Source organism: Tachypleus tridentatus, chromosome 3 (assembly GCF_004210375.1).
Source record: "Tachypleus tridentatus isolate NWPU-2018 chromosome 3, ASM421037v1, whole genome shotgun sequence".
Classification (NCBI taxonomy): Eukaryota; Metazoa; Arthropoda; class Merostomata; order Xiphosura; family Limulidae; genus Tachypleus; species Tachypleus tridentatus.
In genome coordinates, this window is record NC_134827.1 from 76,294,674 (window position 1) to 76,438,852 (window position 144,179).

At 33.1% G+C, this 144,179-nt stretch overlaps 3 protein-coding genes across 4 annotated transcripts in view; 2 read left to right on the forward strand and 1 right to left on the reverse strand.

Moving 5' to 3' along the window:
• Window positions 1-9,145, reverse strand: part of LOC143247237 (ETS-related transcription factor Elf-5-like) — a 12,787-nt gene extending 3,642 nt beyond the window's left edge. The window contains exons 1-6 of one of the 2 annotated variants that reach the window (XM_076494949.1): window positions 8,845-9,145; window positions 5,439-5,487; window positions 4,882-5,038; window positions 3,034-3,300; window positions 2,463-2,591; window positions 445-525 (exon numbers count right to left, since the gene is read on the reverse strand). In XM_076494949.1, coding sequence (XP_076351064.1) covers window positions 445-525; window positions 2,463-2,591; window positions 3,034-3,300; window positions 4,882-5,038; window positions 5,439-5,487; window positions 8,845-8,930 — 769 coding nt within the window. In that variant the 5' untranslated portion in view covers window positions 8,931-9,145. The remainder of the gene's footprint in view (window positions 1-444; window positions 526-2,462; window positions 2,592-3,033; window positions 3,301-4,881; window positions 5,039-5,438; window positions 5,488-8,844) is intronic. The other variant, XM_076494950.1, reaches the window with a different exon arrangement.
• A 9,321-nt stretch (window positions 9,146-18,466) lies between these two features.
• LOC143247238 (vesicle transport protein GOT1B-like) lies at window positions 18,467-35,498 on the forward strand. The gene is made up of 5 exons (XM_076494951.1): window positions 18,467-18,650; window positions 23,380-23,471; window positions 24,799-24,977; window positions 27,571-27,652; window positions 34,848-35,498. Exons 1-5 carry the CDS (start codon window positions 18,626-18,628, stop codon window positions 34,890-34,892), a joined length of 423 nt encoding a protein of 140 aa, XP_076351066.1. The 5' UTR covers window positions 18,467-18,625; the 3' UTR covers window positions 34,893-35,498.
• Window positions 35,499-53,688: 18,190 nt separating this feature from the next.
• LOC143247239 (potassium voltage-gated channel protein Shaker-like) lies at window positions 53,689-108,747 on the forward strand. The gene is made up of 3 exons (XM_076494952.1): window positions 53,689-54,569; window positions 84,497-86,037; window positions 106,467-108,747. Exons 1-2 carry the CDS (start codon window positions 54,478-54,480, stop codon window positions 86,019-86,021), a joined length of 1,617 nt encoding a protein of 538 aa, XP_076351067.1. The 5' UTR covers window positions 53,689-54,477; the 3' UTR covers window positions 86,022-86,037; window positions 106,467-108,747.
• Window positions 108,748-144,179: the final 35,432 nt, after the last annotated feature.

Consider the following 144,179-nt stretch of genomic DNA (forward strand, 5'->3'; position numbering starts at 1 on the left):
ACGAGGTTTGAATTCCATCATCGTACATGCTTGCCCTTTCAGACATGGGTGTATTATATACGATGTTATGGTTAATCAGATTATTTAATAGACATGATGGTGGTCTCTGCCTTCCCTCTAGTTTATCCCCTTAAATTAGTGAGGGAAACTACACATATATAAATGGTGAAATCCTAATCAATCAAATAAAAAATATAACTGCCCTATTGGTGTAGAAACTGTAAGTTGTAATGTGATGTTTCCTTACCTTGACCGTTTCTTAATTCAGCATTTCTCTTACCTACATCGTCTGTTTCTTGTTATAGTATATTTCCTACTAACCTGTTTTGTTTTTGATTCAGTGTCTTTCTTATGTACCTTGTGTATTTACCGTTTTTCTTACAAACCTTGTGCATTTACCATTTTTCTTACCAACCTCATGTATTTACTGTTTTTCTTACCCACCTTGCCTAATTCTTGATTTACCATCCTTCTTTGGTGGTCTACCTCTTCTACCGGTTCCAACTTTTTTTGTTATAACAGCAGCTTAAAATGGAAGGAGAACAATATAGTTGTTTTAATAATTTCAATAATGATTACATAGTAATAAAGATTGTTCGTAAGATAACATTTATAAGTTACATCACCCCAGTTGTTGGTTAGAGTCCAAGTATTTCTTTGATTAAAGTGTATTACCGTTTTTTTTATCCTTACATATTATTAGAATATTATTGAGAGTTCTCAGTCACCTGATTATAGGGACAGTGTATCAGGTAAACTATAAGTTAGATTAAAGTAATTCCTATCCATTAAATTCATACAACTACAGAATCAATTATATTAAAAATCCAATCTACCTGACTATAGTTTCCATCAAAGTACCACTGTATCCTATTTACCTAGAATCTCAATCACTGTTACAATTGCCAGTTTTATTAATATTATTAAACAACAATAGAGTGTACATAGCATTGGAAATAATTGTTTATATTAACATCTAATATCAAACATGTAAACAGATGTTGCTATAAAAATTGTTTACATATTTGATGTTCGATGTTAGTATGAAAATGTTTACATTTGATGTCAGATTGTACTATAAAAATTATTTACATGGTTGATGATAGTATAAAAATTGTTTACATGTTTTATATTAGATGTAATATAAAAATTGTTTACATGTTTTATATTAGATGTTAGTATAAAAATTGTTTATATGTTTTATATTAGATGTTAGTATAAAAATTGTTTATATATTTTATATTAGATGTTAGTATAAAAATTGTTTACATGTTTTATATTAGATGTTAGTATAAAAATTGTTTATATGTTTTATATTAGATGTTAGTATAAAAATTGTTTATATGTTTTATATTAGATGTTAGTATAAAAATTGTTTATATGTTTTATATTAGATGTTAGTATAAAAATTGTTTATATGTTTTATATTAGATGTTAGTATAAAAATTGTTTACATATTTGGTATTAGATGTTAGTATAAAAAGTGTTTACATATTTGGTATTAGATGTAATATAAAAATTGTTTACATGTTTGATATTAGGTGTTAGTATAAAAATTGTATATATGTTTTATATTAGATGTTAGTATAAAAAGTGTTTACATGTTTGAAGTTAGTTGTTAGTATCAAAATTGTTTACATGTTTGATACTAGATATAAGTATAAAATTGTTTGCATGTTTGATATTAAATATAAGTATAAAATGGTTTATATGTTTGATATTAAATGTTTGTATAAAAAATTGTTTACATATTTGGTATTAGATGTAATATAAAAATTGTTTACATGTTTGATATTAGGTGTTAGTATAAAAACTGTTTACATGTTTGCTACTAGATGTAATATAAAAATTGTTTACATGTTTGATATCAGGTGTTAGTATAAAAGTCATTTACATGTTTGATATTAGATGTTAGTACAAAAATTGTTTACGTGTTTGATATTAAATGTCAGTATAAAAATGTTTACATGTTTGATATTAGATGTTAGTATAAAATTGTTTACATGTTTGATATTAGATGTTAGTATAAAAACTGTTTACATTTGATATCAGGTGTTAGTATAAACTTTTTTACATGTTTGATATTAGATATTAGTATAAAAACTATTTACATGTTTGATATCAGGTGTCAGTATAAAAATTGTTTCAATGCTACATACATCCCATTGTTTAATGAAACTTGTTGACATGGGCAACACTTCACCTTCCTCGTGTATAAATTTTTCTCATAGTGAGTACAGAGCACGTTTTTACGAACAGTATATTTGAAATGACTGATCTGAAACAACATTATGGTTGTTCACTGAAATTTCTCTTTGTTTGGTTGAATCCAGTTTTTCAACCTTTAAATTAACTGTATCCTCACCAATAAATAAATTTAACATAACAGAATTTCAGGGAATACATTTAACAGGTTTTCAGATATAAATCACTTAATAACATTCATATCCTTTAAATCTTACTTGTGCCTAAGCAAAGATTTTGGCCAGGTATTATTTGACTGAGAAAATCTTTCCAACTTTCTGATCCTTGCCCTGTCCAAGAGGATAACTGGAATTGTCCTTGTCCTGCTACATCATTTTCATGTCCATCTTGAAAAATAGAACTTACAATATATATGGGCATTTCAATAAGTTGAAAATCATTGTGACGTTCATGTGATGGTTACGTTACAATGTTGAGAATTTAATGTTTTACATGTACATGTGCCTAAATAACCAAAAATACAATTTCTGCAAACCAAGATCAAATACATATTTAGTCCATTAGAATTATTATTATGAAAAAAAATGTTGGAAACAAATACAGGTTAATGGAAGACATCTGAGTATAAGATCTTTGTGTAGAACACGATACAAGACATGAAGACAATGTCAATACATCATCAGATACGAAATTACAAAACCTAATGAGGACACAATGACAAATCAGCTAAAATTATCTATCATTTTGCTTCAAGTATCAAGTTTGTCATAATTCTTAAAGTTGTAATTATGACATTCCAGACAAATTATTTATTACAATAAAACTTACCAATCTGATGGTGTCCAATCAAACATTGTAAAGATAGAAACATTTTCCGCCCAAACTGAGGCTCTAGCTGAAGAAAATCATGACATTCCATTTTCATCAAATCTTTTCCGCAGATGTCAGTAAACTGTGGAATGTTCAGGTCTATGGCTTCCAGTTTGAGATCATTAGCCCACCAGTAAATCCACTCAATCACATCTGAGGAGTTCCAATCTTGTACTTCCTTAGTTTTAAAAGACATATCTGGCATTGCATCTGCAAAATCTATATCTAAAGAAATGTTACAGATACTGTTTTAATTTTAAAAAATGACAGCAAATATATATATATAAATATAAACACATCGCAGGTCTCATGCATTAAACTGTCTAATTAGAATATTTTTATTTGGATAAAATATACACATGTATACTAATTTGTTAATAGATACATAACATTTAAGAATGAAATTAGTTTTAGCATCTTGTAGTAGCATAAATCCAAAAATATGCTTCAGCCTGGTTTACAGATAGTAGTAAAAACTACAAGATTAGACAGATACTATCTTCATACAAAGTAACAGAGAAACCTAAAGATGGAAGACAGAAGTATTTCGAAACAACGTCCTTTCTATGGTGTTACTTTAGTATATTAACCTACCAAGACAAGTTTTCATACTGAACTAGGTAATTTACATTTCTGTTTCTTCATTACAAAAAAAATCTTTTTTTCTTTATTCACTCCTATGCTAAAGTAACACATAATTTTTAATAAGTTCCTAACATAATCTCTAAAATAAGAAAGGTGTAGGATATTATTACAAGTTGTTGTAAAAACTGTAGTGGAAATGTTTATTATAATACTAAGCACTTGTTGCTCTTCTTCTGTCATTTTATGGTGACAGTTCCTTTAACAATAAAACTCATACTGTTAAGTTTGTTCTGTAAATGTTGCTATAGTTGTTCCCATGATTGTGGCTACAGTTTCTCTAACAATAAGACTCATACTGTTAAGTTTGTTCTGTTATTGTGGCTGCAGTTACTCTAACAATAAAATTGATATTTTTTAGCTGGTTCATTGATTGTGGAAACAGTTTCTCTAACAACAAGACCCATACTGTTAAGTTTCTTCTTTAATTGTGGCAACAGTTCCTCTAACAATAAAACTCATACTGCTAAGTTTCTTCTGTAATTGTGGCAACAGTTCCTCTAACAACAAGACTCATATTGTTAAGTTGGTTCAGTGACTGTGGCAACAGTTCTCTAACAATTAGACTGATACTGTTAAGTTGGTTCAGTGATGGTGACTACAGTTCCTCTAATAATTAGACTGATACTAATCAGCTTGCTTGACAGGCTTTTAATAACACTCTTGTGACTATCATAATGTTTACAGTTTTCTGTTTGTTCCTACTCAAAGCACGTCACTAAACGTAAGCTAAGTTTAACAAAAAAAGCGCCGTTGAAACAATAAATATATTTTGTCTATCATTAAAACTTATTTCCTGAATCCTATTTAAAAAGAGCTAAGTTAACCAAGTTTCACAACGGTTAGCGCTGCTTGGGTTAAACCTTGTAGAGACAGAAGCTGGTTAGTAGCGTAGCGTCTTTGACGTTGATACCAACATAAAACTTATAACTCACAATCGTTTGGTTACGGATTTTATTACAGGAAAAGAGTCTGTTAGCACGTACATTCGTCACTGAAGATTTTTAAGTATGGCTTAGAATATTGTAAGTGGTAAAGTGTTTTGGAGGTAAGTATTGTGATAATATTTAACGCCGGTTAGTTGTATTGTTATATATAATCTCTGGTGAATTCTGCAAGTGGCACATTAATCTATTTACTTGTAAGCTCTTTACAAAGACTTACCATTTAACGATGTTAACCGGCATACTGATGGAGGGATGTTATGAACATCGTTCAAATTCGATAATACAGCTTCATCAAAGAAAAAGTCACTAAAATGGTTCAGGATGTTTGAATTTGAGATAGAAGTCTCTGAGTCCTCGAGACCGAAATTGTGATCCTTGTATATAAAACACCATTCTCTAGTTAGAAATTGTCTTTCCTTCAAAATGTACATAAATTTATACAAAGAATAGCTCAAAGTGCAAAACAAGATATTTATACCGTAGTATAAAAACTATTTTTAATATCTCTGTGTGATGTAATCGTTCACTGAAAACTATTGTTTTAATTTCGTAACGAATCACAGCTTTTCCACATGGTTACTGTCGATATTTCTAATATATTGTAGTTTTTGACTGTATTGCACCACATTAACCACTAGCGACTAATTAGCATGGTTATCTCTAACACAAAATAATCACTCTTTTATATATCGTGAACCCAATATGACTGAAGAATTTCTATATGCACACATATCCCTCTGTTTCGATAACATATAATAAGAAATGACAGCTCACCTGGAGGGACGGTTGGTCTGGGTTGATCATACTGTGTAACTTGTCATCACTGCAATTAAAAACAAACTTTTACCAACATGCGAGTTTTAAAAAAAAATTGTTTTTACTAGGAAGTATGTGAAACTGTAAGGTGTAAAGTTATATAATACCAATCACGTTGATGTTACCTCGTAACATATCTCTAGTAGTCACCTTGATGTTACCTAGTGACATACTTCCATTAGTCACCTTGATGTTGTAATATGAGTGTCGCGGGTTCGAATTTCCCTCCCACCAAACATACTCGCCCTTTCAGCCGTGGAGGCGTTATAATGTCACGGTCAATCCCACTATTCGTTGGTAAAAGAGTAGCCCAAGGGTTGGCAATAGATGCTGACAACTAGCTGCCTTCCCTCTAGTCTTACACTGCTAAATTAGGGACGGCTAGCGCAAATAGCCGTCGTGTAGTTTTGCATGAAATTAAAAAACAAAAACAAACAAACCTTGAATTACCTGGTAACATGTGTATAAATGTTACATTTAAGTCATTATATTGTCACCTTCATGCTTTATGGTATGCATTTAGGTAAGTATCTTTCATCTTTTCTGACTTTGAACCAAATATTTCAAAGTTGGACTTATCCATTCATAATATCCATTTCCAATCATCAGTAGTCCAGGTTTTGCACTTTTTAGCAAATTGCAGTCTCTTGGAAATACTTGGCGATCGAAGTATATAATGTTTTACCTACTACACGACCAAATAGTCCATTCTCATTGGCTCTTCTTGGTACTGTAGATTTGGACACTTTTCTGTCATCTATACATGGTTGTCTATCTGATGGTTGAGATCAGTTTCAGTCTTCCTTCTGTCAGGAAGGTAACATAAACAAAGATGCTTAACATCAGTATCATTGGGTTTAGGTGTTTTTCCTCTTCCTTTCCTATTTTCGAATTTACATATTTCGGTCTCACGATCTATGGTGTACTTGACAGTGTTTAGGGAACATTTCAACTCTGCAGCAATTTGTCGGAGGGTACAACCAGCATCACGTAAAGCTTTATGTCATCTCTGTGCCCTACTGACAATTATAATTATTTACGCTTTTTGGGCCTTGGCATGACAATAAATTTGTTTCTTTGAAGGTGTTTTTGTAGAATGCTATTAAATGTATTTCTTCTATCATATACTGGTACCACAACCTAGTTTCGTTCTATATAGTTAAGACACTGCATCGTGATAATACAAGTCTCTTGTACATAATTAAAAATCACAGGTAAAGTAATGGTTTCCTTTCCATACAAAACTTCTAAACTTTGAGGCTGTTTAAGTGACCACTAATCCCTACACCCAAGTCTTCTAAGTAACAAACTGACCATACTGAGAAACAATAAAATACACATTATATATTAAAACAAAACTGTGCTGAAATTACTAATAATATAACACTTACTGTTACATACTAAAAGTAAAACTGTACTTGACTTACCCATCAACTATGAGTGACAATACAACACACATGCAAACTACAAAACTGTAATGTCGGTGTTACTTTAGATATGTTTAGGTTTTAGTACCAATTTAACAGTGTTAATACATACAACAACTATAATAACTGATTATAATCAGTCTAGACTGAGACTACAGGAAGTACAAAGGCAGCAAAAATCGACGTTAAATATCCGTTCCCAAGAAACTCTTGTTACGTCATATGCACTAATATCCACCTACGTCGAAATACAACTGACTTTTCTGTGCTGGGTGTTTCAGTTGTAACGTTCTTAAGTAAAATTGTATGTTATAACCTTTCCCACAGAGATTTCAGCTATTAAGCGTTAACACTATAACTGGTTCTTTACATCATAAAGTAAATTGTACTAACAAATTCAACTGTTATTTCGGTCACCTACTGTTCATATGACAACTGGTGCTAACTTTCCATATTTTCCAGTCTCATTTCTGATTAGGATGTATGTAATCAAAAACACCGTAGGTGTGAAAGGATTGAATGTACGACTTAAAGCATTGAAACAAAAGCTGGAGACCAAACTGGTAGCTACACTTAAAGCATTAATAAAACATTTACAGCAAACAGTCATTCATTAGTTAGCCAGGCTGGGTTTTCTGGTCGACATGGGACATGATGATGACTAACACAAACTAGTCGAGCCAGATAACTAATAAATAAAAATATCTAATCTCTAACTACTGTTACTTAAACACTGTGTGCCCTGCATAACCCGTTGCATTTACTGTACGTTGTTTTAGTATTGATGACGTTTTACTGTATTTACAAGACTTGGTTTTAGTATTCGTCACGTTTTACTGTATTTACTATAATTGTTTTTAGTACTTGTGACGATTTACTGTATTTATTAAAATTCGTTTCAGTACTGGTGACATTTTACTGTATTTAGTAGACTTGGTTTTTGTATGGTGATGTTGTACTGTATTTAACAAACTTGGTTTTTGTATTGGCGACGTTTTACTGTATTTACTAGACTTAGTTTGGTTGCAGTACTGGTGACGTTTTACGGTATTTAGTAGAGCTGGTTATAATACTGTTCGCGTTTTATTGTATTTATTAAACCTGGTTTGGTTTCAGTACTGGTGACGTTTTACGGTATTTAGTAGAGCTGGTTATAATACTGTTCGCGTTTTATTGTATTTATTAAACCTGGTTTGGTTTCAGTACTGGTAACGTTCCGTTACATTTACTGGCTTTCACAGAGATACCTTATCGGCCTTTGAAAACTGTACTATAGGTCAGTCTGTTCCAATGGTCAGTAAGCTTCATACATATACCTCACAGGCCAGTGTGCTATATACTTATATCTTACTGGCCTTTGAAAACGCTTTATAGGTCTGTAGAGTTCACATGGTTAGTTCGTAAGTTTTATACAGAGATTTTAGGAGTCTGTAGAAACAACACCATGCGCCTGTTGTTTTAATATTGAAGAGGTATATGCAGGTGTTGGTATAGGAGATGTGGTTTTCTTGGTAACCAGGCAAGTGTTAACACTGAAGATGTAGGGTATTCGTATGGCATGGTTATTTTGTTCGTGATAACCGAAATAAAATACGTATGATAAAACAACACTAGTAAATTACTTTCATAAAACCTTTTTGGCCAAGTAACCTGTCGAATGTGGTGGCGATCATTATGCTATAATTTCGTAACTTTGTATATATTAGCAGTAGTAATTTAGTGTTCACACTGTTTCTACCTAGGTATTAATACCACATAATAAGTCTTTGAAGTAAGAGAAATGTGCAAAAAATATATATATCGTTCATTTGCAGTAATGTTCACACTAAGTTGTAGTTTATTTTCTATTTGAAACTCAAAGTTTATAAACCACATTGTAGAGACAATCTATTGTCATACGAAACACTTTCTTGTGATTTAATGTACAACAAACTTACCCGTAAAACGTTTGGTCTAATGTCGACAAAAGAGGGTTCAGCTCCTCTAGTTGTTCAAAAAGAAGTTCGGTGTCAGAACATTTCATATCGCTGCCGATTTTAAAGAGTTTTCTTCGTGTGCTTAAACTACAGAAACGTCAACTAAAATATTTAATTGTGTTCTACAACATGCGGCGAGTTTTACATCGCGCAGTACGCGTTCCCCGAAACCAAAACTAACAAACACTCGCGCCACTCCACGCTACTTAATACCACACCAGAAATGTTTATATTTAATGCGCATGCACTGAACTTTCATTAGCTGGTTTTCTCGGAAGTCTGTTTCTATTTTTACGCAAGAAATTGATGACATCACATTGCCAGCTTCTGATAGGATATTTTATAACCAACAGTTAACAGGAAAGTAAGGGAACGAAATTACATCATGTATGAAATACAACTTTGAATGCTGATTGGAGGTTTAGATTACGTAACATTCAGAACACTTATCATTCTGCTGTGATAACAAAGTTACTTTTCTGAAAGGTTTCTGCAAGGCATTACGGGTTTCCCGTTAATAGAACTTTTAAATTATATAGCAAATATGTTTTTTTTCCATCATTGAGTGTTGGAAAATTTTTTACATGTGAAATACTATCAGTTATGACCTTAAAAGTAGGGATACAATTCTTTGACCCCAGAAGAATAAGAGTTAATATTTTGTATTTCACAGCTGCTAGAATGTTAGTGACATTTGAAATATTACACTTCTTGGGTGCTTCAAATTCAATAACATTTTATATATTATATTTTATGACTGTTACAATGTCAGTAAGAGTTAATATATTTTATGGCTGCTAAAAAGTCAGTAGGAGTTAATATATTTTATGGATGCTACAAAGTCGGTAAGAGTTAATATATTTTATAGTTACTATAAAGTCAGTAAGAGTTAATATATTTTATATTTCATAGTTATTACAAAGTCAGTAAGAGTTAATATATTTTATAGTTACTACAATGTCAGTAAGAGTTAATATATTTTACATTTTATGGCTGCTAAAAAATCAGTAGGAGTTAATATATTTTATAGTTACTATAAAGTCAGTAAGAGTTAATATATTTTATATTTTATGGATGCTACAATGTCAGTAAGAGTTAATATATTTTATATTTTGTGGCAGCTACAAATTCAGTAAGAGTTACTATATTTTATATTTTATAGTTACTACAAAGTCAGAAAGAGTTAATATTTTATATTTTATGACTGCTACAATGTCAGTAAGATTTAATATTTTATATTTTATGACTGCTACAATGTCAGTAAGAGTTAATATTTTATATTTTGTGGCTGCTACAAAGTCAGAAAGAGTTAATATTTTATATTTTATGACTGCTACAATGTCAGTAAGAGTTAATATTTTGTATTTTGTGGCTGCTACAGAGTCAGTAAGAGTTATTATATTTTATGACTGCTGCAAAGTCAGTAATAGTTGATATTTTATTGCTGCTACACTGTGAGTTAGAATTAATATTATATATTTCATAATTGCTACAAAATCATTAACAGTATCAGATTTATACTTTAGGAACGTAAGTGGCTTGATTCACTGGAAAGTAAAATATGTGAGTTTTATCCATGTACCATGATCGCTGTGTTTTTCAATACTGTCAGGTTTATCTTTTAAGTAAGTCTACTTTTCACTCAATGTGTTGTATTGTAATACTTCATTTTAAGCTTCACGGTGTACACTGAATAAGAAATAAAAGTTTCTTATTTCTCATATTAGACACTCAGACATAAAGATTTATTAATAATATTAAAAGTGCAAACATATAGATAGCTAGAATAACAAAAATGGCTACTTATATTAAAATGATATTTTCAAAATGTTTTCTGTTTATAGATGGCATGGCTTAATGATGTAATAAAAATAGCTTAAATTTAATAAACAAACGCCTTTTAAACCGAAAATTATAACCCTTGAGATGGGCATGGATGGCACCGGGTATAAAGCATACTTTACATTACCAGAGCACTGATAGATGGCGACAGCTAAGATATGGGTACAGTCAATTAAATATTTGTAATTTCTCACACGAATAAATTTTGCTAAGTCAAAGAAGTAAACATATGAAAGTTAATAATAAGGAAACACCAGAGTTTGAAAACAATAATTACAGATTTTTGGAAGACAGATGGCCATCTTAATAAGCAGTACAGTGTTTATAGAAAGTCTTAAAACTTGTATCAAGATATCACGAATTTGCTGTTTAGAACCAGAATATTTCAATGTGGGGTGAATTGTACATCAGCGAAATGGATATTAAGCAGTTGAAAGTCTGATTGAAACCTTCACTACGCTGTATGCATGAACACATGTTTTAAAGATTGGTCACATCATACTCTCTACTTAACGGAAGTGAACAGTACAATAGCTGAGAACAACCCGATTTCGATGTCATTCAACTGAAGATTGTTGAAAAACATGATAAAGTTTAACACAGTATCATAAATTTATGCTGAAAAATATAACATTCTGACAAATACTTTATGAAAGTTCTAATAAAGTATTTTATAGTAACATTCTGATAAAGTATTTTATAATAATATTTCGATAAAGTATTTTATAGTACATTCTGATAAAGTATTTTATAAATATTCTGGAAAAGTATTTTAAAAACCTTCTGACGAAAGCAAAACCTTAAAAGCGAAATGAGTTGATATTTTTGATTTCTTGTGACGTCGTATATTATCATCCTATGGCTTTCAGTAACCTGACTAGGATAAGCTTATTGGACGACTTAGGCTTTCAGTGACGTCAGTATCTTATTACTCATTAACAACTTATGGTTTTGAATAACTATTAGATAGTCATAGATATCAGTGATGTCACTACGTTAACACTCTAGTAGAAGTTTTCAGACTTAGAATTAATCAAAGAGTTTGTTAGTGATGTGTTATGAAACATATATCTGTAATTAACTTTAGAACTTAGTGCTTTTTTCTTTTCAGTTATTTTCTTAATTTGTGCGAAGGTAATGTTGTTTAAGTTATGATTATTAGTGTTGAGTGAGGAGATCACATTGTTCAACTTGTAGTAACGTTACACAGTTGAGCTTGTGTGAATGTTATGTTGTTTAAGTTATGATTATTAGTGTTGTGTGAGGAGATCACATTGTTCAAGTTGTAGTAACGTTACACAGTTGAGCTTGTGTGAATGTTATGTTGTTTAAGTTATGATTATTAGTGTTGTGTGAGGAGATCACATTGTTCAAGTTGTAGTAACGTTACACAGTTGAGCTTGTGTGAATGTTATGTTGTTTAAGTTATGATTATTAGTGTTGTGTGAGGAGATCACATTGTTCAAGTTGTAGTAACGTTACACAGTTGAGCTTGTGTGATTGTTCTGTTGTTTAGGTTATGATTATTAGTGTTGTGTAAGGAGATCACATTGTTCAAGTTGTAGTAACGTTACACAGTTGAGCTTGTGTGATTGTTCTGTTGTTTAAGTTATGATTATTAGTGTTGTGTGAGGAGATCACATTGTTCAAGTTGTAGTAACGTTACACAGTTGAGCTTGTGTGATTGTTCTGTTGTTTAGGTTATGATTATTAGTGTTGTGTAAGGAGATCACATTGTTCAAGTTGTAGTAACGTTACACAGTTGAGCTTGTGTGAATGTTATGTTGTTTAAGTTATGATTATTAGTGTTGTGTGAGGAGATCACATTGTTCAAGTTGTAGTAACGTTACACAGTTGAGCTTGTGTGATTGTTCTGTTGTTTAGGTTATGATTATTAGTGTTGTGTAAGGAGATCACATTGTTCAAGTTATAGTAACGTTACACAGTTGAGCTTGTGTGAATGTTATGTTGTTTAAGTTATGATTATTAGTGTTGTGTGAGGAGATCACATTGTTCAAGTTGTAGTAACGTTACACAGTTGAGCTTGTGTGAATGTTATGTTGTTGGAGTTATGACAACGTTAAATTATTGAATTACAGGTTTTTTTAGCTTTGTCAAAATTATATTATTGTATTAGAAAACCTATAAAATTTGTTATTTATAAAACTGCATATTTAGTATTTGTAAATGTACAGTGTATCTAATTTTAGATATGAATATTGAAATAATTCGTTTCTTTAGTAATAGTTCTACTAACGTTTCTATTATCCTTAGTTGTAAAATTAAGAGTTTTTTACAGGACATTTAACTTTACTTTTTACCAGGCCAATCGACATATTTTTCAAGAGTGAATGACGTAACTTTTTCTTGTGTTTGTTCGTTTGTTTTTTAATTCCGCGCAAAGCTACACGACGGTTATCTGCATTAACTGTCCCTAATTTAGCAGTGTAAGACTAGAGGGAAGGCAGCTAGTCATCACCACCCACCGCCAACTCTTGGGGTGCTCTGTTATCAACGAATAGTGGAACTGACCATCACGTTATAACGCACTCATGGCTAAAAGGGCGAGCATGTTTGGTGTGATGACGATTCGAACCCGCGACTCGCGAATTACGAGTCGAGTGCCTTAACCAACTTGCCATACTGGGCCATTTTTCTTATACCACTCAACAATTAATTAAAAATAGTGCACGACGTACTCTGTTATTCTGTTCTTCACAAAATAAATTTATTAAAATTACTCACGTCAAACGTAACTTTCATCTGCTGGCAAGTTATGTAACTACCGTCCGAGAATACCACACTGTTGTTTAGAGCGTTGACCATTCGGGAGATGCGAACTAACCACATTTCTAAAAACCTAATTTGATGAGGGTTAGCTGGTCATCTTGGGTCAAGTCCAAAAATCTGGGGATACACTTTGTGAATTCCATTACCCTTTGAATGGGCAGAGAGGTCAACACAGAAAATTGCTATCACATGACGACCTTTTGGCCCAAGCTGTCGGTTGTTGTCGTTGCTTAAAACTCGTCTACACTCTGTGAGATGAAAAGAAGTTTAATATCTGAGGACTTCACGAGACACTAACTTTTCATTCAATTGTTGATTATTGTTTACTAAAAAAGATGATCAAATATATTCATGGATAACACTGCATGTATTAGTTTTGTGACAGTTAATACTATTTTGTTTTACAGATAATTTTTTTTACTTTTCCTTTTTCACAATTGTATCGTATTAATCAATAACACTTTTCACAAGTAGAAAAGAAATTAAAAACGTACGAGTGAAACAACACGCTTATTTACCAGAAACATTATTTAAAAAAAATGTTTGGAATTTATCCCACTTCACGTCACGGATAAGGTCTCGGTTACTTAGTAATTAAAAATTAAAAAAAATTGACCTGTCCTTACTCCTGAAAAGCCTTTTTTTTCTCTGAAATGAAAAGAAAAATTTATAAAATAGGTAATTATGAAAAACAAAACTTTTCAAAAGGAAAGTAAGACTAACCGTTTAGATTTTAAAGTTCCACGGTCTACTCCAGTTTCTGAGAAAATACAATCTAACACAATTCGTACTCTGAACCATCATTACTTATAGAGCTCCAAGCAAATGCAACATTCAGTTGTTTTTTATCTCAAGAGCTTATTAGTTAACTGGGGTATAAAAGGGAAAGTATTATATCTCATATGATGAAAAATTGGACTAAGTAACTGTGCCTGAAGTCCAAGAATTTGACTACAATATGGAACGTGGAGACTGAATTGGTACGACTGTTGGCACACTTCAAATTATGTACTAGTATGACTGTTATCACACTTCAAATGTTATCCAACATATTTTAGAAGACCTATCCGTAACAATTATTATTGAACTGGTTCTTCACTGGGGTGACAGCACACTCCAAATTCTCTCCACTATACTTAAGAAGACTCAACTGTGACAGTATTTAGTTAACTGGTCTCTCAGCAACACGGATAGATTAGCCACTCCAAACTTGATATTCAATACACTAAGGTCGTAGTACAAAAAAAATGACACACTCAGGAAGAGAAGGTTTTAGAATATGAGGTTCCAGGAAAATGATCCTATGGAAGACGGAAAATTATGTGGAAGGGCAACGAAATGAAGACGCGTCCATTTGTATTTCAAACAATAGAGCTTATTACCATTTACAAGAATGGTTTTAGGTTAATAATATAACATTATAACTTAATAAAGTAAACGTTTAGAAAACATTTCCAGAACTTGCTTTGTTGTGCAACAGTCATATATTAACAATGATTGGTTTAAACTTAGATGATACTTTCAAACATTGCTGGTTTCCCAACTAGATTTTGAGTTTTTTCTTCTGTGTAAGCACAATAAGTGTGGTGAGCTTGCGAAATAGTTAGAATAACGCTATGCATGGCAACCTGTTTGTTTTCTAGCCCTCTATGCGATTGGGTTTTGATTTTTTGTTTGTTTGCTTTTGAATTTCGCGCAAAGCCACACGAGGGCCATCTGAGTTAGCCATCTCTAATTTTGCAGTGTAAGACTAGAGGTAAGGCAGCTAGTAATCACCACCCACCGCCAACTCTTGGGCTACTCTTTTACTAACGAATAGTGGAATTGCCCGAACATTATAACGCTCCCACGGCTGAAAAGGCGAGCATGTTTGGTGTGACAGGGATTCGAACCTTCGACCCTCAGATTACTAATCGACTGTGCGACTGGTCAGTCTCAGTCGAAGTAGCTCGACCATCGTCTTGTTTTTCTCTCGATCTTCTCATTCGATGAAATCAAACAGCTAGCGAAGATATTCGTAGTTAGGTGAAAGTTGGGAGATACTGACATTACAGGAAGCAAGATATAAGTTACTATAACGTCACTTATGGCTCTAACTGATCTAAATGTCAGTGTTATTATGTTGCAAAACAGGTCTAAACACTTACTAATAGGAGTAATCACTCGATAAGATTATTGTTTTGCTTCTCGTTGAAAAGTCAGAACATAAAAATACACCATAAAAGCACATGTTGTATCAAATAATATGAATACGACAGTTTATTGAAGCTGTTACTGTACTGTTAATACGTGATTTATTTTCATTTTAACGCCCTAAATATTTAAGATTAGTAACAATAAAATGGTATTGCTGGTCATTCAGTATTACTTTGTAATTTTATCCATACTTAGATTAAATTAAAATACACGCTTTATATATCATCGTAATTTAAAAATTTATGAAACAAAATCAAATAAATGCTTTTAATCTTTCATTTCATCCGATAAAATAAGTTAACTAGTTTCGAAAAAAAAAAAGGTTTTATGTTAAACAGCAAATAATGAAAACATTATAATTACAACAAGCTTATTCTTGTGGAAAATTGTAATTTAAATATAAAGTAATAATTCCTGACCAAACACCTAAATGTAAAAATACAAATAAAGAAACAGTTAAGTTAAAGTAAAAGAACAAGACAATTAAAGATGTGAAACTTAGAAGAAATGAGCCAAGCTAACGAAATACCAAGTTCTGTAAACACGTAACCCACAGAAATATCCATGTTATATTAAGATATAATGTGGATATAGTTTGAAGAAAAGATATAATTCAGCTCCCTTCTTTGTAAGCTTCACGTCTTTGTATTGCTGGTTCTTTAACTCCAGTCCGAATGTTTTATATATTAGAATCGTTTGGGTGATTATCAAGCACTAGAGAGGTGATTAAAAAAGTGCTTCAAGTGAAAGTGGATTTTACTGGCAAAATAGCGAGAAATTGAAAGTACGAGACACTAGTGGGAGCTTACTTGGTACTAGTAAACAACATGTTATTGTGACATGAAATTATTATCAGACATGAATATATTTTACTGCTTTACTAAGTACATATGTTGTGAACAGTGCAGTAATCCTTAAATGTCTGTGTACGTTGAAAAAATGAAGTTTTTTTAAAACACAGAAAACTAAAGACCGCAAAAAAATAGGACGTTTGGAGTAACGTACGATTAATACCAAAGGTCATTAATCAATTACTTTATGTGTGAACTAACAATCTCTGGACATTCCCATGACAAGACACTTCTTGAAGCTACAATACTAATACCGGTTCCAGTTAAGACGAATTACCGGGCACTTGCCATCACGGTACCACCTGTATTCAATTTTTTTATGTATGCTTCTTCTGTTAAAACCTTTAAAAATGACGCATAATTTTTAAAGAAATCGTTGTTATTTTGAAAAGCGACAGATAATACTTAAAGAAATAGCTGCTATTCTGAACGATGCCAAATAATCTTTAAAGAGATTGTTACTATTTTATAAGTTATGTTTTTGAACTTAAACATTCGATAAAAAGAATGATTCTTGCTGCAGATTTGAGATAAGCAGAATAAAAAAGCTAGAATTCGTAAGTGAACAGAGCGCTGATATAAACAAACAAAACATAATAAAAGTATTTCTTACACAAAAGTAGTTATTAGGTGTAACTTGTAAACAAAGTTTGGTATATTGTTGATGGCTGAGCTTAAGATTCAAGTTTATTGTGATTATCTACTCTATCTTAAGGCGGATGGTAGGTAAATGTTATCAAAGAAAAGTGCTGAATAAATCTGCTTATGTCTTATGGCTAAAATGATTATTCGATTGGCAATCTACGGCGCGTGGATTAGAATCTTATCACAAAACATGCCCTAGCTTTTCAGCTGTGCATGAGCTGCAATGTGAAAGTCAATCCCACCATTCAATTAGAGTAACTCAACTGTTCGTGTTGGCTGGTGTTAACTGGATGCCTTTCGTTTTCTTCGTTTGTGTGTGTGTGTTGTGTTTTTTTAACAGTTGCACAGTATTTCAAGTCTCATTTCTCTTATTTGTTGAATTACAGGTTAAGTTAAAGAAAACGTAACAGAGGAGGGACACTGTACAGTGTGATTTACCTTTGTCCAGTAATTTTTCAAGTAGTACTTGAAATAGTTACGTATAATTACAAACTGTAAATGCCAAAATCAAACTGAGGTACGGAGAAACTAGGGGATTTTAACACTTTACTGTTTCTGATAGGAACACAACAACAAAAAAAGGTAAAAACTGTGACTTCTGGTAACCCTAATCGTGTGTGTTTGAAATGGACAAGAGATAATTAATAAGATATTATTCTTTCTTATTTGACTATATCAATTTATATTAAAACAGGAGACAGTAATTTTTTCTATATTTACGTCTCCTCTACTATTTCCCAGGCATGGCTAGGTGGGTTAAGGCACTCGACTCGTAATCCGAGTATCGCGGGTTCGAATCCCCGTCACACTAAACATGATCGCCCTTTCAGCCATGGGGGCGTTATATTTTGACGGTCAATCCCACTATTCGTTGGTAAAAGAGTAGCTCAAGAATTGGCGGTGGGTGGTGATGATTAGCTGCCCTCCCTTTAGTCTTACACTGCTAAATTAGGGACGGCAAACGCAGATAGCCCTTGTGTAGCTTTGCTCGAAATAAACAAAAACAAAAATAAAAAATTATGCTATTCGCAAAATATTCTAATCTTGAAATTATTATATATTAATATTATATATATATATATATATTGTTTAACATTAAATATATACATTCTTGTTTAACTTATGTCACCTTTATCTTATCACATTTTGAGATTTTAATTTTTCTATTTAAATTATTGTGTTTTACCCGAAGTATTTAATTATAAGATAAAAATTTAGAAATATCATAATTATTGATTACAAGTTAAATATACTTTTAACTTATGAGAGGACGCAACGATAGTAAACATGTCCACACAATAATGTTTTATTTTTAAGATGACGTGGAGATGTTTTGCTGCTTACATCTTTTGCTTTATGTTTACGAGTAAAAGTTAACTCGTATTGAAATAATTAGACTCCAAATATTATTCAAGAAGATGTTTCAAATAACGGATTTCCAAAGTAAGTTGCTTTTTGATGGACAACCTTTTCAGTGTCTAAATATACAGTAGCATATAAATTATATTAGTAACTTAATACTAGCACTGTAGTTTGTAAAAATATATTACTTTTATAGGTGTTTTTAGTAGTAGTAGTGTTAGTATTGTACTGTTTCGCAAGTTCTTGGGAATAATAGTGAAGTTAATTCAAAGAAAATAATATTATTAACAAATAAATAATCGGTTTTTAAAATGAAATAAACTGCCTTGTTAATCCTTACCTTAAAAATATGATTTATAAACCACTTAAAATTCACTTGCTTAGTCTTATTAACAAACAACAGTCGTTGGTCAAAAAATTTAATGACGTAAGTACACTTCTGTATATGTAATATCTCAGCATGCCAGATAATCTCTCGCAAAAGGCCTTATTGGCACTGGATTATTCAGTAAATATAGCAGATGTAGTGTGATTGACGTATTATGACATGCACTACTTTATTTTTTACTTGTAAGTTCTGAGAATGGTATTATTAAAGTAATATTAGGTCTACTAATTTTGTTTTGCTACTGCTATTCAGTATTAGACCAAACAGTAATTAACTAATGACTGATATGTAGAATAGTGTTTGAGGGTTGAGCTATTCAGCCTTGCATTCTACTTTTATACAGTTTAAGCACTTAGACAACTATAGTGGTATTTTAACTAGTCTAGAAAAGAATGGATAAGAGTGAGAAGTTTTTCCAATTTTAAAAGTCTATAGACATAAAGTTAATGTCTGTTCAGTAAGAGTGTTATTCTCAGCTTTTTTATATGCAAAAACGGCTCGTTTGGGTTGAGAAAATATTTAACATAGAAGAGCGAACAACATTTCAACCTTCTTCGGTCATCGTCAGGTTCACAAAGAAAGAGGTAACTGACCGGAAGCTGACCACATGTTTGAAAGGGGTTATGTAACTGAGTGTCGGAATGTAGAGGGCCTTGTTAGATGTTTGAATATATAATTTTATTATTTTAATATAGGTATAAAGGCATTCCTTTATATTGGTTTATTTTGGGTTTAAGTTGTTGTATAAGTAAGGCTTCTTTAATTTTGCGTTTGTTTATGTTTGTTTCTTTATTTAGTATTTGAGTGTTTTCTATGGTTATGTTGTGTTTATTTGACTTGCAGTGTTTGAAAACGTGTGAAGGAGACTTTTTATGTTCTTTGAATCTGGTTTCCATTTTTCTACTTGTTTCTCCAATATAGAAGTCGTGGCAGTTATCACATTGTATTTTGTAAATAATATTGGTGTGGTGTTTGTCAGTGTAGTTTTTACATAGTATAGACCTCAGTTTTGTGCCTGGTTTTTGAATAAATTTGGTATTAACTGGAATGTCACATTTTGTTACTAATTTTTGCCAAATGTTGGTTATTTGTTTGCTGATGTCAGGAATATATGGTATACAGCAGTATATGGTTTCGTGATTTTTTGATTCGTGAGATATATTTGCTTTAGTTGGTTGATTTTGCTTTCTGCCTATGTGTGTGCGTATAATGTTTTTATTGGCATCCAACAGCCAAACTTCCCAGGTAAAATTACAAATTTATATTTTCCAGAAACACCTAAAAACAGCATCTTAAATGATTTTTTCAAAGAATTTTCTCACAAAACCATCAACATAATTTCACAAAACAGAAAACTAAAAAACAACCTTACAAAAAGAGACATTAATTGAATTAAAAACCTAAAACAAGACAAAAACATAAAAATTCTAAAAGCAGATAAAGGTAACGCTATAGTCATAATGAACACGAATGAATACATCCAAAAAGTGAATAACATCCTATCAGACACGAACAAATTTAAACCAATACACACAAATCCAACAAAGACACACGAGACGCAACTGAACAAATTACTATTACAAATGAAAAAAAGCCAACACAGTTTCACAAATACTTTATTCCTACCCACGTAAAACCGACTCACGCACACCGCAAATATACGGCATCCCCAAACCTCATAAACCAGATTGTCCATTACGACCAATAATGTCCACATATGAATCGTTTAATTACAATCTTGGTAAATACATAGCATGGGCATTCTCCAAATATGTAACATCAGTCAGCTCATTCATCAAAGACTCTTTTAATTTCAAGTCTAATCTTAATCAACTTAATCATAGAGCCTTAATGGCCAGTTTCGACGTTATATCCCTCTTTACAGAAGTTCCAACCACTGAAGCCTGCAAGATAGCCTTAGAACTCTATATCCGAGACCCTAACCCAACTATAGAAATTCCCAGTAACCAGTTAGCAACCCTCATAGAATTCACCACGATAAAGACAAACTTCATATTCAATAACCAAAACTATATACAAACAAATGGCCTAAGCATGGGCAACCCAGTATCACCAGTTCTAGCCAATATTTTTATGACACAAGTTGAAACACAAGTAATTAACACAGCATTACATTCACCACTTTTCTGGTACAGATATGTAGATGACACGGTTGCAGGATTCAAATCTACACAACACATACTTAATTTTTTCAATCACATTAACTCTATACATCCCAACATTAACTTCACATGTGAACAGGAAGAAAGCAATCAAATATCATTTCTGAACCTCAAAATTACAAGAACCGACACACAATTCAAAACAGAAATCCACCGAAAAATCACCCATACTGGACTATACATTCCTTGGGACTCAACACATGAAACAAAACAAAAACTCAACATACTAAGAAACCAAATAAACACAGCCATAAAACTATGCTCACCAGATAAAATTAACGATGAATTAGACAAAATAAAACAATACTTCATCAACATCAATAAGTTTCCTCCACAAACCGTAGTAAACATTATACACACACACCTAGACAGAAAGCAAAATCAACCAACTAAAGTAAATATATCTCACGAATCAAAAAACCACAAAACCATATACTGCTGTATACCATATATTCCTGACATCAGCAAACAAATAACCAACATTTGGCAAAAATTAGTAACAAAATGTGACATTCCAGTTAATACCAAATTTATTCAAAAACCAGGCACAAAACTGAGGTCTATACTATGTAAAAACTACACTGACAAACACCACACCAATATTATTTACAAAATACAATGTGATAACTGCCACGACTTCTATATTGGAGAAACAAGTAGAAAAATGGAAACCAGATTCAAAGAACATAAAAAAGTCTCCTTCACACGTTTTCAAACACTGCAAGTCAAATAAACACAACATAACCATAGAAAACACTCAAATACTAAATAAAGAAACAAACATAAACAAACGCAAAATTAAAGAAGCCTTACTTATACAACAACTTAAACCCAAAATAAACCAATATAAAGGAATGCCTTTATACCTATATTAAAATAATAAAATTATATATTCAAACATCTAACACCGCCCTCTACATTCCGACACTCAGTTACACAACCCCTTTCAAACATGTGGTCAGCTTCTAATCAGTTACCTCTTTCTTTGTGAACCTGACGATGACCGAAGAAGGTCGAAACGTTGTTCGCTCTTCTATGTAAAATATTTTCTCAACCCAAACGAGCCGTTTTTGCATATAAATTTCTCAACAAGTGGGTTTCTCGACATCACTGATCATTCTCAGCTTTTTAAAGATTTTAATGAATCTGTTATTCAACACTTAGAATAATCAGAATGTTTAAAAAACAATATTTATTAGAACATTCAAATGTTGAACAGAATTAAGCTTTTAATCTTAAGGTTACAGGCTCAAAACAATGTAAGTGAACCCTTAAACTTTTAATTCAACAATATGATTTGATCCAAGTTGGGGAAAAGAAACCTAACTTTCTAAATTATCAAAAAATCTACTTAATCAAACAACAATTAGAAACTTTTGTGATTAATTATATCCCATTATTTTGAAGCTCTAATCTCAGTTTCAAGTAATATCTAATTCCCCATTTTCAAACATCTGGCACTTCATCTATATTCTCATTTTATACACTTATTTACTGTTATGTGATAAACTTGTAAGTCAACACATGAGAGTTACTGGCTACTGACAAAATGTCTAACTTTTCTACATAGGATGAGAGGTTAGTTTACATATCATCAGAGAAACAACTTTACATAGGAAAATCATTTTACATTACTAAAGCTCCCATGTAATTTTCAATGAATTGAAAAAACTAAACTAAATGATAGAGGGAAAAGGATGTTAATTGTGAACTTGGTATTAACTTAAAGAAGCAAATATACATCACAAGATGTATGTCACTATGTTTTATGAGCAATAATAATAAAAGGAAAATATATACCTGTGATAAAAATTGACTCCAAACTGCAGTGAATGACTGAAGATACAAGGTGATTGAGAGTAGATCTTAAAGTTCACAGATTTCAGTCTGTTTTGAAACACAGATGTTTTGAACAGTGGTCAAATTTTTAATGTAAACAACAACCATACAAAAAAAAATTAAGATTTTTACAAAATTAACAAATAAAATTAATTTATGCAACTTTTAAATATGTTAATAAAGAGTTGTCCTAACCTTCTGACTCTATAAAACTGTAAGAATGTATAGGTTTACCTCTCATAACGGATTTGGTCTTCTCACATAAAGGTTTTTATCATCACAGGAATAAATATTAGTGAGTTAGAATGCTATTGCATGTATTGTTTCTTTTTCTGTTCATTAATTGCTCCAATATAGAACTATGTACACTTTTATAAAATGTATTTATCACCTTCCATAGAAATTGGTATTGGACTGACAGGATTTGGTGTGGCTTTTCTTTTCCTGGGTGTGATATTTATTTTTGATAGAGGACTTCTTGCAGTTGGAAATGTAAGTGAGACTGGTTACATTTATTGACAAAGGTTTTTATTGCAGAATTTAAATGTGGCTTTTTAAAATGGTTTTATGTAATAATCCATGTTGTCATGGGAACTATAAATGCTTGTTTGTCTGCAGACAGAGGCGTTTATTTCTATAAAATCATTTATTACCTACCAAGCAAGACATTCTGTCAATCATTGTTTAACCTCTGTCTTTGTATTAGAATAAATTAGACTGCTAAATAGTGTTTTTTTTCACAAAAAATATGTCCAAAATGATTTAGTGTCATGGTATGCTAGTGATAATCAAATAGTCTTCTAATAAAAACAACTGTTTATGTATAATTTTGATACAACAGTTATATATGTAATAATTTAAGTTATCAGTAGTTATTGGAACTCCATAATTACAGAATTGATAAAACAAAGGTAACTATACACTTAACAAATATTTCATTTATTATCACAGTGATTTTGCCAGTGAAGGTGAAACCATTATATTAATAAATTAAATATTTGTAAAACAAATAGTTGTCTTTATTTTAATCAATTCTATATATATGTATTTCTTAACTGGAACAATCCATGATTTTCATGTTGATGGTTTTTCTCTTCCAAAACATTTACTTTTTTAAATAACAGCAGAAGAGAGACAGTTTGTTAACTCTTCATCTAAAAGTAGTTACTTTATAAGTGTTTTAAAATATTGGTTTTGTTTGTGATGACGAGAAACCCACTTGAAGTAAAAATGTATCTCAGAATGGCTGGTTTGGGTATTAACACTTCTACTAATAAAGCAGAGACAATGTTTTGACCTTTGTTGCAACATGTAAGTTTTTGTACATATCTATCTATCTTACAGCTATAGCAAGTGGATTAATGTGTAAGTCATGTTTAAGAAGTTGTTTTAGTTCTTCAGCCACAGTTATATTGTATTAAAACCTGTTCCTGTTCTGATGTTGTAAACAAATAGCCTTTAATTAAAACTGTACTTATAATTTAACAACTCATTAGTATGAACAGCTATACATAATGATGCAAACTATTTTTCTATGCTGTACATTCTTTGTGAGAAGATGGCCATACTCGTACAGTGTAATGGGAAAATATTAAAACATGCCCATAGAATAAAATTCAGGTTAAAAAAATTTAAACAAGATTTTTATTATTTTGCTAAGTTTTTGAACATAAAATTTTAAAAATAAACAGAGATTCATTATCAAATGACTAAGATTTATTCAGAATTAACTGAGACAAGGAAACTGTTCTAAGGTGTGTGTTTTAATATTGGAAAAGAAGAATCTAATGAACATATATATATATTTTTTTTCCTTCAGATATTATTCATATCAGGACTAGCTTTTGTCATTGGTCTGGAAAGAACATTCTGGTTTTTCTTTCAGCGACATAAGTTAAAAGGATCTGTGGCGTTTTTTGGTGGTCTGTTTCTTGTAATATTTGGTTGGCCTATTATAGGGATGTTATTTGAGACATATGGGTTTATCTTGCTTTTCAGGTTTGTTTATTATGCTCTGTGACTTATTAAGATATTTAGTTATTACAAAAGCAATTTATATTTCGTCAAACTTCAATTAATAAGCCAGAAGACCTAACTTATAGTCTGTATAAGGTAGATGCTACTGTACCTGTGTAAGATAGATACAGTGGAGCGCCGTTAAGCCGCAGTATTTGGGGGGTCGACCTGCTTAACCACGGCTTGAACCTTTGTGACTGAAAAGCCGAAGTCGAAAACAGCTTCGCTGAGGAGCCTCATCCGGGCCATTTCGTGATCATTATATCGGATTATCGAATTAAAAATAATACTTTAATTATTGATCACTCTTTTCACGGATTAACTTTAATGTATGGAGAGGTGTGATTCGGTAACAATGGTGGCCTCCATAAAGCTGACATAGAGAGCGGATAAGGTAGATTAATGGTCGATTTCTATTGTAATATATTTTATTTATTTCCCAAATTGAAGCAAATCCTTTTTAAATATCCCCTTGAAGTTATAAAGCCAGGATTAAATTCATAAGCCACGTTTTACACGTTCTTAAATTAGCGGTGAGCCGCGATAATCCTCGCTCACAAGACTTGCTACAGCGGCTTAAGCGATTTCACGGTTTACTGGTTCTCGGCTTAATGGCGCTCCACTGTATTACCATATTTGTGTAAAGTAAATACTACTGTATCTGTGTAAGATAGATGCTACCGTACATGTGTAAAGTAAATACTAGTGTACCTGTGTAAGGTAGATACTACTGTACCTGTGTAAGGTAAATATTTGGTGGTGAATAACTTCAATATTTTGCTTCATAAGCATGCTCATGCCAGAGAGTATCACCTATGGACTGTATGGGTGAAGAAGAAGGGGATTCCTGCTATGTCTAGAGTGAATGACTCAGTATGGTCTGCTTCTCAAAATAAGGTTTTATGGTAATCCATTGCACTGTTTCTAGTGATGACTTTCCTCTGGACTCTCCATTGTATTGTCGTATTTCTTTCTTTGAGTGGAGTATGGGAGTTTTTGCCACTTTCCAGTTCTAAGTCACTGGGATGGTTGACCATGAAAGTACCCTGCTGAGTGTGTTCTATACAATATCCATTCAGTTACAGTGTAGGTTGCTTGTGTTCTGTGAATGTAAATGACATAAAATCCTCCTGTTTGCTAAAGCCAATACAACAGAGTGAGATGTCAAAATGCATTTTGCACCTTCAGGTGGGAGCTCTCATCCTACCCTTGCATGGATGTTGGTACTCCGTGATGAAGTTCTGGATTAGAATGAACCAATCAACATAAGTACTCATGGGTTTGGGTTGTCTATCTTTCTTCTTCAATTTCCTCCATCTGTGTTTTGGTACACATCAGTGGTACATGGGATTGTTACAGTTTTATCCTTGTCTGTCTATTGTTCTCTTCTTATGAGGATGCTGTTTCCATTTGGACAGTCTAGGCCAGTGCCATAGTTATAGAAGCCAATTCCATGAGATAGATATCTTTTCAATACTCATTGTTGTTATCCCAGATTAATAGCCCAGAGCTAATCCTCATGTCATACCATGGAACCAGAGTGGTTCCTAAACCATGATCCTTGTGTTTGAGGTGAAGGCAGTACAATTCTCATCCTACCCTTGTACAATTGTTGGTGCCCTGGGAGGAGCTTTTGGACATAGTTGATTTATCAAGTACAGTCTGTAGCACCATTGCCAGTATACAACCAGGGGCACATTCTTATTTACCCACCTTTCTTATTGTAGGACTGAGTTCCAATATCTTTCTGTGGTTAGGATCACATTCTCTACCAATCAGTTGTGCTCCTCTCTTTTTAACACCCTTATATCCTACACATTCCACAAGTGAACAAAAAAGTATATCTGGCTCAGAAGTGGTGCAGTTCCCCTCTTCTGATCTTTAGATCTGGATCTCTCATTTTCAAGGGTGTTCTTCAAACACTTTTAGGGTTGTTTTTTTTTGTCATCCGCTCACACCGGTCCCTCCTCCTCACTGTGGGATTCTAGCTAATTTTGTGAGAGGAGGTAAGTTATATATTGGAGTTATAATTTTCTTGTATTGACACATCTCATGAACATGTCATACTCCTATTGGTTAGGATGTGATGCATGATGATTTGCATGAGAGACATGTTGGAATCTTGTAACTTCAACAAGGGGAACAGAAGCTTGTGGCATGCATAAATAAAACATGCACATGTAGAGGGCAGCAATGAATGGAAGTAACTAATCTTGTGAAAGGAGGTAAGTACCTATCAGAATAACATATTCAGTATAGGAGAATTAATGTATTTCCTTTTACCTCTAGATGTTGTTTAGAGTTTTTGTTCCATGATGTCACAAAATGTTACTCACTTGGTACAAAACTTGTACAGAAACATTCAGTTCACTTAGAATAAGAAGAAAAAGAAACACTATGACTCCACATAAATATACATGATATATATAGTTTATCACGAATAGTTATGTTTTGCTTAGATGGAGTTATCATTTTGAGAATAAAATCATATTTAATGCAACTTCAAATATTTCTAAGTTAAAGAACAAAAGCTTATAAAACATTGGTCATTATGTTATTGTCTTTTTTATGTTAGGGGGTTCTTTCCAGTAGTAATAAACTTCTTACGAAGAATTCCTGTTGTGGGAACTTTACTGTATCTACCATTCATCAATAAGGTATGTTTAAGTTGTGCTTTACATTTTGTTGTTAGTACACTGTCATCAGATCATGTCAAATATGTAACATCTGTAGACCATCTTTGTTTTTAACACACAGAACATTTCACTTTTTTTTTAACTGTAAGGTTTCTACAAGCATCAGTCATTGGGTTTGACTTTATGAAAATTAAGATGACAGATTTTTTTATTGGTTAAGATATAGAATATTTTGGGATTTTATAAACAATTTTCTCAGCCTATATAACATTACTATAGTAATAAGCATATTAGAATTTGCTTGGATAAGGTTTTATTCTCTTGTCATAGATTGTACATTAGATGGTAGTTATTCACTTTACTCTTGATGTCACTGTTGTCTATATTGGGGATTGATAGAGGCCTTTTAATCATTTCACTGGTGTCTAATTCTGTACAGGTTTCTAAGAAGATTGAAAGCAAATACAATAACTATTTTGTTTTTTTGTAGTTGAAACTAAATTTTGAATTAATTAAAAGAAAATAAAGCAGACAATAGATGGAAATTTCACCCTGTGAACATATAAGTCAAAGGAAATTATAAATGTTTCATAAGATATATCATGAGTATTTGTTAGCTTTGAGAACAGACATCAAGTGTATTTAATTATTAGTGGTTGGACATGGCTTAGTTGTTAGCATCCAGGCTGTTGCTACAAGGGTTTATGATTCCTATTGCTTCATTGTAAAAGAAATAAATAATAAATCATACACCACATGTTGGAGCTATGATTCCATTATAAATATGATGAAATTCCACTGCTTTACAACACAAATCCAAAGGCTGGCAGTAGGTAAAGCTAACTAGCTGCTCTCTCTCTGGTTTGTTACTTAAAAATTAGGGATGGCTCAAACAGATAGCCCTTGGGTAGCTTTATAAAAATATTCAAATAAAGATAAGTAATTGTTGATTTTATAAACCAGCGTAAAGAAACTACTAGCTTTTGAAACAGACATTAAATGTTTATGTCAAGTTTTAAAACATTGTCAGGGATAATTGTTAGTTTTATAAACCAACACTAGTGGTAACTTATAAGTTTTAAAATAGATCCAGTTTCTTTTATTTGGTTATTAGGCCAACATGAAGAGTAATTATTAGTTTTATAAGTCACCACCAAGGGTAATTTTTAGGATTTAACATGGATATCAAAGATAACTTTTATGTTTTTAATGAAAACAAGTTGTTTTTAGATATCAGGGCAAAGAAAGTTTTTATTGCTAAATGAAACACATTTTTCCAAATGAATAAAAAAACTTGTTTATTGTTTGTAGGCCTCACACTATAACATTCTGACTTACAGAACTTGTTTAATGTTTGTAGGTCTCACGCTATAGCACAGTAAGTAACAGAACATGTTTAATATTTGTAGGTCTCACACTATTACATACAAAGTGACAGAACTTGTTTATTGTTTGTAGGTCTCACACTATAACATACTAAATAACAGAACTTGTTTAATGTTTGTAGGTCTCACACTATACCCCTTGGTGTGGATTTCTGTATGTGGTGAGGGACCTCCCAGGGAAGGTTCTGTTCTGTCTGGTTACCTTCTCTCGGATCTAAACATCCACCCACATGTTTTCCATGCGTGGCGACAAATGTCATGTCAACAAATACCCTCGTTTTGACATTTGCATCATCATGTGCACCTGCCACCATCAAGGCAGGTTATCTGATTTGCAGGGTATGGCCGTACATTCCAAACCCTTTCCGATGTTTCCAATGTCAGAGATTTGGCCACTCAAAGACATCATGTCATGGTTCCCTGACATGTGCTCGTTGTGGTGGCAAGGGCCACAATGCCTATGAATGTGACATGGACCCACATTGCATCAACTGCAATGGTTCTCACCCTTCCTACTTTCGTTCTTGTCCAAAATGGTTGGAGGAAAGAGAGGTGCAGCATTTGAAAACGACTCATAACATTAGTTATCCTGAGGCTGGGAAATTGCTGCCCCCACTCCATTTTGGACATATGCTGTTGCACTTCGTTCCACAACAACAGTGGGAGCGCAGACAGATCTCTCTGTGCCTTCAAGAGAATCATTTTCAAAACAAATGAAAAGCCTTTTGATCTCCATGGTTAAAAAGGTTGATGAATCGACTTCCACACCCATCTCTGTTCCTCCTATACATTCCAAGAAACCTCAAGAACCACATCCTTCAGTTTCAAATACAGGCATTTCTTCTGATACATCTTTTTATCCCACCCCAAGAGACATATCATCAATCAGACCTTGATGCTCTCGTTGAACAATTGCCATCTCCATTTCTAATCCTAGGGGATTTTAATGGACATCATCCCCTCTGGGGAAGTGCTATTATTGATGGGAGGGGCCGATCTGTAGAGCGGATGCTCTCTGATCACAATCTTTCTCTTTTCAATACTGGTTCTTCCACTTACTTTCATGCACCTAGTCAGTCCTTTACCGCTATTGATCTCTCAGTTTGCTCCCCTTCATTATTCTCCCATTTTTCATGGAGGGTTGACAGTAATCCACTAGGCAGTGATCATTTTCCGATCCTTTTGAGAGAGACTGGCCGTGGTCGATGCCACCCTACCTGCACGCCCCGGTGGAAGCTGGATCAGGCAGACTGGTCCACTTTCACTGCTCTCGCAGAACTTGATCCTGCCATCGTAAATCAGCCATCAATAGATGACTGTGTAGCAGCGGTAACTGACTGTATTACACATGCAGCTGCTCAGTGTATTCCTAAAATCTCAACATGTTTTCCACGATATCCTCGTCCGTGGTGGAATCCTGCTTGCCACTTAGCATGGAAGGCTCAAAAAATGGGCCTGGGATACTTTTCATAGATATCCCACACTTTCAAACCACGTCGCTTTCCAACGGGCCCGTGCACATGCTAGGTGGGTAAGATGTCAAAGCCAGAAGGAATCTTGGATTAAGTTCACAACTAGCATATCTTCTACCACCAGTTCCAAGGTCATATGGGACACGATTTGGAAGGTCAGTGGGCACTACAATTCTGTCTCCCTCTCGATCTTGCTCTCTGATGGTCAGGAGGTGGCTGATGTCCGGAGCATCGCTGATATTCTAGGTGAAAGCTTTTGCTGGGTATCTAGCACTTTTGCTTGTTCCTACCCCTTCTTGGCCATCAAGACTCGGGCAGAGCAATCACCTCTTACCTTTCGAACTGACTGCCTCTTTGACTATAATTGTCCCTTTACACTGGTGGAACTGAAAATGGCCCTTCATCGGTCTGGCAGTACATCTGTTGGACCTGATAATGTACACTATGACATGCTGCACCATCTATCTCCTGCTTCTCTTGATGTCCTTCTAATTGTCTTTAATTTGATCTGGCAGGAGAGTGTTTTTCCTAATGCCTGGAGCCAGGCTATTATTTTACCTTTCTCTAAGCCAGGTAAAGATTCCAAGATTCCTTCAAACTACTGTCCAATTACTTTAATGAGCTGTCTCTGTAAGACCTTAGAAAGGATGGGTAAAGCTCGTCTTGTTTGGTTCCTCGAATCAAACAACCTCCTCTCGCCCACCCAGTGTGAGTTTCGACGACAGCACTCCACCATGGAACACCTAAGTTGACTTGAAACATCAATCGGAGAAGCCTTTCTCAAATGCCAACATCTTGTATCAATATTCTTTGACATTGAGAAGGCTTATGACACAACATGGAGGTATGGCATTTTGTGAGACCTCCATACATATGGGTTACATGGCCATTTACCCATGTTTATTAAATAATTTTTAATGGACAAGAGATTCCAAGTTCGTGTGGGTTTGACACTTTCCCGTTCTTTTGTACAGGAACTTGGAGTCCCTCAGGGCTGTGTATAGAGTGTTGCACTCTTCAGTATAAAGATAAATGCCATCGCTGAACAACTCCCTCTCACTGTTGTGAATGGGCTGTATGTCGATGACTTTTACATCTCATATCAGTCGTCGAACATGAGATATATTGAGCTGCAACTACAAACTGCCCTGAATCGTGTACTGAAGTGGACTATGGCAAACGTCTTTAATTTTTCTCTCTCTAAAACCGTTTGCATGCACTTTTGCCGTCAACTGGGTATTCACCCTGATCCTGAACTTCATATCAGTGATGTTTCTCTGCCAGTGGTCCCTGAGACCAAGTTCTTGGGGCTTATCTTTGACCGTAAGCTGACCTTTATGCCACACTTAAAGCAGTTACGGGTCAAATGCACAAGAGCACTGAACATCCTCCGTGTCCTCTCTACTGCCAGTTGGGGAGCAGATATGTTAAAGGTGTATCGTGCTCTTATTCGATCAAAACTCGACTGCGGATCAATGGTCTATGGCTTTGCCAGACCCTCGGTCTTAAAGATGCTGGACCCCATTCATCACCGAGGACTTCGACTCTGCACTGGGGCTTTCCGCACCTCTTCTGTTCAAAGCTTATACGTTGAATCTCATGAACCTTCTCTGCACCTTCATCTTTTGCAACTATCTTTGTTCCTTACCAAAGCATCCCACCTGGGGATGTGTTTTCCTTCCTCAGTGGGCCGTACTTTTTCAGAACAGACGATCTGCCATTGCTCCTTTTGGCCTTCGCATCCAGGCGCAAGTGGATGAATTGGGTCTGTCCTTGGATAACATTGCAGAATCCACAGGTCAGCCCATCCCTCCATGGCTTATTACAGCCCCCAAATGTGACCTTTCTTTCAGTCATCTGAAAAAGGCAGATACTCCAGATTGGAAGTTTGATCTTTTATTTAATGAACATCTTACAAACAGTCATTCCATTTCAATTTATACAGATGGTTCCAAATCAGGTAATTCAGTGGGCTCTGCCATGGTTTGCTGCGGTTTGGTGGTTGCGTGCAGAATCCCCTCTACAGCTTCTGTGTTCACTGCTGAACTGTACGCCATATCTCTTGCCCTGGATCATATTGAAGCTGAGCAGTACTCCAACTGCACTATTTATACTGACTTGCTTAGTTCTCTACTGGCCCTGGAATTGCTACACGTTGGCTCACACCCTTTTCTCGCTGATATTCAAAACCAACTGGCCCATTTCTCATTAACATCTACTTCTATCCAGTTTTTGTGGATATCAGGCCATGTTGGTATTCGTGGGAATGAGCATGCAGACACGGCAGCTAAATCTATCTGCTCAGGCACTATCACTACTGTGCCTATTCCGTACATGGACTATGGTCCTGTATTCAAGGCTCGGCTCCATGCCAGCTGGCAGTCCACTTGGAGTGAGCAATGGAGAACAAGCTTTTTCAAATAAAACCTTATATTGGGATTTGGCCATCTAGCTTCCATAAAGTTCGGAAGGAGGAACTTGTTCTCACTAGGCTACGCATTGGTCACAGTTTTTTAACTCGTCATTTTCTTTTATGTGTAACTGTTGCACCAGTGTGTAGTTTGTGTAACACTCAAATCACTGTAAGCCACATTTTACTTTCTTGCCATCGTTACGACTCTCAACGACGACACTATTTTAAACATGTTTTTTCCCAGGGTTTATCTGTAATATTGGACTGTGTTATTGGTGATGGTGACACTGTCCACCTTGATAACGTTTTTAGTTTTTTAATGGCCATTAATCTTATTTAAGTGTTTAAATTACACCTTTTAATTACCTCATTACACCTTTTTAATTGTGGTTCCCTTTTCAGAGTCTCAATCTCTCTAGTTCAATTTGAAATTGGAAAATGGTCAGAACATTAAATAACTCAACACCAGGACTGGAAAGGCCAACTTCAGGTGACTAACGCTGCTGTTTGGATTATCCCTTTGAACTACCCGTTAGTCGTCCTGGCGAATTGTTATTCCAATTTTGCTGCATGTCTTTTAAACTTTTATTACTTTACCCTTTGGTACTGGCCATAATGACACATAACCCAGAACCAGGACTGGAAAGACCAACGTCAGGTGAGTGACAGTGGTTCTGGTACTTGCCTGTTAGTCTTCCTGGTGGGTTGTGTTCATAACCATTTTGTTACAGGAAGTTTTTTACAACTTTATAGACTGGATGTCAACATCGGTTTTATGCAATTTTCTGTTTTTAAATGCTGTTTTGTTTTTACCTTCGTTTACTTTTACAAATTTTACTACATTTACTTTACTTTTATCTTTTTATTGGACATTTGGCTACTCATTATTACGATTTTGCTATGCGTCTTTTAAAACTTTTATTCTTTTACATTTTGATAATAGCTGCTATGACACATAACCCGGAACCAGGACTGGAAAGGCCAACTTCAGGTGATTGACGGTGGTTCTTGAACTTACCTGTTAATCTTCCTGGCGGGTTATGATCATTACTATTTTGCTAGAGTAAATATTTTACAACTTTGAAGACTGGATGTCACCATTGGTTTTTACACCATTTTCTGTTTTAATTGCTGTTTTGTTTTTACCTTCATTTATTTTTACAAATTTTACTCCATTTACTTGACTTTATCTTTTTACTGGACATTTGGCTACTCATTGTTACAATTTTGCTGTGTATCTTTTTAAACTTCTATTCTTTTACATTTTGATAATGACTGCTATGACACATAACCCGGAACCAGGACTGGAAATGCCAACTTCAGGTGACTGATGGTGGTTTTTGTACTTATCTGTTAGTTTTCCTGGCGGGTTATGATCATTACCATTTTGCTAGAGAAAGTCCTTTACAACTTCTCTTATTCTGCCTTCTCTCTTAACATTGTAGACTAGGTGTCAACATTGATTTTATGCTTTTTCTGTTTTTCAATGATGTTTTGTTTTACCTTCATTTCCTTTTATGTATTTTACTACATTTAATTTATTTTTACCTTTTTACTGGACGTTTGGCTTAGATAGCCTAGCTGCTTTGTGCCATAAAACACTAAATCAATCAACTCACACTATAACATACCAAGTAACAGAAGTTGTTTAATGTTTGTAGGTCTCACATTATAGCACACTAAGTAACAGAACTTGTTGAATGTTTGTTGATTATGCAATATGTTAATGTGACTTATTTTACAATAGAGAGAAGCTGAAGACATCAGCTGATAATGTTAAATTTGAAATTTTGACTTCCTTCTAGAATAAAGTATATGTAATCAAAATATTAATATTTTAACTTTAGAACTAAGTTTGTTATCTTTCAAAAATACTTAGAAATGGAATTGTAATGATAATTAATATAAAAGTAAGTTATTACTAAAAGAGTGTTTGAAATGTTTAGGTTGTGGACAGCATAGGAAATGATCCCACCAGTTCAATGGTATGAAAATAATTGTAGTTATTGAAGAAAACTGCACTTTTCTAAAACCAACCAACATCCAGGCAAGATTGGTCACATGCAATTGTAATACAGAATAATAAATGAAATGTGACATTCAGAATACCCTATTGGGATAGAGCACTCAATTAAGAAATAATGTGAATTTTATGGTTTTTATCTCTTTGCCAAAATAACATATATTTATTTTATATGCATGTTTATGTATATTTAATGAGAATTCACACGCTGTGGCCTTTCAGAACGTCTTGTAATTTACAGGGATATTTTTACAGTTTCAGAAAAACTGTGTATCTGTACTTTTTTTTGTTTTAATAAATTGTAAAGATTAATGAAATATATTTTTATAATTCCATTATTCTTATGATATGAATTATTTGAAATTGTCAACAGTTTTATCCTTCAAGCAATAAATCAGCATTATAAAGTTTAAGCTGAAATTTATACAAGTAATAATTTTTATCCTTATAAAAAAATACAAATATATGAACAGAGTTAAGAAATATATGTAATTAGTGTACTGTGCTTTTACAATATGTATAGAAACATTTGTAAATACCTCTGTAACTATCATTAAAATCTTTTTATGGTGATCCTCATTCTGTTCAGTGTAATAACTTTCACATGCCCATTATTGAATATTATAATAACTATGCAAGTAATATGTCTTTAGGAAATTGGTTTTACAGTTGATGTAATTTTGTACTCTTGTCATAGAAGCTGTAAGTATGCAAATGACATGTATATAGTATAGGTACATTACTCTGAGAAAAACATTTTGTAAGTGGAAGAACATAATTCATTTTAAGAAAGTTGAACCTTTTTACTGTATGTTTGTAAACATGTCTCTTCCAAAATCCTATTTTGTTTCAAAAAATAGTGAAGATAATTTTATTAACTTAACATCAGAGATTTTCCTTGTAAATTATTCCAGATATTCTTCTAACATACTTTGTTATGGTTCTTGACCCGCAAACTGAGGGTCGCGGGTTTGAATCCCTGTGTCACCAAACATTCTCTCTCTTTCAGCTGTTAGAGTGTTATAATGTGATGGTCAATCCTACTGTTCATTTGTAAAAGAACAGCCAAGAATTGGAGGGGTGATGGTGATGAGTAGCTGCATTTCCTTTAGTCTTTTACTGCTAAATTAGGGACAGCTAGTTCAGATAGCCCTGGTGTAGCTTTGCACAAAATTCAAAATAAAACAAACCAAATACCCAAGTAATAGTTTTTAGTTATTAGTAAAAATATGTAAATACACAATACTATACAATGTAATTTATAATAAAGGTTAAATCCACCCAGTGTGGATTAACACTCCTTCGAAAAGTGGGGCCTAATAGGCCCCAGAGCAACTTGAAAGGTTATTAATATTAGGCTAATAATTTTGTATTTAAATGAAATTGCCATTTGATTTAATGAAATGGCCTAATAGGCCCCACTTTTTGTAGGAGTGTTAATGAAACCACTGTGCTAAATCTGTGTATATATATTGTCTTAAGATAAGATTGTGTGAGGTACAACTCGGAAGAAGTTTCCATAAAATCTAAGATTCAGGACCATTAACCACAAAATAAGTCAAACATTGATAGGAAAGAAAAAATACAAATAAAAAAATCTATAATATATATATATATAATAAACTTATCTGATTGACCTTTAGCTTTACTTTGTAATTTTACTAGCTGCTAAATGAGCTTTTAAAACATATCTACAGATAAGGAAGACAGCAGGTTTTATGTTATACTATATAGATGTCCACAATTCTGAACTCAACAATTTGTACAAATATCTGTGTTAACTCTTGACATATCCCATGAAGGCAGATGACACAGCCTCAAAGGTAAAGTGTAATAAGCAAGTAAAAACCTTTTGGTTATATCTTCTTTACAGCTATGTCTCACAAACATTCACTTCAATGAGGTATATTCTATACTAGTTATGAAAGGTTATGTTTGTAGCTATTATATGTACAGGTTGTTATAAGATGTATACTGACATATATATGTATATATATTCTTTATATCTTTACATACAATATTATTTTGGAATAAGCTTACAAATACAAATTGTAACTCAAATTTTGTGAAAGTAAGAAAATGGTAATTTTGTATGATGGTTTTAAATACAGTTTGACATCAATTATCTAATGGGTGACCAGCAGTTTCTCACTACAGAGAGAGTAGTTTATTGCAAGATTCATGGTATGAGAATGTTTTAATGTTATCAGAAACTCCAAAATAGATCTTCAAGTAAGGAGTGAGTCTTCCTACTTATACAATCTCTCAGTGTTAGTGACAGATCAAAAACATGATGGAAAAATATAACTATCAACTTACATATAGAAATATGTTAATTTTGTCTTTAACTAAATCTGACATATCTAGTGCTGACAAGGCTTTTCATTCAGTATTAGGGCTCATCTGTTTATTAGTTAGCTAGTTGGCATTTTGTAGTTAATATAACATTGACATATACAATGTTTGTGAAAACCTTAAAATATTTTATGGAATCTAAATCAGGGCATTATTCAGACCAATCTGTGTATAACATTGTCATAGTGTCTGAGGAGATTTGAAAATGTTTTATGGAATCTGAATCAGGGCATTGTGTGGACCAGTCCACGTGAAACAGTAAGTCTAATATAACACCTGTTTCCAGTATGTCAAAACTGATTATCCCTACTGACGGTAACTTTCAACATTCTTACTTTGCATCAGTCATCATCTTGGTTCTTTCTCGAGGTAGTTTTCATTAGATCGCACAGTGGCAGCTACAGAACTAATATCAATCAACATGTTTTAAAGCTTCCAATCAATGAAATTATTGACTCATGGAATGGTTTTTTTTTAAATAATGTGCTTTTATCTTCATTTTGGAGGATTGGTACCCTCATTTCAGGATACCATTTTTTTGGCTTATTAGAAATACAGGCTAAAAGGTAATGTCTTAAGTTTTCCACATTTAAAATAATTTCTCTTACCTTTCATCATTTGGAGGTAATTTATGGCAATGTGTCCTTTTTCAGTTGAAATTAAAATACCTTTTGTAGTATGGCTGATTTCATCCATGCCTCCTGGTGGATCAGAAGTAAGTTTCAGGAATTGCAGTGCTGAAACCTTGCTTTTGATATCCAAGGTTGACAGATAACCTCTCATGAAGCTTTGTGTTTAACAAACAAGCACTGTCTGTCTTTTTGATCAAAGTTTAATTTGATATTTCTTTCTGCTTATTGTTCTCTCCACTGTGTGATTATTTACAAGAAATTTTTGAACTTGCTTTACAAAACTCAACTAAGTGATTAATTGATTCTTAGTAACAAACAAACTGACTACTGAAAATCAATAATCAATCATTGCAGCCTATCTTGAGTTTTTGGAAAAGGTAGAACCAGAATCAATATCCTGTAAACTTGCTTGCACAATGGGTTGATTGGAGAGGTATTGATTCTTGGTGGAAACTCCAAGTACTTTCCGTCAGATTTCAAAATATCTATATTGTTTCAGAATCTTACCATGAACAGGTTCTCTGAAGTATAGATTAAACTAAAAAGAAAGAAGGAAGGATTGACAGCCAAGGAATTACCAGGATATATAGAAGTATTTAATGCCACCTTTCATTTCTTATATTTTCAACCACAACAGAGAGGCCACAGTCAAATCTGACATAGTGACTAGTGGATGGGCATGCTCAAGGTTTGAATCAAACAATGATATGTGATGTTGTATCCCTTTATTTGTGGGGAGTATAGAACAGTGAAATTAATTGGTCCCCCTCCCCTAATATATTAGAAATGCCTATCCCTGATGTGGCCGTTTAACCCATGAATCATTTAACTTGGTGTTGATGTTAAAATACTAAATAAAATGAAAAGTTGCACACTTTTTATAATTATTTTATTTCACATGAAAAATCCCCTTCCTACACAAACGTATGTCAAATAATGGCTAACTGTTTTCTAACGAAGATCACACAGAATTTCCCAAAAACCAAATTCCAACCACCAACCAATGTACACACAGTTTTACTTATTATCTCCTCCCCTTTTGTGGGGCACAGCATTGCCAGGTGGTTAAGGCACTTAACTCATAATCTGAGGTTTACAGGTTCAAATCTATGTCACACCAAACATACTTGCCCTTTCAGCTGTGGGGGTTTATAATGTGACGGTCAATCCCACTGTTGGTAAAAGAGTAGCCCAAGAATTAGCAGTGGTTGGTGATGACTAGCTACCTTCTCTCTAATCTTACACTGCTAAATTAAGGACAGCTAGGGCATATAGCCCTCGAGTAGCTTTGAGTAAAACTCAAAACAAACCAAATCAATCAAAGGTACATCCATTTTTTAAAATTAAGTTATGGCTAACATATATCAAATTGGTGTGTTTAACAAAATGGGAAATAGGTAGACAAAATAAATAAAGAGTATGAAAGTGAGTTGAGGGTATACAAACAGGACAGATAGCATGTAATGCATCATTATGCTCCTATAGAAATATGAGATGGATGGACATTTGTAATAAAGAGTGATTGATTAAGGATTATAACATTGATCAAATTTAATTTACTGATGTGTGTGGATCTGATTCTGCTATGACAGAACTTCATCAGTTAAAATAATTTTCAAAAAGCACCTTACCAACATTTTCCTATTTATTTTACTTTGTTGAAGTAGAATAATTTTTATCCAACAATAAGTTTCTAATTCACAATGTTATTATCTTTACAAACAATGTGTTTCAATTAGCTCTGTGATAAATTATCTTATTAACAATGTGATTTCCTTAACTCTGTAACATATTATCTTCACTAACAATATACTTTCATTAGCTTCTTTAACATATTACCTTCACTAACAATGTTCTTTCATTAGCTTCTGTAACATATTATCTTCACTGACAATGTTCTTTCATTAGCTTCTGTAACATATTATCTGGCCCAGCATGGCCAAGCGTGTTAAGGCGTGCAACTCATAACCTGAGGGTTGCGGGTTCGCATCTCCGTTGGGCCAAACATGCTCAGCCTTTCAGCCGTGGGGGTGTTATAGGGTGATGGTCAATCCCACTATTTGCAGGTAAAAGAGTAGCCCAAGAGGTGATGGTGGGTGGTGAGGACTAGCTGCTTTCCCTCTGGTCTTACACTAGTAAATTAGGGACGGCTAGCACAGATAGCCCTCAAGTAGCTTTGTGCAACATTCAGAAACAAACAAACATTATCTTCACTAACAACGTACTTTTATTAGCTTCTGTAACATATCTTCACTAAAAATATTTTTTCATTAGCTTATGTAACATATTATCTTCATTAACAATGTTCTTTCATTTGCTTCTTTAACATTATCTTCATTAACAATGTTCTTTCATTTGCTTCTTTAACATATTATCTTCACTAACAATGTACTTTCATGAGCTTCTGTAATATCTTCACTAACAATGTCCTTTCATTAGCTACTGTAACATATTATCTTCACTAACAATATACTTTCATGAGCTTCTGTAACATATCTTCACTAACAATGTTATTTCATTAGCTTCTGTAACATATTATCTTCACTAACAATGTTCTTTCATTTGCTTCTTTAACATATTTTCACTAACAATGTTCTTTCATTTGCTTCTTTAACATATTATCTTCACTAACAATATACTTTCATGAGCTTCTGTAATATCTTCACTAACAATGTCCTTTCATTAGCTACTGTAACATATTATCTTCACTAACAATATACTTTCATGAGCTTCTGTAACATATCTTCACTAACAATGTTATTTCGTTAGCTTCTGTAACATATTATCTTCACTAACAATGTTATTTCGTTAGCTTCTGTAACATATTATCTTCACTAACAATGTACTTTCATTAGCTTCTGTAGCGTATTATCTTCATTAACAATGTGCTTTCATTACCTTATGTAACATATTATTTTCATTAACAATGTGCTTTCATTACCTTATGTAACATATTATCTTCATTAACAATGTACTTTTACTAGCTTGCCCCTCGGTGCGGATTCCTGTGCGTGGTGAGGGGACCTCCCAGGAAAGGTTTTGTTCTTTCAGGTTATCTCCTGTGTGATCTAAACATCCACCCACGTGTTTGCCATGCGTGGTAACCCGTGAAGGGGAGGAGAGGATCCTGTTGGTTGAGGGATCCAACCCTAACACACCACTTTGGCCTTGAATTCCTGTAGACGGGCGGCCTTGGGGTAGCCCCCTTGGGTCAATCTGCTGGTCCACTTGGGCTAGGGTTAACCAAGTACCAGTGTTGGAAGTTCTCAACGGGTGTTGTGGACATTGTATCTAATGCTGATGTTTGGGTATAGTGCTCACGAAACCCTGGCGTTGCTGCAGTGTCCTTGTTTGACATTGTAGTGCGTCTTCCCGTAGGGCTCCATGGTGGGTGGGGTCAGTGATCACCGAAATTTCCCTTTCTTTATTATGGATACTCCAATTAAAAATCTTAATACAATAGTGAAAATACAGTCTATAGGTAAACGACCACGTCTTGAAGATTCTGAGCAGCGATCCTCACCATCCGTACCACCTGTTGTACCTCATTTTCTTATATTTCACTCACTTTCAGACAAACCTTTAGGGCAAATGTCTCCATTTTTCATTCAGAAGGGACTTGCTGGCTCTCCAAAGTCAGTAAAAAAGCTTCAATCTGGTGACATATTGGTGGAAACATCCACATCTCAACACAATGAGCTTCTGTTGCATTCAAAGGCAATTAGGGATATATCTATAGAGGTTACACCTCATGCTACTCTGAATTCATCACGAGGAGTTATTGTTGAGAGGGATTTGAAGAACATCCAAGAGTCGGATATTCTCGCTGGTCTCTCCACTCAAGGAGTTTCTGCAGTGAGGTGCATCTCCACTCGCAAAGATGGAGTTACACTGTCGACATATATCCTCGTTTTGGCATTTACATCACCACGTGCACCTGCCACCATCAAGGCAGGTTATCTAATTTGCAGGGTACGGCCGTATAATTCCAAACCCTCTTAGATGTTTCTAATGTCAGTGGTTCAGTCACTCGAAGACGTTATGTCGTGGTTTCTTGATGTGTGCTCGTTGGAGTGGCAAGGACCATGATGCCTGTGAGTGTGAAACAGACCCTCATTGCATCAATTACAATGGCTCTCACCCATCCTACTTTTGTTCTTGCTCTAAATTGTTGGAAGAGAAAGAGGTGCAGCGTTTGAAAACGATTAACATTACCTATCCTGAGGCTCGAAAGTTGCTGTCCACTTCATCTCGGATGTATGCTGCTGCTCTTCGTTCCACAGCTACTGTTGGTGTGCAGACAGATCTCTCTGTGCCTCCTAAAGAATCATTCTCCAAACAACTGAAAAGTCTTTTGACCTCCACGGTTAAAAAAGTTGATGAATCAACTTCGACATCTATCTCTGTCCCTGATATACATTCCACCAAACCCCAAGATCCACATTCTTTGGTTCCAGGTATAGACTCTTCCTCGAATCCATCTTCCTCTCTCACCCCAAGATGCAAAATAATCATTCCTTCAGTCATCAGTCTCTGGAATCCCCTTCCAACAGCAAAGACCTGCCCAATCGACCCAGGGCTGGTTGATCAGCATGTGCCCACCCTGTCTTTGCCACTCGACACACCCTTGGAGGCCGTAGCCATCCGTGTTTCCTTGGGTCATACATCACTGTTTGTTCTCTCTATCTGTTTCCTGGAAAGACATATAATCAATCAGACCTTGATGCTCTCATTGAACAGTTGTCGTCTCCCCTTTTAATCCTGGGAGATTTTAATGGGCATCATCCCCTCTGGGGAAGTTCTGATATTGATTGGAAGGGTCGCTCTGTAGAGCGTATGCTCTCTGATCACAACCTTTCTCTTTCTAATACTGGTTTTTCTACTTATTTCCATGCGCCTAGTCAGTCCTTTACTGCTATTGATCTCTCAATTTGCCCCCCTTCATTATTTTCTCATTTTTCATGGAAGGTTGACAATAATCCACGAGGCAGTGATCATTTTCCTATACTCTTGAGAGAGACTGGCCATGGTCGATGCCACCCGACCCGCGTGCCCCGGTGGAAGCTAGATCAGGCAAACTGGCCCTCTTTCACTGCTCTCGCAGAACTTGATCTTGTCATTGTCTGTAAGCCATCAGTAAACATATAGACAGTACTTTTAGGGTATTCCTAAAACTTTGACACATTTTCCGCTATATCCGCTTCCATGGTGGAATCCTATCTGCCACATGGCATGGAAGGCTCAAAAACGAGCCTGGAATACCTTCCGTAGATATCCCACACTCTCGAACCTCTTCGCTTTCCAGCAGGCCCGTGCACATACTCGACGGGTAAGACGTTAAAGCCAGAAGGAATTTTGGATTAAGTTCACAACCAGCATATCCTCTACCACCAGTTCCAACATCATTTGGGACAAGATTCGAAAGGTCAGTGGGCAGTACCACTCTGTCTTGCTCTTTGATGGCCAGGAAGTAACTGATTCCCAGAGCATTGCCGATACTCTAGGTGAAAGCTTTTGCTGAGTATCTAGAACTTCTGCCTCTTCTACCTTCTTAGTCATCAAGATTCGAGCAGAGCAATCACCTCTTTTCTTTCAAGCTCATTGTCTCTGACTTTAATCGTCCCTTTACACTGGTGGAACTCAATCTGGCCCTTCATTGATCTGGCAGTACATCGGCTGGGCCTGATGATATACACTATGAGATTCTGCGCCATCTATCTCCTGCTTCTCTTGCCATTCTTCTGGTTGTTTTTAACCGGATCTGGCAGGAGAATGTTTTTCCTAATGCCTGTTCTACCTTTCTCCAAGCCTGAGAAGGATCCCAAGATTCCTTCAAACAACTGTCCAATTGCTTTCATTAGCTGTCTCTGTAAGACCTTCGAGAGGATGGTTAATGCTCGTCTTGTTTGGTTCCCCAAATCAAACAACCTCCTCTCGACCACCCAGTGTAGGCTCCGACGACAGTGCTCCACCGTGGACCACCTAATTCGACTTGAAACGTCAATCAGAGAAGCCTTTCTCAAACGACAACATCTTGTATCAATATTCTTTGACATTTACAACATGGAGGTATGGCATTTTGCAAGATACAACATCTTGTATCAATATTCTTTGACATTTACAACATGGAGGTATGGCATTTTGCAAGACCTCCATTCATATATTTGCCCATTTTTATTAAAATTTTTTTAATGGACAGGAAATTCCGAATTTGTGTGGGTTCGACACTTTCCCGTTTTTTTCTACAGGTACTTGGAATCCCTCAAGGCTGTGTTCTGAGTGTCACACTTTTCAGTATAAAATTAATGCCATCACTGAACAACTCCCTCTCACTGTTTCAAACGGGCTCTATGTTGACTGCTTTCACATCTCATGTCAGTCGTTGGACATGAGGTATATTGAGCAGCAGCTACAGAATGCCCTCAATTGTCTACTGAAGTGTACTACAGCAAACAGCTTTACCTTCTCTTTCTCTAAAACCGTTTGCATGCATTTTTGCTGCCAACGGGGTATTCACCCTGATCCTGAACTCTGTATCGACGAAGTTGTGCTGCCTGTGGTCTCTGAGACTAAGTTCTTGGGGCTTATCTTTGACTGTAAGGTAACCTTTATTCCACACATCAAGCAGCTATGGGTCAAATGTACAAGAGCATTGAACATCCTCCATGTCCTCCCTACCACCACTTGGGGAGCAGATCGATGTTCTATGCTAAAGATATATCGTGCTCTTAATCGATCGAAACTCGACCATGGATCACTGGTCTATGGCTCTACCAGACCATCGACCTTAAAGATGCTAGACCCTATTCATCATCAAGGACTTCAGCTCTGCACTGGGTCTTTCTGCACTTCCCCAGTTCAGAGCTTATACATAGAGTCTCATAAACCTTCTTTGCATCTCTGCTGTTTGCAGCTGTCTTTACTATGTGCTTCGAAACTTTGTTCCTTACCAAAGCATCCCACCTGGGCTTGTGTTTTCCTTCTTCAATGGACCATGCTTTTTCAGACCAGATGGTCTGCCATTGCTCCTTTTGGCCTTCGTATTCAAACGAAATTAGGTGAATTGGGTTTGTCCTTGGATAACATTGCTGTATCCACTGGTCAGCCCATCCCATCATGGCTTCTTACAGTCCCCAGTTGCGACCTATCTTTAAGTCATCTGAGAAAAGTAGACACTCCTGATTGGAAATACTGTCTGCTATTTGCTAAACATCTTTCTAACCAGCTTCCATTCCTATTTATTCAGATGGTTCGAAATCAGGTGACTGTGTGGACTCTGCCATGGTTTGTTGTGGTTCAGTGGTTGCACGCAGAATCCCATCTACAGCTTCTGTGTTCACTGCTGAACTGTATGTCATATCTCTTGCCCTGGATCACATAGAAGCTAAGTAGTACCCGAACTGCACGATTTATATTGACTCGCTTAGTTCTCTGCTGGTCCTGGAATCACTTCACGTTGGTTCACATCCTGTTTTCGCCGCTATTTAAACCCGATTGACCAATTTCTCTTTAACATCTACTTCTATTCAGTTTTTCTGGATACTGGGTCACGTTGGTATTCGTGGGAACAAGCTTGCAGACACGGCAGCTAAATCCATCTGTTCTGGCTCTATCACTGCTGTGCCAATTCCATACATGGACTATGGTCCTGTATTCAAGGCTCGGCTCCGTGCCAACTGGCAGTGGACTTGGAGTAAGCAACGCGAAAACAAGCTTTTCCAAATAAAACCCTCTATTGGACTTTGGCCGTCTTGCTCACGTAAGGATCGGAAAGAGGAAGTTGTTCTAACTAGACTATGCAATGGCCACAGTTTTTTAACTCATTGTTTTCTTTTATCTGGAACTGATGCACCATTGTGTAGTTTGTGTAACACTTAGATCACAATAAGCCACATTTTACTTTCTTGTCATCGTTATGATTCACAACGACAGCACCATTTTAAGCGTGTTCTGTTTCAAGGTTTATCCATAAGGTTAGACAGTGTTATTTGTGATGGTAACAATGTCCACCTTGGTAATGTTTTCAATTTTTTAAACGCCACTTATCTCTTTAATGCCATTTAAGTTTTTTAATATATAATTTACACCTTTTTAATGTGGCTCCCTTTTAAAAATTACAGTTCATCTAGTTCAATTTGAAATTAGAAACTGACTTAACATTAAGTAACTCGAAACCAGGACTGGAAAGGCCAACTTCAGGTGACTGACGGTGGTTTTTGTACTTACCTGTTAGTCTTCCTGGCGAGTTATGATTATTACAGTCACGCTACAGAAAGTCCTTTACAACTTGAGTTACTGTGGTTTTTCTCTTGACGTTGTAGACTAGATGTAAACATTGGTTTTATGCTATTTATTTATTTATTTTTTAACTTTGTTTTGTTTTACCTTAATTTCATTTTATGAATTTTACTGAATTTATTTTTACCTTTTTACCGGACGTTTGGCGCAGATAGCCTAGCTGCTTTGTGCCATGAAACACTGAATCAACCAACCACTAGCTAGTGTAACATATCTTCACTAACAATATACTCTCAGTAGCTTCTGTAACGTATTATCTTCACTAACAATGTTCTTTCATTCATTAGCGTGTGTAACGTATTATCTTCACTAACATTGTTCTTTCATTCATTAGCTTGTGTAACGTATTATGTTCACTAACAATGTTCTTTCATTCATTAGCTTGTGTAACGTATTATGTTCACTAACAATGTTCTTTCATTCATTAGCTTGTGTAACGTATTATGTTCACTAACAATCTGAAGTGAGTATGATGTTGTAACATAATTATAATAATGAGGAATTATTGGTTGTAGCCCAAAGTCTTAGCAAAATTGGTGTAACATGAAACTAGATTTTAAGAAGAGGAAATTAACGCGTGCCTAACGGTACAAGTACTGAAATATTTTGATAGAAACAACTTCTTTGAACCAATAGATAATTCATTTCATTTAACAATTAGCTTTTAACTCTTCTTTCACAGATTGTCGGTAGATGACATTACAGTTGTAAATAATATTGCATTTTCTCTAAATTCGATGTTACGTAAAAGGTCGAATTTATTTAATACTTGTTTCTTTGCATTCAGATTTCCTAATGTATTTTAAAATATACGTTTCATTCTTTTGCAATATTGTACCTCCCGTACTTGTTTCTTTTTTACAAGCTGTACAACTTTTTATTTCTGTTGTGTCTCACACCTTCCTTCAGATATCAAAATTCATATTTTTCATGTTGTAAGCTCTTAAAGTTTTCGTAGAGCAACTGAGTGGAGGTTGGGGCTATGCCATACTAATAAAAGAAAAAGTACACTTTAATTACACGGCAACCCATGACGAAGTTTGAAACAACAGAGCATTGCGTATTGCTTACTGTTTCTAACTATATCTTAACTCATATTGTTCCAACACTAGTACACCACAACTTCTGTAACAATACTTTACAATAAGGTGTTTATTGTTTCTAACTATATCGTAACTCATATTGTTCCAACACTGGTACACTACAAATTCTGTAACAATATTTTATTATATTAACGCCGTGGTGATATAGCTTAGTACACATATAATAGTTATTTCTTGCCTGTCGTAAACCTTATGGTCCAAGGGTATTGGACATATGGAATCAATGATAGTTTAAAGGACGTGGTAGAACTACCAACACTTCAATTTTCTCGTTTAGATGCCTGTATAGAAAACAAAGATGAAACAGAATGCATGTGATTTCTGGTGTACTAAACGACCCTAACAAAAGGAACAAATCTGCAATTCATTCAGTTCTAACTAAACAGATAAGGAGGGTATCAAAACTTATATTTTGGATCTGTGTTTTTTTTTGTCAATATTTTAACACGTGGTGTAGATGTAGCTGATTATAAGTATGTATATATTTACCTTCCCTAAGTGTGTTAGAGTATGATAGCAACAAATAAGTTCTTTCAACTCCTTTGATGTCTGAGTTTAACTAAATACACGTGACATTTTTGAACAGGCTTAGATGTTTGTTTTTGAAGCTTTGATGGGCAGTTGAAAGTGTGAATAATATTTCAATGTTGTAAAGGATATCTGTACAAGGTTGTGGTGGATCTTCGAAATTTATAAAGGACATCGTTAAAATGTTATGTTAGGCATTTCAATGTTTTAAAAGATATCTTTACAATGTTGTATTGGATATTTCAATGTTATCAATTACATGTTAACAATGTTGTGTTTGATATTTCAGTGTTTTAAAACATATCTTTATAATGTTGTATTGTAAATTTCAATATTACAAAGGACATCTTAATGTTCCGCTTTTAAAAAAGAATTCGTTTTGCTGTAGATTGTTTTACAGGGACGTTAACTGATGATCAGAGTTTGTTTTATATTCTCTTTGTTATTACATATTCTAGTTAGAAAAAACAAAACGTTTAGTTGTCTTTAAAACCTACGTAATAAACGTAATATTTAAAGAGTTCTGAAGACACGAGTTACCACCACGCAATTATATACTGACTTTTTTTATTCTCGCTGATTAGCTGGTTTTCATTCAGAGCTTTTGAAACAACACCTTGACATTTGACATTCTCATGAAAATCTTTCTCTGCTTTTATCATTCAAATTGCTTCAGTATAGGAAGCACAGAAAAATAAATAATAACCGCTTAACTCAGTAACCTCTTTACAAACCTTGAAGGTGAATTATAGCTAATTATAACTAATAATTGCAGAAGCGCTAGTTCATATTTTTTATATAAAAACATTAACTTAAGTGAAATAAAAAAATTATTCGACTGCAGTTCGTAAGTTGGACAAAATTCCAATTAAAACTAATATTTCGTAGTGACGTCTAATTTGTCTGGTTATTTTAAATGTATGCTTTACACATGTTCCAGTGGCTAGACATACACCAGTCGAGATACATATCGACACAAATGATATATGATAGACTGAGAAAAATATGTGCAGGCTAGTTTTCCAGGTAAATGACTGTTTTTGAGTACCAATATTAATGGATCCGGCATGGCCAGGTGGTTAAGAAGTTTGGCTCGTGTTTCCGAGGGTAGCGGGTTCGAATCGCCGTCACACCAAACATGTTCGCCATTTCAGCTGTGGAGGCGTTATAATGTGATAGTCAATCCCTCTATTTGTTGGTAAAAGAGTAGTGCAAGAGTTGGTGGTGATGACTAGTTGCTTTTCCTCTTGTCTTACACTGCTAAATTAGGGACGGTTAGCGCAAATAGCTTTCGTGTAGCTTTGCTCGAAATTCAAAAGCATACCAACCAATATTAATTGTATCTTGAAGTAAACCTCTAGCGAAAGTTATGAGTGACATTTGTTTTGTCTAAATTTATTAGTATTCTGAACGTATTTATATTCACCTTCATTTCACTTCGAGGTAGAAGTATTTGTGTCCAGTGGATACATCAAGTTCAATATTTACTGATAAAACAGTTGGGAAAACTGAGTAGTTTTGTGTCCAGTGGATACATCAAGTTCAATATTTACTGATAAAACAGTTGGGAAAACTGAGTAGTTTTGTGTCCAGTGGATACATCAAGTTCAATATTTACTGATAAAACAGTTGGGAAAACTGAGTAGTTTATGTAAATGCATATATTAAGTTGTTTCTTTACAAATTAGGTGTTTATCAAAGATTTTCATCCGTTCTCTTCCAGAATCCCATCATAGCACGTTTATCAATGCGTAATCAATGAGGCATTGACACATACCTAATTCTGAACCACCAACCATATCCAGTCAACCGATTGGTACAAACCACTGTTACTTTATAACAATATTAATTTCTCATGTAATATTTATAATGCTACCAGGTACCTAGTGCTTGATTAAGATGATTTCTGTACTATGACTCTGAGTACTGTCATACGCTTAAATGAGATGGATTCTATTGTATTACTATAAAGTATTTAAAACTCACACACTATTCACTTATAATGTATTTGTTTGTAAGTTCACACTTCTAGTAAAATATTTAAAGCTCACCTTTTTCACTCATAATGTATTTGTTTATAAGTTAATACTTCTAAAGTATTTAAAGCTCACACTCTTCACTTATAATGTATTTGCTTGTAAGTTCACACTTCTACTAAAGTATTTAAAGCTCACTATTTTCCCTCATAATGTATTTGCTTGTAAGTTCACACTTCTACTAAAGTATTTAAAGCTCACACTCTTCACTCACAATGTATTTGCTTGTAAGTTCACACTTCTACTAAAGTATTTAAAGCTCACTATTTTCCCTCATAATGTATTTGCTTGTAAGTTCACACTTCTACTGAAGTATTTAAAGCTAACCCTCTTCACTCATCATGAAGTTTGTTATAGTCTGTAAGTGTTTTTGAACTGATACTCGAAAAGCAAACATGTGTTTTTATAGTCACACATTCGAGTGATTGATATGAAATATTTTATTATGAATGAATATCACGATAAAACTACATACGTGAGATTAAGGTCAAATCTTATATATAGTGTCTATGGTGTTTTAGGAAACTCGCTTGATTAATTTGAACAGTTTCAACGATAATTTATAGTCTATTTGAAAGTTTTGTTAGATATAAAAGTAATAACAATTACCTAAATTATAAAGCAGACATCTATTACAAAAAGATGAAAGATGTTTTAAAAACCCACGTATTATTTTAATAATGCTTGCTCTTCGGAAATTAAATGTTTACCATAGCGCTACCTAATGGCACTTTCTACTTATTCAGTCCGTTTTGTTCATGTTCTCGGTAACTCTTCTCGAAGGTAAAATAAAAGGTTGTTATGGATTGGATACGGTTCAGGCAAACGCTCGTGACGTCATTGAAGCTCCTTATTTTCGTACCTTCTGTTTTGTTTGGTTCGAAGTATGCTTCAAATGAAGAAAGTAAAAACTTACGCGCGTACAATATTTCTTTTATTTTATTCACCAGATATTTACACCTATACATGGATATCTTTAAAGATAGCAAGCCAGTTGTAAAGTTCGAAGTCATGATGAAGAGAGTGCCAACTCCCTGTATGGTGTGCAGTAACTTAACTGGCTAAGTATTACATTTAGTAGTAAAATGGGTGATATATTTCTTCACAGTAATAGTGACAAAAATTTGAATCACGTTATTCTTTATATAAGTCATGTATTGAACCAGAGTATATTAAGTTTTATAGTATTTCTCGTGGTGAATTTGGAAACATTCGTAGATAAAAATGGAAGTTAAATGCTGCATCAGAATTGAAAGACTTTCTTTGTCTCTGTCTGACACAATCAACCGTTTCTTCACAGCCTGTTAAACTTAGCGCTAAAATGTCCTATACATAGATTTTCCCAACTTGGCTCGAAGCCATTGGAACAGACGTTAATAGTGAAAAGTATTTGTTTCGTGGTTATTGTTAACAACTGCTGATTATCTCAGACGAGTTGCAAAGTTTATATTTCTGCCATTAAAAGCACACTGGACATCAGGAGACAGTAGTAGTTTATAAATAGACCGACAGATGTAGCGCTGTACGCGACACAAAGCTTTAACATTTCCAGAACGTTTAGAATGTTATGTTGATTTTTAAAAAGTTCGTGTTAAGGATTTATTTAACTAATACACGAGTATAAAACGTCTATTAAAACATCATGCACAAGTCTTTAAAGATAGAAATTATATATATGTTTATATATAAGTTGTAGGTATAAAACATAAAGAAACACTTTATGTAAACACAGCCAGTAAAAATAAAACCTGCCACAATGAAAAAACAAAACATTTAGGAAGTTTTAAGAGTACATTGTTAGAATATTTTATATGAGAGAATATCGTTAAAGTAACAAATTAGGATGTTAGCGCTGAGTGTCACTCATTATGCAAAAGTACTAACTGTAGATCGTTATGTGTACAAAACACCATGCTAGCACTAAATGTAAATCGTAAGGTGTACAAGACGCCATGTTAGCACTAACTGTAAATCGTTAGGTACACAAAACGCCATGTTAGCACTAACTGTAAATTGTTAGGTATACAAAACGCCATGTTAGCACTAACTGTAAATTGTTAGGTATACAAAACGCCATGTTAGCACTAACTGTAAATCGTGTTATATGTGTATGAGCGGATGGGCGGAATTTATTAGATCTGCCCATCACAAGGTAGGGATCAAATACTGATCGCCTCACTGACATTCTGGTAGATATTGGTCGTTTAACGGATTTTCTCGTAGATGTTAAAAGTTTAACTGCCAATTCAGAAGGTACGAATGGTTTTACAGACATTACAGTAAATATTTATTGTTTTAATGACATTCTATTATACCTTTGTATGTTTGTTTTTTGAATTTCGCACAAAGCTACTCGTGGGCTATCTGCGCTAGCCGTCCCTAATTTAGCAGTGTAAGACTAGAGGGAAGGCAGCTAGTCATCACCACCCACCGCCAACTTTTGGTCTACTCTTTTACCAACGAATAGCGGGATTGACCGTAACATTATAACGCCCCCACGGCTGTAAGGGCGAGCATGTTTGGTGCGACTGGGATTCGAACCCGCGACCCTCGGATTATGAGTCGAACGCCTTAACACACTTGGCCATGCCGGGCCGGAAAAAATTGACTCCATTATACGTGAATCATTTGTACTGACATTCCGTTACACGTAGATAGTTTTACTGACATTCTGTTATACGTAGATCATTTGCACTGACATTCTATTATACGTGGATCATTTTACTGATATTCCATTATACGTAGATTGTTTTACTGACATTCCATTATACGTGGATCATTTGTACTGACATTCTATTATACGTAGATCGTTTAACTGACATTCTATTGTATGTGGATAGTTTTACTGACATTCCATTATACGTGGATCGCTTAAGGAGGAAGACAAATATCGTCGGCTGTTTGTTTGTTTCAATTCACATAAAGCTACTTGAGGATTATCTGCGCTAATCGTCCATAATTTAGCAGTGTACAACCTGAGGGAAGGCAGCTGGTCATCTAACAAAGTAATAATTGTCATTTTATTTATCTATTTGCTTGACCATTCATTTTACATTTCACTGCGTACTAATTTGGGCACAACGTAGATCCAGTAATCTGAATCCTCTCCTTTGTTGAGCTACGTCATACGTGAAACCACAAAGTGGTAACGACAGATATGTATATATTTCTACGATATATAATGTTGTAGATACGAGGTTTCTGAAAATGGCCGACTTTATGTACCTCTCAACTCAACAGTAAACCACTAAATGTTTAGGCCCGGCATGGCCATATGGTTAAGGTACTCGACTCGTATTCGTAGGGTCACGGATTCGAATCCCCGTCACACCACAGATGCTCACCCTTTCAGCCGTGGGGGCGTTATAATATGACAGTCAATACCACTATTCGTTGGTAAAAGAGTAGTCCAAGAGTTGGCGGTGGGTATGGATGAGTAGCTGCCTTCCCTCTAGTCTTACACTGCTAAATTAGGGACGGCTAGCACAGATAGCCCTCGTGTAGCTTTGCGCGAAATTCAAAACAAACAGACAAACACTAAATGTTTATATAATCTGTACTTAACACCTTGTTCCATATTTCCTTCTTTCTTGAAACAACTATCACACGCAATTTCTTCCACTTTTTATATTTTTTTCTATATTTATTTTTTCACATCTAATAAACATTTCACAATTTGGAAACAATAATTTGAGTTTTTTTGGTGTTTTTTTTTTGTAATAGCCACAATCTGTTTTATCTTATAAAACTTCGTTTACCTCCAAAAAAAACTGTAGCTGGCATATTAGTCCAAAGACTGGTCTAAACACGCAATTTTCATAAGATAAAACCACACCGTTTACGGTGTTTGTTCTACTTTCTGGCTGTCAGCCACTTTCTCCTTTTCTCCTAGTGGAGAGGTGTCACACCCATCGTTTCAGGATCTTTAAATTTCTGTATTCATTCTTAAGTGTCCCTTCATAGCCCTGATTTATAAATACCACAAAGATGGGGTTGCCAATTGACACAGTTGCTATATTTAGGGAGAAAGCTATGGGAGAGTCAGTGAAGTTCTGGGGGGAAGGGGAGAGTACATGGAGATTGACCCCTATAAATCGGGTACTGATGAATCTCGTGTGTTCTTTTCTTCATCACACTCAACAGATTCTGTTGTCGATAGCTTAGAAACGTAAGATAATGTGTAGGTAAGCCGATAGTAAGCTGGAATTGATTGGATTTGCTCGTATTACTCTTCCACTTCACTCGAGCGCGTGCGTACGGACTGTACGGAGTGTGCGCTCTCTAACTGCGTTCCTCTATAGCTGCTTTGGTCATTATCGCAACTGCTACTAGGCTATTCCGATGGGTTCTTCTGTGACGGAGGGGTACAGGTTTCGTTTATTAAGTAGTGTAGTTAAACACGTTTCTTCCCAACTTGAGTAGATCAGGTCAACCTGATAGACAATATTAACCTGACGCATGTAGTGCTACAATACTGGTGTGTACGAATGTGTCGAATTATTCTAATTATAGGACACTCGTAAGGTAGAGATCCGAAACAAGGAATAATAAATAAAAACTAACAAGAGGGCTGTCCAGCCCTAGAATGTGAGAGCCTCGTCATGGCCACGGTCGGGATCTGGTCACCGTTCGGGACGACCGGCAGTGGAGATGCTCTACCCCCAGAATTCTTGCAAGATTACCACAACAGTGTGTAAGTTTCTGCTAATAATGATAACCGTTACGTAGAGAAGGAACGTTGGGCAAATAGCACTCTAAATATTACCAGCAATTAGCGATATTGATTTGTTATTTATCTGTAGAAATGGAGTCCAAGTAAGAATTAAAAATACGTTACTTACTGTGTGATAGAATGGTGAGTACAGGAAACTAACAGAAGATGTCTTATTTCAGTAAACACTACACGACTGGCACAGATACAATATAGTGAGTACAAGAAACTAACAGAAGCTGTCTTATTTCAGTAAACATTACACGGCTGGTACAGATACAATATAGTGAGTACAAGAAACTGACAGAAGCTGTCTTATTTCAGTAAACATTACATGACTGGTACAGATACAATATAGTGAGTACAAGAAACTGACAGAAACTGTCTTATTTCAGTAAACATTACACGGCTGGTACAGATACAATATAGTGAGTACAAGAAACTAACAGAAGCTGTCTTATTTCAGTAAACATTACACGTCTGGTACAGATACAGTATAGTGAGTACAGGAAACAAACAGAAGCTGTCTTATTTCAATAAACATTACACGACTGGTACAGATACAATATAGTGAGTACAAGAAACTAACAGAAGCCGTCTTATTTCAGTAAACATTACACGACTGGTACAGATACAATATAGTGAGTACAAGAAACTAACAGAAGCTGTTTTATTTCAGTAAACATTACACGACTGGTACAGATAAAATATAGTGAGTACAAGAAACTGACAGAAGCTGTCTTATTTCAGTAAACATTACACGACTGGTACAGATACAATATAGTGAGTACAAGAAACTGACAGAAGCTGTCTTATTTCAGTAAACATTACACGACTGATAAAGATACAATATGGTGAGTACAAGAAACTAACAGAAGCTGTCTTATTTCAGTAAACACAACACGACTGGCACAGATACAATATAGTGAGTACAAGAAACTGACAGAAACTGTCTTATTTCAGTAAACATTACACGGCTGGTACAGATACAATATAGTGAGTACAAGAAACTAACAGAAGCTGTCTTATTTCAGTAAACACTACACGACTGGCACAGATACAATATAGTGAGTACAAGAAACTAACAGAAGCTGTCTTATTTCAGTAAACATTACACGTCTGGTACAGATACAATATAGTGAGTACAAGAAACTAACAGAAGCTGTCTTATTTCAGTAAACATTACACGACTGGTACAGATACAGTATAGTGAGTACGGGAAACAAACAGAAGCTGTTTTATTTCAGTAAACATTACACGGCTGGTACAGATACAATATAGTGAGTACAAGAAACTAACAGAAGCTGTTTTATTTCAGTAAACTTTACACGACTGGTACAGATACAATATAGTGAGTACAAGAAACTGACAGAAGCTGTCTTATTTCAATAAACATTACACGACTGGTACAGATACAATATAGTGAGTACAAGAAACTGACAGAAGCCGTCTTATTTCAGTAAACATTACACGACTGATAGAGATACAATATGGTGAGTACAAGAAACTAACAGAAGCTGTCTTATTTCAGTAAACATTACACGACTGGTACAGATACAGTATGGTGAGTACAGGAAATTAGTAGAAGCTTATTTCAGTAAATGCCAAAGAGTTAGCGGTGGGTGGTAGTGAATAGCTGCCTTTCCTCTAGTCTTATATTGCTAAATTAGGGACGGGTAGCGCAGATAGCTTTCGTGTAGCTTTGCACAAAATTCAAACCAAACAGTAATACATTGATTTGATTTTTTTTTTTTTACAACTGTCATGGAAATCCTACGGTCGTCGACCAAATTATTTCTTCTCTAAACGTTTGAGACATTTATACAAACAATAGATTTTGGGTAATTCGTTTCATGTAGGTTGCACACTGTGTGAATAAAGAAATACCTTTAAACAAATATCACCCCTTTTCTGCAACATCTATTTGAACACTGTTGACTAGAACATTCCTCCTACTAGTTGTACTAGTGGTGGTGACATTATCAAAACTCTAATTGTATTCACGTTTACTAATTTTCTTTTAGTAGAGCTCTCTTCTCATTAGATATGTTCGTGGAAGCGCAACGTTATATATTAATAGTAAACAGTAATTGTGAATTATTATCTATCATTCGATTTATTAGTTGTCACTGCATCATACTGTTTCAGGGAATTCTACCCTTCATCAGTAACCCAGGGAAACCCAGGACAAATACAAATCGAAAGGAAATACTAAATTTCACAATCTTCATATTTCGACTTTCCCCATCTGTGGTTATTGATGTTTGTTTGTTTTAATTTTGTGCATAGTTACTCCAGGGCTACCTGCGCTAGCCGTTCCTAATTTAGCGGTGTAAGACTAGAGGGAAGGTAACTAGTCATCACTACCCGCCGTCAACTCTTGGGCTACTCTTTTACCAACGAACAGTGGGGTTGACCGTCACATTATAACGCCCCCACGGATGAAAGGGCGAGCATGTTTGGTACGACGGAGATTCGAACCCGCAACCCTCGGATTACGAATCGAGTGCCTTAACCACCTGGCCATGCCGGGCCAGGTTATTGATGAGAGGTGAAACTTCCCGAAACAGCCACAACTCAGTGACAAGGAGTAAATAATAGACTGTGTTTCACTTTTGTTTTAACAGCTTGTTCAGCTAAATGTTATGGCTTTCGATATATGTTTTTTGAAGCAGGTTACATAGTAGAGAATGCTGTTCTTTAAACTGCATTTTAATATTTTTGGAAACAACTTTATACTGAATTAACTTAATAAAAAAGCCAAATTTTGTTCTAATTTTCTGAATATTGACATTCTAGCTTCATAATTTCAGCATCTGAAAAGAGTTCAAAATAATAATTAGCATCTTGTTATGAAAATAGTGAAATTTTTCGTTTTCTCGGAACTTCTGTCGTTCAGCTTTTCAGCTTCTCATATAACACTCGACAATATATATATATATCTAGGTGTTGAACTCTTTCTGTTACTCTGTGTATTTAGAAAACAATAAAGATATGGTACATCACAGGTCTCATCTGAACTCCGTACACTTCTGTAAAGGTTTGTGTCTCTGTTGTCTGACATCTTATCTAGAGACCTCACCTGTTCAGGAAGATAAGCCAGGAAGCAGGTGTCGTAGGATGTGACATGAATTTCTAGTAGAGATAGAAAATAATATAATACTACATGTATGTTAGCTGTAAGTGTCTGGCGTTACAACAGTTTTTAACACCTACAAGTCAAAGTGGTTAGAGATAACTGTTTTAAAGTTGTTTCAAATTATGACAAGGGCTTCGAATCCCTCAAAGCTGAGTCACCTATTCGTGTTTTAAATTTATATAAAGCTGTATCATGAAGTGAAAATCGTTTACTCTAAAGCTTGTTGGGTTAATTTTTGAATTTCGCGCAAAACTACACGAGGGCTATCTGTGCTGGCCGTTCCTAATTTACCAGCGTAAGACTAGAGTGAAGGCAACTAATCATCACCACCCACTGCCAACTTTTGGGCTACTCTTTTACCGAAGAATAGTGGGATTAACCGTAACATTATAACGCCCCCACGTCTGAAAGGACGAGCATGTTTGGTGTGACAGAGATTCAAACCCACGTCTATCGGATTACCATGCTGGGCCTCAAACTAAAGTCAGTTACATATTAAGTTATAGATAAGACGCTCTTACGACGCACAATCTAAAATCTTATTAATTTTTTACATCACAAGGTGTTTGATATGGTTAGTTTCTCAACTACATTTTGTAGTGTTTCAACAAACAAACACTGGTACTACGTCGTCACTAATAAATAGATAGAACGACTGATGTTGAGAACTATCACCTTAATGTATTTCAGTTTTTATCTCTCTGTCTTCCTCTGTATACTGATGAAAACCACACCAACATGAATGAGAAGAATTTGACATTAGGGATAGTACACACACATATATATATGTTCTACTTGTCTCTCTACTTACACTTTGAATATGAATTCTAACTTTGATATTTCTCACTCTTTTCCCAATCTTTAACGGTAGTAACTTCTTACTGTTTACATTTATCTTACTTTTAATATTGATTTCACTTGTTTGTCGTAGAAGTTCAAAAATGAAGTGTTTTGAATATTTTAGAACACTGCCATCTAGCGGCTGATGTTTACTACTCTTTAAAGCAATGAGACGAAAGAAAAATAAACAAATGTATTTCTGTATTTTGGATAACAACACCTGCGTACAGCTATCTGTCTACACCAATGAGGTTACACAAATGTATTCAGGTATCTTGTTAACGAACATATCATTGTTGGAAGGACTCGCACAGTGAGAGTGGTTAAACATGCTGATTTTACAATGACAGTGTTTGGCTAAGTGTGCTGATTTTACAATGACAGTGTTTGGCTAAGCATATTGATCTTACTATGAGAGTGTTTGGCTGAGCATGCTGTTTTTACAATGAGAGTGTTTGGCTAAGCATGCTGATTTAAAAAAAAAAGATTGAAAGCATAAGAAGTTGCCAAACAAAAAAAATCTCCAATGATTCCAAAGATAGCTCAATCTAGAGGGGTCTGGAGCATGTTCCTAGAAAATTAATATAATTTACAGTTGCTTTATAAGCCAAATATGTGAAAATGGAGGTACTATAGCACCCCATCACCCTTGGTTCCGACGCCTCTGAATATATTATGGGTACAAAAATTTTACTTCATCGAATTCTGGAGTTTCGTTTTACAGAATTCCGACCAAATACGGTATTGTAAAAGCAGATAGAGGGTGTTCTGATAAACGTTAGGAAGCACGTACAGGTTGTGCTAATGAAGTTAGAAGTTTGTAGTTAGTAAAACATGTAGACTCGCTCGGGTTATTCGTCTAAACAGAACATTCAACAGAAGCAATTGAAATTAATAATATTATTCAGGGTCTCTGACAATAAATAGTTGAGTAAACAGTTCAAACTTTGGTCAAAGAAGGTGAAAAACTGGTTGATAGATTTAAAAGGTTAGGTCATTGTAGGACGAAGTTCATACAGTATCTAGATTTAAGAAGGTTAGGTCATTTCAGGACAAAGCTAATAAAGCATCTAGATTTAACAAGGTTAGGTCATTGTAGGACGAAGTTGATAAAGCGTCTAGATTTAACAAGGTTAGGTCATTGTAGAACAAAGTTGATAAAGCATCTAGATTTAACAAGGTTAGGTCATTGTAGGACGAAGTTCATAAAGCGTCTAGATTTAACAAGGTTAGATCATTGTAGAACAAAGTTCATAAAGCATCTAGATTTAAGAAGGTTAGGGTTAATTGTAGGACGAATAAAAACAATATCTGTATTAGACTCGGAAGGTGTGGTCACCGAAGGACGTAATTAAGCTACATCTAGGCTTAACTTTTATACTACTTATAATATCATCTGTTAAGTTTTTTGTTTTTAAATTAAGCACAAAATTACACACTGAACTATCAGTGCTTTACCCACCACTGGTATCGAAACTGTTAAGGTGATAAACTGGTGGTGAGCAGTTGATCGTATGTGGCACAGTAAAATATACATAATATAAATATATATCGCAACTCTCGTGCTGTTGAGGTAGTTTATCAAGCGTATCTGATGACACTTGCCACCCAAGTCACGCACTGAGGTTTATTTCAAGGCCACGCTTCTTACATCTCTGGTTAACAACAGACTCCGATCTTCTAACAGTTTTACCTTAAGATCCTTGACAGAAAACAGATTAAATCGGAAACCGTAAACTATTTTTGTGTCAAAATATTTTGACATAACATTCTGTTTTGAGATACAAAAATCTCTTTGTTTCTTAGGTTTATTTCGCATGAGCAGTTTTCTTTGTCCATGACCTCTGTAGTGATCACTTTGATACACCGTTGATCTCCGCTGTTGTCCAAAATAGCATCCTAAACCTTTCATTCTGTAGAAAATTTCTGAACTTAAAATGTCTTACAAACTATAAGTAATACTATAAAGAAGTTTCAGCTATTATATTACAATAATTTTCAATAAGCAAATCAGATAATCACATGACAACCATTGTCAATAAAAAGTCGCTATGGAACCAAGTGTGTCAGAATTATTTTGATATTGCTTAGCGTTATCTAAGTATTGTGAAGTCACCGAAAACCGATCGTTTATGATAATATATGTAACAGCCCATTCTGACTCAAAATGTCCGTATATTCATATCACAAAGACCCACTCAGATCAAGGATTTAGAAGTTTGAATAATAGTAATAGGGAAAAAATAATATGAATTAATTTACGGACATTGGAGAGAGAAACATGCAACAAGTCACACCATAGCCATGATAGGAAGAAGTCACACCATAGCCGTGATAGAAACAAGCCACATCATAGCCGTGGTAAGTCAAATGCAGCGTTTTGTAACAGGTGAGAATCCACAAACATAGTAGTCGGTGGGAAATCCATCTACAAGTTTCGGACAACAGCGTGAAACAGAATCAAGAAGGAAAAGTGACACAAGTGACGTGTACGCGAGATGCTTCAATAACATATCAGTTCAATCATCACATGTCTTAAGCATATGGAGGATGAAAGAATTATTTAAGGTATTCCATATCAAGACATATCTGTTGTGTCGTCTTTGGATTTCTGTACGTTCAGACTCTGGAAATGAGAGTCTGGAACCATTTTCTTTGATCACTAGATAGGTTATGAAAAAGCTCTTATGACAACCTTTTCAGATGATATATTTACGGTGCAAAACTATTGACAAACTGCACGGTCGTCAGATAGAATACGATTAAACATGTACTGTATCGACTTCCAGAATTACTCAACATCTGTGTTGTGCGTCATTAAAATCTCTTCTTACCTGTACACAAAAGACAACATAATTCAAACTAACTTCAGCTTCTGAGTATTTGTACCATGAAAATGTTTTCAGAAGAACTAAACTAAGACTAGTTTCGAGAGATAACATTAGTCTAGTTTTGGAAATAATTTCTTCTTCATAAGCTAGGTCTTTGAGAGATTGATGACGTGGAAAAATAAGAAGTTCCAACATCTGGTTTATTGGTTTATTACACAAGTACAACAATTTCAGTATTGTTTAGAAACGTGCGACATGTACTTGTTGAAGAAAATATGCCTGAAAAATCTCTGTACTTATATTTCTAGCTTATATAAAAGTCTGATAAAGAATTATATTTTTATATTTGACACAGGTTTTAAAATATTACAATCTCTTTAGTACTGATAGGTATGTTTCGGCTAATGAAACATATGTTGTGTTTCGTCTAAGGTAGTAAATACAAAGTAATGAAACATAAGACACTTTCTGAACGTAAGATATGAAGCGAGGTTTATAACTTTTGGTCAAAGAAAGCCAGGAAAAAAATATTTGAAGCTAAAATGTAAAGTTAAATTATATCGTCACGAGGAAGATAAAAGTTTGTAATAGATGGAATTTCTGTTGAAAGAGGTTAATGAAGGGCTCTGTGAAAGTCACGTGATATACAGGAACTTACTTAATACGTCTGATGTTTTTATCAATTTAATAAGGGTTTTTTAATATATTCTACACTAAATAAAATATATTTTTTTCATTATCCCAATTTTTTCTGACTTTTGATACAGTAACATTAAATTGGACACTTCTTGTTCCTAGTAAATTACCTAGGTTTGGTAACAGTACTAGCTCTGCTGATTTAGGAGTTTGTTTTTTCTCTTGTAGATCAGGGTTCCCCTGATTTATAAACTTTGTTCAAATATATACCTTCAATATGCTGTGTTCCTTCCAAGTCTAGATGCTGAAAAATGACTCTCTATTTCAGCCTTCAACTCTTTAAATTAAATTCAATGTATAAACAGGTACTTGTCACAGCTGTAATTTTGAAAGATACGTACAAAAGCTTCATCATGTCAGAACAAACAGTATATTATACATGTCTTTCAACTCCATAAAATATCATATCGCTAGAGCAGCATCGTAACATGATAGACCAGTTAGCATCAGAAGTATCGAGATTTTCCAACGACATGATTCGTTTAAATAAGACAGATCGATCACAGCAACTCAACCTTGGGGTTTCCAGGATTAGTTCTAGTTCTAAGTGAGGCCCTATATACGTGGAATACCGATGAAAAAACTTAGTACTTATGAAAGTTGGAAGATATCAGTCCAGTCATAAAGTAAGCTTATAACAGGTAAACACGTTTATGTTTAATTGTTCCAGTTTATCAATGTCAAATTCTCCCACCTTCATTGTTTATACCATTCACTTAATGATGTCTTAATATTAACACTTTTATAACCATATTTAACCCCTTCTTCTAACCTCACACTGTTACTCACATTTAACACTATCTTACTTTCAAGTTGTTATCAAGAATATTTAACCTTCTTCAATATTACTGTTTAACTACTTATTATTAACGTTTCAACCTTTCTTCAATAATTACTGTTTAACTACTTATTATTAAGGTTTTAACCTTTCTTCAATAATTATTGTTTAACTACTTATTATTAAGGTTTTAACCTTTCTTCAATAATTACTGTTTAACTACTTATTATTAACGTTTTAACCTTTCTTCAATAATTACTGTTTAACTACTTATTATTAACGTTTTAACCTTTCTTCAATAATTATTGTTTAACTACTTATTATTAACGTTTTAACCTTTCTTCAATAATTACTGTTTAACTACTTATTATTAACGTTTTAACCTTTCTTCAATATTACTGTTTAACTACTTATTATTAACGTTTTAACCTTTCTTCAATAATTACTGTTTAACTACTTATTATTAAGGTTTTAACCTTTCTTCAATAATTACTGTTTAACTACTTATTATTAAGGTTTTAACCTTTCTTCAATAATTACTGTTTAACTACTTATTATTAAGGTTTTAACCTTTCTTCAATAATTACTGTTTAACTACTTATTATTAACGTTTTAACCTTTCTTCAATAATTATTATTTAACTACTTATTATTAAGGTTTTAACCTTTCTTCAATATTACTGTTTAACTACTTATTATTAAAGTTTTAACCTTTCTTCAATAATTACTGTTTAACTACTTATTATTAACGTTTTAACCTTTCTTCAATAATTATTGTTTAACTACTTATTATTAAGGTTTTAACCTTTCTTCAATAATTACTGTTTAACTACTTATTATTAAGGTTTTAACCTTTCTTCAATAATTACTGTTTAACTACTTATTATTTACGTTTCAACCTTTCTTCAATAATGACTGTGTAACTACTTATTATTAAGGTTTTAACCTTTCTTCAATATTACTGTTTAACTACTTATTATTAAAGTTTTAACCTTTCTTCAATAATTACTGTTTAACTACTTATTATTAACGTTTCAACCTTTCTTCAATAATTACTGTTTAACTACTTATTATTAACGTTTTAACCTTTCTTCAATAATTACTGTTTAACTACTTATTATTAACGTTTTAACCTTTCTTCAATATTACTGTTTAACTACTTATTATTAACGTTTTAACCTTTCTTCAATAATTACTGTTTAACTACTTATTATTAAGGTTTTAACCTTTCTTCAATAATTACTGTTTAACTACTTATTATTAAGGTTTTAACCTTTCTTCAATAATTACTGTTTAACTACTTATTATTAACGTTTTAACCTTTCTTCAATAATTACTGTTTAACTACTTATTATTAACGTTTTAACCTTTCTTCAATATTACTGTTTAACTACTTATTATTAACGTTTCAACCTTTCTTCAATAATTACTGTTTAACTACTTATTATTAAGGTTTTAACCTTTCTTCAATAATTACTGTTTAACTACTTATTATTAACGTTTTAACCTTTCTTCAATAATTACTGTTTAACTACTTATTATTAACGTTTTAACCTTTCTTCAATAATTACTGTTTAACTACTTATTATTAACGTTTTAACCTTTCTTCAATAATTATTATTTAACTACTTATTATTAAGGTTTTAACCTTTCTTCAATATTACTGTTTAACTACTTATTATTAAAGTTTTAACCTTCTTCAATATTACTGTTTAACTACTTATTATTAAGGTTTTAACCTTTCTTCAATATTACTGTTTAACTACTTATTATTAACGTTTCAACCTTTCTTCAATAATTACTGTTTAACTACTTATTATTAACGTTTTAACCTTTCTTCAATAATTACTGTTTAACTACTTATTATTAACGTTTTAACCTTTCTTCAATAATTATTGTTTAACTACTTATTATTAACGTTTTAACCTTTCTTCAATAATTACTGTTTAACTACTTATTATTAACGTTTTAACCTTTCTTCAATATTACTGTTTAACTACTTATTATTAACGTTTTAACCTTTCTTCAATAATTACTGTTTAACTACTTATTATTAAGGTTTTAACCTTTCTTCAATAATTACTGTTTAACTACTTATTATTAAGGTTTTAACCTTTCTTCAATAATTACTGTTTAACTACTTATTATTAACGTTTTAACCTTTCTTCAATAATTACTGTTTAACTACTTATTATTAACGTTTTAACCTTTCTTCAATAATTATTATTTAACTACTTATTATTAAGGTTTTAACCTTTCTTCAATAATTACTGTTTAACTACTTATTATTAAGGTTTTAACCTTTCTTCAATAATTACTGTTTAACTACTTATTATTAAGGTTTTAACCTTTCTTCAATAATTACTGTTTAACTACTTATTATTAAGGTTTTAACCTTTCTTCAATAATTACTGTTTAACTACTTATTATTAACGTTTTAACCTTTCTTCAATAATTACTGTTTAACTACTTATTATTAAGGTTTTAACCTTTCTTCAATATTACTGTTTAACTACTTATTATTAAAGTTTTAACCTTTCTTCAATAATTACTGTTTAACTACTTATTATTAACGTTTTAACCTTTCTTCAATAATTATTGTTTAACTACTTATTATTAAGGTTTTAACCTTTCTTCAATAATTACTGTTTAACTACTTATTATTAAGGTTTTAACCTTTCTTCAATAATTACTGTTTAACTACTTATTATTAACGTTTCAACCTTTCTTCAATAATTACTGTTTAACTACTTATTATTAAGGTTTTAACCTTTCTTCAATATTACTGTTTAACTACTTATTATTAAAGTTTTAACCTTTCTTCAATAATTACTGTTTAACTACTTATTATTAACGTTTCAACCTTTCTTCGATAATTACTGTTTAACTACTTATTATTAACGTTTTAACCTTTCTTCAATAATTACTGTTTAACTACTTATTATTAACGTTTTAACCTTTCTTCAATAATTACTGTTTAACTACTTATTATTAACGTTTTAACCTTTCTTCAATAATTACTGTTTAACTACTTATTATTAAGGTTTTAACCTTTCTTCAATAATTACTGTTTAACTACTTATTATTAACGTTTTAACCTTTCTTCAATATTACTGTTTAACTACTTATTATTAACGTTTTAACCTTTCTTCAATAATTACTGTTCAACTACTTATTATTAACGTTTTAACCTTTCTTCAATAATTACTGTTTAACTACTTATTATTAACGTTTTAACCTCTCTTCAATAATTACTGTTTAACTACTTATTATTAAGGTTTGAACCTTTCTTCAATAATTACTGTTTAACTACTTATTATTAACGTTTTAACCTTTCTTCAATATTACTGTTTAACTACTTATTATTAAAGTTTTAACCTTTCTTCAATAATTACTGTTTAACTACTTATTATTAACGTTTTAACCTTTCTTCAATATTACTGTTTAACTACTTATTATTAACGTTTTAACCTTTCTTCAATAATTACTGTTTAACTACTTATTATTAACGTTTTAACCTTTCTTCAATAATTACTGTTTAACTACTTATTATTAAGGTTTTAACCTTTCTTCAATAATTACTGTTTAACTACTTATTATTAACGTTTTAACCTTTCTTCAATAATTATTGTTTAACTACTTATTATTAACGTTTTAACCTTTCTTCAATATTACTGTTTAACTACTTATTATTAACGTTTCAACCTTTCTTCAATAATTACTGTTTAACTACTTATTATTAAGGTTTTAACCTTTCTTCAATAATTACTGTTTAACTACTTATTATTAACGTTTTAACCTTTCTTCAATAATTACTGTTTAACTACTTGTTATTAAGGTTTTAACCTTTCTTCAATATTACTGTTTAACTACTTATTATTAAAGTTTTAACCTTCTTCAATATTACTGTTTAACTACTTATTATTAACGTTTCAACCTTTCTTCAATAATTACTGTTTAACTACTTATTATTAACGTTTTAACCTTTCTTCAATAATTACTGTTTAACTACTTATTATTAACGTTTTAACCTTTCTTCAATATTACTGTTTAACTACTTATTATTAACGTTTTAACCTTTCTTCAATAATTACTGTTTAACTACTTATTATTAAGGTTTTAACCTTTCTTCAATAATTACTGTTTAACTACTTATTATTAAGGTTTTAACCTTTCTTCAATAATTACTGTTTAACTACTTATTATTAACGTTTTAACCTTTCTTCAATAATTACTGTTTAACTACTTATTATTAACGTTTTAGCCTTTCTTCAATAATTATTATTTAACTACTTATTATTAAGGTTTTAACCTTTCTTCAATAATTACTGTTTAACTACTTATTATTAAGGTTTTAACCTTTCTTCAATAATTACTGTTTAACTACTTATTATTAAGGTTTTAACCTTTCTTCAATAATTACTGTTTAACTACTTATTATTAAGGTTTTAACCTTTCTTCAATAATTACTGTTTAACTACTTATTATTAAGGTTTTAACCTTTCTTCAATAATTACTGTTTAACTACTTATTATTAACGTTTTAACCTTTCTTCAATAATTACTGTTTAACTACTTATTATTAACGTTTTAACCTTTCTTCAATAATTATTGTTTAACTACTTATTATTAAGGTTTTAACCTTTCTTCAATAATTACTGTTTAACTACTTATTATTAAAGTTTTATCCTTTCTTCACTTATTACACTATGCAACATAAATTTTATCCTGGATAGTATGTGTTATTTCTTAATTGCTTATGTTGTAAAAAGTACACAAAATGGTCATTATTCCATTCAAACTTTGCTTTTCTGGCCTGGATAATGAAATTTAGAAATTAACCTATTTTCTATGTAAAAAACGGGCAAATTTGCACGATTTCATTTACATAAGATCTAAATAAACAACATATGAATCAAGATTTACATGTATTTATACTAAAGTTATACAAAAATGTTCAGAAGTGAGTAGTTTTTCGAAAATTGCGACTTTAATGTAAATCACTTTCACGTATCAGTCCCCAAATATAGTCTCCCATCATGTTTTCGTTATATGTTACTTGGTAGCGGCGTTCAAAGTCCAGTATATTTTGGTGTAAACGCTCCCCTTGCTCCTCTGAGTATATTCCCATGTTCTCCTTGAGTATATCAAGATGAGTGTCAAAGATATGGACTTTAGGGACATCCTGCAGCCCATTTTGCTGTAGTTCTTCACCAGAGCCTCAACCAGTTCCACATAATTTTCAACCTTGTGATTGCCCAAGTTGTCCCGAACCATTGCGACAAAGCTGCCCCAAGTTTTGTTTTTCCTTTCTACTAAGCTTCTTGGGAAATTCTGTGCACTCCAGGATCTTCTATATTTGTGGGCCAACGAAGACACCAACTTTGGCCTTTGTCACAGACAGTTTAGGAAAGAAGTTTTATCAAGAGCTGTGACAAATTGTTTCGTAAGACCCAATTTTATGTGTAATGTTGGGAACAACACCTTCTGGAGGTCCACTAGCGGCTTACACGTGACATTGTGCCTCCCCATAAATTCTTGGAATAGCGAACTTCATGGCTCTCTATATTATCTTTCTTCTATATAACTGTTTAACTACGTATTATTAAAGTTTCAACCTTTCTTCAATATTACTATTTAACTACGTATTATTAAAGTGTTGACATTTCTTCATTATTAGTGTTCAACTCCTTATTTACTTAATATTTTAGTTGTCATGAGTTGTGATTGTAGATAAAACATTTCGTCATCTAAAATTGAGAAAAACATGAAATACGTAACAGTTACCTCAGTAAAATGACTGAATGAGACGACTATTTACATATGAACGTGAACCCGTCAGTAGCTGCATGTTAGAATTGTACTGCCTACCAGAAACACGTAAAACTGCAGTTTCAGTATGCAGAACTACCACTAAAAGTTTGTCGTGGCTTATGTATACAGTTCTATTTTCTTTATTAAGTTACGTCCCAGGAAGCCTGAGGAATACACTTGGTTTATTGAATCAAGTGAAGGAAACAGTAATAGTGTGTGTGTTAGATGTTATAAGCTCTCTGTTTGTTTGTTTTTTAATTTCGCGCAAAGCTACTCGAGGGCTATCTGCGCTAGCCGTCCGTAATATAGCAGTGTAAGACTAGAGGGAAGGCAGCTAGTCATCATCACCCACCGCCAACGGATAGTGGGATTGACTGTAACATTATAACGCCCCCACGGCTGAAAGGGCGAGCATCTGTGGTGTGACGGGGATTCGAATCCGCGACACTCAAAAGATTCTCTTTTTGAATATCACTTCTGGTGACAAAGAGAATAACTTTTTTAATATCTATATGTGTGTGTGTGTATGTGCTAATATATACATAATAATTATATCTACAATAATTATATTTATATATAAAATAATTAAAAATATGTAATTTTTCCCACTTTATCCGAAAGCTTCCAAATTTATAGAAAATATTTTTCAGTCTATAAGCTTTATAATACAGATCTGTACTTGTACAGTCTATAAAATTAACAGTAAATGTTTATACAAAAATTTTATGGTTTTAAAATACTGCTCTTCAGTGACCCAGCGGTAAGCTTGCAAACTTATAACGCTAAAATACAGGTTTCATTACTGGTATCAGGCACAGCACGGATAGCTCACTTTGTAGTTTTTGGCGTAACTACAAACTAAAAAATAAGTAAACCATACTTCACGTCATGTAAAGATATTCGAAACTTGCGAGAGATAACTGAGGTTGTAACTGTGTCTTTGTGACAAAGGATCGCCAGTAGTACTTGTTATTAAACTTCCAGAATTCTAACCATATGATGTTGTTGTTTACGTTATTCTGACAACGAGCATGTTTTAAAGTTAATATTATAACAAGCATTTCTTTTCTCTCCTTTTTCCAATAAACTCCCCTGTACAGACTCTTTCCAGTCAAACCTTCTTATGTTCTGCAGATAAGCTATCTCAACAGAAAGCTTGTATGTTTTTATGTAACCCTTACCTTTATTCCGAAAGTCTGTTTTTACATAATTGTATTTGTCATTAAATTTATTTGATATAAGACTTGCTCCTGTCCTTAACGTGTCTACGTTTTCACCCTTTCATATACCCCCTGTGTTTGGTCAACATTTTTTATTGTTTTGTCAATATAACACACTGCACTGTGGCCTTGATCACGTGACATGTACGTTATACAGTTCTCAACCAAGTAACCATGATACCTTCCGATCGTTACATGTAACAAGTAACACGTCGAAGCGTATAGTACCCAAGTTCAGAGTGGGAAAACACCTACCTACGCCACATCGATTACCTTTAGTCCTAAAAGAAATATCTCATCTGTTGCTTTGGTAACGATCCTAACAATGCGTTCGGATCATCGAAATGAAGTATTGACAGTAGCACTGAATAAATCACGTTAAAAATGAGCTTTCAATTGCTATTTTTTATATGTACGTGTGAAACTAGTTATGCAGATCACGTAATTAAAGAGTTTCATAAACAGTTGGTTTGATTATGTATTAGAAAATTAATTAAAGATATGAGGGCTTACTAACCGAGGTGAGCATTGTCTTTAGTCGGGTTCAAAACAATGTACATACAAACTGTAGAAAGAATCTTTAATATTAGGAATTAAAGTGGGAAGTACATGTTTCATTAGGTGGTCACATGAATCAACAGACTGAGGCAGGTGTTTCATTAGGTGGTCACATGAATCAACAGACTGAGGCAGGTGTTTCATTAGGTGGTCATATGAATCAACAGGCTGAGGCAGGTATAACAGGTTTATGGACGTTTTATCACGATAAGATAAAACAAGGCTGTTTTATCTGTAATGACGATAAACCCTCTTGAAGCAAAAATGTATCTCAAGACGGCTGGTATGGGTATTGAAACTTTAATTAAAATAACATTTTAATACCCATACCAGCCATCTTGAGAATACAAAGCTGGTTTATGGACGTTTCATAACGATAAAATAAAAGAAAGTTGGTTCACGGATATTTTATCAGGATAAGATAAAATAAGTCTGGTTCATGAACATTTTCTATCAGGATTAGCTGAGACAGGTGCAACTAGTTTGTGGGTATGGAATGTTTTAAGTTATGTTTTTGTGTTTGTTATGTTTCTAGGTGGTTTGTTGTGTACTAAAGGTGATCATAGTATGTTGTTATTACTGAAAACTACTTTAACTTTATGTTGTTTACAGATTATCTATGTTTCAAGAGAAATATCTGGCATAGAAAAATATAGTTTTATGTCTGTACTTTTCTTCCTGTTTATTATTAGTGTTCATCTTTCTTGTTTTCTTTCTTATCAAGTTTCCAGGTAGCTATTATTAAGTGTTCTAATGATTTGTGGTTCTTCTATCTTCTTTGAAATTACAAATCTTTTTATTCTTTTAAACAAGGCAGCCTAAGATACCTGTTTATTCACTGTCGGGCCTGTCGAAGTACTTACCTAACCTGTGAGTTCTGTAAAATTCTGTGAGTTGAATTGTGCGAGTCTTGATAACCATCAGGACAAGGGAAGGTTATATTTATAGGTGAATCGTATCGAGGAATGTTGCCTGCTGAAGTGATTCATGAATTTTTAAATCTTGTCAGTGATTTGTCGGTATACCTGAGTTAAATTCTGGAGCACGGAACTGTTTGTTTAAGGATGTTAATTATAGGAAGCAGTGTTGATTGGAATGAGATCACAGCTAGGCCTTCTTGTATTTATGCTCAAATTGGGAAGTTGTGAATCCTATTATTATAGAAATTAATTAATATATGAATATGAATAAAGCCACTAATTAATAATTAGGCTCAGGTGATAGCATTTAAATAAATGGTTACAGGTCGGTGTTTTAAGAAAATTTTAGTTCGTAATATGTATGCCTATGGTATCATGATACAGGGTGTTCAGAAAGTCACTGTGATCTTATATATTTATTAACAGACATGTTTTAATATAGAATACAGGAGGTAAATATGAATTACAATTATAAACAATGTTGAAAGTGACCCCCGTTGTCATCAATACAGGTCTGGATCCTTCTTATTTTGTTTCTAAACACCGCAATCAGTTGCTGGCTTGAAATAGACTGGATAAAATATGATTACAAAACTGCACAGTGACTTTCCAAACACCCTGTAGTTTAACATATTTCAACGAGAAGTCTGAAAATTGTTTACAGTAAATATACGAAGACACAAATTAAGTATTATTCCATATTAGATCGAATATTATTTCTAAAGCTTAGAGTAAGAGTGCCTATCACTATGCTTGCCAATCATAAAATGCATAATTAAAACTAATGGATACAATAAAGTGGTTTAATGGTGAAGTTTAATCCGCCAGATTGTGTGCAATAAATCATTTCACAATCCGCCATGCTCACACTAATAGTTCAATTTACAAGTGCTTCAACTTCTAGATATTACGGTTTTTTATCAAGACCGTTTTAACATTTAAAAATATAAACATGTTTTCACGGCAAGGTGTTACCTCCTCTTGTGACAAGGGTGACAATATTTTTATCTTTTTCGGTTGGCTAGACTCCTAATGGGCATGGAACTTCGTTTATGCTAGGACTGATTATAGAACAACAGGAAAATTTACTCCATTTATCTGTCGATAACACACAAAAACTGAATTTATCATCAAAGTCTATTCACACGGAAACATATTTGAGTAGAAGAAACACAGCTGCATTATGTCAAACCTGCTACAGACATTTTGTTTTGAAAGTTTTGTGAAAAATAATGAAGATTCACTTTAGCTTAATATCCTCTACACATCTTTTTTTTTCACTTGTGGTTTATTTAAAATCATCAAGTGTTCGTCGCTATAGATGTCGCTTGTAACTCCACCGATCATATCTGCGTCACTGCCCTAATCTGTTTTATAAAGGATTATCCTTCTGTATTCATGCTTGTGAGGTTATCTTCTAGCCGAGGATAAAAACAAAAACAGCAACGCAAATGCATGACATATTTGTTAATGTATTTACAGGTAAATACTGAAAGACTAAATGCTTCAAATAAAAATACAAATCTAGTTCGTAAGACAACAGTAAGCCTAATATTTGCGGTAAACATCGCGTTAAGAGCATATTCTTATTACCCATTTAAAATTGGAGGCATGTAAAAATAGCAAGTAAGATGTATCTTATGTTCGTAAGAAAAGATACTAGAATATACATAGGAATTTTCAGCTCTGAGATTAATAATAACCTTTCACTACGTCAATCAAGTAAAAGCAAAGAGTTCACCTCTCTGTCGTTTTACTAATTAGTAGAGGTAATTAAATATAGCTCGCTCTCGCAAGTTCTCATAACGAGCGAGATTAGAGCACATAATGTTCATAACGGCAGCGCTGAACCAATTATACAAACACCCCTTCGATCAGTATGAAATGCTACGTGTTACTAAGAGGATATTCACGAAAGTCTTTGCGGTTTTATGTAACATACATTTCTGAGCCACTTCCCGAAAGCTCGCGGGGAATAACAAAGATCGATCTTTTTTCCGGGAGAAAGCAAACGTTTGGCTGCCGATAGAGCTATAATAATCATTCCTGAGGTTTATTCTCTCTCTCTTGGATTTTGGAGCCGTTTACATCTATTTATTGTTTCAACTTGTGTGTTGTGTTATATTGTAGCCATTGTCAGTTATGGCGTGTTTATCTCTTGTTGCGTTGTCTTGTCGTGCTGCTACTTCATTTTCTTGTGTTATTATATTTTTGTTTATATATACATGGTTAAGTAATTTTATTTCGTTTTTTTCTTCTGTTCCTGTTTCCGTCTGGTACTCATGTTATTTATTTATTTCAATCTCTTTGTTACATTATTCTGTTGTTGTAATATAATTTTCCTGAGTTATTATGTGTTATTTTCATATATGTTGTTGTGTTATGTTCTCTTACTTCTCTTTTCAGTTTCTGGTTTTATCTTATCACTTTTGATATTTTGTTACAGTCATTTATTTGTTTGTGTTATTCTGTTGCTACCTATTTGTTTGTTTTCCCGTGTTTGTTTGTATTAGTCTGTTTCTGTTGCTACCTAATTGTTTGTGTTATTCTGTTACTATTTCTATTTGTTTGCTTGTCTTCTTCATATTCACCACTCTATTATTATAAATTTCATACAATAAAAAATATCATTTTGTTATTGCTGGTGGCTTAACGGTACGTCTAGGGCTTATAACATCAAAAGTCGAGTTTCAGTACCCGTGATTGGTACTATATAGAGAGCCTATTGTGTAGACCTTTTCCCAAAACCTTTGTGATTACATTTTTTATTTGACTTAACGAAATTTATTGTAGGTACTTCACTAATTTAAAGAAACACATTTTTAACTGAAACATAGAAGAAAAAGAGTTAGGTTTTCGCATGTCAGTTTTCTTTCTATCGGATTGTATCAAAAACATACTACTGCTACAACTGAACTGAATGGCCAGGTGGGTTAAGGCGTTCAACGCGAGTTCGAATTCCCGTCGCAACAAACATGCTCGCCCTTTCAGCCGTGGGGGGCGTTATAATGTGAAGGTCAATCCCACTTTACGTTGGTAAAAGAGTAGCCCAAGAGCTAGCGGTGGGTGGTGATGACTAGTTGCCTTTCCTTTTAGTCTTACACTGCTAAATTAGGGAGGTCTAGCGCAGATAGCCCTCGAGTAGTTTTGCGCTAGATTCAAAACAAACAAACTGGACTGGATGCTACTATGTGTAAAGTATTCTTAAAAATCACTTAGATGGCACGATGACAATTAGATCATTACCAAAGAGTAACAATATTCTAGGTGAAGGATCGTATATGAGATGTGGTGTATCGATAAGTTAAATATATCTCGAGGTATAGATTATCAAATCGATAAGTTGAACATATTGTGATATAGATGTGAGATCTATGGCATCGATACGTTTAATATATCTTGATATAGATGTGACATGTATAACATCGATAAGTCAAATATATCGTGATATAGATGTGACATGTATAACATCGATAAGTTAAATACATCATGGTATAGATGTTGTGATGAACTACATCGATAAATTAAACATATCGTGATATATGTGTCAGATGTATGACACAGAAACGTTTTCTATCTTGTGAAATAGATATAACTTTCATTAAACGTGTCTTCAAAGACAGTTAACGTCTGAACAACATGTGGATGTTTTATTCTTGATACATGTACGTTAAAACTCGAAGTTTTTGTTTGTTTTTGAAATTCGCTAAAGCTACGCAAGGGCTATCTGCGCTAACCGTCCCTAATTTAGCAGTGTAAGACTAGAAGGAAAGGCAGCTAGTCATCACCACTCACTTTTGAGCTATTCTTTTACCAACGAATAGTGGGATTGATCGTCGCTTTATAACGTCCCCACTGCTGAAAAAGCGAGCACGTTTGGTGTGACGAGGATTCGAACCCGCGACCCTCGGATTATGAGTTGAGTGCCTTAACCCACCTGGCTAATGTATGTTTACATCAAATTTTATGTTTGATAGAAAAAGAAAAAGCGAGAATTAAAATTTGGGGGACATTCCGAGCCTTAAGTTATCTGTACATAGGGATACTCTAAGCCTTTATTTAAACTGTAAATGTTGTTTACTCAGTTCAAATATAATTCGATTATATGGACCTCTTAAACTAATGAGGTATGTACGTTAAAAAGTCTCTACTGTTATTTAGTTTGAAATCTTTAACCTCTGACCTACGGATTTTTAGTTTGGTGTCTTTAAATTCTGACCTACCAATGTTTAGTTTGACATGTTTAAACTCTGACCTACTGATTTTTAGTTTGATGTAATTAAATTCTGACCTACCAATGTTTAGTTCGACGTGTTTAAACTCTGACCTACCGGTTTTTAGTTTGATGTATCTAAACTGTCTTTAGTTTTACATTAATTTCTCAGAAAAAGTAGAATATTGCACTAAACACTTATTTTCCTCAATCAAATAATAAGTAATTACATTCAGACAAATGGAGTACAATAATTGCATTAAGATGAATGGATTACAATTGGTTAGTTTGAAATTATTTGATGAAGGTATAAGTGTACTTGACGGAATTCCCATTTTCTCAACCGAACAGTCTGAATATGGGAAAATGGATTTTCGATTTGGGTTCGTGATCAAAAGTTTTCCTTGTCATAATTTACGTGCTTTAGACTTTTAACAACAGTTCGTTCTATTACACTAGAGAAACAATGTTCTTGGATTAGTTTAAAAATGCCTCCAAAGATATAATAGTGTAAAGTATGGGTTTGTGTGTTTTCTTATATCTTCTGAGCCCATCGAGGGGGATCGAACCCCTGATTTTAGCGTTGTAAATCCGTAGACATACCGCTGTACTAGCGGGGGGGGGCGTAGTAGTGTAAAGCTCTATATATGTAAAAACGGCTCATTTGGGTTGAGAAAAATTTTTTACGTAGAGGAGTGAACAACGTTTCGACCTTCTTTGGTCATCGTCAGGTTCAAAAAGAAAGAGAGGTAACTAACATTTAAGCACGCCCTCTACATTCCGACACTCAGTTACACAACCCCTTTCAAACATGTGGTCAGCTTCCGGTCAGTTACCTCTCTTTCTTTGTGAACCTGACGATGACCGAAGAAGGTCGAAACGTTGTTCACTCCTTTACGTAAAAAAAAAACAAAATCTCAACCCAAACGAACCGTTTTTACATATATATTTCTCTACAAGTGGGTTTTCTCGACATCACTGATTTGTGTAAAGCTCTGTGCTTTAGTTTGAAACCGTTTTCTATTAAAAAGAAGCCATCACTCTGAATGAATTATTTAATTTATTCTTGGTTTTACCTTACTGATTTACAAGAGAGGTCAAAATGATTTTTCAGTGTTAAGTGACGCACTCAGTTACAAAGGATTAATAATTGTTGGGCTAAGAGTCAACTAGCATTATAGAGTTATTAAGTATAGTTGGACTAATACTCAACCAACATTATAAAGGCTTATTAAGTAGAGTTGGGTTAATATTCAATCAACATTATTAAGGATTAGTAAGTAGAGTTGGGCTAGTACTCAGACAACACAGATTTTAGCTAAATGATGTTTTATAATAATATTTTTACTTTATAATCACATAACGTAATGTAGTTGTGCCTGTTAACAATAGTCATGGTATTTAATCACAAATCTTAACACTGTGGTGACCGGTATGAACTTTTATGTTTTTTAACTACAAATTTATATACGGTCACGTCCAGTTAAAGTGTTTGTGTTTTATAAGACAGTTCTGGTGTCGCTCGTCTCCGACTCACCATTTATGTCTTCTATATGAGAAGACAGCATTCTAACCTCGGTTCGGTGAACGTTTCTTATAACTAATATAAACAGCTAATCTTCACCATGCAGAATTCACAGGTTCCAAGCCCGCAGGGCGTTCTTTATCGGTTACCATAGAAACTTTATTACATCTACATTTTAGTGTAACTCGAATCAAGAGCTTTAAGCACAATGTGTCTAGACAAATGTTACTTTCTCTGGTGTAATTCTCACAATACTAACATGTTCTGAGAGACATATAAGAATAATTATTGTTGTTCTAAGACTAAACCGTGTATTGCAACAAACACACACCAAAATGATGTCAATTGAACACCATTAACGAAACGTGATTTGTGGCACTAAACACGAACTACTGTGTATCTTACGAGTGGACTTTTATTTGTTGAAAATTATTCGGACGCAGGGGATAGCTGTCCCTCTTACATGTACAACAATTAATAATTGTCTCTGTGCATTATTCACCCATCAGTGGAACAGATATATTCTGGTAATTGGAATATTAATTTTGTTCTGGTTAATTATCTTTTGTTTTATTGGGTTTTTTTAAACAATGGGCTCATTACGTGTATCGAACAGTAAGTTTTAGCGTTATGAGTTCTCAGCGATTGCTTATTATTAATTTCTGAGACCATGATTAATACATTCATCAACATAATTGATTTAATACACATCCTTACTTATAATGATTAAATTGTATTGGATTAACAGGTAGCTACCCTCACTGTTGGCAACTTTTACTGCCGTAATCTTAAAACTATCTCTCGCGGAATGACCTGCTTGGGAGACTTAGGTTAGTTCAAAACCCACATATTGAGGAAACAATACAAAATAATTCTTATAGTGAAAAATGGAATAATAAAAACTAAGACAAGAAAAAAATAAATGTTATACATAGAGGTTATAGCCGATAATGTTAATGAGCATAGGGTGAAAAAGAATAGAATATAACTCATAAAACACAAAAAATAACTCTTTGTTTCATGCACTGTCCTTAGAAAATCGTAACAACAGCATATGCAAAAACTTTGTTAAAGTTCATAATCACGCCTAGTGACCAGAAAAAGGCCCATTCAACCGGCTCGGACAGTGTAACTTTGTGGTGCTTAATGGTACGTTGTCGAAAATTGTTGAATGGTTTTTCTGTGTGTTTTATATTTTATATCTTCAGAAACGTGAAATTTGTTAGAAATGCTGACGTTACGAACCTAAGCTTCTGATTACACTATGTAACACAAATTTTGTTTCTGGACAGTATGTATTATTTCTTAATTGCTTATGTCATAAAAGTACAGAAAATGGCCATTATTCCCTTCAAACTTTGCTTTTGTGGCCTGGATAATGAAATTTAGAAATTAACCTATTTTCTATGTAAAAACGGACAAATCTGCACATTTTCATTTATATAAGGTCTGAATAAAACAACGTATGAATCAAGATGTACGTGTATTTATACTAAAGTTATACAAAAATGTTTAGAGTGTTTAGTTTTTCGACATTTGTGACTGTAATGTAAATCACTTTCATGTATCAGCCTCCAAATACAGTCTCCCATCATGTTTTCGTTATACACTTCCAGGTCACAAAAGCAAAGTTTGAAGGTAATAATGGCCGTTTTGAACATAAAACAATCACCAGTCCAGAAAAAAAAATACGTTTATACTTATATTTTGTTCAAATAAGAAACCGGTGCCCTTACGTCGCTAGCACAACGTTAACCTGAAGATGACCTAAAAAGGTCGAAACGTTGTTCTCTCCTTATCAGTAAAAGTGTTAATACCAATACCAGCCGTTCTGAGATACATTTTTATTTCAAGTGGGTATTTCGTCATCAGGAAGCACAGGAGTTTGTTTGTTTGGAAGTTAGCACACGGATACACAATAAGTTATATGTACTCTGCCCTCTAAGGGTATCGAGTGATGTGAGTCTGCAGAAATACCGATGTGCCACTGAGGACGACCCAAGAGAAGGAACTGAATATTATTGTATATCAGATTTTCCCGAACAACTGAAGATACAAACTTTAACTTGTCACTCCTTCAGAGTTCCCGCGTGTTTTTCTGTCAATCAATCATTCTTTGTCTCCCAACATTCGTTTTTTCTTTCTCTTTTTTATACGTTTCTTGTTCTAATTTTCCCGTTTTTCTTTGTTTCTTGTACAAACGTTTGTTTTTAATATCCTTTGTTTACCGTTGTTGTATTTTCTAGAGCTCGTGTTTCAATCCTTATTCCCTTTCCATCCTTCTTAGTATATAATATTTTTACACATTTACACCACCTTTAGTACTAGTTAACTTTTAACATTAAATATATTAATTGGTTGTTTCACTTTAATAAACTCACCATCATTGTCTAACTGCGTTCTGTATTCTATTTATGCTTTTACCTTTAACTATTAAGAACCACTGTCTACCTGTGCACTTTTTCTGTTGATGGTTGGTTTTATCCAGGACAGTTCATTAACAGAATAGATTACATTATGTAACAAAACTTTTACTTTTTCTTGTTCCTGGGCAGAAAGTGTCATTTCCCAGTTGCTTATGCCTAAAGTAAATGGAAAAGACCTATTTTTCTCTTCAAACTTTGCTTTTGTGACCTGGGTAATGAAATTTTCAAATTTACCAATTTTCCAGAATATTCCAGGTAGATTCAGAGATTTTTGTCTAACAAAGTCGAATGCCGAGCTTTTGACATCTAAGTTGGATTTGTTAGATGAAAGTGTGCAAGTCGCAAGTCAGAGAAAGCGTCATCGACATTTTTCAAGCTTCTTTACTCGTCAAGATGGGCTCTGCTTCTGCCACAATGTATCCGGTCTGTGCAAGGCAACTGTAATTGCCTGTAACCCGAACAAGTGGCGCCTCCTCATTGATAGCTTATCCAGAAACCTCAAAGTAGTGCTGCTCCATAACGGGAATAAGTATCCGTCTCTTCCCCTGGCTCATTCGGTGCACCTCAAAGAGGAATACAACAGCTTCAAGACCTTGCTAGAAGTCTTGAAGTATGATGAGTATGGCTGGGAGGTTATCAGAGACTTCAATATGGTGGCATTCCTGATGGATCTCCAAGGAGGCTTTAACAAGTTTCCCTGTTATCTTTGCCTTTGGTACAGGAGGGACACTGCAGCACACTACAACAGGAAACACTGGCCACAACGGACCGAGTTCTCAGTGGGGAGGCACAATGTCAAGTGTGAGCCACTAGTGGACCTCCAGAAGGTGTTGTTCCCACCATTACACATAAAATTGGGTCTTATGAAACAATTTGTCACAGCTCTTGATAAGGAGTCTGCAGCCTTCAAGTACCTTCGAGACGTCTTCCTTAAGCTGTCTGAGGCAAAGGTCAAAGTTGGTGTCTTCGTTGGACCACAAATATAGAAGATCCTGGAGTGCATAGAATTCCCAAAAAAAGCTCAGTAGGAAGGAAAAGAAAGCTTGGGGCAGATTTTTCGTAGTGGTTTAGGGCTTCTTGGGCAATCACAAAGCCGAAAATTATGTGGAGCTGGTTGAAGCTCTGGTGAAGAACAACGGCAAAATGAGCTGCAGGAAGTCCCCCCAAAGTCCATATCTTTGACGCTCATCTTGATAAATTCAAGAAGAACATGGGAGCATACTCAGAGGACCAAGGCGACTCTTCCACCAAGGTATACTGGACTTTGAACGCCGCTACCAAGTAATATATAACGAAAACATGATGGGAGACTATATTTGGGGACTGATACGTGAAAGTAATTTACATTACATATGTTGTTTTATTCAGACCTTATGTAAATGAAAATGTACAAATTTGCTCGTTTTTACATAGAAAATAGGTTAATTTTTAAATTTCATTATCCAGGTCACAAAAGCAAAGTTTGGCCATTTTCTGTACTTTTACAACATAAGCAATTAAGAAATAACACATACTATCGAGGAACAAAATTTGTATTACATAGTGTTATAAATCCGAGTGGATGATCTGACAATATGATGGTTTGTGATAGTGTTCAGTTTAATCCAACTGGAAGTATGGTCATGATTTTATAACTTTTGAACTGAATGTAAACAGAAAATGTAATAACATAATTAAGAAGTTTGTGTCTTGGGTTGTGAGTGTAAACAGTGAAACGAAATTCTCAGTGATCGAAGTTATAGTATTAGTACTTGTGTCCCGCCATCTCGTGGTGGCACAAAGAAACAATATGGAATATAATTTGATTGTTTTAGTAAGGTAATTTTGTTAATTATCGTCAGTATTTCAGTCAAAACATATTTTCCGAGGATGAAAACAGTTTCTGGTTAACCTTACTATAAACATACTTTAATAAAGAAGTTCTGTCATCTACTGATTGTTAAAATAATCTGTTTAAATAATTATAAAAAATAATTTCACTAATTTGTTTAAAAGTGAAATAATTTTCTGAGCTTAAAGGAGAATACATGAAGTAGTATTAGTGTTATAGATTTTTAGCATGTGTTAAAAATCCGTTAAGTTCGTTCCCTGGTGAGCTCGGAGTTAGTTTGTGGATTTACAATGTTAAAACTGGAATTCGATTCCCTCTGGTGGAAAAAGTACCTACAACTACTTACATATCTTGGCACTAAAATAATAACAGCAACCGTATTGTTTCTCTTCCTGTCTTAAGGACTAAATCATAAGTTTTAGGGATTATAACACTAAAAATATACTCAGGGTTTCTTGCAGAGATTTCACTGTGTAATATTACACTAAAACACACACACACACAAAGAGAATAAAAAGATATTGATATTAATAACAAATAAATGAGAATGGATATAAGAAACAATCAAATTAATTAACGTTAAGTGTATTACAGATATTCATCACAGTTAAAACTTTGGCAAGTGTTCAATTAACATGAAAAAAAAAAGTTTTATTTTTATATGTATTTATCGAAATAACTGAGAATGTCATTAAGGCATTGTCTCGTACCCTGTTTATATTTCTGTGATAAGACACAGCTATTTTAAAGTACGGTGTAGATATTGGTAAGTTAGCTTTAAGGCATTGTTGAGTACGGTGTTGATATTGGTAAATTGGCATTAAGGTATTGTTAAGTACAGTGTATATATTAGTACGTTAACACGAATACATTGTCTCAAATAGTATATATGAAGGTGTGATTGATTGTGGTATTGTTTCATACATGGTAGCATTAAAACATTGTTTCATTCAGTATGTATATTTGGGTGATTACAATTAAGATAACGTAGATATTTGATATATTGCTGTGATAGCATTAAGAAAGTGTTTCGTAAATACGTATATAAGGATGGACACATCAAGATATATATATATATTTATTTATATTTCCTAAGTTACCACTTAAACAATTCAATATACTCTTATAATTAACGACAATTCCTCTAAACTATGATGTCCATTTTGCTGATGTTGTGCTGCCATCTGTTAGTGTAACTTGACATGAAATATGTTAACTGTTAATTTGACAAACTCCACAGAAACGAAAGAAAACAAGGGCGAACATATTCGAGGATGGTGTTTCATCCCATGACCTTATATTACCCTAATTACCAGACTATGTCATGAAGAGAACGATAGTTGTACGCTGTTAGAACAATATGCTCTTTAGTTGCACGGTGTTAGTTTAATTTAGATTAATGACGTAAGCAGATCACGAATCTGAAGTTTTATCTTTCGACAAACTTTCTTGATACAATTGTTTAAAATCAAACTATTGTATTAAAATGAAGAAAAATTCACTTTAATTATTTAACATAACCATTGTAGTATTTTATATACAATAAGGAGAAATTATGATTCAAAGAATACATTTGTAGTGATATAGCTAACAATGGAGAGAATGAAGGGAGAGGTAAGTTAACAATGTAGAGATATGGAGGGAGAGGTAATCTAACAATGAAGGGTATACAGGGAGAGGTAAGTTAACAATGGAAAGATATGAAGGGAGAGGTATGTTAACAATGGAGAGAATGAAAGGAGAGGTAAGTTAACAATGTAGAGATATGGAGGGAGAGGTGAGTTAATAATGTAGAGATATGGAGGGAGAAGTAAGTTAACAATGGAGAGATATGGAGGGATAGGTATGTTAACAATGGAGAGAATGAAGAGAGAGGTAAGTTAACAATGGAGAGATATGGAGAGAGAGGTATGTTAACAATTGAGAGAATGGAGGGAGAGGTAATCTAATAATGTAGAGATATGGAGGTAGAGGTAAGTTAACAATGAAGAGATATGGGGGAGAGATAAGCTAACAATATAGAGATATGGAGGGAGAGATAAGTTAACAATGGAAAGAATGGAGGGAGAGGTAAGCTAACAATATAGAGATATGGAGGGAGAGGTAAGCTAACAATATAGAGATATGGAGGGAGAGGTGAGTTAACAATGTTGAAATATGGAGGGAGAGAATGGAGGGAGAGGTAAGTTAACAATGGAGAGATATAGAGGGAGAGGTAAGTTAACAATGGAGAGATATGGAGGGAGATGTATGTTAACAATGGAGAGAATGGAGGGAGAGGTAAGTTAACAATGCAGAAATATGGAGAGAGAGGTAAGCTAACAATTGAGAGAATAGAGGGAGAGGTAAGCTAACAATATAGACGTATGGAGGTGGAAGTAACACTAGAGATAACGTTTGAACTGTTTCAGGTCGTTCATGATGTCTTGAATATATGATGTTTGGACTAATCTAGGTAATGTTGAAATTGTTTCAGGTCGCTGTTCTCGTTAAAACAATCGAATGTGATATAATGAATTTTACAATTTCGGAAATTACAAGTTAGATAATTTGTATAAACGTTGCTATAGCAATCATTTTAGTTTTATTGTCACTGAAAGAAGGTTGTGAAAATGAATTCCAGGGCAAACAGAAACTGACCTGTGATGTTACAGACCAGCCTCAATCGATTTAGCCAAGTTGGCCGGTTTGCGCTTCACGAACCGCATTTCTCATTTTCCAGAAGAGCACGGGAATGACGTCACAACTTGTGATGGTGTGTGTGCCGCGTGCTGTAGCCGGGCAACCATTGCATGAAGACAAGTCCAAGTGGTCTCTCGCGACTTCTCCCAGACTCTGACACAAGAGCCATTTCGGCAGCGACTAATAAAGATATATCATACTGGAAGGTGTAGTGGGCTACGTTCGTACAGGCGTCAAAATTCTTATCAATTTTACCAAAATTTCACGCCTGCGGTTATGCGATAAATGGTATATAACCCCCGTTTTGCGGCCGCGGCAGACCGACCCGGGCTACCGACGGCCGTCTTCTAGCAAATCAGAGATGAGTATTCACGAAGCCGGTAACGGCAGTTTATATGATTACCAACGTAAATCTTCCTTTCTCCCGTCCTCATCCAGGTCTCTTCCAAAGCTTGCGGGTGAAGATCACTGCACTGACGGAGACGGTCTGCTGGGACATCTAGGCTTCGGTCAGCTCAACTGTAGCGGTCACTTCGAGCCTATACCTCACGATCACGACTACTGCGAGCGAGTTGTGGTCAACGTCAGCGGCCTGCGTTTCGAGACCCAGCTACGGACACTGAATCAATTTCCGGATACACTGTTGGGGGACCCAAGTCGCCGTATTCGTTACTTCGATCCACTCCGGAACGAGTACTTCTTCGACCGGAATCGGCCAAGTTTTGACGCCATTCTCTACTACTATCAAAGTGGTGGAAGACTTCGGCGACCGGTTAACGTCCCTCTGGACGTTTTTGCAGAGGAAATTAAGTTCTATGAACTGGGTGAAGGGGCTTTCAACAAGTTCCGGGAAGACGAAGGATTTATCAAAGAAGAAGAGAAGCCACTTCCGTCTCATGAACTCCAACAGAAGATGTGGCTTCTCTTCGAATACCCAGAGAGTTCACAGGGCGCACGTGTCATCGCCATAATCTCCGTCTTCATTATTCTCCTGTCCATCGTCATATTTTGTTTAGAAACTTTGCCAAACTTCAAACATTATAAGGTCTTCAACTCGACCAGTGGAGTACTGAGGGTGGTCGAGGACGAGGTACCAAAACTGACCGATCCATTCTTTCTCATAGAAACCTGTTGTATAGTGTGGTTTACCTTCGAGTTACTGGTGCGTTTTCTGGCCTGCCCCAATAAACTGGACTTTTTCAAGGACGTGATGAACTTCATAGACCTTGTAGCTATCATCCCTTACTTTATTACCCTAGGGACAGTGATGGCCGGGAAAAATCCTCGGTACCCTACGTTTGGCAACGAGAGGGGCGGTAATAACCAAGCCATGTCATTGGCTATCTTAAGAGTCATTCGTTTAGTGAGAGTCTTCAGAATTTTCAAGCTATCCAGACACTCCAAAGGCCTACAGATTCTGGGCCGGACACTAAAAGCCAGTATGAGAGAACTGGGCTTACTTATCTTCTTTCTCTTCATAGGTGTAATTCTCTTCTCTAGCACTGTTTACTATGCTGAGGTCGACTCCGAAAGATCCTACTTTAAGTCCATTCCGGATGCATTCTGGTGGGCTGTTGTAACCATGACAACTGTGGGCTACGGAGACATGCGGCCCGTGGGAGTGTGGGGTAAAATTGTGGGCTCATTGTGTGCTATCGCAGGCGTGCTAACAATAGCTCTTCCGGTTCCAGTGATCGTTTCAAATTTTAACTACTTCTACCACCGAGAGACAGACCAGGACGAGATGCAGTCACAGAACTTTAATCACGTGACAGCTTGTCCTTATTTACCAGGAACAGTGGGGCTGAAGCCTCTGCAGGAATCTCAGAGTGAGTCCGACTCGGACATCATGGAACTAGAAGGAGGGACATTGCGAAGAATAGATCATTTGGACAAAAAGCCTAACCCCAAACCTCAGCCAATCAACAATATGAGTGCTCTTGGCACAGAAACTGATGTGTGACAATGGAACTTATTCTGTATCCTTTCATTAGTTCTTGTATTAAAAAAATGTTTTAGTTTATCCACGATATTGGTTGTGAACTTAACGAACGTATTCTTTAAAAAAATATTTTAAAAATTCATCTGTGAATATATGAGGGTGAGAGAGAATATTAACTTAAGATCAAACTTTTATGGCATCAACAAATATCTTAAGTTCTATATTGTTTTATGTTGGCTAATAGATTTAAGAGTAATATTTATTCTAAAACTGTACTTAGAAATATAAATACTTCTCAAAAGTAATACTTCTTAAATAATTAGGCTTTTAATAGTTTTTAATATTTGACAGCCAAGGAAGCTTTCACTGAAAGTGTAGATGTAATACTATCGACAATCTACCAGTGACACACTGTTGATGAACAGTTGTACTACAACGCCGGTATTGTTAATACACTGTTGATGAACAGTTGCACTACACCGGCTGTATTGTTAATACACTGTTGATGAACAGTTGCACTACACCGCCTGTATTGTTAATACACTGTTGATGAACAGTTGCACTACACCGCCTGTATTGTCAACATACTCTTTTGAATAACTCCATTATATCGGCTGTATTTTCAACACACTGTTATTGAATAGTTCTACTACACCGGCTGTATTGTTAATACACTGTTGATGAACAGTTGCACTACACCGCCTGTATTGTTAATACACTGTTGATGAACAGTTGCACTACACCGGCTGTATTGTTAATACACTGTTGATGAACAGTTGCACTACACCGCCTTTATTGTTAATACACTGTTGATGAACAGTTGCACTACACCGCCTGTATTGTCAACATACTCTTTTGAATAACTCCATTATATCGGCTGTATTTTCAACACACTGTTATTGAATAGTTCTACTACACCGGCTGTATTGTTAATACACTGTTGATGAATTGCTACATTACACCGGCTGTATTGTCAACACATTGTTATTGAATAGTTCCACTATACCACCTGTATTGTTAATACACTGTTGATGAACAGTTGCACTACACCGCCTGTATTGTCAACATACTCTTTTGAATAACTCCATTATATCGGCTGTATTTTCAACACACTGTTATTGAATAGTTCTACTACACCGGCTGTATTGTTAATACACTGTTGATGAATTGCTACATTACACCGGCTGTATTGTCAACACATTGTTATTGAATAGTTCCACTATACCACCTGTATTGTTAATACACTGTTGATGAACAGTTGCACTACACCGGCTGTATTGTCAACACATTGTTATTGAATAGTTCCACTACACCACCTGTATTGTTATTACACTGTTGATGAATTGCTGCATTACGCCGGCTATATGGTCAACACACTGTTATTGAATAATTCCATTACACCATTACACCGGTTGTATTGTCAACACACTATTGTTGAATCTTTAACAGAGTTGATAATTTTAGAGCACATATGTAAACATTTTTATGTGATTTGTCCATCTCCGAGAACGATGAATACGTAATCTATTAGAAATACATTCACCGATGTATTTCAAGTGTAGCTTCATGGAATTCGCTGTTTGCACTAAAACTTTTGGTACTGAGGATTGTAAAAGAAGAGTATATGAAATGGAAGTTCTAAAACTCGAAACTTTATGCATTAAAACACGAATGTGTTACGAAGAAAGTGTTCTTTTTTGTGAATAATACAGACACAGAAATATTTTTTTATTACCAGATTGGGAATTTTTCACGTATGGAGAGATATCTTTAAGTGTTCTTGTTTTGTGGTTCTTTGGATGTGAAGAGATCTTTGTAAGTATTCTAGTTTTAGGGTTTTTTGGATGTGAAGAGATCTTTGCAAGTATTCTAGTTTAGTAGTTCTTTGGATGTGAAGAGATCTTTGTAAGTATTCTAGTTTAGTAGTTCTTTGGATGTGAAGAGATCTTTGTAAGTGTTCTAGTTTAGTGGTTCTTTGGTTGTGAAGAGATCTTTGTAAGTGTTCCTATTTGGTGGTTCTTCACACTTGAGAGATGTCTGTAAGTGTTCCTGTTTGGTGGTTCTTCACACTTGAGAGATGTCTGTAAGTGTTCCTGTTTTGAGGTTCTTCACACTTGAGACGTGTCTGTAAGTGTTCCTGTTTGGTGGTTCTTCACACTTGAGAGATGTCTGTAAGTGTTCCTGTTTGGTGGTTCTTCACACTTGAGAGATGTCTGTAAGTGTTCCTGTTTTGAGGTTCTTCACACTTGAGAGATGTCTGTAAGTGTTCCTGTTTTGAGGTTCTTCACACTTGAGATGTGTCTGTAAGTGTTCCTGTTTTAAGGTTCTTCACACTTTAGACATGTCAGTAAGTTTTCCTGTAACACCTCCCTATTTACAGTGTTAAGCGTCATTTCTCTCTTCACTAGTGGATTGAATAACATACTTTGTTGTATGATATGTACTGTGGAATATGTGACAGTGAAGCTATGAGAGATTCGTTAGTACATGATTTACTAACTTAACCCATGTGACAGTACAGCATGAGAAGTGTTCTTAGTACATGACCTACACTTGTTATTCAGATGTTTCTGAGCACTTCGTTATGTCAGGAACATGTGTGAATGTATCTAAACCTATATAACACTGTTCTGGCAAATTTCAAATGATCTATATTAAAACTAACATTGGTAAAAATAATCCATTGTAACTTCGTTATCGTACATATTTGGAATCTAGTAAATCATTGATAACGCTATCCGGTTCAAGTGGTGTTGACAGTCTCCCATGAGAATATGTTTTCAAACAATAGAAGCTGTTAAACCCCAAATTATAGCAGTGTGGAGCAGCTTTATCCTGATGATCTAATTCTTACGTTACCTGCTTTTATTTCTCTCTCACACATTCCTATATACTCTGCTGTTTCCTACATATACACTGAAGTTATTTTTTTCTATATCTTAAATCTCCACGGTATGCGTCATTACAGCACAAAGATAAATGCTGTGATTACTCTTTGTTAAAATTTCACCTTAACTATTATTGTTCATGTTCGTTATTGCTTCACGTTAACTACCATTGTTGATGCTTGTTATAGCTTCACGTTAACTACCATTATTGACGCTTGTTATAGCTTTACGTTAACTACCATTGTTAAAGCTTGTTATAGCTTCACGTTAACTACCATTGTTGATGTTTCTTACAGCTTCACCTTAACTACCATTGTTGATGCTTGTTATAGCTTTACGTTAACTACCATTGTTGATGTTTCTTACAGCTTCACGTTAACTACCATTGTTGATGTTTCTTACAGCTTCATCTTAACTACCATTGTTGATGCTTGTTATAACTTCACGTTAACTACCATTGTTGATGTTTCTTACAGCTTCATCTTAACTACCATTGTTGATGCTTGTTATAACTTCACGTTAACTACCATTTTTGAGGCTTGTTATAGCTTCACGTTAACTACCATTGTTGATGCTTGTTATAGCTTTACGTTAACTACCATTGTTAAAGCTTGTTATAGCTTCACGTTAACTACCATTGCTGATGTTTCTTACAGCTTCATCTTAACTATCATTGTTGATTTTTGTTATAGCTTCACCTTAACAAATATTGCTGATGTTTGTTATAGCTTCACGTTAACTACTATTGTTAATATTTGTTATAATTTCACATAAACCACTGTTATTGATAATTGTTATATCTTCACTTAACTACTGTTGATATCTGTTACAGCTTCACCTTAAATACTATTGTTGACATTTGTTATAGCTTCGTTTAAACTACCATTGTTGATGTTTGTTTTGTTATAGCGGCACCCTAACTACTATTGTTAATATTTGTTATAATTTCATATAAACTACTGTTATTGATATTCGTTATATCTTCAGTTCAACTACTGTTGATATTTGTCATAGCTTCACCTTAAATACTATTGTTGACATTTGTTATACCTTCACCTTAACTACTATTGTTGATATATGTTATACCTTCACCTTAACTACTATTGTTGATGTTTGTTATAGCTTCGTCTAAACTACCATTGTTGATGTTTGTTTTGTTATAGCGGCACCCTAACTACTATTGTTGATATTTGTTATAGCTTCACTTTAAATACTATTGTAGATATTTGTTATAGCTTCATTTATCTACTACTGTTGATATTTGTTAAAGCTTCGTGTAAACTAGTGTTTTTGATATTTGTTAAAGCTTCGTGTAAACTAGAGTTTTTGATATTTGTTATAGCTTCACCTTAACAACTACTGTTGATGTTTGTTATAACTTCACCTTAACTGTTATTGTTGATGTTTTTATAACTTCATGTTAATTTCTATCGGTTTTTTGTTTGTTGTAGCTTCACGTGAACTACTGTTTTTGATATTTGTCATAGCTTCACCTTAACTACTATTGTTGATGTTTGTTATAGCTTCACCTTCACTGTTGTTGTTGATGTTTGTTATAGCTTCACCTTAACTACTATTGTTGATGTTTGTTATAGATTCACCTTAACTGTTATTGTTAATGTTTGTTATAGCTTCACCTTAACTGTCACTTTTGATGTTTGTTATAGCTTCACCTTAACTGTTATTGTTGATGTTTGCTATAGCTTCAACTTAACTGTTGTTGTTGATGTTTTTACAACTTCGTGTTAATTACTATTGGTTTTTGTTTGTTGTAACTTCACGTGAACTACTGTTTTTGATATTTGTTATAGCTTCACCTTAACTACCATTGTTGATGTTGGTTATAGTTTCATCTTAACTATTATTGTGGAAGTTTGTTATAGCTTCACCTTAACTGTTATTGTTGATGTTTTTATAACTTCATGTTAATTACTATTGGTTTTTGTTTGTTGTAACTTCACGTGAACTACTGTTTTTGATATTTGTTATAGCTTCACCTTAACTACTATTGTTGATGTTGGTTATAGCTTCATCTTAACTGTTATTGTTGATGTTTGTTATAGCTTCACCTTCACTGTTATTGTTGATGTTTTTATAACTTCATGTTAATTACTATTGGTTTTTGTTTGTTGTAACTTCACGTGAACTACTGTTTTTGATATTTGTTATAGCTTCACCTTAACAACTATTGTTGATGTTGGTTATAGCTTCATCTTAACTGTTATTGTGGATGTTTGTTATAGCTTCACCTTCACTGTTATTGTTGATGTTTTTATAACTTCATGTTAATTGCTACCGGTTTATTGTTTGTAGCAGCTTCACGTAAACTACTATTTTTGATATTTGTTATAGCTTTACCTTAACAACTATTGTTGATGATTGTTATAGCTTCACCTTAACTGTTATTGTTGATGTTTGTTATAGCTTCACCTTCACTGTTATTGTTGATGTTTTTATAACTTCATGTTAATTGCTGTCGGTTTATTGTTTGTTGTAGCTTCACGTAAACTACTATTTTTGATATTTTTTATAGATTTACCTTAACAACTATTGTTCATGTTGGTTATAGGTTCACCTTAACTGTTATTGTTGATGTTTGTTATAGCTTCACCTTAACTACTGTTGTTGATGTTTGTTATAGCATGACGTAAACTGTTATTGTTAATGTTTGTTATAGCTTCACCTTAACTGTTACTTTTGATGTTTGTTATAGCTTCACCTTAACTGTTATTGTTGATGTTTGCTATAGCTTCAACTTAACTGTTGTTGTTGATGTTTTTACAACTTCGTGTTAATTACTATTGGTTTTTGTTTGTTGTAACTTCACGTGAACTACTGTTTTTGATATTTGTTATAGCTTTACCTTAACAACTATTGTTTATGTTGGTTATAGCTTCACCTTAACTGTTATTGTGGATGTTTGTTATAGCTTCACCTTAACTGTTATTGTTGATGTTTTAATAACTTCGTGTTAATTACTATTGGTTTTTGTTTGTTGTAACTTCACGTGAACTACTGTTTTTGATATTTGTTATAGCTTTACCTTAACAACTATTGTTTATGTTGGTTATAGCTTCACCTTAACTGTTATTTTTGATGTTTTTATAGCTTCATGTTAATTACTATCGGTTTTTTGTTTGTTGTAGCTTCACGTGAACTACTGTTTTTGATATTTGTTATAGCTTCACCTTAGCAACTGTTGTTGATGTTTGTTATAGCTTCACCTTCACTGTTATTGTTGATGTTTTTATAACTTCATGTTAATTGCTATCGGTTTATTGTTTGTAGCAGCTTCACGTAAACTACTATTTTTGATATTTCTTATAGCTTTACCTTAACAACTATTGTTGATGTTTGTTATAGCTTCACCTTAACTGTTATTGTTGATGTTTGTTATAGCTTCACCTTAACTGTTACTCTTGATGTTTTTATAACTTCATGTTAATTACTATTGGCCTTTGTTTTTTGTAGCTTCACGTGAACTACTGTTTTTTTTATTTGTTGTAGCTTTACCTTAACTACTATTGTTTATGTTTGTTATAGCATCACGTAAACTACTGTTTTTGATATTTGTTATAGCTTCACCTTAATAACTATTGTTGATGTTTGTAAAAGCTTCACCTTCACTGTTATTGTTGATGTTTTTATAACTTCATGTTAATTGCTATCGGTTTATTGTTTGTTGTAGCTTCACGTGAACTACTGTTTTTGATATTTGTTATAGATTTACCTAAACAACTATTGTTCATGTTTGTTATAGCTTCACCTTAACAACTATAGTTGATGTTTGTTATAGCTTCACCTCAACTGTTACTCTTGATGTTTTTATAACTTCATGTTTATTATTATTGGTTTTTGTTTGTTGTAGCTACACGTGAACTACTGTTTTTGATATTTGTTATATCTTCATGTTAATTATTATTTGTTTTTGTTTGTTGTAGCTTCACGTGAACTACTGTTTTTGATATTTGTTATAGCTTCACCTTAACAAATATTGCTGATGTTTGTTATAGCTTCACGTTAACTACTATTGTTAATATTTGTTATAATTTCACATAAACTACTGTTATTGATAATTGTTATATCTTCACTTAACTACTGTTGACATCTGTTACAGCTTCACCGTAAATACTATTGTTGACATTTGTTATACCTTCACCTTAACTACTATTGTTAATGTTTGTTATAGCTTCGTCTAAACTACCATTGTTGATGTTTGTTTTATTATAGCGGCACCCTAACTACTATTGTTAATATTTGTTATAATTTCACATAAACTACTGTTATTGATATTTGTTATATCTTCAGTTCAACTTCTGTTGATATTTGTCATAGCTTCACCTTAACTACTATTGTTGATATATGTTATACCTTCACCTTAACTACTATTGTTGATGTTTGTTATAGCTTCGTCTAAATTACCATTGTTGATGTTTGTTTTGTTATAGCGGCACCCTAACTACTATTGTTGATATTTGTTATAGCTTCACTTTAAATACTATTGTAGATATTTGTTATAGCTTCATTTATCTACTACTGTTGATATTTGTTATAGCTTCATTTATCTACTACTGTTGATATTTGTTAAAGCTTCGTGTAAACTAGTGTTTTTGATATTTGTTAAAGCTTCGTGTAAACTAGAGTTTTTGATATTTGTTATAGCTTCACCTTAACAACTATTGTTGATGTTTGTTATAGCTTCACCTTCACTGTTGTTGTTGATGTTTGTTATAGTTTCACCTTAACTACTATTGTTGATGTTTGTTATCGCTTCACCTTAACTGTTATTGTTAATGTTTGTTATAGCTTCACCTTAACTGTTACTTTGATGTTTGTTATAGCTTCACCTTAACTGTTATTGTTGATGTTTGCTATAGCTTCAACTTAACTGTTGTTGTTGATGTTTTTACAACTTCGTGTTAATTACTATTGGTTTTTGTTTGTTGTAACTTCACGTGAACTACTGTTTTTGATATTTGTTATAGCTTCACCTTAACTACTATTGTTGATGTTGGTTATAGCTTCATCTTAACTGTTATTGTGGAAGTTTGTTATAGCTTCACCTTAACTGTTATTGTTGATGTTTTTATAACTTCATGTTAATTACTATTGGTTTTTGTTTGTTGTAACTTCACGTGAACTACTGTTTTTGATATTTGTTATAGCTTCACCTTAACTACTATGGTTGATGTTGGTTATAGCTTCATCTTAACTGTTATTGTGGATGTTTGTTATAGCTTCACCTTAACTGTTATTGTTGATGTTTTTATAACTTCGTGTTAATTACTATTGGTTTTTGTTTGTTGTAACTTCACGTGAACTACTGTTTTTGATATTTGTTATAGCTTTACCTTAACAACTATTGTTGAGGTTGGTTATAGCTTCACCTTAACTGTTATTGTTGATGTTTTTTAGCTTCATGTTAATTACTATCGGTTTTTTGTTTGTTGTAGCTTCACGTGAACTACTGTTTTTGATATTTGTTATAGCTTCACCTTCACTGTTATTGTTGATGTTTTTATAACTTCATGTTAATTGCTATCGGTTTATTGTTTGTAGCAGCTTCACGTAAACTACTATTTTTGATATTTGTTATAGCTTCACCTTAACAACTATTGTTGATGTTTGTTATAGCATCACGGAAACTACTGTTTTTGATATTTGTTATAATTTCACCATAAGTACTATTTTTGATATTTGTTATAGCTTCACCTTAACAACTATTGTTGATGTTTGTTATAGCTTCATCTTCACTGTTATTGTTGATGTTTTTATAACTTCATGTTAATTACTATTGGTTTATTTTCTGTTGTAGCTTCACGTGAACTATTGTTTTTGATATTTGTTATAGCTTTACCTTAACTAATATTCTTGATGTTTGTTATAGTGTCATGGAAACTACTGTTTTTAATATTTGTTATAGCTTTACCTTAACAACTATTGTTGATGTTGGTTATAGGTTCACCTTAACTGTTATTGTTGATGTTTGTTATAGCTTCACCTTAACTACTATTGTTGATGTTTGTTATAGCTTCACCTTAACTGTTATTGTTAATGTTTGTTATAGCTTCATCTTAACTGTTACTTTTGATGTTTTTATAACTTCATGTTTATTACTATTTGTTTTTGTTTGTTGTAACTTCACGTGAACTACTGTTTTTGATATTTGTTATAGCTTCACCTTAATTACTATTTTTGATGTTTGTTATAGATTCACCTTAACTGTTATTGTTGATTTTTTTATAACTTCATGTTAATTACTATTGGTTTTTGTTTGTTGTAACTTCACGTGAACTCTTGTTTGTATATTTGTTATAGTTTCACGTTAAGTACTACTTTTAGTGTTTGTTATAATGTTCAGCTGAGCCTTTGTTGTTCATATCAATCAAAATGATTTGATACTCATTGTGTTAGACACAATTAAAACGGTTATTTGTGGAGCTTACGTTTTTATACAAATCTTAATATTCATTACGATGAACTTATGTCTGAAAAAAATTAAATCTTTTGTGTTATTTCTAAAAGTATTAGATTTATTGTGTTTCCTGCACGTTGTTATAAACCGAAATTAAAATTACCTTTTTAACTAAAGTTTTTTGCAACAGTTACACATATAATAAGAAAAGTATTAGTTTCATTGTGTTTTGTTCAAGAAGTAGGTATTGTCCTGATCATTTGACGCTGTTTTGATGTCACGAGTTTGTCGTTTGTTTTCTTTTATTTAACACATTTAAAAGTTGGCACGTGCTTTTAGTATACAGTATTTTCAAACTGACCCTTTTGTCATCAGTAAATAAAGGTTCTGCATGACATATTAATTGATATTTAAGTTTATTTGGTTAGGAGTTTCTATGTGAAAACTTCAGTGTTTCTTTAAGAAGGTGGGTATTGAATATGTGACCATATCTAAAATCTATGTTTACAGAAGAAACTGAAAGGATGATTAGGTTATTAGAAGTGAGTTAAATTAGTTATTAAAAACACAACTCAACAAAAACGCTGAAGAAATAATTTTGCTGAGAATGAAATGACTGACTAATCAATGTGCCTCATAAGAAAAAGTCTGAACAAAGGATTTGGTTGATAAGAGAAAGGTTGAACAAATGATTTAGCTGATAATAAAAAGGTTGAACAAATTATTTAGCTGATAAGAGGAAGGTTGAACAACTGATTTAGCTGATAGGAGGAAGGTTGAACAAATGATTTAGCGGATAATAAAAAGGTTGAACAAATTATTTAGCTGTTAAGAGGAAGGTTGAACAAATGATTTAGCTGATAATAAAAAGGTTGAACAAATTATTTATCTGATAAGAGGAAGGTTGAACAAATGATTTAGCGGATAAGATAAAGGTTGACCAAATGATTTAGCTGATAAGAAGAAGGTTGAACAAATGATTTAGCTGATAAGATAAAGGTTGACCAAATGATTTAGCTGATAAGAGGAAGGTTGAACAAATGATTTAGCTGATGAGAGAAAAGTTGAACAAATGATTTAGCTGATAAGAAACGCCTGAGAAGATAACTCATGAAGAAAAAAAGACTGAAAGAGAAGTTACCGACAGCTGGTATTGATTCATTGAAGTAACGCGACCAGAACTATGGCCTCCCTGAACAGCCTAATAGAGAACTTGTATTTTGATGATGGCATTAGTTTTGTCTGGCATCCTTTTAAAATGGAGATTATGTTACGAATTTAACTCTCGTGTTCTCGAGTTCAAAGATACAGCGCTAGTAATCTGTTGTTTAATAACGAATCCATTCGAAGTCATAATGCGGCTTATATTTAACCAAATTTTGGTGCAACGTTTGTAATATGTTTGGAAATTTTTGCGTAAAAAATGTTTTTTTCAGAAAGGACCCTCTTGCCATTAATGTGTTTTTTTTTACAGACAGTCCGTTAAGATTTACCTCAAACTTCATTCTTTTAAAAATCGACAGTTTTGTACTTTATTACATTTGTATAGAAATAGGAAGCTGGATCCAGGATTCATTTATCCACTAATCACTGAGATAACATTTAGTTTCTTGCATTGCAGTAAAACACGCGTTCCTTCTTTATAACACAATGAAGTAAAATTCGAGGATCCATTATTTGTTGTGAACAGTGATCAAACTAATACGTAATGAATGAGTTCATTGACCAGTTATGTGGATTTCTTGGTAGAAAGTTCCGAAATCGTAACCTATGCCTTCTGGAATCATATCACTATGAAGTAACATCATTGTGAACTGACAATCGATTGACAAATCAAACACTTAATTGAGACAATAGCTTACTGTGATTGTGACTTGCAGTGGCCGTGACTTATTGGGCTAGTGACTTACAAGTTTTTATTTTATCTATCTATTTCTGGAATCTGCATGTTTAGATTAGTTTAGGAAATAAATACTGGGTTGTACTTGTTTCGACAAGTTAGCCTTTAAATTGGAAGTTCTGTAAGTTGTGTGTCTATGTTGTGATTTAGTAGTTTATAGTAATTAATGTTCTCGATCATACAGTTTAAACGGCTAAGCCTTACGAAGCTTTCTTTACACAGTACTATTCTAACAACAGTATCTTATATTCACACGGATGTGTGTGTGTGTGTGTAGTAGCAACATTAACACAGATATACCTGCAGTAACAGTGCTAACACAACTACGTCTTGAATAACAATGTAACACTGCCACTTTGTGTGTGTTTTTTAAAGATTCGTTTTAACATGTGCAAATGTAAATAATTTATAAGTGACTGATGTTGTGAGATGTAGAAATGTAAATAGTCTATAAATGACTGATGTTGTGAGATGTTCAAATGTAAATAGTCTATAAGTGACTGATGTTGTGAGATGTACAAATGTAAAGAGTCTATAAGTGACTGATGTGAGATGTTCAAATGTAAATAGTCTATAAGTGACTGATGATCTAGTTAATTGTTTAAGAATAATAATGGTGTTGGTGTTCTTACTTCCTAATTGGTTAATTTAACTTTAAATATTGTTGAGTATTTAATCGAAGTTGTAAGTTGATGTTCGAAAGGTGTGTTCACACTATATTTATTGTATGTTTAATGCGTTTTTAGGTTTAAAAAGCGAGTGAAAAAATTCACCATTTTTATTAAACAATAGTAAAGTACAATATCCACTGTACTTGTCTTTCTCCCATAAATATTTGCCTGTCCAAATTAACATTTATTTCACAGTTCGAACCTTAAGGCACTATGTTCTTTATTACCTAAAAAACGATAAATGAATCTTTACGTTTAATGTATTCAGTTCCTATAGCAACGAAAATGTAGTTTAAAGTTCCTAAAGCTGTATTTCTATGGCAACGAAAGATGGGAGAGGGTAGATCATTGTTTCTATTTTCTTTGGGGAAGGAGAAAAATGTATTTAAATAAAAAGAGAAAATTCAAAACGTATTAAACTGGCAATAATTATATTTCACACTAAAGTACTGCATATATTATAAATCTAATACTAAATTGTATTATATATCCGCGTTACACATTACATGTTGTGTTATGTATTTGACAGTAAATAATGCTGATGTTATAGTTATCACACTAGATTATAGTTTGTTGTTACACTAATATAATGATTGTGCCAGATTTAACACTAAACGGTTCAGTTGCAGATTTCTTAGTAAATTCTTGTGTCAAATATTTCACATTAACATAACGCCTTCGTTACTAGTCTCAGGCCGTTATAGATTTTAGTGTTAAGTAATGTCAACAAACGTGTCACTGTAATACCCTTGAACTAATAACGTTAGCTCTTACCTTATTGTCTTTATCATATCTCATAATGTTAAGAACATGCTTCAGACTTTATAGTCTTGTGCAAAAGGGTTAGGACAAGATTATATTTTGTCTTTCTTTCCATTTAATGTGGATAATTCTTATACGTTATTACACAATGTGTCTTTCAACACTATGGTAACACTTCATTGATCCTTGTTGACAAGTGAATGAACCAGGGTGAGAATACTTATCATTCTTTATAATTCCCATATACTTGTACCAAGAGCATGTCATAAGTGTTCTGTTGGAATGAACATACTGATCAAAGTTAGTCTTAACAATATAGAAAGACGCTAGCATGTGGTAACAGTGTATGTTAGAAGAAATCAAGTAAATAGGACCCCACAAATAAATTTGATAAAAATAGTGACTAACACTATATCAAGTTTTGTTGTCATGCCACGACCCAAAAAACGTTGATAAATGTCAACAGGTCAGAGTTAACATAAAAGCCTTCCGTGACGATGATTGGACGCTTTGATAAATTGCTGCAGACTTGAAATTCTCCCCGAACACCGTCAAGTACACCCTTGTTGTAGCAGTTAAAAAACTGTATACTTCGATCTCAAAGTATTGTCAACAGACTGAAATCGCTGAAAAGTACATAAAATGGATTATTGATGAATGGAAGGAGGTGGTATTGACAGATAGATAAGTCCAAGTTTGTAATATTTGGTTTAAAGCGTAGGTTGTACGTCCGGTGGAAGAAAGGTAAAAGATACTTACCTCTATACATTGTCTCTACCATGAAGCGTGGGAGAGGTAGTGTGATGGTTGGAGAGTGTTTCTTTCTGTTGAGGCAAGAGGAGACATTTGTAAGTTAAAATGAATAACGGACCAGCACAAGTACCATCAGATACTCATCCATCATGGTATACCCAAGAGTTTGTGTAAAGGATTCTACTACCAAGAAGATAACGATTCCAAGCACTCGTTCAGCCCATGTAGAAATTACTCAGCTAAGAAAGAAACTACATGAATCATTAAACTGATGCCTTTACAGATTTCAAGCCAGTTGAGCAGGCTTGGAATTTGGTAGATCAAAAACTTGACAAATGAAAATTTTATGAGCATGTATTAGAGACATACATAATAAGATCGAAGATAACACTTTGATTAAATATGTTGGAGCAATGCCTGTGTACCTTCCACTGTTCTTTAAAAGTAGCCTGAAGACTACTTTTCACTTTGTCCTAACACTATTGCACAGTAATATATACATTGCTACTTTAGTTTTAGTAATATGTTTCTTTTTAAGTTACAGTGGAGTAATTACTGTCCGTATGATGTTACATTAGTTTTAGAATATACCAAAAACTTCATATGTTGCTACTTTAGTTTCAGTAAAGTCATTAGTGTCCGTGTGATGTTACACCAGTTTTAAAATATATCACAAACTGCATATATTGCTAATTTTGTTTCAGTAAAGTCATTATTGTTCATGTGATGTTAAATTAGTTTTTGAATATACAACAAACTTCATATTCTGCTACTTTAGTTTCAGGAAAGTCATAACTATCCGTTTGATGTTATATTACTTGTCCAATATACAACAAACTTCATATTCCTACTTTAGTTTCAGTAAAGTCATTAATGTCCGTGTGATGTTACCTTAGTTTTAGAATATAGCACAAACTTAATATGTTTCTTCTTTAGTTTCAATAATGTCATTATTGTCTATATGATGTTACATTAGTTTTAGAATATACAAAAAACATTATGTGTTACCGCTATAGTTTCTGTAAAAACATTACTTTCCGTGTGATGTTCAGTAGTTTTAGTTTTTACAATGAACTTCACATGTTACCATTGTACTTTCAGTAAATTCTTTACTGTCTTTATCATCTTACATTACTTTTAGAATATACCAGAAAGTTCATATGCTGCTACTTTAGTTTCATTAAATTCATTACTGTCCATGTGACGTCACATTTGTTTCAGAATATAGAAGAAATTTCATATGTTGCTACTATAATTTCAGTAATATCATTAATATCTCTGATGTTACGTTAGTTTTACAATATACCATAAACTTCAAGTGTTGCAACTTTAGTTTCAGAAAAGTTATTACTGTCCGTGTGAAGTTATATTAGTTTTAAAATAAACAACAAACTTCATATGTTACTACCAGAGTTTCAGTAAACTCATTAATTTACATGTGATATTACATTTGTTTTAGAATATACTACGAACTTTACATGTTGCTTGTTTAGTTTTTGTAACTACTTGTGTTGCAACTTTAATTTCAGAAAAGTCATTGCTGTCCTTTTTATGTTACATTTGCTTTAGAATATTCCAGTAATTTTATACATTGCTACTTTAGTGTCAGTAAAGACATTTCTGTCCGTGTGATATTACAATAGTTTTAGAATATACCAGAAACTTCATATGTAACTAATTTAGTTTCAGTAAAGCCATTTTTGTTCGTGTGATGTTACATTAGTTTTAGAATACAGAGAGTACTAAATATATTGCTACTTTATTTTTAGTAAAGACATTACAGTCCATGTGATGTTACCTTTGTTTTAGAATATAGAACAAATTTCATATGTTGCTAATTTAGTTTCAGTAAAGTTATTAGTGTTGGTGTTATGATACATTAGTTAGAGAATATACCACAATCTTTATATAGTGCTTCTTTAGTTTAGTAAGGTCATTACTGTCATTGTGATGTTACATTTGTTTTAGAATACACAACAAACTTCGTATATTGCTACTTTAGCTTCAGTAAAATCATTAATATTCGTGAAATGTTACATTAATTTGAGTTAAGTCGTTACTGTGCGTGTGGTGTTACAGTAGTTTTAGAATATGCCAAAAACGTCATATATTGCTTCTTTAGTTTCTGTTAAGTCGTTACTGTCTGTGTGATGTTATATTAGCTTTAGAATATACCACAAACTTCGCATGTAGCTACTATTGTCTCAGTATAGACATTACTGTTCGTGTGATGTTACTTTAGTTTTAGGGTATGAAAAACTTGATATCGTGCTACTTTAGTTTTAGTAAAGTTATTAATGTCCGTGTTATGTTACTTTAACAAGTAACTTCATATGTTTCTACTCTAATTTCAGTAGAGTTATTGCTATGTATGTGATGTTATATAAGTTTACATATACACAACAAACTTCATATATTGCTAATTTAGTTTCAGTGAAGTCATTAATATCCGTGTATGGTGGATCAGTTTTAGAATATTAAACAAATTTCATATGTTGCTACTTTAGTTTTAGAAAAGTCATTACTCTCCATGTGATGTTATATTTTTTCGAATATACCTGAAACTTTATATATTACTACTTTAGTTTTAGTAAAGTTATTTCTGTTCGTGTAATGTTACATTAGTTTTAAAATATACCACAAAACTTCAGATGTTGCTACTTTAGTTTCAGTGAAGTTATTGCTCTCCGTGTGATGTTACATTAGTTTTAGAATATACCATAAACTTTAAATATTACTACTCAAGTTTCAGTAAATCCATTACTGTCCATGTGATGTTACATTAGTTTTAGAATATACAAGAAACTCGTATGCTGCTACTTCAGGTACAGTAAAGTCACTGATGTCCGTGTAAAGTTAAATGAGTTTTAGAATATACCACAATCTTCATTTATTGCTACTTTAGATTCAGTGAAATTATTAATGTCCGTGCGATGTTACACTAGTTTGAGAATATGCAATAAATTTCATATGTTGTTACTTTAGTTTAAATAAATTTATTACTATGGGTGTAGTGTTACATTAGTTTTAGAATATACAACAGACTTCATATGTTGCTTCTTTAACTAAAGTCATTACTGTTCGTGTGATGTTACAGTAGTTTTAGAATATACAATAAACTTTATATATTGCTACTTTAGTTTCGGTAATGTCGTTACTGTCCGTGTAATGCAACATTAGTTTTAGAATATAGAGAAAAAATTATTTGTTGCTACTCTTAGTTTCAGTAAATTCATTAGTGTCCGTGTGATGTAAGAGTAGTTTTAGAATATACAACAAACTTCATATGTTTCTACTTGATTTTCAGTAAAGTTATTACTATCTGTGTGATCCTACATTAGTTTTAGAATATACCATAAAACTTCAGATGTTGCTACGTTAGTTTGAGTAAAGTCATTACTGTCCGTGTGATGTTACTTTAGTTTTAGAATACACCACAAAACTTCAGATGTTGCTGTAGGCGATTAACCCACGATTTTACCCCCAATTGTTTTTTCGCTCCTTTTGCTCTAATTTACATGATATACACATAGATGATGTTTTATATTTATGAATGTATAATTACACAGAAACACCTGTGAGTAGTGCATCTTCGTACTTAGTGAGAAGTAGAGAATGCAGCCTCCACATTAAATTTATTACAAGGAACAAAGAATATCTCGCTACATCATGGTGCTGTCTTTTAAAAAGATAGCATGGAAATAAAACCTCTCGTTACTTTGAGACATTTTTGAGACAATTTGTTAAACGTAAATTTGAAGTAAGAAATCATAAACTTCACGTAAATAACAGAAACATGAAACTACCGTGACCCTCGTACTTCACGTAAACCAAAAATATGAAACGCCACCAACCCTCGTAACATCGCGTTAAAAAATAAAGTATTTGTTTTGGTCGTTGTTAAGAGCAAAACTACTCAGTGGATATATTCCGATCATCACAGTCATCGAAACCCGAATTTTAATACATTTACTTTTGAACGACTTGGGAGGGCGTGAAACCCAAAGAATAAACTGAAGTATTTACGTTACGTGTATGACATGTCTGAACAGAAAAGGTAAATGTTTCAGTAGTCGTTTTGCGGGTCTTAAAAGGCGTAGACACTACATTATTCCTGTAATCCACTATGTAATTGAATTGTATACAGGGCCGGTATGGCCGGGTGATTAGGGTGATCGACTCGTAATTTGAGGGTCAAGGGTTCGAATCCCCCGTTATACCAAATATACTCGCTCTTCCAGCCGTAAGGACGTTATAATGTATTGTTAATCCCACTATTCGTTGGTGGGATAAATAAAGATGGTGATTTTGGTTTGTTTTTAAATTTCTCGCAATGCTACATGAAAACTATCTGCGCTAGCCGTCCCTAATTTAGCAGTGTAAGACTAGAGGGAGGGCATCTAGTCATCACCACCCACCGCCAACTCGTAATTTAGCGTTGTAAGTCAGTAAACTTACCGATGACCCACTGGATGACAAGGATTTTCTTTATTTTGATAACCATGTATTTTAATTTGATCCTTCGTTATTCTAATTATTTTTGTGTTTTTTACTCTTAAATTAATTACTGTATGAGTTTTACCACGACCATTTCTCCAGCAACTTGAACGTGATAGAACAGTGCATCCAGCAAGAGAAGTTGATGCATTCCGTGCTCACGCAATCGATAAAATCCCAAGACTGAGTATCCACCGCTTGGTGTCACTAGTATCTCGAGAAGATATATTTATGAGATTTGCCGTGAGATATTGATCTAGCAAAGTCAAACAAGTTTCAAGAAATTCTGTTTGTTTATTTATCTTGAAAGATTTCAGTTAAATTATAGGAAAGACTGTATTTTCCAACATTTTTTTTACTAAATAGAAGAATAAGTCTTAACTGACTTTTACTTATTGCTTCCGGTACAGTCTATTAGGGTTAGCCAAAATTTGTAAGTTTAACGGAAAAAATTACTGATTTATACATCACAGAGAACGCTGCTTTCAATATCAACCTTTAGACGAAAGAGTAATAATTCGTGGTGGAGGAACCACTTGGACAAATAAGAATAAGTAAATAACTGACGGCGTGTATGGCTGATTAGCTGATTGTCTACCACTGCAGATAACCCTTGAGTAGCATTGTGCAAGTAATACAATTCTAATGCAAGCGAAAAACAAACAAGCGTTTAATCCATCGGTAGGTGGATTTTGTATTTGAAAAATGAAGGCAGACAGCTTCTTATATTTCGACTTTATGTTCTCAATACGTAATATTATACTCGCTACTTCAAAAAAATCTACATGAACTGTTAGCGTGAAACAACAAAAACTTAGCGATATTGCATTTTGTAGAAACTCGTATAAACTAAACTGTATTTTATAATTTTTTTAGAAGCCCATAATAATTAAATATTACTGTACTCAACTAAAAATAAGCTCAGAGCACTTTGGTAATTCACTTTTGTTCAAATTACCTCTCGCTAATAGCAGTGGCTCATCTCATGAATTTTGAAAATGGGCTAATATTGATATTACACCTTTGGTTCTAGACTAGTACTGTTATTCCCCAGAGAGCCCAGCGATTAGCAGGTTATAGCACAAACACTTTTGCAACAGTAGTTTGAGTGACTGTCATAGTTTAAAATGTTGCTTCGAGATGGCAATAGCATCACTAGGTATTCTTTGACCAAGTTTAATAATCTTTAGGTCCATTAGACTGCTTTTTAGAGCTTGACATTTTAACTTGAAAAATGTATCCATTTTAATAACATAAATTTTACAATATTTTAGCACAAAGTCTGCTATTCTGTCAATTATCGATGATAACAACAATTTTCTTCATAAAACTGCAGCAAAACTATCATTATAACTTATTTTATAATTGTCTCCTAATGAGTGGTATTGACAAACCTTAATATATCTGATCCGTTTATTTTTGATATAAAACTTTTTTTTTTCAATTAGCTCTTTTTAGAAACATACGGATCAATTATAGCTCACTTAGTTTGTTTATATCGTGAATACTCTAATTACTTGGCTCGTTTCTATCGTGAGTACTCTAATCACTTCGTTTGTTTATATCGTGAATACTCTAATCACTTGGTTTGTTTATATCGTAAGTACTCTAATCACTTGGTTTGTTTATATCGTAAGTACTCTAATCACTTGGTTTGTTTATATCGTGAATACTCTAATCACTTCGTTTGTTTATATCGTGAATACTCTAATCAATTCGTTTGTTTATATAGTAAGTACTCTAATCACTTCGTTTGTTTATATAGTAAGTACTCTAATCACTTCGTTTGTTTATATAGTAAGTACTCTAATCAATTCGTTTGTTTATATATTAGTCTAAGAGAATTATTGTATATGAAAAGTTTGTTTTATACCTTCGGGATTAATGATTTCTGATAACTCAGAAGTAAGCTATGGGTGTGATAATCATAAAATCCTAGGTCAATCTTTGTGCACAACTATGAGTCTAGGAATGGAATGTAGATCTTCAACATAAAAGATTCACCGTATGTCATTCTCATATGAATGAAACATAGTGATACCTGTATTTTACATATAATCCTGATATCAGTGGAACATAGATATCTGTGTTTCACTTGTTATTTTGTCGTAAGTGGTATATAGCTATATCAGTATTTCACAAATTATTCTGATGTTGTACAAAATACGGTAGTTTTACAAGGGAGATATTTCACAGAGAAGTTATATATTAACTGATAGTCTCTTGTAGTGAAGAAAAGAGACAAACGTCAAGTTTGTGTCTTATTCACGGTGTGTTACGTTGACATATATAATAAGGACAGCAATAACCTTTCGTTTAGTAATTTGAAGTACTTCAAATACAGAAACACACTTATCTGTGTGAAATAATTCAAGTTTTCTAATTATTTATCTGACTCGAAACGTAATTATATTTTTAAACATAATTTCCTTTTAATTATTCATTCTATACGTTATTCTGATCAAATATCAGTTTGTGTAGAATAGAATATTTTAACATGATAGTGTCGACAAAATAAATTTCAGCTTTAATTTTGAGTTTTCAATGAAGAAGTTTGTGTTCCGTAACTTGAATGTCCAGTTTTTCGACTGAAGCTACTTTGATGTGATGAATCCTCTCCCGACTGAAGCTACTTTGATGTGATGAATCCTCTCCCGACTGAAGCTACTTTGATGTGATGAATCCTCTCCCGACTGAAGCTACTTTGATGTGATGAATCCTCCCGACTGAAGCTACTTTGATGTGATGAATCCTCTCCCGACTGAAGCTACTTTGATGTGATGAATTCTCTCCCGACTGAAGCTACTTTGATGTGATGAATCCTCTCCCGACTGAAGCTACTTTGATGTGATGAATCCTCTCGACTGAAGCTACTTTGATGTGATGAATCCTCTCCCGACTGAAGCTACTTTGATGTGATGAATCCTCTCCCGACTGAAGCTACTTTGATGTGATGAATCCTCTCCCGACTGAAGCTACTTTGATGTGATGAATCCTCTCCCGACTGAAGCTACTTTGATGTGATGAATCCTCTCCCGACTGAAGCTACTTTGATGTGATGAATCCTCTCCCGACTGAAGCTACTTTGATGTGATGAATCCTCTCTCGACTGAAGCTACTTTGATGTGATGAATCCTCTCCCGACTGAAGCTACTTTGATGTGATGAATCCTCTCCCGACTGAAGCTACTTTGATGTGATGAATCCTCTCTCGACTGAAGCTACTTTGATGTGATGAATCCTCTCCCGACTGAAGCTACTTTGATGTGATGAATCCTCTCCCGTGAAAAGCCTGCTTCTACTCGTCATTTCTACCTGCTGTTTTCAATGTACAACTCAGCCAATATATTTCCTGGTTTTGTAAAAACGGTAACCTTCTCTGTTTTATGAAAACAACGAGTTTTAAATAGCACCAAACAAGTGCATTTCTAGTTTCCTCGTCGTTGACGGAAGAGCCAAAAAGAACAATCTTTAAAAATCTCAATAATTCGAGTGAGTGGCGTGTATCAAAACGTGTGTAAGGATATCTGAGATTTCTAGTACATAATGTTAATTTTTTTATGTATAATATTCTTCTCTAGAATTCCACTTTTCATCTTTTGGTATAACAGAATATCAATAGATCATGTGCTGATTATAATCCAACAGGACACAGAATATCACCAGATCATGTGTTGGTTATAATCCAACAGGACACAGAATATCACCAGATCATGTGTTGGTTATAAGCCAACAGGACACATAATATCACCAGATCATGTCCTGGTTCTAATCTAACAGGACACAGAATACCACCAAGTCACATGTTAGTTATAATCTAACAGGACACCAAATCTTGGTCATGTATGCATCATATGTAATTCAACATTTATAGTATTTTCCTCTTTTTAACAAAGAGATCCACTTCGAATTTATTTAAGAACCAATAGATGAGTATTTGTTGTCCTGTTATACCAAGATCAACAGGATATGATTTCTTGTTACATCAGAACCAGCACACAAGATCTTGATCCGATGGTTCTGATTTTACAGAACACCAAATCATGGTCCGCTGGTCGTTATATTTAACATCATCTCTTTAATTAATATTTTCTCTTAACAGAGAAATCCATGTAAAATTCCTTTAAGTTTTAAGCAAAGTTAACTTGTGGATCTTTTTCAGTTTCTTCTCCAAAGTGCAGAAGGTTTCAAGATGAGTGAAGTTAACAATGAAGGACATCTGCCAAAGCCATTTTCTGGCCAGTAAGTGCTCTTATTCTCCACGTGTTAATAAATATAATGGATTTTCAACACTGATTTGATTGGAATGACGATTACTTTAACCAACAGTTGGTCTGCTGTATTATATGAAGAATATATATTGTATAGAAAATGAATTTTTCTTCACAGAAGTCAGATAAGAGTGAGACAAGTAAAGAAAAAGACCCTCAACTATGCATAATGGAAACAAACATGATGGTGCTTAGAAAACTCATTCAAAACACAGCAAATGGAAAAAAAAAAAGATTCATGCAAACGATCGACCTGGTTTTTAGCTTAAGTTGTTTTACTTTTCTTTGTATTGTATTGAAAATTTATTTCCGTAGAGAAATCCATTTTTCTTTCAGGTATTAAACAAAAAACTTTCCATGAATGCTCTACGTGCATAATGACCATAGTTCTAGTACAGCAACGAAGTGACCGTCCAGGATTAGTTTATCTTTTGTTTCTTGGCTCGACTGACGAACAAAGATAGTTTTACTTCTTTGCTTGATGTAATTCCCTCCTAGTGTGTAGATGTACATTTTATCCAAAGTTCGCTTTGTCTTCTTGCTTTTTATTACAACTAACGAAACGTTACAATAAAGTGCTTGATATGGCGACACCAGTGTGCTTAGTGATTGTACGTTTCGCACCCTACATTCTGCAAAACTGGTGCACAACTTAAACTGTGAATAACATTAATTTCGTATCCAAAGTAATCACATATTTCTTCTTTTGGTATAATTTAAAAAGTGATCCACCTGTTAAGTGAAAACAATATTCCTCGCTTAACGACAACTCACAGTTGACAACGAACTGGTACATTCCGAAAATAATAAAAACATAAATGATCTTCATGTGTAAAATTATAAAGTTATTACTTTAAAATTTGTAAAAAAGATACAAACCTTAATAAACTTCCATTAACATTACATCAGATTACACTATGTGACACAAATTATAGTGTGTGTTATTACACTATGTAATACAAATTTTGTTCCTGGATAGTGTGTGTTATTACACTATGTGACACACATTTTGTTCCTGGATAGTGTGTGTTATTACACTATGTATCACAAATTTTGTTCCTGGATAGTGTGTGTTATTACACTATGTAACACACATTTTCTTCCTGGATAGTGTGTGTTATTACACTATGTATCACAAATTATAGTGTGTGTTATTACACTATGTAACACAAATTTTGTTCCTGGATAGTGTGTGTTATTACACTATGTGACACAAATTTTGTTCCTGGATAGTGTGTGTTATTACACTATGTAACACAAATTTTGTTCCTGGATAGTGTGTGTTATTACACTATGTGACACACATTTTGTTCCTGGATAGTGTGTGTTATTACACTATGTGACACAAATTATAGTGTGTGTTATTACACTATGTAATACAAATTTTGTTCCTGGATAGTGTGTGTTATTACACTATGTAACACAAATTTTGTTCCTGGATAGTGTGTGTTATTACACTATGTAACACAAATTTTGTTCCTGGATAGTGTGTGTTATTACACTATGTGACACAAATTTTGTTCCTGGATAGTGTGTGTTATTACACTATGTAACACAAATTTTGTTCCTGGATAGTGTGTGTTATTACACTATGTAATACAAATTTTGTTCCTGGATAGTGTGTGTTATTACACTATGTAACACAAATTTTGTTCCTGGATAGTGTGTGTTATTACACTATGTAACACAAATTTTGTTCCTGGATAGTGTGTGTTATTACACTATGTAACACAAATTTTGTTCCTGGATAGTGTGTGTTATTACACTATGTAACACAAATTTTGTTCCTGGATAGTGTGTGTTATTACACTATGTAACACAAATTTTGTTCCTGGATAGTGTGTGTTATTACACTATGTAACACAAATTTTGTTCCTGGATAGTGTGTGTTATTACACTATGTAACACAAATTTTGTTCCTGGATAGTGTGTGTTATTACACTATGTAACACAAATTTTGTTCCTGGATAGTGTGTGTTATTACACTATGTAACACAAATTTTATTCCTGGATAGTGTGTGTTATTACACTATGTAACACAAATTTTGTTCCTGGATAGTGTGTGTTATTACACTATGTAACACAAATTTTATTCCTGGATAGTGTGTGTTATTACACTATGTAACACAAATTTTATTCCTGGATAGTATGTGTTATTACACTATGTAACACAAATTTTGTTCCTGGATAGTGTGTGTTATTACACTATGTAACACAAATTTTATTCCTGGATAGTATGTGTTATTACACTATGTAACACAAATTTTGTTCCTGGATAGTGTGTGTTATTACACTATGTGACACAAATTTTATTCCTGGATAGTATGTGTTATTACACTATGTAACACAAATTTTGTTCCTGGATAGTGTGTGTTATTACACTATGTGACACAAATTTTATTCCTGGATAGTATGTGTTATTACACTATGTAACACAAATTTTATTCCTGGATAGTGTGTGTTATTACACTATGTAACACAAATTTTGTTCCTGGATAGTGTGTGTTATTACACTATGTAACACAAATTTTGTTCCTGGATAGTGTGTGTTATTACACTATGTAACACAAATTTTACAGTGTGTGTTATTACACTAACACAAATTTTGTTCCTGGATAGTGTGTGTTATTACACTATGTAACACAAATTTTGTTCCTGGATAGTGTGTGTTATTACACTATGTAACACAAATTTTGTTCCTGGATGTTATTAACACAAATTTTGTTCCTGGATAGTATGTGTTATTACACTATGTAACACAAATTTTGTTCCTGGATAGTGTGTGTTATTACACTATGTAATACAAATTTTTTCCTGGATATTATGTGTTATTACACTATGTAACACAAATTTTGTTCCTTGGTAGTGTGTGTTATTACACTATGTAACACAAATTTTGTTCCTGGATAGTGTGTGTTATTATGTAACACAAATTTTGTTCCTGGATAGTGTGTGTTATTACACTATGTAACACAAATTTTATTCCTGGATAGTATGTGTTATTACACTATGTAACACAAATTTTGTTCCTGGATAGTGTGTGTTATTACACTATGTGACACAAATTTTATTCCTGGATAGTATGTGTTATTACACTATGTAACACAAATTTTGTTCCTGGATAGTATGTGTTATTACACTATGTAACACAAATTTTGTTCCTGGATAGTGTGTGTTATTACACTATGTGTTATTACACTATGTAACACAAATTTTGTTCCTGGATAGTGTGTGTTATTACACTATGTAACACAAATTTTATTCCTGGATAGTATGTGTTATTACACTATGTAACACAAATTTTGTTCCTGGATAGTGTGTGTTATTACACTATGTAACACAAATTTTATTCCTGGATAGTATGTGTTATTACACTATGTAACACAAATTTTGTTCCTGGATAGTGTGTGTTATTACACTATGTAACACAAATTTTGTTCCTGGATAGTATGTGTTATTACACTATGTAACACAAATTTTGTTCCTGGATAGTGTGTGTTATTACACTATGTAACACAAATTTTGTTCCTGGATAGTAGTGTGTTATTACACTATGTAACACAAATTTTGTTCCTGGATAGTATGTGTGTTATTAACACAAACTATGTAACACAAATTTTGTTCCTGGATAGTATGTGTTATTACACTATGTAATACAAATTTTGTTCCTGGATAGTGTGTGTTATTACACTATGTAACACAAATTTTGTTCCTGGATGGTATGTGTTATTACACTATGTAATACAAATTTTGTTCCTGGATAGTTGTGTTATTACACTGTAACACAAATTTTGTTCCTGGATAGTATGTGTTATTACACTATGTAACACAAATTTTGTTCCTGGATAGTATGTGTTATTACACTATGTAACACAAATTTTGTTCCTGGATAGTATGTGTTATTACACTATGTAACACAAATTTTGTTCCTGGATAGTATGTGTATGTAACACAAATTTTGTGTGTTATTACACTATGTAACACAAATTTTATTCCTGGATAGTATGTGTTATTACACTATGTAACACAAATTTTGTTCCTGGATAGTGTGTGTTATTACACTATGTAACACAAATTTATTCCTGGATAGCGTGTGTTATTACACTATGTAACACAAATTTTGTTCCTGGATAGTGTGTGTTATTACACTATGTAACACAAATTTTGTTCCTGGATAGTGTGTGTTATTACACTATGTAACACAAATTTTGTTCCTGGATAGTATGTGTTATTACACTATGTAACACAAATTTTGTTCCTGGATAGTGTGTGTTATTACACTATGTAACACAAATTTTGTTCCTGGATAGTGTGTGTTATTACACTATGTAACACAAAATTTTGTTTCCTGGATAGTGTGTGTTATTACACTATGTGACACAAATTTTATTCCTGGATAGTATGTGTTATTACACTATGTAACACAAATTTTGTTCCTGGATAGTATGTGTTATTACACTATGTAACACAAATTTTGTTCCTGGATAGTATGTGTTATTACACTATGTAACACAAATTTTGTTCCTGGATAGTGTGTGTTATTACACTATGTAACACAAATTTTGTTCCTGGATAGTATGTGTTATTACACTATGTAACACAAATTTTGTTCCTGGATAGTGTGTGTTATTACACTATGTAACACAAATTTTGTTCCTGGATAGTGTGTGTTATTACACTATGTAACACAAATTATATTCCTGGATAGTATGTGTTATTACACTATGTAACACAAATTTTGTTCCTGGATAGTGTGTGTTATTACACTATGTAACACAAATTTTATTCCTGGATAGTATGTGTTATTACACTATGTAACACAAATTTTGTTCCTGGATAGTATGTGTTATTACACTATGTAACACAAATTTTGTTCCTGGATTTTGTTCCTGGATAGTGTGTGTTATTACACTATGTAACACAAATTTTGTTCCTGGATAGTATGTGTTATTACACTATGTAACACAAATTTTGTTCCTGGATAGTGTGTGTTATTACACTATGTAACACAAATTTTGTTATTACACTATTCCTGGATAGTATGTGTTATTACACTATGTAACACAAATTTTGTTCCTGGATAGTGTGTGTTATTACACTATGTAACACAAATTTTATTCCTGGATAGTATGTGTTATTACACTATGTAACACAAATTTTGTTCCTGGATAGTGTGTGTTATTACACTATGTAACACAAATTTTGTTCCTGGATAGTATGTGTTATTACACTATGTAACACAAATTTTGTTCCTGGATAGTGTGTGTTATTACACTATGTAACACAAATTTTATTCCTGGATAGTATGTGTTATTACACTATGTAACACAAATTTTGTTCCTGGATAGTGTGTGTTATTACACTATGTAACACAAATTTTATTCCTGGATAGTATGTGTTATTACACTATGTAACACAAATTTTGTTCCTGGATAGTGTGTGTTATTACACTATGTAACACAAATTTTATTCCTGGATAGTATGTGTTATTACACTATGTAACACAAATTTTGTTCCTGGATAGTGTGTGTTATTACACTATGTAACACAAATTTTATTCCTGGATAGTATGTGTTATTACACTATGTAACACAAATTTTGTTCCTGGATAGTGTGTGTTATTACACTATGTAACACAAATTTTGTTCCTGGATAGTATGTGTTATTACACTATGTAACACAAATTTTGTTCCTGGATAGTGTGTGTTATTACACTATGTAACACAAATTTTATTCCTGGATAGTATGTGTTATTACACTATGTAACACAAATTTTGTTCCTGGATAGTGTGTGTTATTACACTATGTAACACAAATTTTATTCCTGGATAGTATGTGTTATTACACTATGTAACACAAATTTTGTTCCTGGATAGTTTGTTATTACCTGGATGGATAGTGTGTGTTATTACACTATGTGACACAAATTTTGTTCCTGGATAGTGTGTGTTATTACACTATGTAACACAAATTTTGTTCCTGGATAGTGTGTGTTATTACACTATGTAACACAAATTTTATTCCTGGATAGTATGTGTTATTACACTATGTAACACAAATTTTGTTCCTGGATAGTATGTGTTATTACACTATGTAACACAAATTTTATTCCTGGATAGTATGTGTTATTACACTATGTAACACAAATTTTGTTCCTGGATAGTGTGTGTTATTACACTATGTAACACAAATTTTGTTCCTGGATAGTGTGTGTTATTACACTATGTAACACAAATTTTATTCCTGGATAGTATGTGTTATTACACTATGTAACACAAATTTTGTTCCTGGATAGTGTGTGTTATTACACTATGTAACACAAATTTTATTCCTGGATAGTATGTGTTATTACACTATGTAACACAAATTTTGTTCCTGGATAGTGTGTGTTATTACACTATGTAACACAAATTTTATTCCTGGATAGTATGTGTTATTACACTATGTAACACAAATTTTGTTCCTGGATAGTATGTGTTATTACACTATGTAACACAAATTTTATTCCTGATATTTTGTTCCTGGTATGTATTTATTACAAACTGGATAGTATGTGTTATGTAACACAAATTTTGTTCCTGGATAGTGTGTGTTATTACACTATGTAACACACAATTTTGTTCCTGGATAGTGTGTGTTATTACACTATGTAACACAAATTTTGTTCCTGGATAGTGTGTGTTATTACACTATGTAACACAAATTTTATTCCTGGATAGTATGTGTTATTACACTATGTAACACAAATTTTGTTCCTGGATAGTGTGTGTTATTACACTATGTAACACAAATTTTATTCCTGGATAGTATGTGTTATTACACTATGTAACACAAATTTTGTTCCTGGATAGTGTGTGTTATTACACTATGTAACACAAATTTTGTTCCTGGATAGTGTGTGTTATTACACTATGTAACACAAATTTTGTTCCTGGATAGTATGTGTTATTACACTATGTAACACAAATTTTGTTCCTGGATAGTGTGTGTTATTACACTATGTGACACAAATTTTATTCCTGGATAGTATGTGTTATTACACTATGTAACACAAATTTTGTTCCTGGATAGTGTGTGTTATTACACTATGTAACACAAATTTTATTCCTGGATAGTATGTGTTATTACACTATGTAACACAAATTTTGTTCCTGGATAGTGTGTGTTATTACACTATGTAACACAAATTTTATTCCTGGATAGTATGTGTTATTACACTATGTAACACAAATTTTGTTCCTGGATAGTGTGTGTTATTACACTATGTAACACAAATTTTATTCCTGGATAGTATGTGTTATTACACTATGTAACACAAATTTTGTTCCTGGATAGTGTGTGTTATTACACTATGTAACACAAATTTTATTCCTGGATAGTATGTGTTATTACACTATGTAACACAAATTTTGTTCCTGGATAGTGTGTGTTATTACACTATGTAACACAAATTTTGTTCCTGGATAGTATGTGTTATTACACTATGTAACACAAATTTTGTTCCTGGATAGTGTGTGTTATTACACTATGTAACACAAATTTTATTCCTGGATAGTATGTGTTATTACACTATGTAACACAAATTTTGTTCAAATTTTGTTCCTGGATAGTATGTGTTATTACACTATGTAACACAAATTTTGTTCCTGGATAGTGTGTGTTATTACACTATGTAACACAAATTTTGTTCCTGGATAGTGTGTGTTATTACACTATGTAACACAAATTATATTCCCTACACTATGTTCCTGGATAGTGTGTGTTATTACACTATGTAACACAAATTTTGTTCCTGGATAGTATGTGTTATTACACTATGTAATACAAATTTTGTTCCTGGATAGTATGTGTTATTACACTATGTAACACAAATTTTGTTCCTGGATAGTGTGTGTTATTACACTATGTAACACAAATTTTGTTCCTGGATAGTGTGTGTTATTACACTATGTAACACAAATTTTGTTCCTGGATAGTGTGTTATTACACTATGTGACACAAATTTTATTCCTGGATAGTATGTGTTATTACACTATGTAACACAAATTTTGTTCCTGGATAGTATGTGTTATTACACTATGTAACACAAATTTTGTTCCTGGATAGTGTGTGTTATTACACTATGTAACACAAATTTTGTTCCTGGATAGTATGTGTTATTACACTATGTAACACAAATTTTGTTCCTGGATAGTATGTGTTATTACACTATGTAACACAAATTTTGTTCCTGGATAGTGTGTGTTATTACACTATGTAACACAAATTTTATTCCTGGATAGTATGTGTTATTACACTATGTAACACAAATTTTGTTCCTGGATAGTGTGTGTTATTACACTATGTAACACAAATTTTGTTCCTGGATAGTATGTGTTATTACACTATGTAACACAAATTTTGTTCCTGGATAGTATGTGTTATTACACTATGTAACACAAATTTTGTTATTCCTGGATAGTATGTGTTATTACACTATGTAACACAAATTTTGTTCCTGGATAGTGTGTGTTATTACACTATGACACAAATTTTATTCCTGGATAGTATGTGTTATTACACTATGTAACACAAATTTTGTTCCTGGATAGTGTGTGTTATTACACTATGTAACACAAATTTTATTCCTGGATAGTATGTGTTATTACACTATGTAACACAAATTTTGTTCCTGGATAGTGTGTGTTATTACACTATGTAACACAAATTTTATTCCTGGGATGTGTTATTACACTATGTAACACAAATTTTGTTCCTGGATAGTGTGTGTTATTACACTATGTAACACAAATTTTGTTCCTGGATAGTATGTGTTATTACACTATGTAACACAAATTTTGTTCCTGGATAGTATGTGTTATTACACTATGTAACACAAATTTTGTTCCTGGATAGTGTGTGTTATTACACTATGTATTCCACTATGTAACACAAATTTTGTTCCTGGATAACACAAATTTTGTTCCTGGATAGTATGTGTTATTACACTATGTAACACAAATTTTGTTCCTGGATAGTGTGTGTTATTACACTATGTAACACAAATTTTGTTCCTGGATAGTGTGTGTTATTACACTATGTAACACAAATTTTGTTCCTGGATAGTGTGTGTTATTACACTATGTAACACAAATTTTGTTCCTGGATAGTGTGTGTTATTACACTATGTAACACAAATTTTGTTCCTGGATAGTGTGTGTTATTACACTATGTAACACAAATTTTGTTCCTGGATAGTATGTGTTATTACACTATGTAACACAAATTTTGTTCCTGGATAGTGTGTGTTATTACACTATGTAACACAAATTTTGTTCCTGGATAGTATGTGTTATTACACTATGTAACACAAATTTTGTTCCTGGATAGTATGTGTTATTACACTATGTAACACAAATTTTATTCCTGGATAGTATGTGTTATTACACTATGTAACACAAATTTTGTTCCTGGATAGTATGTGTTATTACACTATGTAACACAAATTTTGTTTCTGGATAGTTGTGTTATTACACTATGTGACACAAATTTTGTTCCTGATGTGTGTTATTACACTATGTAACACAAATTTTATTCCTGGATAGTATGTGTTATTACACTATGTAACACAAATTTTGTTCCTGGATAGTGTGTGTTATTACACTATGTAACACAAATTTTGTTCCTGGATAGTATGTGTTATTACACTATGTAACACAAATTTTGTTCCTGGATAGTGTGTGTTATTACACTATGTAACACAAATTTTGTTCCTGGATAGTATGTGTTATTACACTATGTAACACAAATTTTGTTCCTGGATAGTGTGTGTTATTACACTATGTAACACAAATTTTGTTCCTGGATAGTATGTGTTATTACACTATGTAACACAAATTTTGTTCCTGGATAGTATGTGTTATTACACTATGTAACACAAATTTTGTTCCTGGATAGTGTGTGTTATTACACTATGTGACACAAATTTTATTCCTGGATAGTATGTGTTATTACACTATGTAACACAAATTTTATTCCTGGATAGTGTGTGTTATTACACTATGTAACACAAATTTTGTTCCTGTGTTATTACACTATGTAACACAAATTTTGTTCCTGGATAGTGTGTGTTATTACACTATGTAACACAAATTTTGTTCCTGGATAGTGTGTGTTATTACACTATGTAACACAAATTTTGTTCCTGGATAGTGTGTGTTATTACACTATGTGACACAAATTTTGTTCCTGTATAGTGTGTGTTATTACACTATGTAACACAAATTTTGTTCCTGGATAGTATGTGTTATTACACTATGTAATACAAATTTTGTTCCTGGATAGTATGTGTTATTACACTATGTAACACAAATTTTGTTCCTGGATAGTGTGTGTTATTACACTATGTAACACAAATTTTGTTCCTGGATAGTATGTGTTATTACACTATGTAACACAAATTTTGTTCCTGGATAGTATGTGTTATTACACTATGTAACACAAATTTTGTTCCTGGATAGTGTGTGTTATTACACTATGTAACACAAATTTTTTCCTGGATATTATGTGTTATTACACTATGTAACACAAATTTTGTTCCTGGATAGTATGTGTTATTACACTATGTAACACAAATTTTGTTCCTGGATAGTGTGTTATTACACTATGTATCACAAATTTTGTTCCTGGATAGTGTGTGTTATTACACTATGTAACACAAATTTTATTCCTGGATAGTATGTGTTATTACACTATGTAACACAAATTTTGTTCCTGGATAGTGTGTGTTATTACACTATGTAACACAAATTTTATTACTGGATAGTGTGTGTTATTACACTATGTGACACAAATTTTGTTCCTGGATAGTGTGTGTTATTACACTATGTAACACAAATTTTGTTCCTGGATAGTATGTGTTATTACACTATGTAATACAAATTTTGTTCCTGGATAGTATGTGTTATTACACTATGTAACACAAATTTTATTCCTGGATAGTGTGTGTTATTACACTATGTAACACAAATTTTGTTCCTGGATAGTGTGTGTTATTACACTATGTAACACAAATTTTATTCCTGGATAGTATGTGTTATTACACTATGTAACACAAATTTTGTTCCTGGATAGTGTGTGTTATTACACTATGTAACACAAATTTTATTCCTGGATAGTGTGTTATTACACTATGTAACACAAATTTTGTTCCTGGATAGTATGTGTTATTACACTATGTAACACAAATTTTGTTCCTGGATAGTATGTGTTATTACACTATGTAACACAAATTTTGTTCCTGGATAGTGTGTGTTATTACACTATGTAACACAAATTTTGTTCCTGGATAGTGTGTGTTATTACACTATGTAACACAAATTTTGTTCCTGGATAGTGTGTGTTATTACACTATGTAACACAAATTTTGTTCCTGGATAGTGTGTGTTATTACACTATGTAACACAAATTTTGTTCCTGGATAGTATGTGTTATTACACTATGTAACACAAATTTTGTTCCTGGATTTGTTCCTGGATAGTATGTGTTATTACACTATGTAACACAAATTTTGTTCCTGGATAGTTGTGTTATTACACTATGTAACACAAATTTTGTTCCTGGATGTGTGTTATTACACTATGTAACACAAATTTTGTTCCTGGATAGTGTGTGTTATTACACTATGTAACACAAATTTTGTTCCTGGATAGTATGTGTTATTACACTATGTAACACAAATTTTGTTCCTGGATAGTGTGTGTTATTACACTATGTAACACAAATTTTGTTCCTGGATAGTGTGTGTTATTACACTATGTAACACAAATTTTGTTCCTGGATAGTATGTGTTATTACACTATGTAACACAAATTTTGTTCCTGGATAGTGTGTGTTATTACACTATGTAACACAAATTTTATTCCTGGATAGTATGTGTTATTACACTATGTAACACAAATTTTGTTCCTGGATAGTGTGTGTTATTACACTATGTAACACAAATTTTATTCCTGGATAGTATGTGTTATTACACTATGTAACACAAATTTTGTTCCTGGATAGTATGTGTTATTACACTATGTAACACAAATTTTGTTCCTGGATAGTGTGTGTTATTACACTATGTAACACAAATTTTATTCCTGGATAGTATGTGTTATTACACTATGTAACACAAATTTTGTTCCTGGATAGTGTGTGTTATTACACTATGTAACACAAATTTTGTTCCTGGATAGTATGTGTTATTACACTATGTAACACAAATTTTGTTCCTGGATAGTGTGTGTTATTACACTATGTAACACAAATTTTGTTCCTGGATAGTGTGTGTTATTACACTATGTAACACAAATTTTGTTCCTGGATAGTGTGTGTTATTACACTATGTAACACAAATTTTGTTCCTGGATAGTATGTGTTATTACACTATGTAATACAAATTTTGTTCCTGGATAGTATGTGTTATTACACTATGTAACACAAATTTTATTCCTGGATAGTATGTGTTATTACACTATGTAACACAAATTTTGTTCCTGGATAGTGTGTGTTATTACACTATGTAACACAAATTTTGTTCCTGGATAGTGTGTGTTATTACACTATGTAACACAAATTTTGTTCCTGGATAGTATGTGTTATTACACTATGTAACACAAATTTTGTTCCTGGATAGTGTGTGTTATTACACTATGTAACACACAAATTTTATTCCTGTAACACAAATGTTCCTGGATATGTGTTATTACACTATGTAACACAAATTTTGTTCCTGGATAGTGTGTGTTATTACACTATGTAACACAAATTTTATTCCTGGATAGTGTGTGTTATTACACTATGTAACACAAATTTTGTTCCTGGATAGTATGTGTTATTACACTATGTAACACAAATTTTGTTCCTGGATAGTGTGTGTTATTACACTATGTAACACAAATTTTGTTCCTGGATAGTATGTGTTATTACACTATGTAACACAAATTTTGTTCCTGGATAGTGTGTGTTATTACACTATGTAACACAAATTTTATTCCTGGATAGTGTGTGTGTTATTACACTATGTAACACAAATTTTGTTCCTGTAACACAAATTTTGTTCCTGGATAGTGTGTGTTATTACACTATGTAACACAAATTTTATTCCTGGATAGTATGTGTTATTACACTATGTAACACAAATTTTGTTCCTGGATAGTGTGTGTTATTACACTATGTAACACAAATTTTGTTCCTGGATAGTGTGTGTTATTACACTATGTAACACAAATTTTGTTCCTGGATAGTGTGTGTTATTACACTATGTAACACAAATTTTGTTCCTGGATAGTGTGTGTTATTACACTATGTAACACAAATTTTGTTCCTGGATAGTGTGTGTTATTACACTATGTAACACAAATTTTGTTCCTGGATAGTGTGTGTTATTACACTATGTGACACAAATTTTGTTCCTGGATAGTGTGTGTTATTACACTATGTAACACAAATTTTGTTCCTGGATAGTATGTGTTATTACACTATGTAATACAAATTTTGTTCCTGGATAGTATGTGTTATTACACTATGTAACACAAATTTTATTCCTGGATAGTATGTGTTATTACACTATGTAACACAAATTTTGTTCCTGGATAGTGTGTGTTATTACACTATGTAACACAAATTTTGTTCCTGGATGGATAGTGTGTTATTACACTATGTAACACAAATTTTGTTCCTGGATAGTGTGTGTTATTACACTATGTAACACAATAGTGTGTGTTATATTTGTTCCTGGATAGTATGTGTTATTACACTATGTAACACAAATTTTGTTCCTGGATAGTGTGTGTTATTACACTATGTAACACAAATTTTGTTCCTGGATTGTGTTATTACACTATGTAACACAAATTCCTGGATAGTGTGTGTTATTACACTATGTAACACAAATTTTGTTCCTGGATAGTGTGTGTTATTACACTATGTAACACAAATTTTGTTCCTGGATAGTATGTGTTATTACACTATGTAACACAAATTTTGTTCCTGGATAGTGTGTGTTATTACACTATGTAACACAAATTTTATTCCTGGATAGTATGTGTTATTACACTATGTAACACAAATTTTGTTCCTGGATAGTGTGTGTTATTACACTATGTAACACAAATTTTGTTCCTGGATAGTATGTGTTATTACACTATGTAACACAAATTTTGTTCCTGGATAGTATGTGTTATTACACTATGTAACACAAATTTTGTTCCTGGATAGTATGTGTTATTACACTATGTAACACAAATTTTGTTCCTGGATAGTATGTGTTATTACACTATGTAACACAAATTTTGTTCCTGGATAGTGTGTGTTATTACACTATGTAACACAAATTTTGTTCCTGGATATGTGTTATTACACTATGTAACACAAATTTTGTTCCTGGATAGTGTGTGTTATTACACTATGTAACACAAATTTTGTTCCTGGATAGTGTGTGTTATTACACTATGTAACACAAATTTTGTTCCTGGATAGTGTGTGTTATTACACTATGTAACACAAATTTTGTTCCTGGATAGTGTGTGTTATTACACTATGTAACACAAATTTTGTTCCTGGATAGTATGTGTTATTACACTATGTAACACAAATTTTGTTCCTGGATAGTGTGTGTTATTACACTATGTAACACAAATTTTGTTCCTGGATAGTATGTGTTATTACACTATGTAACACAAATTTTGTTCCTGGATAGTATGTGTTATTACACTATGTAACACAAATTTTGTTCCTGGATAGTGTGTGTTATTACACTATGTAACACAAATTTTATTCCTGGATAGTATGTGTTATTACACTATGTAACACAAATTTTGTTTCTGGATAGTTGTGTTATTACACTATGTAACACAAATTTTGTTCCTGGATAGTGTGTGTTATTACACTATGTAACACAAATTTTATTCCTGGATAGTATGTGTTATTACACTATGTAACACAAATTTTGTTCCTGGATAGTGTGTGTTATTACACTATGTAACACAAATTTTGTTCCTGGATAGTATGTGTTATTAACACAAATTTTGTTCCTGGATAGTATGTGTTATTACAACACAAATTTTGTTCCTAACACAAATTTTGTTCCTGGATAGTATGTGTTATTACACTATGTAACACAAATTTTGTTCCTGGATAGTGTGTGTTATGTACAAATTTTGTTCCTATATTACACACACAAATTTTGTTCCTGGATAGTGTGTGTTATTACACTATGTAACACAAATTTTGTTCCTGGATAGTATGTGTTATTACACTATGTAACACAAATTTTGTTCCTGGATAGTATGTGTTATTACACTATGTAACACAAATTTTGTTCCTGGATAGTGTGTTATTACACTATGTGACACAAATTTTATTCCTGGATGGTATGTGTTATTACACTATGTAACACAAATTTTGTTCCTGGATAGTATGTGTTATTACACTATGTAACACAAATTTTGTTCCTGGATAGTGTGTGTTATTACACTATGTAACACAAATTTTGTTCCTGGATAGTGTGTGTTATTACACTATGTAACACAAATTTTGTTCCTGGATAGTATGTGTTATTACACTATGTAACACAAATTTTGTTCCTGGATAGTGTGTGTTATTACACTATGTAACACAAATTTTATTCCTGGATAGTATGTGTTATTACACTATGTAACACAAATTTTGTTCCTGGATAGTGTGTGTTATTACACTATGTAACACAAATTTTGTTCCTGGATAGTATGTGTTATTACACTATGTAATACAAATTTTGTTCCTGGATAGTATGTGTTATTACACTATGTAACACAAATTTTGTTCCTGGATAGTATGTGTATTGTGTTATTACACTATGTAACACAAATTTTGTTCCTGGATAGTATGTGTTATTACACTATGTAACACAATTTTGTTCCTGGATTATGTGTTATTACACTATGTAACACAAATTTTGTTCCTGGATAGTGTGTGTTATTACACTATGTGACACAAATTTTATTCCTGGATAGTATGTGTTATTACACTATGTAACACAAATTTTGTTCCTGGATAGTATGTGTTATTACACTATGTAACACAAATTTTGTTCCTGGATAGTATGTGTTATTACACTATGTAACACAAATTTTGTTCCTGGATAGTATGTGTTATTATGTAACACAAATTTTGTTCCTGGATAGTGTGTGTTATTACACACAAACACAAATTTTGTTCCTGGATAGTGTGTGTTATTACACTATGTGACACAAATTTTGTTCCTGGATAGTGTGTGTTATTACACTATGTAACACAAATTTTGTTCCTGGATAGTATGTGTTATTACACTATGTAATACAAATTTTGTTCCTGGATAGTATGTGTTATTACACTATGTAACACAAATTTTGTTCCTGGATAGTATGTGTTATTACACTATGTAACACAAATTTTGTTCCTGGATAGTGTGTGTTATTACACTATGTAACACAAATTTTGTTCCTGGATAGTATGTGTTATTACACTATGTAACACAAATTTTGTTCCTGGATAGTGTGTGTTATTACACTATGTAACACACAAATTTTGTTCCTGGATAGTATGTGTTATTACACTATGTAACACAAATTTTGTTCCTGGATAGTGTGTGTTATTACACTATGTAACACAAATTTTGTTCCTGGATAGTATGTGTTATTACACTATGTAACACAAATTTTGTTCCTGGATAGTGTGTGTTATTACACTATGTAACACAAATTTTGTTCCTGGATAGTATGTGTTATTACACTATGTAACACAAATTTTGTTCCTGGATAGTGTGTGTTATTACACTATGTAACACAAATTTTATTCCTGGATAGTATGTGTTATTACACTATGTAACACAAATTTTGTTCCTGGATAGTGTGTGTTATTACACTATGTAACACAAATTTTGTTCCTGGATAGTATGTGTTATTACACTATGTAACACAAATTTTGTTCCTGGATAGTGTGTGTTATTACACTATGTAACACAAATTTTGTTCCTGGATAGTGTGTGTTATTACACTATGTAACACAAATTTTGTTCCTGGATAGTATGTGTTATTACACTATGTAACACAAATTTTGTTCCTGGATAGTGTGTGTTATTACACTATGTAACACAAATTTTGTTCCTGGATAGTATGTGTTATTACACTATGTAATACAAATTTTGTTCCTGGATAGTATGTGTTATTACACTATGTAACACAAATTTTGTTCCTGGATAGTGTGTGTTATTACACTATGTAACACAAATTTTGTTCCTGGATAGTATGTGTTATTACACTATGTAACACAAATTTTGTTCCTGGATAGTGTGTGTTATTACACTATGTAACACAAATTTTATTCCTGGATAGTATGTGTTATTACACTATGTAACACAAATTTTGTTCCTGGATAGTATGTGTTATTACACTATGTAACACAAATTTTGTTCCTGGATAGTATGTGTTATTACACTATGTAACACAAATTTTGTTCCTGGATAGTGTGTGTTATTACACTATGTAACACAAATTTTGTTCCTGGATAGTATGTGTTATTACACTATGTAACACAAATTTTGTTCCTGGATAGTGTGTGTTATTACACTATGTAACACAAATTTTGTTCCTGGATAGTATGTGTTATTACACTATGTAATACAAATTTTGTTCCTGGATAGTATGTGTTATTACACTATGTAACACAAATTTTGTTCCTGGATAGTGTGTGTTATTACACTATGTAACACTGGAAATGTGTTATTACACTATGGACACAAATTGTTATTACACTGGATAGTATGTGTTATTACACTATGTAACACAAATTTTGTTCCTGGATAGTATGTGTTATTACACTATGTAACACAAATTTTGTTCCTGGATAGTATGTGTTATTACACTATGTAACACAAATTTTGTTCCTGGATAGTATGTGTTATTACACTATGTAACACAAATTTTGTTCCTGGATAGTGTGTGTTATTACACTATGTAACACAAATTTTATTCCTGGATAGTATGTGTTATTACACTATGTAACACAAATTTTGTTCCTGGATAGTGTGTGTTATTACACTATGTAACACAAATTTTGTTCCTGGATAGTATGTGTTATTACACTATGTAACACAAATTTTGTTCCTGGATAGTGTGTGTTATTACACTATGTAACACAAATTTTGTTCCTGGATAGTATGTGTTATTACACTATGTAACACAAATTTTATTCCTGGATAGTATGTAACACAAATTTTGTTCCTGGATAGTATGTGTTATTACACTATGTAACACAAATTTTGTTCCTGGATAGTATGTGTTATTACACTATGTAACACAAATTTTGTTCCTGGATAGTGTGTTATTACACTATGTAACACAAATTTTGTTCCTGGATAGTATGTGTTATTACACTATGTAACACAAATTTTGTTCCTGGATAGTGTGTGTTATTACACTATGTAACACAAATTTTGTTCCTGGATAGTATGTGTTATTACACTATGTAATACAAATTTTGTTCCTGGATAGTATGTGTTATTACACTATGTAACACAAATTTTGTTCCTGGATAGTGTGTGTTATTACACTATGTAACACAAATTTTGTTCCTGGATAGTATGTGTTATTACACTATGTAACACAAATTTTGTTCCTGGATAGTGTGTGTTATTACACTATGTAACACAAATTTTGTTCCTGGATAGTGTGTGTTATTACACTATGTAACACAAATTTTGTTCCTGGATAGTATGTGTTATTACACTATGTAATACAAATTTTGTTCCTGGATAGTATGTGTTATTACACTATGTAACACAAATTTTGTTCCTGGATAGTGTGTGTTATTACACTATGTAACACAAATTTTGTTCCTGGATAGTGTGTGTTATTACACTATGTAACACAAATTTTGTTCCTGGATAGTATGTGTTATTACACTATGTAACACAAATTTTGTTCCTGGATAGTGTGTGTTATTACACTATGTAACACAAATTTTGTTCCTGGATAGTGTGTGTTATTACACTATGTAACACAAATTTTGTTCCTGGATAGTGTGTGTTATTACACTATGTAACACAAATTTTGTTCCTGGATAGTGTGTGTTATTACACTATGTAACACAAATTTTGTTCCTGGATAGTGTGTGTTATTACACTATGTAACACAAATTTTGTTCCTGGATAGTATGTGTTATTACACTATGTAACACAAATTTTGTTCCTGGATAGTGTGTGTTATTACACTATGTAACACAAATTTTGTTCCTGGATAGTATGTGATGTAACACAAATTTTGTTCCTGGATAGTGTGTGTTATTACACTATGTAACACAAATTTTATTCCTGGATAGTATGTGTTATTACACTATGTAACACAAATTTTATTCCTGGATAGTGTGTGTTATTACACTATGTAACACAAATTTTATTCCTGGATAGTATGTGTTATTACACTATGTAACACAAATTTTGTTCCTGGATAGTGTGTGTTATTACACTATGTAACACAAATTTTATTCCTGGATAGTATGTGTTATTACACTATGTAACACAAATTTTGTTCCTGGATAGTATGTGTTATTACACTATGTAACACAAATTTTGTTCCTGGATAGTATGTGTTATTACACTATGTAACACAAATTTTGTTCCTGGATAGTGTGTGTTATTACACTATGTAACACAAATTTTATTCCTGGATAGTATGTGTTATTACACTATGTAACACAAATTTTGTTCCTGGATAGTATGTGTTATTACACTATGTAACACAAATTTTGTTCCTGGATAGTATGTGTTATTACACTATGTAACACAAATTTTGTTCCTGGATAGTGTGTGTTATTACACTATGTAACACAAATTTTGTTCCTGGATAGTATGTGTTATTACACTATGTAATACAAATTTTGTTCCTGGATAGTATGTGTTATTACACTATGTAACACAAATTTTGTTCCTGGATAGTATGTGTTATTACACTATGTAACACAAATTTTGTTCCTGGATAGTATGTGTTATTACACTATGTAACACAAATTTTGTTCCTGGATAGTGTGTTCCTGGATAGTGTGTGTTATTACACTATGTAACACAAATTTTGTTCCTGGATAGTGTGTGTTATTACACTATGTAACACAAATTTTGTTCCTGGATAACACAAAGTGGATGTGTTATTACACTATGTAACACAAATTTTGTTCCTGGATAGTATGTGTTATTACACTATGTAATACAAATTTTTTCCTGGATATTATGTGTTATTACACTATGTAACACAAATTTTGTTCCTGGATAGTGTGTGTTATTACACTATGTAACACAAATTTTGTTCCTGGATAGTGTGTGTTATTACACTATGTAACACAAATTTTGTTCCTGGAGTATGTGTTATTACACTATGTAACACAAATTTTGTTCCTATGTGTTATTACACTATGTAACACAAATTTTGTTCCTGGATAGTGTGTTATTACACTATGTAACACAAACTGGATAGTATGTGTTATTACACTATGTAACACAAATTTTGTTCCTGGATAGTGTGTGTTATTACACTATGTAACACAAATTTTATTCCTGGATAGTATGTGTTATTACACTATGTAACACAAATTTTGTTCCTGGATAGTGTGTGTTATTACACTATGTAACACAAATTTTATTCCTGGATAGTATGTGTTATTACACTATGTAACACAAATTTTGTTCCTGGATAGTATGTGTTATTACACTATGTAACACAAATTTTATTCCTGAATAGTGTGTGTTATTACACTATGTAATACAAATTTTGTTTCTGGGTAGTGTGTGTTATTACACCATATAACACAAATTTTTTTCCTGGATAGTGTGTGTTATTACACTATGTAACACAAATTTTGTTCCTGGATAGTATGTGTTATTACACTATGTAACACAAATTTTGTTCCTGGATAGTGTGTGTTATTACACTATGTAACACAAATTTTGTTCCTGGATAGTATGTGTTATTACACTATGTAACACAAATTTTGTTCCTGGATAGTGTGTGTTATTACACTATGTAACACAAATTTTATTCCTGGATAGTATGTGTTATTACACTATGTAACACAAATTTTGTTTCTGGATAGTTGTGTTATTACACTATGTAACACAAATTTTGTTCCTGGATAGTGTGTGTTATTACACTATGTAACACAAATTTTATTCCTGGATAGTATGTGTTATTACACTATGTAACACAAATTTTGTTCCTGGATAGTGTGTGTTATTACACTATGTAACACAAATTTTGTTCCTGTGTTATTACACTATGTAACACAAATTTTGTTCCTGGATAGTATGTGTTATTACACTATGTAACACAAATTTTGTTCCTGGATAGTATGTGTTATTACACTATGTATTTTATTACACTATGTAACACAAATTTTATTCCTGGATAGTGTGTGTTATTACACTATGTAACACAAATTTTGTTCCTGGATAGTGTGTGTTATTACACTATGTAACACAAATTTTATTCCTGGATAGTATGTGTTATTACACTATGTAACACAAATTTTGTTCCTGGATAGTGTGTGTTATTACACTATGTAACACAAATTTTGTTCCTGGATAGTGTGTGTTATTACACTATGTAACACAAATTTTGTTCCTGGATAGTGTGTGTTATTACACTATGTAACACAAATTTTGTTCCTGGATAGTGTGTGTTATTACACTATGTAACACAAATTTTGTTCCTGGATAGTGTGTGTTATTACACTATGTAACACAAATTTTGTTCCTGGATAGTGTGTGTTATTACACTATGTAACACAAATTTTGTTCCTGGATAGTATGTGTTATTACACTATGTAACACAAATTTTGTTCCTGGATAGTGTGTGTTATTACACTATGTAACACAAATTTTGTTCCTGGATAGTATGTGTTATTACACTATGTAATACAAATTTTGTTCCTGGATAGTATGTGTTATTACACTATGTAACACAAATTTTGTTCCTGGATAGTATGTGTTATTACACTATGTAACACAAATTTTGTTCCTGGATAGTGTGTGTTATTACACTATGTAACACAAATTTTGTTCCTGGATAGTGTGTGTTATTACACTATGTAACACAAATTTTGTTCCTGGATAGTGTGTGTTATTACACTATGTAACACAAATTTTGTTCCTGGATAGTATGTGTTATTACACTATGTAACACAAATTTTGTTCCTGGATAGTGTGTGTTATTACACTATGTAACACAAATTTTGTTCCTGGATAGTGTGTGTTATTACACTATGTAACACAAATTTTGTTCCTGGATAGTATGTGTTATTACACTATGTAACACAAATTTTGTTCCTGGATAGTGTGTGTTATTACACTATGTAACACAAATTTTGTTCCTGGATAGTATGTGTTATTACACTATGTAACACAAATTTTGTTCCTGGATAGTGTGTGTTATTACACTATGTAACACAAATTTTATTCCTGGATAGTATGTGTTATTACACTATGTAACACAAATTTTGTTCCTGGATAGTATGTGTTATTACACTATGTAACACAAATTTTGTTCCTGGATAGTATGTGTTATTACACTATGTAACACAAATTTTGTTCCTGGATAGTATGTGTTATTACACTATGTAACACAAATTTTGTTCCTGGATAGTATGTGTTATTACACTATGTAACACAAATTTTGTTCCTGGATAGTGTGTGTTATTACACTATGTAACACAAATTTTGTTCCTGGATAGTGTGTGTTATTACACTATGTAACACAAATTTTGTTCCTGGATAGTATGTGTTATTACACTATGTAACACAAATTTTGTTCCTGGATAGTGTGTGTTATTACACTATGTAACACAAATTTTATTCCTGGATGTATGTGTTATTACACTATGTGACACAAATTTTGTTCCTGGATAGTGTGTGTTATTACACTATGTAACACAAATTTTGTTCCTGGATAGTATGTGTTATTACACTATGTAATACAAATTTTGTTCCTGGATAGTATGTGTTATTACACTATGTAACACAAATTTTGTTCCTGGATAGTATGTGTTATTACACTATGTAACACAAATTTTATTCCTGGATAGTATGTGTTATTACACTATGTAACACAAATTTTGTTCCTGGATAGTGTGTGTTATTACACTATGTAACACAAATTTTATTCCTGGATAGTATGTGTTATTACACTATGTAACACAAATTTTGTTCCTGGATAGTGTGTGTTATTACACTATGTAACACAAATTTTATTCCTGGATAGTATGTGTGTTATTACACTATGTAACACAAATTTTGTTCCTGGATAGTGTGTGTTATTACACTATGTAACACAAATTTTGTTCCTGGATAGTGTGTGTTATTACACTATGTAACACAAATTTTGTTCCTGGATAGTGTGTGTTATTACACTATGTAACACAAATTTTATTCCTGGATAGTATGTGTTATTACACTATGTAACACAAATTTTGTTCCTGGATAGTGTGTGTTATTACACTATGTAACACAAATTTTATTCCTGGATAGTATGTGTTATTACACTATGTAACACAAATTTTGTTCCTGGATAGTGTGTGTTATTACACTATGTAACACAAATTTTATTCCTGGATAGTATGTGTTATTACACTATGTAACACAAATTTTGTTCCTGGATAGTGTGTGTTATTACACTATGTAACACAAATTTTATTCCTGGATAGTATGTGTTATTACACTATGTAACACAAATTTTGTTCCTGGATAGTATGTGTTATTACACTATGTAACACAAATTTTGTTCCTGGATAGTATGTGTTATTACACTATGTAACACAAATTTTGTTCCTGGATAGTGTGTGTTATTACACTATGTAACACAAATTTTGTTCCTGGATAGTATGTGTTATTACACTATGTAACACAAATTTTGTTCCTGGATAGTATGTGTTATTACACTATGTAACACAAATTTTGTTCCTGGATAGTATGTGTTATTACACTATGTAACACAAATTTTGTTCCTGGATAGTGTGTGTTATTACACTATGTAACACAAATTTTGTTCCTGGATAGTGTGTGTTATTACACTATGTAACACAAATTTTGTTCCTGGTGTGTGTTATTACACTATGTAACACAAATTTTGTTCCTGGATAGTATGTGTTATTACACTATGTAACACAAATTTTGTTCCTGGATAGTATGTGTTATTACACTATGTAACACAAATTTTGTTCCTGGATAGTGTGTGTTATTACACTATGTAACACAAATTTTGTTCCTGGATAGTATGTGTTATTACACTATGTAACACAAATTTTGTTCCTGGATAGTATGTGTTATTACACTGGATATGTAACACAAATTTTATTCCTGGATAGTGTGTGTTATTACACTATGTAACACAAATTTTGTTCCTGGATAGTATGTGTTATTACACTATGTAACACAAATTTTGTTCCTGGATAGTATGTGTTATTACACTATGTAACACAAATTTTGTTCCTGGATAGTATGTGTTATTACACTATGTAACACAAATTTTGTTCCTGGATAGTGTGTGTTATTACACTATGTAACACAAATTTTGTTCCTGGATAGTGTGTGTTATTACACTATGTAACACAAATTTTGTTCCTGGATAGTGTGTGTTATTACACTATGTAACACAAATTTTGTTCCTGGATAGTGTGTGTTATTACACTATGTAACACAAATTTTGTTCCTGGATAGTATGTGTTATTACACTATGTAACACAAATTTTGTTCCTGGATAGTGTGTGTTATTACACTATGTAACACAAATTTTGTTCCTGGATAGTGTGTGTTATTACACTATGTAACACAAATTTTATTCCTGGATAGTATGTGTTATTACACTATGTAACACAAATTTTGTTCCTGGATAGTGTGTGTTATTACACTATGTAACACAAATTTTATTCCTGGATAGTGTGTGTTATTACACTATGTAACACAAATTTTGTTCCTGGATAGTGTGTGTTATTACACTATGTAACACAAATTTTGTTCCTGGATAGTGTGTGTTATTACACTATGTAACACAAATTTTATTCCTGGATAGTATGTGTTATTACACTATGTAACACAAATTTTGTTCCTGGATAGTGTGTGTTATTACACTATGTAACACAAATTTTGTTCCTGGATAGTGTGTGTTATTACACTATGTAACACAAATTTTGTTCCTGGATAGTGTGTGTTATTACACTATGTAACACAAATTTTGTTCCTGGATAGTGTGTGTTATTACACTATATGTTATTACACTATGTAACACAAATTTTGTTCCTGGATAGTGTGTGTTATTACACTATGTAACACAAATTTTATTCCTGGATAGTGTGTGTTATTATAACACAAATTTTATTCCTGGATAGTATGTGTTATTACACTATGTAACACAAATTTTGTTCCTGGATAGTGTGTGTTATTACACTATGTAACACAAATTTTGTTCCTGGATAGTGTGTGTTATTACACTATGTAACACAAATTTTGTTCCTGGATAGTGTGTGTTATTACACTATGTAACACAAATTTTGTTCCTGGATAGTGTGTGTTATTACACTATGTAACACAAATTTTGTTCCTGGATGTGTGTTATTACACTATGTAACACAAATTTTATTCCTGGATAGTATGTGTTATTACACTATGTAACACAAATTTTGTTCCTGGATAGTGTGTGTTATTACACTATGTAACACAAATTTTATTCCTGGATAGTATGTGTTATTACACTATGTAACACAAATTTTGTTCCTGGATAGTGTGTGTTATTACACTATGTAACACAAATTTTATTCCTGGATAGTATGTGTTATTACACTATGTAACACAAATTTTGTTCCTGGATAGTGTGTGTTATTACACTATGTAACACAAATTTTATTCCTGGATAGTATGTGTTATTACACTATGTAACACAAATTTTGTTATTCCTGGATAGTAGTGTGTTATTACACTATGTAACACAAATTTTATTCCTGGATAGTATGTGTTATTACACTATGTAACACAAATTTTGTTCCTGGATAGTGTGTGTTATTACACTATGTAACACAAATTTTATTCCTGGATAGTATGTGTTATTACACTATGTAACACAAATTTTGTTCCTGGATAGTGTGTGTTATTACACTATGTAACACAAATTTTATTCCTGGATAGTATGTGTTATTACACTATGTAACACAAATTTTGTTCCTGGATAGTGTGTGTTATTACACTATGTAACACAAATTTTGTTCCTGGATAGTATGTGTTATTACACTATGTAACACAAATTTTGTTCCTGGATAGTGTGTGTTATTACACTATGTAACACAAATTTTGTTCCTGGATAGTGTGTGTTATTACACTATGTAACACAAATTTTGTTCCTGGATAGTGTGTGTTATTACACTATGTGACACAAATTTTGTTCCTGGATAGTGTGTGTTATTACACTATGTAACACAAATTTTGTTCCTGGATAGTATGTGTTATTACACTATGTAATACAAATTTTGTTCCTGGATAGTATGTGTTATTACTATGTAACACAAATTTTGTTCCTGGATAGTATGTGTTATTACACTATGTAACACAAATTTTGTTCCTGGATAGTGTGTGTTATTACACTATGTAACACAAATTTTATTCCTGGATAGTATGTGTTATTACACTATGTAACACAAATTTTGTTCCTGGATAGTGTGTGTTATTACACTATGTAACACAAATTTTATTCCTGGATAGTATGTGTTATTACACTATGTAACACAAATTTTGTTCCTGGATAGTATGTGTTATTACACTATGTAACACAAATTTTATTCCTGGATAGTATGTGTTATTACACTATGTAACACAAATTTTGTTCCTGGATAGTGTGTGTTATTACACTATGTAACACAAATTTTGTTCCTGGATAGTGTGTGTTATTACACTATGTAACACAAATTTTATTCCTGGATAGTGTGTGTTATTACACTATGTAACACAAATTTTATTCCTGGATAGTGTGTGTTATTACACTATGTAACACAAATTTTATTCCTGGATAGTGTGTGTTATTACACTATGTAACACAAATTTTGTTCCTGGATAGTGTGTGTTATTACACTATGTAACACAAATTTTGTTCCTGGATAGTGTGTGTTATTACACTATGTGACACAAATTTTGTTCCTGGATAGTGTGTGTTATTTATGTACATTTTGTTCCTGGATAGTGTGTGTCATTACACTATGTGACACAAATTTTGTTCCTGGATAGTGTGTGTTATTACACTATGTAACACAAATTTTGTTCCTGGATAGTATGTGTTATTACACTATGTAATACAAATTTTGTTCCTGGATAGTATGTGTTATTACACTATGTAACACAAATTTTGTTCCTGGATAGTGTGTGTTATTACACTATGTAACACAAATTTTGTTCCTGGATAGTGTGTGTTATTACACTATGTAACACAAATTTTGTTATTACACTATGTAACACAAATGTTCCTGGTGTGTGTTATTACACTATGTAACACAAATTTTGTTCCTGGATAGTGTGTGTTATTACACTATGTAACACAAATTTTATTCCTGGATAGTATGTGTTATTACACTATGTAACACAAATTTTGTTCCTGGATAGTGTGTGTTATTACACTATGTAACACAAATTTTATTCCTGGATAGTATGTGTTATTACACTATGTAACACAAATTTTGTTCCTGGATAGTGTGTGTTATTACACTATGTGACACAAATTTTATTCCTGGATAGTATGTGTTATTACACTATGTAACACAAATTTTGTTCCTGGATAGTGTGTGTTATTACACTATGTAACACATTCCTGGATAGTGTGTGTTATTACACTATGTAACACAAATTTTATTCCTGGATAGTATGTGTTATTACACTATGTAACACAAATTTTGTTCCTGGATAGTGTGTGTTATTACACTATGTAACACAAATTTTGTTCCTGGATATGTAACACAAATTTTGTTCCTGGATAGTATGTGTTATTACACTATGTAACACAAATTTTATTCCTGGATAGTGTGTGTTATTACACTATGTAACACAAATTTTATTCCTGGATAGTGTGTGTTATTACACTATGTAACACAAATTTTGTTCCTGGATAGTGTGTGTTATTACACTATGTAACACAAATTTTATTCCTGGATAGTGTGTGTTATTACACTATGTAACACAAATTTTGTTCCTGGATAGTGTGTGTTATTACACTATGTAACACAAATTTTGTTCCTGGATAGTGTGTGTTATTACACTATGTAACACAAATTTTATTCCTGGATAGTGTGTGTTATTACACTATGTAACACAAATTTTGTTCCTGGATAGTGTGTGTTATTACACTATGTAACACAAATTTTATTCCTGGATAGTATGTGTTATTACACTATGTAACACAAATTTTGTTCCTGGATAGTGTGTGTTATTACACTATGTAACACAAATTTTATTCCTGGATAGTATGTGTTATTACACTATGTAACACAAATTTTGTTCCTGGATAGTGTGTGTTATTACACTATGTAACACATTCCTGGATAGTATGTGTTATTACACTATGTAACACAAATTTTGTTCCTGGATAGTGTGTGTTATTACACTATGTAACACAAATTTTATTCCTGGATAGTATGTGTTATTACACTATGTAACACAAATTTTGTTCCTGGATAGTGTGTGTTATTACACTATGTAACACAAATTTTATTCCTGGATAGTGTGTGTTATTACACTATGTAACACAAATTTTGTTCCTGGATAGTGTGTGTTATTACACTATGTGACACAAATTTTATTCCTGGATAGTATGTGTTATTACACTATGTAACACAAATTTTGTTCCTGGATAGTGTTTGTTATTACACTATGTAACACAAATTTTATTCCTGGATAGTATGTGTTATTACACTATGTAACACAAATTTTGTTCCTGGATAGTGTGTGTTATTACACTATGCGACACAAATTTTATTCCTGGATAGTGTGTGTTATTACACTATGTGACAAATTTTATTCCTGGATAGTATGTGTTATTACACTATGTAACACAAATTTTGTTCCTGGATAGTGTGTGTTATTACACTATGTAACACAAATTTTATTCCTGGATAGTGTGTGTTATTACACTATGTAACACAAATTTTATTCCTGGATAGTATGTGTTATTACACTATGTAACACAAATTTTGTTCCTGGATAGTGTGTGTTATTACACTATGTGACACAAATTTTATTCCTGGATAGTATGTGTTATTACACTATGTAATACAAATTTTGTTCCTGGATAGTGTGTGTTATTACACTATGTAACACAAATTTTATTCCTGGATAGTGTGTGTTATTACACTATGTAACACAAATTTTGTTCCTGGATAGTGTGTGTTATTACACTATGTAACACAAATTTTGTTCCTGGATAGTGTGTGTTATTACACTATGTGACACAAATTTTATTCCTGGATAGTATGTGTTATTACACTATGTAACACAAATTTTATTCCTGGATAGTATGTGTTATTACACTATGTAACACAAATTTTGTTCCTGGATAGTGTGTGTTATTACACTATGTAACACAAATTTTGTTCCTGGATAGTGTGTGTTATTACACTATGTGACACAAATTTTATTCCTGGATAGTATGTGTTATTACACTATGTAACACAAATTTTGTTCCTGGATAGTGTGTGTTATTACACTATGTGACACAAATTTTATTCCTGGATAGTGTGTTATTACACTATGTAACACAAATTTTATTCCTGGATAGTGTGTGTTATTACACTATGTGACACAAATTTTGTTCCTGGATAGTGTGTGTTATTACACTATGTGACACAAATTTTGTTCCTGGATAGTGTGTGTTATTACACTATGTGACACAAATTTTGTTCCTGGATAGTGTGTGTTATTTCTCAATTGCTTATGTTGTAAAAAATACAGAAAATGGCCATTATTCCCTTCAAATATTGCTTTTGTGGCCTGGATAATGAAATTTAGAAATTAACCTATTTTCTATGTAAAAACGGACAAATTTGCACATTTTCATTTACATAAGATCTGAATAAAACAACATATGAATCAAGATTTACATGTATTTATACTAAAGTTATACAAAAATGTTTAGAAGTGTTTAGTTTTTCGACATTTGCGACTGTAATGTAAATAACTTTCATGTATCAAGTCCCCAAATATAGTCTCCCATCATGTTTTCGTTATACGCTCCTTTGTAGCGGCGTTCAAAGTCCAGCATACCTTGGTGGAAGCGCTCGCCTTGCTCCTCTAAGTATGCTCCCATGTTCTTCTTGAATTTATCAAGATGAGCGTTAAGGATATGGACTTTGAGGGACTTTCTGCAGCCCATTTTGCCGTAGTTCTTCACCAGAGCTTCAACCAGCTCCACATAATTTTCGGCTTTGTGATTGCCCAAGAAGCCCCAAACCACTACGAGAAATCTGCCCCAAACTTTCTTTTCCTTCCTACTGAGCTTTTTTGGGAATTCTGTGCACTCCAGGATCTTCTATATTTCTGGTCCAACGAAGACACCAACTTTGACCTTTGCCTCAGACAGCTTAGGGAAGACGTCTCGAAGATACTTGAAGGCTGCAGACTCCTATCAAGAGCTGTGACAAACTGTTTCATAAGATCCAATTTTATGTGTAATGTTGAGAACAACACCTTCTGGAGGTCCACTAGTGGCTCACACTTGACATTGTGCCTTCCCACAGAGAACTCGGTCCGTTGTGGCCAGTGTTTCCTGTTGTAGTGCGCTGCAGTGTCCTGTCCCAAAGGCAAAGATAACAGGGAAACTTGTTAAAGCCTCCTTGGTGACCCATCAGGAATGCCACCATATTGAAGTCTCTGATAACCTCCCAGTCATACTCATCATACTTCAAGACTTCTAGCAAGGTCTTGACGCTGTTGTATTCCTCTTTTAGGTGCATCAAATGAGCCAGGGGAAGAGACGGATACTTATTCCCGTTATGGAGCAGTACAGCTTTGAGGCTTCTGGATGAGCTATCAATGAAGAGGCGCCACTCGTTCGGATTACAGACAATTCCTATTGCCTCGCACAGACCGGATACATTGTGGCAGAAGCAGAGCCCATCTTGACGAGTAAAGAAGCTTGGAAAATGTCGGTGACGTTTCCTCTGACATGCGACTTGCACACTTTCATTCTTGAAAATTCTTATAAGTTCTACAACATTCTAGAAAATTCTCTATAAGCTACTTAGCACTGAATCTACCTGGAATGTTTTGGAAAATGAGTAAATTTGAAAATTTCATTACCCAGGTCACAAAAGCAAAGTTTGAAGAGAAAAATAGGTCTTTCTTCATTTACTTTAGACATAACCAATTGGGAAATAACACTTTCTGCCCAGGAACAATAAAAAGTAAAAATTTTGTTACATAGTGTTATATACATGTTAATGATGTATTAGTGAAGAAACATATTATACACATGGTAATGATGTATTACTAAATAAACATACATGATAATTATACTATAATTATGTATTGGTAAAGGAACTTAATATTGGAGTAAGAAAAGATACCACAGAAATGAAAGAGACCACAATCATTCTATACAAGAAAGGAGACAAGCAAGATATAACGAATTACACCTTATAATCCTATTATGTCACCATTGAGAAAAATCTATATAGCACAAAAAAGCTTGGAAATCATTTTAGACAAGAACAAGTAAACAGTAGAAAAAAATTCTCAACATTTGTACTTGTAACTAACCAAATAATATAAACATCAAATGTATACAATTAATCTTTAAGTGTGGAATTTATGTTTACCAATAAACGTTTGATTCTGAAAAATACAGCGCAATATTAAATGCTTTAGCTGCAACAGACGTTAATCTAGCGGACATCAAAATCTTCATACATATCCACTGCTAAAATCTTAAGACCAATAAGCGCAAAGAAAAAATATGCATTTTGCGTTGTTAGACTCAACCACTTATTTGAGTAGAGCTTCGAAAGATGAAAATAAGAAAAGGGAAAATAAAAATAAAAGACTCTTTAGCATTTAGTAGGGAAAATGTGAACACTATGAAATTACCATAAATAATATCTGGTCAAAAGTTTAAGACCATACTGAAACAAAGTGTTAATCGGTAAACACGTAACGAAATTGAGTCATTTGTGTTCAAGCATTAACATTGTCAACATCTCCCACTGACATCTCCTGTGTTACATTGGATAAAAACATCGCAAAGGCTAAAAAGTTACAGAGTTTGAACGTAGCAGAATTATCGAGCTGCAAAAGCAAGGTATCTCTCAACGTGCCATCGCTGGTGAGATTGGGGGTGGTAAAACTGCTGTTGCAAATTTATTAAGAGACCCTGAGAGATAAGGAACGAGAATTTCAAGTGGTCGGCCCAAGAAAATTTCTCCGGCGTTGAGCAGGAGGATTCGACGGGTTGTCCGGCAAGACACCAGCAGATCGTCGAACCAGATTAAGGCCCTTACGGACGTAGAATGCAGCTCAAGAACAATAAGACGGCAGATACGAGAGAAAGGCTTTAAAAACTCTAAATGTCTTCAAATGCCACGCCTCCTTCAACATCACGAAACAGCTCGGTTAAACTTTGCTGAGAAGCACCAAACATGTGACGAAGAAAAGTGGAAGAAGATTTTGTTCTCTGATGAGAAAAAATTTACCTGGATGGTCCAGATGACTTCCAACGTTTACTATACGACACAGTGGAGGAGGTTCCATCGTGATCTGGGGTTCTTTCTCCTTCCATGGAACAATGGAGCTTCAGGTTATACAGGGACGTCAAACAGCAGCTTGGCTACATTGACATGTTGGAGAGAGCATCCTTATTGTCTGAAGGCCCTCGCTTATGTGGAAATGACTGGATCTTTCAGCAGGACAACACTGCAATCCACAATGCTCACAGGACAAATGACTTTTTCATGGCAAATAACGTGATTCTTTTGGACTATCCAGCGTGTTCGCCCGAACTGAACCTCATTGAAAATGTTTGGGGGTGGATGGCAAGGGAAGTGTATAGAAATGGACATCAATTCCAAACAGTGCATGATCTTCATGAGGCCATCTTCACCACTTGGAATAACATTCCAGCCAGCCTTCTGCAAACGCTTATATCGTCCATGCCAAAGCGAATGTTTGAAGTTATTCGCAATGACGGCCGTGCAACTCACTACTGAGACATCTTGTTGGGCATTTCCTACCCTATTTAGGACTTCTTTTTTGATATGGTCTTAAACTTTGGACTAGCTAGTATTTAGGCTAATTTCAAAGTGTTCACGTTTTCCCTATTAAATGCTAAAAAGTCTTTTATTTTTATTTTCCCTTTTCTTATTTTCATCTTTCGAAGCTCTACTCAAATAAGTGGTTGAGTCTAACAACGCAAAATGCATATTTTTTCTTTATGTTCATTAGCCTTAAGATTTTGGCCAGCAGTGTATGTATGTCATCAGTGATAAACACAGAGAGAAAGATGAGTATGGGTGACCCGAAACTGTATCGAGCAACGTTTTAAGAAGTATTCAGACAAAGTGAGTTAGAGAATGTTTGTAGATGATGTAGTACAAATATTTAAAACAAACCTCAAAGTGATAAACACAGAGCGAAACAAATGTGGTTAAAACAAAATCAACATAGCGATATCTTAGAATGTGTAAAGAAATTATAGAGGATTAAGATATTACTTTGAAGAAAAGTTCATGGATCATTGTGTATTACGAACCTTAACATATGGTAGCCAAACCTGGACACTAACAACAGACATAAGGAAAACAAGATATAAACCACATAGAGAGATATGGAGAGAAAAATACTTCATATAACGCTACAAAACAGATGGAGAAATGACAGTTAAATAAACAACAAATATAATAGGTGCAACAAGGTTCATTCTAAGAACTAAGTGGAAATGGGCTGGTCATGTAGCAAGATATTCTGATAATAGCTGGACATTAAGAACGATGAAATGCCAACTTAAGATAGGATAAATATCTAAAAGAAGGCAAAATAGATGATGGAAGGAAGATACAGCGACGGAAACAGGAGTCAGATGGACACGGTGTGCTAAGAAATAGAAATACTGGATTGGTTTGACGGAGAGCTACATCCAACAGTTTAAAGAGATATAAACTTGTTTTCAATCTCTAATATTTTCAAAAATCTAATAGAAAATTCCTCAACTCGCTTAGGGAAATGAAACAAAGATGACAGTATTTCTTTCAGTTTCTAAGTCAGTCGGTTTATTATGCAGGCTACTAAAACAATATAGAAATATAACATCGTTTGTGTAATACTTACTAAAAATAAAAATGGCTTCTTTAAGGTATTTACTCACAAAGTGTTATATACACGGATGTTTTTGTAATCTTGGTTAACAGTTATAAAAGCTACATTGTGTTATATTCATCGAAAATAAGTGGAAGACAAATCTTTGAAACTTTGCCTGGTTCTGAATTAGTTTACCGTATGCATGATTATAGATCGAAGGGTCCAAGGTTAGACATGTCATGCTGCTAAACATATTTCTTTATTTCAACTTTACAAATTGTGACAATCAATCCAGCTATTGTGTTCAAACAATGTCCCTGAGGCAGCCAGATGCAGGATAGGTGATTAGTTATTCAAAGTTAAGAAGAGTTTATGTCTCAGTCCTAGGAGTTTTTAATCTAATCCACGTGCGTATAACATATTAGTATAATAATAAATTCCGAATTTCTTGATAATTGACATTTATTTATATTTAGCTGAAGCTAAAATTTACTTGTTAACATTAAAGAAGACACATTATGTAAAACTTTAGAAACTAAACAATTATGAAAAACACAATGGACTATCTGTGCTCTGTCTGCCTACCAAGGATATCAAAATCCAGTTTCTAGCAATGTGAGTCAACAGACACACTGCTGTGCCCTGGGGGGGAGGGGCATGAAAGAAAGTAAGCTTAGCAGTTTTTACCTGATTTCATGGAATTGGTAAACTTCTACTGTATAATAAAAAAATTATGTCTCTTATTCACACACACTGTAATAGGGTTAATAAGGAATAAACTAAAGGCCTTCTCATACAAGTTATATGTGACAGTTATTACCACAAAAAATCACAACAAACAAATATATGAATATCAAATATACAAACTTAACGGAACAAAAAATATTTATTTTATTATCAGTAAAGTCTAGAAATGGAAATATATATAATTACAGTAACAGATAAACCTATTCGAAAATGTGCTTTCGTTTTTACCTACAGGTTTTGTTTTCTAATAATGGTTCCGTTTTCTAAGTAGTCAATCAGTTAAAGATACGTATATATATGACTTGCACATAGCCAAAAATATAATTACTAAGTACAAATACTTACTACTAGATGGCGATAGAGAAACGTATGAATGGTACGGAACACATGAAAATAGTTTTGCAAATTAGATAATGTCACATGGGGAGGTAGATTTATTTTATTTTGTATAATTCTAGTGTTCAGATGTAATTAATTTAGTATATTATTCTAGTGTCCAGGTATAATTATTTTAGTATATTACTGTCCTGTGTATTATTCTAATGCCAACAATACAAGGAAACGACTATTCTTTCCATATTATTCTAAGTGTAATTAATTTAGAATATTATTATCCTGTGTATTATTCTACTGTCTAGGTGTAATTCATTTAGTATATCATTGTCCTGTGTATTATTGTAGTGTCTAGGTGTAATTAATTTAGTATATTACTGCCCCGTGTATTACTTTAGTGTCACTAGTGTTATCGTATTTTTTATTCTAGTGTCACTAATGTAATATTTTCGAGACACGAAGGTTTAGTAAACTGAGATAAATAATATCATAAAAGAACTGAATTAACAGAGAAACAGCACTTTACTTGACAGTAGTTTTCAACTTGTGTGTATACGTTCAGACATTATCAATGATAGACAAAATCCTCTGGATTTTTCTGTCAATAACC

Coding starts and splice junctions, on each gene's coding strand:
- LOC143247238 (XM_076494951.1), top strand. CDS start 18,626: ATGTTTCAAATAACGGATTTCCAAA. Junction 23,472..24,798: donor GACTTCTTGCAGTTGGAAAT/GTAAGTGAGACT, acceptor TTTTTCCTTCAG/ATATTATTCATATCAGGACT. Junction 27,653..34,847: donor ATCTACCATTCATCAATAAG/GTATGTTTAAGT, acceptor TGAAATGTTTAG/GTTGTGGACAGCATAGGAAA.
- LOC143247239 (XM_076494952.1), top strand. CDS start 54,478: ATGGCCACGGTCGGGATCTGGTCACCGTTCGGGACGACCGGCAGTGGA. Junction 54,570..84,496: donor CAAGATTACCACAACAGTGT/GTAAGTTTCTGC, acceptor GTCCTCATCCAG/GTCTCTTCCAAAGCTTGCGG.